General features: G+C 33.5%; 1 long non-coding RNA gene across 1 annotated transcript; it reads left to right on the top strand.

The window, feature by feature from the left end:
• Positions 1–15,623: 15,623 nt before the first annotated feature.
• Positions 15,624–117,056, top strand: LOC141541201 (uncharacterized). Its single transcript, XR_012481681.1, has 4 exons — positions 15,624–15,764; positions 26,706–26,786; positions 54,007–54,156; positions 116,807–117,056. It is a non-coding gene; the product is annotated as an uncharacterized LOC141541201 (long non-coding RNA).
• Positions 117,057–144,179: the final 27,123 nt, after the last annotated feature.

Below are 144,179 nucleotides of genomic sequence, written 5' to 3' on the forward strand. Positions count from 1 at the left end.
AGAATCACAAGAAATATGTTATTATGTTCTTTCAGAGAGTTTTCCACATTGGCTAGATTAAATAGATTTCATAAGCTATTTTACTTTGGATTTAGTAAGAATCATGTTTTGGGGGTTAGAAAAGAGGAAAGAAATTTTCTTCTCTCTCTGAATAGTTGTTCTTTTAAAGTCAGAAGAAATGGTGGACTGTTATAAATGTTATAAATGTGTAACATTGTGATAAAAGACTTCAGAGTTATAAGGAAATTCTTGATTTTTTTTCTCCTAAAGGGCTAGGGAAATAAATGAAAATGGTAGTGATTTGGGGGAAAAAGAGATTCTAGAATAATACCTCATAACTTAAAATTTTACATATTGGGAAGGGCCTATTGATTCTTTGTTCCAGAAAATCATTGTCTGTTTTTGAATTTTTTTCCTAGAAAGATAATTTTTATTTTTTGTAATAACTTGTCCCTGTGATATTTGAAGTTGAACCTCATAACTAGATTTACAGTTGAGTAAAAACCACTGGAAATTGAAGAAAAAAATAAGATCATATATTTTTCTTTGAAGAGATATAGGACTCTAGATGTGAAACCAATGAACACACACATGTATATCTAATGCCATGGGGTCAGTTTTCCAAAACTATTTTTTTCTCTTTATTTTTTTTCCAAATTTTGTTTTTCAAAGAATGAGTTTCTGTGTTGGAAAACAGAGAAAGAATACATTTAGAAATGAAGATAATATAAAAAACAAAAGATATCAATATAATTATTTTTAAGCACTAAGAAAAATGGCACTTAAAAATAAGATTATTGAATATCTCTTGTTTGCTTTAGATTTTCTCAGAATAAGTATACTCTGTGGTTGTGTCTCTGTGTAGTTGTCTCTTTTTCTTTGTCTGCCTTTACAATTTTGTTAATAGTTTAATTTCTTGAAGGATGATAACATTTTAAACTTAAAGTATCATGGGTCCTCATCAATTGGAAAATTATCTAAACCCAGAAGTACAAATGTAGACCTAAGGTATTAGGTGAATGGATCTGTACCTTTCATTCTTGGGTCAGGGGGATGGTAGTTGAGAAGAAAAACAGAGGGCAGGAGAGCTATTTTGCATAATGTTGATTAAAAAAAACTAATCTCCCCTTCTTATTTATTTTAAATACAAGATAGGGAAAAAAAAAACCTTTGTCATATGCATAGCAGAACATAGAAGAGGATTCAAAAATAACTTTCAAGAAAGTTTTTATAATAAATACTATACATTATGTTCAGAGTCGTCCATCTTCCTTATAGGTTTCTTTTTTCTGTATACTTTTAAATTTATTCTTCTTTCCCCCTTTATTGTCCTCTCTTCCCCTCCCCACCCCCCAAGAAAGAAAGTCATCAAAGAAGATCTTGGAAGATGGAGATGCTGAGTGTGAGTTATTTTGAAATCTTATCCAAACCCCAATATACATGTACTAGTAGCTAAATGTTATGGCTTGAGAACAAGCATCTCTGTGTTCTATTTGACTACTAGTGTGGTTTCAGGATTATCTCCAGAAATATAGTCAGCATTTTGGGATGCTGGTCCTGATTCTGCACTGAGGGAGAGAATGAGATCCCATGAGGTCTTTTTACCTCAAGCTTAGCATGACAGCTGGACTCTAAAGTTATTTTCAGTGTCACCACAGATGCTTCAGGATAGTGAGCATCACATGTAAACAAATTTCTGGGAATTTTTTTGTTGCTTTACTATCATATTTTGGGCAGCACAGATCCCTTGGGTATTATGTCCTGTATATACACAAAGAAGACCCAAGTCTACTAATCCTAGATTCTCTTAGAACCTCAGATTCCATTCAAACCTTCTTTTCAGTAGTTTTGTTTTGATTTTGTTTTGATTTTTTTAAGCTCATCAAATGTGAGAATAGGTTTAATACTCACATTGCATATTTTGTTTTAGGATAGCTGCCCTTACTTTCTGAATATTGGACGTGTTATCCCCTTTTCCCATACTTGTGTTCATTCTTTCTTTACTTAAAAAACTCAAACCTCACAATTTATGAGATAAATTATTTCATAGGGTTATAGTTTTTGAGTTGGAAGGCATTCTAAAGACCAGTCAAGAAACAAACATTTTAAATTATCTGTGATGTAACAGACACTATTCTAAGCATTGGCTGTTAAATCCACCTTTCCCATTTTACAGATGAAGAAAGAGAGGATCATAGAAATTATGTGATAAAAACATAACATTGTGAAATGAAGTTCTGAGGCAGTATTTGAATGCTGGTCTTTTCCTCATCCTAAACACACAGATTCACCTGGTATGAATTCTTATTGTACTAAGAATTCTTATAGTACATCTTGTCCTTGCTTCATATTTAGAATTATATATTCATTTCAATTTAGTTGAATAAGTCAATAAATTATAAGGGATACTTTGTACCAGGTACCATGCTTAGTACTGGGGATGCAAAAAAGAAACTTTATTGTATAAAGTGGGAAATATATGCAAATAGATATATGCAAAGCAAACTATACATAAGATACATAGAAAATATTTTACAGAAGAAAGATACTAGAATTAAGAGAATTTGAAAAAGATTTACTGTAAAAATGTGTTTTAGTTGGGATTTAAAGGAAGCCAAGGAATTTAGTAGTTAGAATTGAGGATTTCAAGCATGGGGGATAGGCAGAGAAGATGACTGTAACAAGATGGAGTATCTTGTCTGTAGAGCAGTCAGAAGACCACTATCCCTGGACATTTTAAGAAGAAAGAGTACATAAAAACCCCATAAAAAGAGAGACAATTAAGCAATGAAAATAGGAGTGCAGGTGACAACTGAGTAGGTTAGTTTAAGAAACTTCAGCAGAAGTATATGGAATGAAATTTTCTACCCATTCCAATTTTTAATTTTCTCCTCTTTCCACCATTTCCTCTCATTTAAGCATTGTCCATCTCTAGCTATTCATTTTTCAAATTCAAATAACCTTAAAAAGTGCTTTATATGTATTATCTTAATGTGTTCCTCACAATAACCCTGAGAACTAAAGAAATAGAAAAAATAATAGTCTGAAAAAGAATGTATTACAAATAGAAGAGGACCCACTTGTTTGTTTTATCTATCTATTCATACATATATGAATAAACACACATATATATATATATACATATTTATCTATCTACCTCATCTATACACTTATCTACTTATCCACAATACAGATATACATACACACATGTGAGCCCACACATGTGTGTATATACATATGCATATACACATATGTACATGCATATACATATGTATATGTGTGTATCTCTTTCTGTATATATACGTATGTGTGTATATATATATATATATATATATATATACATATATATATATATATATATATGTATATATATATATATATATATTCCTCAGGCACAGAAATGGGAGGTGGGATGTTCTTTATGAGAAATAGCTGGTAGGAAAATTTGACTGGAAAGGAGAGTGTGTAAAGAGTGCTAGGGAGAATAATTAATATGAAACAAGAATAGAAAAGTATGTGGAACCATGCTGTGAAAGGTATTAAAGCCAGGCTGAGGATTTTTTTTTTTATTCTAGAAACAGCAGATAGGCACTGATGACTTTTTTTCAGTGAAGGTATGACATGGTCGCATCAGTTTTAAGATAGCAATTTGTAATCTAAAATAGGGATAGAGATCAGAATTGATATTTCACTGGTATATGGAGAATCTAGTAAGGGGCTGGCTCTAATGATGAAAGTCTGCATATATCTTCTCTCTAATTGATAGCTCTCAAGAATTGTCTGGGCTGAGCACTAAGAATGACTCATCCAGGGTCAAATAGCAGTATGTGTCAGAGGATGGACTAAAACACATGTGTTCCTTACTTTGAGGTAACTATTCTGTCTGATGTACTGCAATTATTTAAATGTATCTTCTCTTATTGCTAAAGTAACATTTAAATACAATATTGAATAATAATAGTAATAGTGGGCAACCTTGTTTCACCACGATCTTACTTAAATGTATCAAATCAATGTATGTAACTTCTAGTCAAAAGTCATATAGATGGGGGTAACTACATGGAACAATGTATAGAGCAGCCACACTAGACTCAGGAGGATCTGAGTTCAAATTCAACCTCAGACAGTTAATCACTACCCGTGTATTTTGGTCAAGTCATTTAATCCCAATTGCCTCACAAAAAATAAAAAATAAAAACATTATGCAGAATAGTCTTGAAGATATAATTGAATTCTTAGAAAGCAATTTTTCTTGGATTTATTTTATTTAAGTAAAAATATGTCTATGGGCAGATAGGTGGTATGATGGATGGTATACTGGGCCTGGAATTAGAGACATGAGTTCAAATCTGTACACTTATTAGCTGTGTGACCCTGAATAAGTGACTTAAATCTGCCTCAGTTTCATCATCTGTAAAATGAACTGAATAAGAAAATGGTAAACCACTTCAGCATCTTTGTCACAAATATCTCAAATGGAATCACAAAGAGTCTGACATGACTGAAACAATTGAAGAACAACAAAACATCTATTTTGATCAGCTGTTCATTCAGGAGAAAAGTCAACAAAATAATTTTTTAAAATCTTCAGTCTTTTTTTTTTTTACCACATTGCTGGGAGGTCTTAAAATATAGGCCTGTTCATGTGATGTTGGAGAAAGAATTGTATTTTCAGGAAACATTCCCATTCTATGGTATGAAAGCAAAGAACATAAGGTCATAGAGAATTAAAGCATGAAGAGATCTAGCATAAGATTTTCATTTTACAGACGTAGAAACTGAAGCTCAGATATAAATAGTTTGCCTAATATCTAAATACTTTTTAGTAGCAGACCTGGCACTTGAGACTAGTTCTTCTAACTCTTAAGTTGGTGATTTTTTATGCTGATTTTCTTACATATTTCTATGTTAGTCATTTTTTGAATACTATATTCTTCTAAAATTTTATGCTAAGGATTTCTTAACTGTGATTTTATATAATTTCCTTAACCAACTTTGTCAGGCTTTTCTCCTAAGGGATATATAAATATGAACTGGTTTCTTATTTAGTTCCAAGTTCTAGTTCACAATTCAACTCATTGAAAAACTGATTTCAAATCATTGGAAGTTATTTTAGAACTTCTGTTGCCAAGAAGGCAAAGAGAAGAAAGACCCTTTAAAGCTCTCCCAAATTCTCCTACAAACAACTAGAAAGATGACTTAGAATTGATCTAGGAGAAAAGAAATAGCTTCCAAGAATGACAGAAAAGTTTTGTCTTACTATGGTAGGGAAGGGAAGAAGGTACAATAGCAACAGCAATAGCAATAGTCTCATAGTAGGGAGTCTTCAGCAAGGCTCCAAACCTGGGACAATCCATCAGCAAGGTCTCTCCTCCTGCCAACCAGCCAACTCTGAGGCAAGTAAGCAGTCTATGCAGAGTGCAAAGTTCCACCCCAGTGACCCTATCTCAAGCAAAAGCCACCAGCAAAAGCCTTATCCTATTGTTGATATGTAATGAAGTCCCACCCCAGGGCTGGCTAACAACAAAACTCTATCCTTGGAACTACCAACAGAGAGACCCTGTTTCCAATAGCAACCCAGCAACAACACCCTACCTCTGGGGCAGACCAACAACATGATCTCTCCTTCAGAGCCAGGAATCTGAAAGACTCTGTTACCATAGCAACTCAGAAGCAAGGTACCACTCATAGAGTAGGCCAGGAGCTTATCCCCACACCTATGTGAGACCAAAGGGAGGCTCTACCTCTCAGTACAAGCTGTAAGAAACCTTTCAGAGAAAGCAAGCAGCCGAGTCCTGAAGTGCCTTAAAACCAGAAGCCAGAGCCTCAGGAAAAAGAACAAAAAACAAACAAAAAAAGCAAACAAACAACCAACAGAAAACAAAGCTTGGGACAGTGAAGGAACAGATCCCAACTCTCATAAAAACAGCATCACAAAAAAAGACAGAAAAATTGGGTAAAAATAATAACTTTTAAAAAAAAGAGCTTAATTGTAGAAAGTTAAGTAGATAGGGAAGATCAAGGCATAGACTTAGAAGAAAACAATAGTGTCAATATGGCTACATGCAAAGCCTCAAAAAAATTAATTTAGTCTTAGACCCAAAAAGAATTCCTAAAAGATCTTTGAAAGTATTTTAAGATGCAAATTAAAGAAGTAGAAGAAAAATTGGGAGAAGAAATGAGAATAATGCAAGATAATCATGAGAAAAGACTCACTAGCATGGGAAAAGATATACAAAATTTATCAAAGAAAATAACTTCCTAGAATTTAGAATTGACCAAATGGAAAATGAAGTATAAAAGCTCACTGAAGAAAATAATTCCAGAAAATTTAAAATTGAACAACTGGAAACTAATGACTCTATAAAACAAAAATCAAAAAAGTAAAGCAAAAATAGAAGAAAATATGAAATTTCTTGTTGTTTTTCCAATTGACCTAGAAAATAGATCCAAAAGAAATAGTATAAGAATTATTGAATGACCTAAAAGCCATGATCAAAAACAAAACAAAACAATACAAAAATGTGGACATCTTTCAAGAATTTATTAGAGAAACTATTTTGATATATTAGAATCTGAGGACAAAATGAAAATTGAAAGAATCCACCTATCACTAGCTAGACATCCCTAAATGAAAATCCTAAAAACATCAAAGCCAAATTCCAGAGCTCACAGATCAAGGAAGAAATACTACAAGCAGTCAAAAAGAAATAACTCAAATATCTTGGACCATTAGCTTTAATAATAAGAGCAGAAAAAGAATAAAGGAATTAGAATAGACAATAAGGAAACAAAACTGTCATTCTTTCTGGATGGTGTGATGTTATACTTAGAAATCCTAGATAATCAACTAAAATACTAATTGAAATTACTAAAAATTTTAATCAACTTTTAGGATATAAAATAAACTCACATAATTACCAGAATTTCTATATATTACCAGCAAACTCCAATAGCAAGAGATAGAGAAATTCCATTTTAAATGCTATAGACAATATAAAATACTTGGGAGTCTATCTGCCAAGACAAATCCAGAAACTATATGAACACACAATTCTGAGGCACTACTTCTCACTAATCATTTTGGCTAATATTACAAAAAAGGAAAGTTTTGGATGTTGAAGGGGATTTGGGAGGACTAGGACACTAATGTATTTTTGATAGAGTTATGGACTGATCCAACCATTCTGGAGAGCAATTTGGAACTATGCCCAAATGACTATAAAACTGTGCATACTCTCTGATGCAGTAACGCCATCTCTTGTTCTATATTGCAGACATCCAAAAAATGGGAAAATGATCTATTTGTCTAAAATATTTATAACAGCTTTTTTGTAATGGCTAAGAATTGGAAATCAAAAGGATACCCATCAACTAAGGGATGGCTAAATAAGCTGTGATATGATTGTAATGGAATATATTTTTGTGCTATAATAAATGCCAAGCAGTATGATTTCAGAAAAACCTGGAAAGACTTACATGACTGATACATAGTGAAATGAATAGAACTAGAATAATGGTGTACACATTAACAACAATATTTTTGGATGAAGGATTGTAAATGGTTTATCTATTCTCAGCAATACAGTGATCCAAGACATTCCTAAAGAACTAATGAAGAATACTATCTGCCTCCAGAAAAAGAACTGGTATTGAATGAATACAGACTGAAGCATGCTATTTTTCACTTTATTTTATTTTTTCTTTTTACTTGAGTTTTCTTGTATAAAAATGACTATTTGGAAATATTTTACGTAATTGCAAATGTATAATTTATATCTGGTTACTTAGGGAGGGAGATATAGAATTTGGAACTCAAAACTTTAAATAAATATATTAAAAAAAAAAAGAAAAAGTAATTTTGATTCTCTGAGCTTTAGTCTTCTTACCTAGAAAAAATGAGGTGATTGGATTACACAGGTGTTTCTCAAACTCTCTGCTTAAATCTTTGGTGTAAAGTCTATATGGCATTAATAATAATTGCCTGAGAAAATTTAAAGGCTATTAATATTTCATTCCTATAATAAATATTAAATATAAATATTCCCTCTACCCATCTCCTTCAGTCTTTCATTATCTCAAGTATAATCTGACCTCTTAACAGTAGCACTTATAAATTCTATTAAGTGCTTTGGAATTGTTGGTTTCATCCCTATGATTGCTCTATGTCTGCAGTTCAATTCTTCCCTTCTTTCCTCCTCTTCTTCTTCCCTCCCTCCCTTTTTCTTTTCTCCCTCCCTCTTTCCCTTCTTTCCTTTCTTCCTCATCTTCTCTCTGTCTCTCCCTCCCTCCCTTTCTCTCTGCTTCTGTCTCTGTCTTCTTTGTCTCTCTCTCTGCCTCTGTTTCTTTCTCTCTGTCTCTGTCTCTGGTCTCTTCTCTCTTCTCTCTTCTATTTTCCCCCCAATTACACAATGCAGTCAGTAGATGGCACTGTTTATTATGGTTTGATCACAAATACTTATCTATATTGTTACAGGAAAAAAATGTATTCTTACAGATTGAGAATCTGGGAATCTTTAGAGTTGAAGACATTAGGAAGTCATGTGATCCAGTCTCCTTTCTCATAAAAGGTCACATTTAACTCAAGAATGATAATCTTTTAAAAAAGAGCCTCAGAAAACTTATGTTTTGTAACCTCACTCAGTTCCCCATTCAATATTCAAGTTATCATTCCTAACCTCATAGCTTTAGAGCTGAAAGGGATATTAGAGATCTTCAATTCCATCATTATGTCCTTCCTCATTATTTTTTAACAGATGTGAAAATGGAGACTCAGGAATATTAAGTGGCTTAAAGACATGCAGATGATAAGTACTTGAATCAGGATGTAAACCCAGGTACTCTGGATTGGTACCAAATTCAGTGTTTTGTTTTGTTTTTTTGTTTTTTATTATATAACATTGCCTCTTGATATAGAAGTGTTTCTTATTAGATATCCAAAATATTTAAATCTTTCATCTTTTATTTAATCTTGGGAAGAAATGTGAAACAATGGTTCACCTTTCTCTATAAAAGAACTTCAGGGTGATGGAGGTCATTATTAAAATATGCAACTGCCTTTTTATCCTTGTCATCACAACCTGAGAGAGTAAATTAAATAAAATTTACTATTTTGTTGGCATAACAGAAAGAACCAGTGGATTTAGTGACAAACTAAGTTCCAGTCGGGGATCTCTTAAGACCTATGTCACTAATTTAGACAATTTACATAATCTCTCTGCTCCTAAATTTCCTTATTTGTAGAATGGAAACAATCATACTTTTATTGACTGTTTCACAGGGATATTTCCAATATCAAATTGTGTAATGTGTATAATTTGCATATTAAATAGTTCTTAGACTAGGGATCTACTAAATCTGCATAATATCATGGGCATATCACATCAACTAGAAGATACATTTTAATGATGAATCATAATAGGAATAGATGTAAAGACCTGAATTTTGGTTAACAAATTCAACTTTATTAGATGTCATATGTACTTCATTTGGAAGAGAAACAATATGATCATGGGGTAATGTCTTGGTTCATGTGTGAATTGGATTTAAGGGAGAAAGAGTTGTACAAAGTGCTAAGTCTCATAGTCAGGGGAATATCTATCCCAAGCACATGAGAATAGCAGAAGCAGGAGCAGGATGAGAGTTTGGTCAGACATCGAAGACATCAAAGTCATGCATTGCATCACTGATAATTGCCAGTCTTCCTGACTTTTGTTTTGCTACTGGACTATGAAAGAGAGATTTTTGAAGTATTCACTCCAAAACTTTAAGTTCCAGAGCTGACTCCAGGACACTTCTGCTTCTAGAATAGATAGCTATAGTCATTAGATTATTAATTTAAAGTCATGAAATATCTTAAAAACTCATTAATTCTTTCTCTTCATTTTAGATTTGAGGAAAATAAGGAGTAAATGGGTAGGGCCATTTGCCCAAACCACACAAATAGTAAGAAACAAAAATGGGATTTGAATCCAAGTTCTCTGACACTAAATATAAGGGTCTTTCTCTTATATTATGCTGCCTTTTTAAAAAGTATTTGTTTTAAAGTGTTAAGGAAGTCTCTGAAGGGAGAGTTCAAATCAATGATTGAAAATGTGAGATAGGCAGATTCGATAACTGTAAAGAATTCTTAAAAAATAGAACTAACTCACAGCTTTCCTTAAAAGCTAGGAAGTTCTTTCTCACTAAAGATCTGCAGATTTCATGAATTAATGAATGAATAAGTTAATGAGTATTTACTAAGCACCTATTTTGTATCAGAAATTATACTAGGTTTTGAAGATTCAAAGACAGAAAATTGCCTGAAAGAAGTTAGATTCTAATTGATAATGACAATACAAAAAAGGGAAAGGTGTCCAGTGAAGGAGGTTTTTGTCTGCACAATCAGAGGAATAATGGGTAGAATCACAAGGCAGTCAGTTGTCATGACTTTTCATGAAGCAATGGAAGTATTAATTTTATTATTGCTCTGTAGCAAGTGAGAAATAGAGGAAGGGAAAAAAAGAGGAAGTCCATCAGTGGGACAGATAACAAATATACTCTCATATGTCCATCATGGTAAATATGAATTTTGTTCTGTGATCAACTAAATGTAGTCCCTTAAGTAAGCTTGTCCTCACTCACTGGCAAATTAAGTTCAACCCCAGGACACAGTTCCTGACACAGTAGATTAATTCACAAAAAGGAAGGCTCTGTCTTAAGTTCATATCGAGCTGATCCATATAAAGAATAGAGGCAACTGCAGGACAGATGGATGCAGGGTCTGGAATTAGTTAGACCAAGAACTTAACCAAGAACTTGAAGCTAGAGAATTTACATTTCTATTTCAATATAATTGCATTCATTTCAATTTTCTTTTATTTTATGTGCTTTAAATATTATTTTAAGAAGGTATCCCAAGACTTCATTAGATTGCTAGTAGAGTCCTTGAAATGAAAAATATTTATTCTTGAACTAAATCAATCATTAATAAATCAATATGCATTCATCAATATGCAAATAAATTTGTTAATTTTTAACAGACAATTTTAACAGACAAAAATGGCTTATCAATATAATTCACATAGCAGATGGTGCTAAGTATGTGGGTTCCAAGATAAAAGGCAAACCGTTCTGCACTCAATGAGCTTATTTTCTAATGGTGGAGAAAACATTCTATTTATAAGTATGTATGGGTTATATAAAAAGTGAATAAATGGTAGTTTGGAGAGGATGTTTATAACTCAGAGAGTCAGAGCAAGCTTCATATAGAAAAGTGTATTTGAAGGAAATCATGTATTCTATGAAGCAATTAAATTCACTCAAATAAACATTTACAAAGATCTATTACATTCCAGGCCATAGTATATAGGCATATACAAAGATGTAAAAGAAAGTTTCTGCTCTCAAAAAGCTTACAAATTAATCAGAGAGACATCAATGTAAACAAATATATACAAAGCTTGATTTTTCATGATAAATAGAAAACAAAAGAGGGAAAATTAAAATTAAATTGGAAATTAAATTGGAATTTAAAGGGTTAAGAGATGTTTCTTATAGAATGTGAGATTTTGGTTGGTTTTAAAGAAAGACAGGGAATTTAGGAGGCAGAGTAGGGGAGGGGGAATAGTTCAGGTATGAAGAAAATGCCTGAGAAAAAGCAGTCTAGAGATGGAGTTTCTTATGAAACGCTTAAGAGAACAGGTCACTGGATCAATGTGAGGAAGAAAGACATGTGAAAAAATGTGGGAAATAGTTACTGTAAGTACACAGAATCATAACAAAAAGTTGGATGATTATTTGTGGAGGATGTTATATAAGCTGAATTCAAATTTTTAGATGGCAAGATAGTTCTTTGGTTCTTTTAGCATTCAAAGCTTTAGAATAATTAAGCAATTATTACATAGGGCATTTCCTTCAAATGATTATTTTCCTTGCCCTTGCAGCTTTTGATATGAAGTTACATATGTATGTATATATATGTATATATATATATATATATTTAATAATTTAATAATGAATGTTAGTGATCAAAATATGCAAGTAAAAAAAAAGACAATTTTGAAGTCAGTGTTTATGGTGGTTTTATATAACTAATATAAGATTGGGAAGTCAAGGCTTAATTTTTATTTGGCAATGTAATAAATACATGAGGTATTTCCCCCCCAGAACTCCTATTGTAATTTTGGATTATTTTGTATATCTGAATATCATGTTACTTCCTGTGACTTTTCCTCTTTTGCTCCAAGAGATTGTAAACACCATGCCTGGGATTTGGTAAAAATCAGATCTGTGAATATCTAGGTCTATTGAAGATAGAACTGAATTAGTTTCCTCTACCAATAGAAGTTAACACCTTCTCTGCAACATATAGTGTTAGAGAGTTACCTAGAACACCTAGAGTTTGTTTAATTTACCTATGATAAATAGACAATCTGTGTAAGAGGCAGAGTCTCTTACCTAGGTCTATCTGTATTTGAATCTGGGTCTATCTGTATTTGATACAGATGTGTTCACTTTGCTATGCTACTTTGACACAGGTACTTAATAAATCTTTGTTGAATTGAAATTAATTGGCTTCTGGGCTGTTACATATCTCTTTCTTTTTACTGAGAGTTCCAATGAATAGCTGCCAATGAACATTTAGAATGGCATTGAAGTCCACATAAACTTTCTTGTAAGAAATCTTTGACATTCAGTTCCCTCAAGTGATATACCAAAATTTTGTTTTCCTTGTGGTAGATCTGTTCTACAGATAAAAGATGTGTTTCTAACAAACAAATAAAAAACCCAAAATAAAAACAAACAAACAACAAATGGTTAAGATGGAAATGTTCTATAGAAATCTCTAAAGTAATCAATCTAAACTGTTCCAGAATGTGAATAGACTAATAAGCTATTTTTCCCCCTCCATTTTCAGGAAGCCATGGACATTATTCCTTACCTTCTTTTGTATGCTTTAAGAATAGCACACTCAGAGAAAATAATACTGTAAGACCTCCCTTGGTGTTTTGGTTGCAATTATAAGCTTAACCATGATTATTTTTGCTATCCAAAAATACTTGGTTTGTATTATGTCTTTTTTGGAAATGTTCCTTAAATGTCACTAATAACAATTAATTTTGGAGAAATATGTGTACTCTAATCTCATCCTGTGTAATCACTTGAGAATTGTCCCCAAGGATCCATATTTAGAAACTGGCTTATGCCTGTACATTTTATTACTTATATTTATTGGATTCAGAAATCACTTGCTACATTCTGTATATACTTCCAAATAAATAGACATTTCCTGCCAGCTTAGCTTTAAATCTGAATAGCTGATCTCAGCAAATATCTACTGTGTGACCAATTCATGTAGGACATATAGTATTAGAATGTAAGAGTCATTTTCTCCCCTCCACACATATAATGAGAAAGGAAAAACATTGGATGGAAAATCAAAGGAATTAGGATCCAGCTCTGACTTTTTCTCTTGCTATGTCAGTGACCACATACAATTACTTCACTGTTGGGGACCTCAGTTTCCTCAGCAATAAAAATAGATCAGACTAGACATTCTCTGAGGTATCATGGCACCGTAGAAAGAACAGTGATTGCAAAGAGCCACTGCTCAAGTCTCATCATTCTTTCTACTTGTGTGATTTGGGCAACTCACTTTATCAGGCATGATTCAGGGTATTCTTGGAGCTAAGTCAAACTGGCTCATAAATTTTTAATTAATATGAGTATTTTTACCTTGGAAATTGTCAAATGCTATATATCAGGGCTTGATTTATTGTTCTGTTAATTGCATAAGTTTAAGAAAGTGATGGAAAAATATCAGTAATATAGATTAAAGGTAAAATTGTGTCATACATACATTTTTGATGAACTGGTTATTAAATATTACTGGTTCATCCCTGAAATCAAGCATGAATTTTAAAAAATGATCCTTGAGGGATCATTCAGCTTTATATAAATGATCTTATATGATTCTTTTCAGATTTAAATTCTAGCCTCTCTGATCTTGTCTTTTTGTAGTCTGTATTCATCTGGCAGGGCTATTTAAATTTTATGACACTTTCTGGGACATTCTTCTGCACTTGAGCAGCTGAATAAAAACACTTAAGAGTCTGTCAGCTCAATGGGAAAGGTGTTGAATGCATATAGTCTTTAATGTCATCAGGAAACTGGTGTATTCAAAGGGTTGCAGTAAGATTTAAAAGGTTAATGTGTATAAAGAGCTTTGTAAACCTTGAAGTGTTATGTAGAAATGTGTCATACTCATTATGATATGTATTATAATTTAAGGCAAATATTCCTAAATGTTTCCCTTCAAATTGAGTAAATGATGACAATTTAAAAATTTAAATTCAGAATAGTACATTTTGTGCTTAAGTTTGTTTTTTTTTTGTTTTTTTTTTTCCCCTGAAGCAATTGTAGTTAAGTAACTTCCCCAGGGTCACACAGCCAGGAAGTATTAAGTGTCTGAGGCCAGATTTCAACTAATGTCCTCCTGACTTCAGGGCTGGTGCTATATCCATTACACCACCTACCTGTCCTTGTGCTTAAGTTTTTAATGTGAGTTTGGGAAGTTCATAACTCTATCTTGGATTGTGCAAATGGAGTAAGTGCTTGAATTTCAAAAGAAAAGGAACTAAACAGGAATAAATCTTCTATTAAATTTCCCAAATCAAATGATGTACTATCCATTGAGATGCCTTGCATTTTCATTTGGTGTACAGATGTATCTTGAAGAAACCTGACAAAATTCAGGATATCAGGCAATAAATTATGCTCCCCCCTCTCTCTGAGTTCCAAAGAATTTTAACGACTGCTTCTGACATCAGAAAGCCCTTGAGAGATAAGATTTTTATGAAACTTTAGAAATGGGAAAATGTGATATGCTCCTGTCACTCTTAGAAATATGTCTTTGGCTAGAAGCTTATTGACTGACATCAATGATAAGTCTTGATATCTATACTAATTTGGAAATTCTTGTTACAATCATTGTTTAGGCTAATTTTTAAAACTAGATAATAATAAAGAATGAGAATATCTTCTTTTAATTTCCAACTTTCTACTGTGATTTTCTGACCTCATCAAGTATGCTTCTTGAAATGAACTTTTTTTACCTGGACAACATCTTGCTCACAATTTTTGTCATCTACTGGCCAGTCAAAGAACTTTTTACCCTGATACTTTGAGGTATTGAAGGGATCAGAAGTCAGTTACCCTGACCTTAACCTCGACCTAGAAGCCAACCCCACCTCTGTTAAGTACCACTAATTAACCTTTCTATAGAGTTCAGCTGATACTACCCAAGTTTTCTATAGAGCTGAACTAAAGCTTAACTTTTTTTTTTAATTTGGAATTTTTTTTCATAGTATATATGCATGAGTAATTTTTTTTATAATATTATCCCTTGTATTCATTTTTCCAAATTATCCCCCCCCTCCATTCCCTCCCCCCGATGACAGGCAATCCCATACATTTTACATGTGTTACAGTAAAACCCAGATACAATATATGTGTGTAAATACCATTTTCTTGTTGCACATTAAGTATTAGATTCTGAAGGTATAAGTAACCTGGGTAGATAGACAGTAGTGCTAACAATTTACATTCACTTCCCTGTGTTTCTTCTCTGGGTGTAGCTACCTCTGTCCATCATTGATCAACTGGAAGTGAGTTGGTTTTTCTTTATGTTGAAGATTTCCACTTCCATCAGAATACATCCTCATACAGTATTGAAGTGTACAGCGATCTTCTGGTTCTATTCATTTCACTCAGCATCAGTTGATGTAAGTCTCTCCAAGCCTCTCTGTATTCCTCCTGCTGGTCATTTCTTACAGAGCAATAATATTCCATAACCTTCATATACCATAATTTACCCAACCATTCTCCAATTGATGGGCATCCATTCAACTTCCAGTTTCTAGCTACAACAAAAAGAGCTGCCACAAACATTTTGGCACATACAGGTCCCTTTCCGCTCTTTAGTATTTCTTTGGGATATAATCCCAATAACAGCAATGCTGGGTCAAAGGGTATGCACAGTTTGATAACTTTTGGGGCATAGTTCCAAATTGCTCTCCAGAATGGCTGGATTCTTTCACAACTCCACCAACAATGTATCAGTGTCCCAGTTTTCCCACATCCCCTCCAACATTCATCATTATTTGTTCCTGTCATCTTAGCCAATCTGACAGGTGTATAGTGGTATCTCAGAGTTGTCTTAATTTGCATTTCTCTGATCAGTAGTTATTTGGAACACTTTCATATGAGTGGATATAGTTTCAATTTCATCATCTGAAAATTGTCTGTTCGTCTCCTTTGACCATTTATCAATTGGAGAATGGTTTGATTTCTTATAAATTAGAGTCAGTTCTCTATATATTTTAGAAATGAGACCTTTGTCAGAACCTTTGCTTTTAAAAATATTTTCCCAATTTGTTACTTCCCTTCTAATCTTGTTTGCATTAGTCTTGTTTGTACAGAAACTTTTTAGTTTGATGTAATCAAAATCTTCTATTTTGTGATCAATAATGATCTCTAGTTCTCCTCTGGTCATAAATTCCTTCCTCCTCCACAGGTTTGAGAGGTAGTCTATCCTCTGTTCCTCTAATCTATTTATGATAGCATTCTTTATGCCTAAGTCATGGACCCATTTTGATCTTATCTTGGTATATGGTGTTAAGTGTGGATCCATATCTAATTTCTGCCATACTAATTTCCAGTTTTCCCAACAGTTTTTTCCAAATAATGAATTTTTATCCCTAATGTTGGTATCTTTGGGTTTGTCAAAGATTAGATTGCTATAGATGTACCCTTTTTTGTCCTTTGTATCTAATCTGTTCCACTGATCTACCGGTCTATTTCTTAGCCAATACCAAATGGTTTTGGTGACTGTAAAGCTTAACTTTCAATAGAACTGAATTAATGTTAAGCTTTCTATAGATTTGAACTATCACCAATAAAACTTTCTATAACTTTACTGAAGCCTATTCAAACCCAAAAGGTCTCTATTATTTCAAAGCCTTCAATAACTAACTCTGATCATATTACTAAGTACTCTGACTGTATCAAAAATGGGCAGAACACTCTAATCCCATCTTGGAGTTTTGTCCACTAAAATCTCTCGGTGAATTAAATAAACGTTTACTTTTTATTTTAAAATTGAGTAAATTCTTTTACTTCACTCGAGTCTGGTCTCATGCACCATAAGCCTGGAAATCCCCAACCGTATGAGTTGTTATTGCATTAAAAAACAGCTATATTGAGAATATTTCTCTTTGTTGCTTAACCTTTGTGGTTCTTGAATTCTGTGCAATTTTCATGACATGTCTATTTCAGAAGGAAAACATCATTCAATAAAATTCAAGGGGACAAACCTTTCTTAAATGATTATTCTGTTCAAAAACACTGTTTTAAGTACTGAGTGAAATATAAATATAAATGTAAATAAATATCTATATATATAGATAGAGATAGATAGATAGATAGATAGATAGATAGATAGATAGATAGATAGATATAGATATCTCTGTGTGTGTGTGTGTGTGTGTGTGTGTGTGTGTGTGTGTGTTTGTGTGTGTAGACTATATCCTCAAGGAATTAGGCTTCAGGAAGATAAAGGCTTATTTCTCTCATTGAAACTCTTCAGAAAATACTAAAAATAATATTACATACTTAGTGGAATCTCTACTACAGCGTTTTGATCAAGTGATCATCCAACCACAAGTTGAAGAACTACAGGAATGGATAATTCACTACCTATTGAAGTAACATATCTTACTTTTGGACAGCTTTTAAATAGGATGCTTTTTCTCACATTGCATCAAGATTTGTCTCTTTGCAATTTCCATGTAATGCTCTATGTTTGGATCCTAGATCCAAAATAACAAATAGTTCCCCTTTCCCTTGACAATTCTCCAAATATTTAAAAGACCACCATCATGCTTCTTTTTAAAATGTCCAATTCTTTTTTCAAACGATCCCAAGAGAACATGGTTTCTAGCTACTTCATCATAATGATACTACTTTAAATAATTTCTTTCTATAGAGCAGTGAGATAGTATAATGGAAAGAGTTGGGCCTGGAGTAGGAAAGATCTGAATTTAAATGTGACCTTTTTAGCATTGTGATCTTGAACAAGTCATGATACTCCGTAGAGGGTCACAGATAGTGGGGGAACTCTGGGTGAGGTATAAGACCTTTCAACTTAGAGGGAACTTGCTAACAATATCTAGTTTAGTTCCTCATTTCCCCTAAGGGCTCTCAGCCTTCCTGAGAAGTGAGGGGGCAGTGACAACCTGTGTTGTGATTGAAGCAGAGTAATATCAGACAGACCAGGTGGCAAACAACATATAGTAAGTTGTTTATGTGGTCCCATGTGTTCAGTATATACTTGGCACATGCTCAGTGTTGTTTTTGTAAATAAGGCTATGAGAGCATAAAAAGGGGAAAGTTCTTAGAATAAATGGACTACCTTTTCCCACTATCCTTAGAGTCCCACCTCATCACTTCTCCATTAAGATGGTATATTTTAATCACCCCGGTGTGGAGGCTATAGAAAGCATGGTACATTTTGTCACCCAAACTTGGGGGCTCTAAAAAGCAGGACACAACATATTCTGTTTGCCTCCATTTCCTCATCTGTAAAATGATCCGGAGAAGGAAATGCTAAAGCACTCCAATATCTTTGCCAAGAAAACCCAAAATGGGTCACAAAGAGTCATGCATGACCAAAATGACTGAACAACAACAAATTCCTAAAATAGGCACTCAAAGTCAATATCAATCTGTCTGTCTGTCTATCTAATTTATAATTTATTTACCTATTCATTCATTTATTTATGGAGTCATTCATTAAACATTTACTCCTGGGTGATCTTGCACATTTTTCTCAGTTTTTCTGGGTCTCAGTTTACTCATGAGGATAATGAAAAAAAATTAAGGAGCTAGATTTGAGAATTTCTGAGGTCACTTCTATTTCTAAACCCATGATTTTTAACCACTGCCTTTTATTAGGGCTGCTATGGCTCCATAATCATATCATGACTTAGTAAACAGTCAAACTTGATAACATGGGCTCAGTGAGCTTGGAAAAATGCTCTCTTACTATCTTGGAACCTTTATGAACCTTTCATTTCTAAAAATATGATCCTATAATTTTAATTCCCTATAAATCAGTTTTTTTCTTCTGCATTTTCTAACACTTTTTCACTACTTTACCCATCTCAAGTTTTAATTTCTCATTAATTGTTTTTGTCATATTTTTTATCTAATATTTATTCTTCTTGGTAGGAAAAAAGAAACCAAATTAGAAATTCAATGATGTCTTTTTTTTCTTTTCTTTGAGAGCATTGGCTTGGGAAACTAACGGATGAAGCAATGTGGTCACCCTCAAAAGGGGCTTCTGTAGCTGGGGTAATATAGGATCCACAAATAAGAGCTGTGGTAGATACTTTCTTGTCTTAAACCCCCATCTATGAAGAAAGAATCTTGGGTTCATTTTTGTAATTTATATGAATCAAGGGTACAATCATCTCTGCTTAAATAAAAATCATAAAATAGCTAATGTTGATACAGAGCTTTAGAAAGTGACTCACCTACTTATCTGCTATGATAGTAATGATAATCCTTTGAGGTTATATTAATGCATCTATAGACATTAAGGTAAATGATGACGAATTTCACAGGCTTAACTCCTAGTGAGTTGCCTAAGCAACTGAGAATTTAACAATTTTCTCATGATCATACAACTAATATGCATTAAAGGAAGCAAGGCTTGAATCTAGGTCTTCCTGACTCCAAATGTGGCCTTATGTGCCCATTGCTTCTAATACTTAAATCTATGTAGATACTAATTAATTTATATTTTAGTTGAAAGAGTCTTTGATTTGGAATCAGATACCTCAGTTCAAATTCTGATTTCAATAAGTTATTAGCATTGTTGCCAAGTCATTTAACTTCTCTGAAACTTAGTTTGCTCTTCCATAAAATTGGAATAATAATGTTTTTATTATACACTCACATAATTACTGTGATGAAAATGTTTGGAAAACATAAAACAAATAAGTATGGATAACAGATACTATTCTATGGTAAGGAATAATTGGAAAACATAAGAGAAAAATGGAAAGGTACATGGAGAAATCATTCTAACTTCATTGGATTATTGAAATTTTTTCTAAATATAAAGGCATAAATCCATCAGCAAAAGTAATAATACAGCTAATATTTATATGCTTTAAGATTTGGAAAGCCCTAGAAAATGAATCTAAGATGCAAAGAACACATTTATCATTTAACTTTACTTGAGGAAATTACAACCCTATGGTTTCCTTCATGGTTGACTTGTCCATTTATCAAATAACCAGTCATTGACAGAAGTGGGACATGCAATCATATTGTGCCTTGCACATTTGGGTTCAATATTAAAGGTAAACTATAGTACCGCATTCCTAAATTTTAATGCCAAATTGTAACAAAATGGTTAGGGTATGGCATCAAAGATGATCCCATAAGCTTCCATTGCAAAAATAAGGAAAAGTATAAGAGAATGAACTGTTAACAAGACTGATTTTAGGGTAATTTCCCAGAAAAGAAACTATGAGGGGAATGGAAATAGAAATCATGATATATAAGCATAATATTTTTATACATATCTTCCCTGAAGCTTCAATCACTCTACAAGTGCCAAAGCTGCATATCTGTACAGGCTTACTTAATGTTCTTTAACATGAACAACGTGTGTGATGACACTCATCCAGCTATTCGGGGACTATTTGCATATCTCCTCTTGGCTTTCTCTTCTCCATGTGGACTCCTTTTATTTCTTGCTGTTGTTCTGTCTGATATGGAAGATTCTGTCTATTATGCCTCTCTTTTTTGCTTCCAAATCACCCTTGAACTGAGACACAAAGTCATGCTGATGGACTGAAGTTTTGCATGTACTTTTTAGACATACTTATATAAAGTAGAGTTCCAAGGGAACACCCTTTGCCCTTTTATTTAGTCTAATCATTCTCATTTCAGAAGATCATCTGCAAAGTCCTTTTTTCCACTATCCCCTATGGAATACAGACTCAATGCTACCACTACAAAAGAGAACTGTTCTTGTGAAATAATTTGATCACATTTCAGAATCTTCACTCTTAAGGATAGGGCAGCTGGATGATGTAGTGGGTAGAATGCTGGGCCTAGATTCAGAAGTATCTAAGGTCAAATCCAGCCTTAGACACTTACTAGTTATGTGACCCTGGGTAATCTACTTAAACTTGTTTGCTTTAGTTTCTTCATCTGTTAAAATGAGCTGGAGAAGGAAATGACAAACTACTCCAGAGAAAATTCCAAATGGGGTCATGAAGAGTTGGATAAGATTGAAATGTCTCAACAACAATAATACTCTTAAAAATTTATGCTTTCAGGATAAGATAAATCACTTGGATAATATCTATTTTATATTTTTTGGTATATGGAATAATCTCTTCTAGGGTAGTGTAATCCCCTTCTCCCCTCCCCATACCCACACACCACTATAACAAGTCTCTAAAATGTATAAGAAATAAATATCTTTTTTAAAGAACTTGCTTTTCATTATTTCTAGGGTACTGGGAATGGAGTTTGAGGATAGGTAGAACAATTTTTAGAGAGTTAGATTTTTTGACTGAAATCAGGAATGTTGATTGATTCTAATTTTTCTATGATTTCTGAAGGGTAGGGACAGGCTTCTTCCAGATCATTATGACATTTTCCAGATTAATAGAATTCTTTTGGAGACCAGAAAGAGACAATACTCAATGCTCCTTGTAGGTACTATATGCCTTGTAACTGCCTCTCTTGAGTTAAGTAATGAAACTCTATGTAAAGCACTGATTTGTATTTTTAAGACTTCTTCATGGGTACTCTGAAAAGTAGAAGAATTTTAAAGCTTTGCAGCCCAAGGACAATGATATGATGAAGACATCTGATGATCTCATGTGACAAATCTGAAACTTTTTTTTTCAAGAACTTTTTAAACTTGAGTGGAAATTTATTTGAAGATTCTGAATGATTTGGCAGCTTAAATCAAAATGTATTTTTTTATATTGCACAATTCCTTTTTTAGGAGTAATTCTTGCCACATCACTGGAAGATAACTTTTATTGCTGAATTTCTAAGGAGGCCAAAAAAAAATGATGCTCCAAAAATACCATACAAGATCTTAACCTCAAAAGAAATTCTAAACTTAAGAAGGCTGGATAACATTTAAATTCTTATGCATGTCACCACACCCCTATACCTTTTTTTTTTTTTCCAAGTTTTCCTCTCAATGCTAATTTAGAGCATCTGCTTTCTTTATCCATTTTTGGCATAAAATTTTGTTTCAATAATCATTCAAAAATTAACCTAGGATAAGAAATTAATTGAATGAATCATTTTGTGTCCCTGGGATGCTAACAAAGGGGGAAAAAAAGTGTGCATTTAATACATTCTGAGAGGTGCCAGGGATCTTTAGATTGGTCCCAACTGACACTTGAAGCTTTGAAAAGGAACAGGGATCATGAGTCATTCCAAAGAATGACATTCTGACTCATTTCAAAGAATGCTGGAGCTCATGGTGATTAGATGTGAATAACTGATAGAGAAGAAACATTAGTGAGATTTTTTTTTTCTTTTTCCAAAAATCTGGCTTATTCCAAATTCAGAATTCAAAGCTTTTTAATTTAATTTAATTTTAGTGAATTTTCAGAGCAGAGAGATAGAAAAAGGGCAAAGAGGAAGACTCTTTAAAAAATAAGTTGATATGATCCCTGAGTTATTTTTTAAAAACTAAAATGCACTTGCTTGATTGAAAATTAATCACACTATTTTAAAAAAAGCCATCATGCTCTTCTTTAACTGATGTTTTCCATTTTAAGCATGATATTCAATTAGTGGTTGATACTTATTATTTCAGTGGGTCTATGAGAAAAGTGAGGTGGGGTAACTCTTATAGTTAGGAGAGTCAATTATTAAATTTCCAATATGAGCATGTATGTCTTTGTAATTGGCAAATGGTACACATCAAGGATTGATTTATGGTTTTTCTGATTGTCTATACTTAAGAAAGTGATGAGGAAAATGTTAATAACAAAAATGAACCCTGCCCTCTCCCCCCAAATTCCACCCTCACCCCTCCAGAGATCTAGTTGTTAACATTTATCAGCTCTATGATCTCATTAAGGGTAACTCCAACCATTCCCTATCTTATCATTCAGTGAGATTTTTGTATAGGTCTACTCTTAGATTGTTTAAAGGACAAAATTAAGATCTAGATATCTTGACACTCCATTCTTAGACTACATTCCATACATTGCTGGACTTCAAGGTCATAGATGAACATCTGGAAGGGTCCTTGGAGGTCATTTAGTCTAAAATCTTCATTTTGTAATTTAGGAAATAGAAGCACAGAGAAATCAAATGCTAAGTATAAGATCACACAAATAGTAATTAGAATAACCAGCATTTGAATCCATGTTTTAACTCCAAATTTAATATTCTTTCCACTGACTGTATTATGCTGCTTGCCTTCAGTGATAAACTCTTTGTAACTCCTTCAGATTATTTTTATTTTTGTTTTTCTGGGATTGAAATCATGATGTTTTGCCAGCCACTATCTTCTTGCCATGTTTACAGCTCAGCCCCCAACTCTCCTAAGATTTATTAACCCAAATTCTTAATCAAAAGAAGCCTGACTAAGCTGTATGACCTTTTAAATCTATTCCAAAAAGAAACATAAAATTGGCTGAATGTAATTTCCATTGTCTACCAAAAATATGGTATATACTAATATAAGAAGTTCCTCCATGGGAGAGTCCTATATATCTGTGTTAAAAACAAACAAACAAAAAAAATTGGGATCCATTTTCTCAATATTTTCATTTTCAAACACTCTTCATTTGCTTCAATTGTACAGATAAAAGCAGAGCTTGTTGCCTGAATTATAAGCAGTAGTCTCTATTTCTGATGCTCAGAATTTCAATATGTCTCTCATTAGTTTTCCCTAATTAACACCTATACTTTAGTTCTCCCATCCTTTTGGGATTGTCATTATGCTGATGGTTTCTGCCAAGGAAGCAGCAGGAGAGGGAAGAAGACAGGGAGTCTATCAATTTCTTTGTTTAAAAGCTTGAATCTCACATCCTTTCATCAGTCCATACTCATCTGTTTCCTTCTACAAGACAAAAGAGAGTGATTGTCACTACCTCTCTAATTCAAAACCTCTCTTACATTACTTTTTTTAGGTGGTTCTTTTGTGGGTTTTTTTTTCCAGTTACAGATAACTTTTGATAAATGCCAAGAGAAAGAAGACACGAAAAAAGAAAGACATGAAAATACTCCAGATTTAAAAGATTTATGCTATGAAAATCTTTATAATAAAAGTTTTAAATAACTGCTTATAATATTTAGGCACCTAAAATGAGTTTTGTTTTGTTTTCATTGGCAGTAGTTCTAACTTTGCAATAGAAAAGTTTTATTTGAATCCACTTTCTGGAAAGAAAAGTAATTCATTATCAGTACTGGGACATGAGAAGTCATATGATTAAGCTATCCAGGAATGGTCACAACTGGGAATTGAGATAAGCTAGACAATATGGAAATTACTGAGTTCCAGAGATTCTTATGATTTTTAGAATAGAAAATTTAAGGATTATTTTACCCTATCTCCCATTACTCTCCCAATTTTATAAATGAATTGAGGTGCAAAGAAGAAGGTAAAGTGACTTGCTTAAAGTTACATGCAAAGTTAATGGCAGGGCAAAGACTAGAACCTGTCATTTGTTTTGTAGTCTAGTGATCTATCTATTGATGTAGACTGTTTCCTTATGTCATAGAGCCTAATAGCAGTGATTATAACTAGCTACTCTGGAAACTGAGGCAAGTAGCAGAAAAGATAACCTTATATGTTTGGAATTTAGGATATTACTTACCCCACAACTACTGCCAGGAAATTCAAAATAGGATGGAGCAAGATAGAGAGGAAAATAATTAGTATTGCTGCTTATTTTAAGTAATTATACTTGCTAATGAGATTCTAAATTCATGGGTTTTTACTCCTATGTTGCAGTATCTCCTGCATCACCATACTGCCCCCATCCTGGAGAAGAGTTTTGGTTGATACTTCTTAGCTATGACACTGTATAAGAGACTTGGCTAGGATATCAAGTAATCTGGAGAGGAATCTGTGGGTCTTGTATAGTAGGGAAGAAAAGGATATTAAGTGTAGTAGTTCCAAATATATTGTTGGTATCAAAGCCCAGAGGATCAGAAAAATCAGCGGAAATAATCAAAGAGTAAGAACAGATAGAAAGTAATATGACTTTAGACTGGAAGACCAGTATTAATATTTTAAGATTCCATGAATAAAGTTAAATAAAACTAAAGAACTAGGAATAAAAGCTAGCTAGGACTAAATCTTCTTCTTGCTTGTGGGGTAGAATTGATGTTTCTTTGAAGAGATAGAGAGATAAAAGGCCTATTGTAAAGTCAATTGTGGCTATCTTTGCTGATTAAGGGAGAGAGAATTAATTTACTTCCCATTTCCCTATATAACCTCCTTGGGCTCCCCTCTTCCCTCAACCCACACAACCTGTTGTGATTTTTTTTCATTTAATGTACTCCTGGTGTAGATTTTTTTCTACCAAAGCAGATTGGTACCTCTTCTGCAGCTTACAGTCTTAGGTAAAGTGACTTGTTCAGGGCCACACAGCCAATGTATGGGCAGGGCATGTTGGATTAAAATCTTCCTGAATCCAAGGCTATTTGTGTATCCTGCATATCACACGGAATCTCCCCTGGATATATATATCCAGGGGAGATTCCGTGTGATTATACATATTTAATGGAGGCAAGCCAACCAAACAATCCCCTTCAAAAATTTTCTAAAGCAATGGAAATAGTTATAAGATGAATTTCAATTAGTATTCATTATAACTATCAAATTAATATTAAAACAAATTTATGGTACACTGGAGTGTATTTTTATATGCTAGTTGTACATTTTATAATGCACTAGGGTTTCTTGTATAATCAATATGCATAGTATAATTATCCCCATTTCATAGGCCTTGGAGCTAAGGGAGTTTTACTATTTTAAATTATTAACAGTTCAGAATCACTACATCACTGGGATTTTTAAAGGACATATTGCTAGTGATACCATATTACATTTTATTTCCTGATGAATCTTAAATTTAGAAATGTCATCCCAATTGTAGTATTGTACATATGAGAAAATACATATTACAATAATTTATTTCATAACAATTTTCAAGGAGCAGTGAATGTGGCAAAAAGTAGAGATGAACTGATTGTGTTTATAAGTGATCATACTTTAAAGATCTGACTAAATATGTCATTAATTAAAAAATGCATCTTCTTATTGAACTAAAACATGATGTTCTCATCATCTTTCTTGAAAAATGTATTTGTGCTCCAGTTTTTAATATAGCAATCACAAGAACACTGAATTTTAATATTGTGTTAAAATGACAAACCTTTAAAATGCATAAGAAGGGGATGTAACTCAAAAATGCCACAGATTTTTTTAGCATATTAATAAATTTAGTAACTTAATTCAACCAAAAGTATACTGAAAGCACAATTTGAAATACTTAGCAAAGGAAATGAACAGAAATTGGGTTATATGTTAAAAGTGGGGCTAGAGGGAACTTTTCCATTACCTGGAATAATTTTTTTTTCTTTTGTCCTTGCAGGAATATTATGCCTCAAATAGTTCCCAATGTGAACATATTCCTCTATTCAATTATGGAATAATATTTCCTAGAAATAGGGAGGTAAGCACCTTACTGTCTTCCATTCTGATTGCCATTTTTTTTATTATTGAGTTAAATCCCAGACATATTTAGGAAGGAGAATGTGATGAGAATTTAAAGGAAGAACACCAGGATGATGAAAGACTGGAGACTGTGAAATATAAGGATTAATTGAAGAGTTTAGGAATGTGTAGTCTTGAGAAAAAAAAAGATTTAGGAATTAGGGGAATGATGGATATCTTCAAATATTGAAAGGATTATCATAGGAAAGAAGGATCAAATCTCTTCTTTTTGGCTCCGGTTCAAAACTAGCAGCAAAGTATAATGTTTCTGAAAAGTAGATTTAGGTTTGCCTTGGGAAAATACCTCTTGAAACTGAGATTATAACCAAATAGAATAGGCTGTCTGACTCAAAAGATAAAGTTGAATTTAAAGATTTTTCAGTAAAGGCTAGATGATCACTTACTTGGTTTCTTATAAAGTTTCCTATTGTTGGTCTAAAAAGCCCCTGAGACCACATCCAAACCAGAGTTTGGAAGAATCTATAATTTTTGCATTTTCTGAATTCATATATTGCTATGTTGATGCCTTGATATTGAACTTTCACATTTCATATTTATTATAGTATATTATTGTTATATTAAATTATCTTTATTATATGTTTTTGGTGTAGTTTTGTTTTGTTTTTGTTTTTGTAGATATGTTCCTTACCACTTCTACTCAGCTGACTATACAATAAAGTCTTTGGAGGCAAGAGATTCCATTTTGCCACTTAATCATCAAACATCTGTCAAACACCTAGTATGGGCCAGGCATTGTGCTAAATACTGGGGATATAGTGACAGATCAGGCTAAACTATTGGGATTCAAAGTAAGACAGAAACTATTCCCTGCCTTTTAGGACCTAACATTTTACTTAGGGAGACAGCAAGATAGCATGTAAATAATTCAATGGTGGTATTTTTGCTGTTCAGTCATGTCTAACTCTTTCTGACACTATTTTTGTTTTTCTTGGCAGAGATACTGGTGTAATCTGCCATTTCCTTCTAAGCTCATTTAATAGATGAAGAAACTGAGGCAGACAGGATTAAGTGATTTACTCAGGGTCACATAACTACCAAATATCTGAGACTCGATTTGAACTCATGAAGATGAGTCTTTCTGATGGCAAGCCCAGGGCTGTCTACTGTGCCACCTAATTGCCCTAAATAATTAAATACCAACAAGATGCAAACAGATTAGTTAGAAGAGAACTTTAGAGTGGAGGGCTTTTATAGTCTGGAAGTGGTGGTAGTAGTTTAAAAAAAAAGACTTCCTGCAGAAGTAAGAGTCTTTGTCTTCAAAATCTTAATATTTTAGAAATTCATCTCTCAATTGCCATCTGTCACTCAGCATGCTATCTCATACATGGTAATTCCTTGATAAATCATATCTAAATAAATGAATTGATGGAAGAAAGGAATAAATATCTTGACCAGTAATAAAAATGTAGCAGAAGAATTTATTTTAAATATATTTAATGTTTGTGGGGAAAATACTTTTGCCTCATCTGTGAACTTTGTCTTGTCTCCTTTAAGCTTATAGGAAGAATATTCTACATTTTGAATATTACATTCTTATAAAGTGTGACTCCTATCCTTTAATTTCCTCTTATCATCTCCCATCATCTAGAATCTCTTATCTCTTCATTACTAATAAAATTACCTTGACTTATTTCTTTGGGCCATTCTTTTAAAAAATTATATATATATATATGTATATGTATTTGTGTGTGTGTGTGTGTGTGTGTGTGTATTTTGGGCTTGCTCAACCAGGTCACTTCAGGGATTCAGATTTGGAGTTTGAATGAAATGAAACACTAGTGAACCATAAGACATGATAAAAATGATTAGTAAAAGGCAAATAATAAAGAAGATATAATTCCAAAGGTTAAAAAGTTAGTAATTTATGTAAGGCAATTAAAGGGCTCATTGGATATAAAACCAAACTTGTAGTCAGGAAGTTCTGAGTTCAAATTGAGTTTCAGATAATTATTAGGTATGTGATCATGGGCTAGTCAGTTAATCTCTATTGGCCTTAAACCATGAGAAAAAATGGTAGATCCAGTATCTTTGCCAAGAAGGCTCCATAAACAGTATGATCCACAAAATCACAAAGAATTGGACAAAACTGAAAGATTGAACAATTTGGATGCAATGGTTATTTCCTTTGAGCTCCACATTTACCATAGCAACTCAGGACATTAAGCCAGAAAAATGTTCCTTTGGATATCAGTGGAGATTTCAGCAAAACTTGCTATTTTAAATCCCCATAGGTTAAGTACACCTTAGGCAACAAGGAAGTGTAAAGGGCTAGAACTGAGCAAATGCACTTGGATAATGAAGCATGTAAAACTAATTGCCAATTGGATGGTTCCCTATTAACTTGTTTGAAGGTTGACCCTCCCCAGCTATTCTGTGCTGACTTGATTGGTGAGACAAAGAGGGGGAAGTGACATGTGTTGGGGAGTAGGAGAAGGAAGAGGAAATTGAGATGCTCTCTCTCTCTCTCTCTTTGTCTGTCTGTCTGTCTGTCTGTCTGTCTCTCTCTCTCTCTCTCTCTCTCTCTCTCTCTCTCTCTGTCTCCTCTCTCCCTCCTCTCTCCTCTCTTCCCTCTCCCCTCTCTCTTCTCCTTTCCTCTTTCCCTTCTCCCCTCTCTCCTCTCCTCTCTCCTCTTTCCTCTCTCCTCTCTCGATTTAATCCCCTGACCTTGACCTTAAAACGATCAAGAATAAAGACATTTAGTTATCCTGACTCCTGCTGATTTCTGGGAAAACAAGAGTTCCACCAAGGAAGTCAAATGATCTCTTCACCTCCTTAAAAGTCCAGCCCAGTGAACAGCTATTGATCCCACCACAATGTCCTATGTATCTTCTCATATACCTCATTTTCCTATCCATTATCACTACTATCATCTAAGATCAGGTCTTCATTAACTCTACCTTGGATTATTATGATAATTCACTGGATAATATCTTTAGTTTGACATTGGGGATCTCCCATTATCTGGTTCTAAACTACCCGTCCAGCTTTACTAGAAACTCTAATTGCCTTTATATGCATTATGCTCTTGTATTCAATTGAACATAAGGAACTGGAGATTAACAAATATTTTTTGAATATTTACTTATATGTAATATCAGTTCCCATCACTTTTAGAAAATGCGTTCTATTTTTCCTTTCTTTGCATTAGGTACATTTCTAACCATCTTATTAATTTTTGTGAACTTTTCTTTCTTTTTCTCATTTGCCCCTGTGTCTCTTTAGAATCCTGTTATTTCTAGTTTTTTTAATACCTTTTGTCATTAGTTCCATAAAGAGATTATGACTATTAAAGATTTAAAAATCATACAATAACTTGGCTAAATAAAAATAATGTTGTAATAAGGGTAAAATTTGGCTGTTGTTTTTAAGTTCTTTTCAAGATTTTCTCTTCATTTTTAATCCAAAGTATGGACACAGCTATTAATTAAACAAAAAATACCAAGAGATTATTGTGATGAGACATGAGAAAAAATTGTTCATGGGCTTTTAAAAACCATATTAGAATATTCAGTGGGAGGTTAAAGATATTCTGGGGCCCATGGATGGTGTTTTTTCATCTTTAATCTTAAACATGAAAAACTATTTCTAAAACTGAATGTGTACATAATTTTTCAACATTCAATTACTTCAGTCCCAGATGCATTCATCTATCCAGATGTTAATTTGCTTGATTAACAGATGAAGTTAACATAATCCTAGACTGTATTTGTAAAAATACAAGATTGAAACAAGGGATATGATAAATGTAGTCAACTTCTCCCTGGTCACAGTACATCTAATGTAATGCTGGAGAAACTGAGGCAAGATAGAGATTAGAGAGTTTTTTAATATTTTATTAATTGGAGAGTTTAATTGACTGGACAGGACTCTCATCTCAAAGTATCCAATAATGAATGGGGGAATAATAAACACTTTTATAGCTCTTCAGACAAAGGAAAGGAAAAAGAGCGGGAAAATTAGAAGCCTTTTCAGGATGGGGGGGGGGGAGTTGTAAATTTTTACTAAAAGCCAGAGTCAGAATGTTTGAATAACAGAAGTAAAGATGTCAGTGAAGTATCGGAGATAGTCTTATCTTTTGGAATATTTTAGAGGGGCAGTGTCATAAATTCTTGGGGGCAGAAGGAGCTAGGAGTCAGGAAGTCTGATCTGCTCCTCATCTCCCATTGACAATTTATAACCTTAGAGCAAATGGTCCTCAGTCTTAATGAACCAGGGGGGGTTTACGACTTAGGGGACTGAGGCAGAACAGTTAAGGAAACTGAGATAGAACAATTCAGGGAAACTCAGTCAGGACAATGAGGGAAACTAGTGCAGGGAAACTGAAGTAGAACGGCTCAAGGAGACTGTGGCATAACACTGGAAGACTGTTGAAGTTCTTACTTTTAATATGATATTAACATAATGGATTTTTTTTTTTAAACAAGGAATTAAGTGACTTGCCCAGGGTCACACACCTAGTGAGTGTTAAGTGACTGAGGTCAGACATTTGAACTCAAATCCTTTAGACACCAGGGCTGGTGCTCTTTCTACTGTGCAATTTGGATTCCCTGGAATTTATTGAAGTGAGGAAGGTAGTGAATTACTAAGGAAAGAGTGCTGCATGGGAAGTCAGAGGATCTAGATTTGGATGTTGTGCTACCATTAACCATCAATGAGATCTTGAATCAGTCACTTAACTGTACTAGATCTCAGTTTTCTCAACTATAAAGTACAAGTATGATAGCTAAAATCTTTTTGAACTATATAAATTTATAATTTCGTAATATTTGAGAGAGAAAGGGTGTGAGGGTTCTGGAGACTATGAAATATATGGATCAGTTAATTGTAATGTTCTCTCTAAAATGTAATGTTTTCAGTTGAGGTTTTCTTGGGGTCTCTAGAGGCAGCCTTTGTTTCAGTTAGAGTAATCACCACAAGTGCAGCCAGGTATTAAAGTCCAAATCCTTTATTATGTCCTTCAAAGTCCTATCTCCTTCATTTGGGGCTCCGCTACTTTTCTGGAGGCCTTCCCAAATCTTGGTTTCAATGGAGAAGCGAAGGACAGCCTGTCACCAAAGTGGTGTGAGATAGGATGAATCTGTGTAAGTACAAGGGCTTGTGCTCCAGCCTTCAGTCTCTAGGTTTCTGTCTGCTTGTCTCTAAATCTCTGAGTTTGTCTGAGCTTATATGCTTTCTTATCATAGGTTGTGAATCTTGTAGAACTGTAGTAGGTACTAAGTACATGTACTGAACTACCATTGTCTTTATCAATTCTACTGCATTAGTAAGAAACCTTTGTTTCAAGTTCAGAGTTCTGGCCCATAACAGTTAACCTGAAAAAAAGAGGACTTAGGGATGCAATAGCTACCCTTGTGCATTTAAAGATCTATCATGGAGATGAGAGTTTATACTTATTCTAATCAGTGTAATAGGAAAAATTAAGAGCAAGAGACAAAAATAGGACAGTCTGATTTCAAATAAATACAAAGAAAACATTTCCAAAAACTAGAATAACCTAATGATTGAATTGCTTAATAGTAGAGTTGCCTGCTTCAACAAATACCTAGTTCCTCCTCATTATCTTTAAGTGAAGTTAGGAATGTTGTAGAGTGAATAACAATTCAGATATCATTTAGACTAGAAGTTCCCTTCCACGTAAAAGCTTCTATTGATGTCAAATAAACAGCTGTGGAATGACTTTGTGGGAAAGTTATTCATATAGCTTCTGAAGACAGAAAGAAACAGGTATTTCTTGGTTCTTTCCAGTCCCCAGAGGTCATTTCAATTTTCTGCTGCAAAGTAAAACTGTCAGATATTTCTGCAGAATAATTCTTTGCTTGTATTAAGTAGATATAGCTTGAACTAATTATATATTTTTATGTGATAGACATAGAACGAATGTCTACGTATGTGATCAGGAAAGTATGAGAAGGGATGCTTTGAGGGTTTCAAAAGGTATTTGGGAATCTAAAAGAATATTTGGTTTTCATTTTAGATCTGAGAAAATAAAAGACTAGGTAAGTAAGATGTCTGAATTTCAATGTTTTATTCACATTGGATTATGTTAAAAATGTGAATGTTATTATTTCAAATAAAATCAGGTAGGAATATGATTATTATTTTTATTATTCTATAAATATCACATATTTATAGAAAATTTTACCCAAAATTTGTAATAGATATTCCAATATTTCATATTTCCTGATATCATCAGTGAAAACATCCATGATCTTATCCATGTAGATATATATATATATATGTATATACACTCATACTAATTCACACATATATGTATGTTCTCCATTTATATATTATCATTTTTTTGAGATTCTTATATATGCCCTTCTTTTCTTTAAATTGTTTTATTTTCCTCTGCTGTATTCCTTACTTACTTTATTCTTCCCCTTTCCCTTTCAATTCCCTTCTCCACCCTCAAGCAGGCTATAGTTAAAGGGTGTATATATATATATATATATATATATATATATATATATATATATATATATATATATATATATATATATATATATATGTGTGTGTGTGTGTGTGTGTGTGTGTGTGTGTGTGTGTATTTGTGTGTGTGTGTGGGGGGTATATACATGCATGTAATACACCCCACACACACACATTTCTCTCTTAAGCAAGCTACATTTAAGAAAAGATATATTTATGTATACATATATAGATATATACATACATACATGCACACATCTCAGCTACACACATGTATTTCCTATCCCTGCTGACTCTTTTTATTAAATTCTGCTCCATAACTTGACTTATTTTTTTTTTAAATTAAATCTTTTTATTCACAAAGCATATGCATGGATAATTTTTTCCAACATTGACCTCTGTATAACCCCGTGCCACATATTTTCCCCTTCTTCCCCCATTCCCTCCCCCACCCAGCAGGTAGTCCAATACATGCCAAATATGCTGAAATACATGCCAGATCCAATATGTGTATACATATTCACAGAGCCATCTGATTGTACAAGAAAAATCAGATCAATAAGGAAGAAAAAGAAAAACTGAAAAAAAGAAAAGAAACAAAATGCAAGCAAATAATAACACAGAGAGTGAGAACCTCTGTTCCCATGATTCTCTCTCTGGGTGTAGATGGTTCTCTTCATCACTGCATAAATGGAACTGATCCGAATCATCTCAATGTTGAAGAGAGCCACATCTGTCAGAATTGATCATCATATAATGTTGTTGCTGTGTATAATGCTCTCTTTGTTCTGCTCATTTCACTTTGCATCAGTTCATGTAGGTCTCTCCAAGCCTTTCTGAAATCATCTTGCTGGTTGTTTCTTACAGAACAATAGTATTCCATAGCATTCATATACCATAATTTATTCAGCCAATCTTCAATTGATGGTCATCCACTCAATTTCAAATTTCTCTGAAAAGAGCTGCCACAAACATTTTTGCACATGTGGATCCCTTTCCCTCTTTTAAGATCTCTTTGGGATATAATCCCAATAGAAACATTACTAGATCAAAGGGTATGCACAATTTGATAACTTTTTGAGCTTAGTTCCAAATTGTTCTCCAGAATGGTTGGATTCATTTACAGTTCCACTAACAATGTATCAGTGTCCTAGTTTTCCCACATCCCCTCCAACATTTTACATTATCTTTTCCTGTCATCTTAGCCAATCTGACAGGTGTGTAGTGATGTCTCAGAGTTGTCTTGATTTGCATTTCTCTGATCAGTAGCGATTTGGAGCACCTTTTCATGTGACTACAAATAGTTTCAATTTCTTCATCTGAAAATTGTCTGTTCATATCCTGTGACCATTTATCATTTGGAGAATGGCTTGAACTATTATAAATTTGAGTCAATTCTCTATATATTTTAGAAAGGAGGCCTTTATCAGATCCTTTGGGTATAAAAATGTTTTCCCTGTTTATTGCTTCCCTTCTAATCTTGTCTACATTAGTTTTGCATAACTTGACTTATTATTACTTAATCTCCCTCTACTCAGAAATTTCTTTCTTGTCTTCTTTCCTCACCCTTTGCTTTCCAACTACCTATCCCTCCTTCCTTATTTCTTTATAAATTTTGGAGAGTTCTATATCCTTCATGATATATAAGTAGGGTTACTTATTGGATATATGCCCTTCTGTAAAGCTTCCATATATGATCTGTATTACAAGCTATAGTCTGTCTTACTTCTTATAATGAAAAGATTAACAGAATACATACCTTTATTGTTGTGGTTAAGCCATTTTCAGTTGTGTCCAACCCTTCATGACTCCATTTAGGGTTTCTTAGCAGAGATAATGGAGGAGTTTGCTCAAGCTAATTTGACAGATGAGATAATTGGATCAAACGGGTTTACATGGCTTGCCCAGTTTACACAGTCAGTAAGTGTCTGAACCTGGATTTGAACTTGTCTTTTTTATTCCAGAGCAGCTATTCTATCCAGTGCATCACTAGCTGCCTAGATAAATACCTTAGAGGTTAATAGACCTAATATTCTTTTTCAATGAAGATATATATATATATAAATATATATATATATATCAATATCCAAATATATATACATATATATGCCTCTATATGCATACTTACACATATCTATATCTTTATATCTATCTATCTATCTATCTATCTATCTATCTATCTATACACATACACACACAGACCCAGAGCCATTTTTCTATTTAGTTTTTAGCACGAAATCAAGATGAATTATGATAGTAGTGGGTTGTGAGTAATTTTATTTTTCCATTTTTTTTTAATTTAAAGATAAATCCAAAATTTAAAAAAAAACAAATAAAAAAATAAAAAAGAGAGAAAAAGGAAAACCAAAACAAAATGAAATAAAACAAAACATTGACATGTGCCCAGCAGAATATCAGGGAGGATTCAAAATATATAATAATAGATTTCTTCCACAAAACATATATAATAAAAACATATTCATGACCATCCATCCTTGCTTCATTGTGGGTTATTCTTTTGTTCTCTCCTGTGCATTTTGTGCTTTATTCTTCTTTCATCTCTCACCTACTCCAAGCAGGCTATATTTGTAAGTGCAGATATATTTTTGTACACACACACATACACACACACACACACAAAAATATATTTATATATATATAGCTGCCCCACACCCACATACATAGAAATATCCATATATCCACCTATATATACTTACATACATAGCCACACACACATATACACATTTATACATACATAGACATGCATCTAAAATAATATTAATGTGACTGACATATATAAATGATTTCTAGCCCTACTTTTTTCCCCCTAAAAAAATTCTAATTCTAATCCTTGTTAGCCCCCTGGAGGCCCCAGAATCAGTTGGACTCAGGATAAGCAAAAGTTTGGTCTTTAGGGGGAGAAGTGAAGGAGATCGACAAACTGCCACACACTCTCCATCGATTGACATCCCTTCTGGTTGTCCTCCTCCAAAGTGACTCTGGCTTGTTTTACTCCACCACCTAATTTCTCCTATGATTATCTGTATATACCAAAAGATCAAGCCAGCACAGAATAGTGAGAAGGGCCATTTTCCAAGCATATGCTAATAGAATATTGTCTAATGGATAATTAGCCTTAAGTGCTCAGTTGTCTGATTCCAGTGCACCTATTCATCGTTTCAGCCCTTTACACTTAGTTTTACTCCTTAGCTTGCTTAGCTATTATTTAACCTTCTCTCATTCATGGATCCCTCCTTTATCTTCTCTCCTACTCTCTTCCTCCCTTTTTAACCCATTCCCATTAATCTAAATACCTTGTCCCACTCCCATTAATCTAAACATCCTGCTATACTCTCCCTACCCCTTATTTTTTCATAGATTTTGGAAGGTGCTCTACCTTTCAAGGTATATATATATATATATATATATATATGTGTGTGTGTGTGTGTGTGTGTGTGTGTGTGTGTGTGTGTGTGTGTGTGTATGCGCATGTGCATATACATTCCTTATTTAAGCCACTCCTGATATGAGTAGGTTTTCAGAATTACCAGCCTGCACTACCCCCTTTAATGCCTTTGTGTCAGTTCTTCCTTTGCACTTTATTTATAAAGCTTAGGTACTATTTTTAACCTTTGCCTACACAGTTTCCTAAACAGTTTTTTCTAAACATTCATATCATACACAACTCTGTCCCATTTTTCTTTTAAACTACCTGATTACTGATTTCAATCTTAAACTAAGATGACTTTTGATGGCTCTGGATATTGTGGACTACTTTGGTAACTTTGGTATTTGACCAATATTTAAGTGCTCCATAGCATCTTCCCAAGCTTCCTTTATAGCCAATTAAAGATAAGGTCCATATCTTCTTATTCCACCAGGGAAGCCTTCTTATGTTCTGGTAGACACCCCTAATTCATTTATAGATTTGAGTCTTGTCAGTCCCTCTCAACCTGCTTAGCCCGTCTACTGCGAAATTTTTATTAGAGTGTGACTGTTGTCCAGGCTATAGTTTTTTGAGCCATAGCATAAGTTGGGTAGTAGGTGAACAACCAAAGGTGTTCTGAAAAGGATTCAGTAACCTGAATACTTCATATAACCCAGTAGATACTTCACATATTATACATTTGTTAAATTTAATTGAGTTGAACAGAAGATGTAATCCTGAAATAATTAGAAAAACATCACATTAATTTGGCCATTTTTCTTTCTTCCAGAATATGTATTGAATTAAAATTAATGTTGAAAATATTTGATTCAAAGAGTATTTCAATTTGTACAACATATGACCTAAATTTCACAAAAAGAGTGATAGTTAAAAATAAAACAGAACAAATATGAAAAGGAAACCATTTGCAAGCTGTAATGGCTCCTATACAAGCCTTTTTGGGGAGGCAAATACTAATGATTAAAAACGAATTCTAAGTTAATGCTCACTTGATTCACATATTTGGAGCTGACTTTAACTTTATTTAAACAAAAAATATCTTTTCTTTGGCTTTAATTGACAAAATCACTTTCATAAGTTTAGGTTACTTCAAGTTTTCTAAGTTGCAAAATAAAGGCATTGGACAAAGTGCTAACAGCATTCACAGTTCATGAATTTTGATGTTACCTGGTCTCTACTGAAAATAAGGTATTCAAACAATGTCCAAATGATCACTTCTCAGTGATGTTCCAGGAAAAATTATTATTATTATTATTATTATTTGCTTTGGGAAGAATGATTTCTAAGGATCCATTTTAACCCTAACATGGATTCAAAGACTGGACTGAGGTTGTCCTACATATTGGCAGCATGAGAAGAAATGCCAGGTCATTATCAGGGATTAATTTTATCTATTTTTTTTACTCTTTTATGTAGCATATATGGCTTCTCTACAGAATGACAATAACATTATGAAAATGAAAAAAAAAGATAAAAATGCAAAAAGTTATTACCAACCATAAAAGCAATCTCATGTGAGAGGGCAACACAGCAATGATGTCTTACAGACTCTAAGTGAGGAAAGAGTGGAGCATGCATATATTACAAGAGAAATCACAAATGTGTGGTACAAACTAGCATGAAAGAAGATGAAGGAAAAATGATGAGTAACTTTTAAAATGCTGACAAGCTTGGGTAAATGCTAACCAAGCAGAATGGAAAAATTAGAAATCTACTTTAAAAAAATGTCTGAAACATAAAAATAAATTCTATTTAAAACTGAATGGACAACAATCTACATACATTGAAATGTGGAAAAGAAATAAGTTTTTTGGATATAAATAACAAAAGAAAGATGATTCATTAGGTAATTTTAGGAGATCATGAGAAAATCATGAAGGAGCTAATTTTAAATGCCTAATGAATTTCAATTTGTTACTGTTTGCAAAATGCTTTGAAGATACCATGTGATGTATGTGTGTTTGGCAGGAAAGAAAGGGGACAACAACTATGTAAAACCAGATGGAGTGTGAAAAACATGGAAGGAGGAAGGCACAGATTCAAAACAGTGGGGAAAAAAAACTTGCTCTGAAAGAAGTTATTTTAATTGTAATTTGGAGTAACTTGAGCTGAGTATTTTGCATGGAAAAAATAAATGAAAATGTTTGATGTTCATTTCTGAAAGTTCTGCTAAGTTAGCAAAATCAACAAGGAAGATAGTATATTTCTTCAGGAGGCCATTTTTCTTCTTGTTAAGAGATAGATGATCTGGAAAATTTCACACTCATGGAGATGGCAGCAGAGCTTTGGGGTTGGCCTCCTGTGCAAAGGCTTTTTAGTTTGTGGTCAGAGCATTTTTGCATATGAATGATATCTGTTTAAAATTTGGATTCTTTTCTTGTTATCTTCCCCATTTTTTGGTGTTCCTGGTTGTATCAAGTCCATTAATATTATTTTCTTATCATATCAGGAAGCTATTCTTTTCTTTTTAAATTTTTTTCAATCAATAGTATTTTATTTTTCTAAATAGATGTAAAGATAGTTTTCAACATTCATTCTTTTTTTTTTTTTTTTTTTTTTTTTTTTGGAGAGGCAATTGGGGTTAAGTGACTTGCTCAAGGTCTTGTATCCTAGTAAATGTAAAGTGTCTGAGATCAGATTTGATTTCAGGTCTTCCTGACTCCAAGACTAGTGCTTTACCTCCTGCCCCATCTAGCTACCCCTTGACATTGATTCTTTTTTTTTTAAATTAAAGCTTTTTATTTTCAAAATATATACATGGATAATTTTCAACATTCACCCTTACAAGATCCTGTGTTCTATTTTTTCCTTCTCTTCTCCATACCTTCTCCTCTAGATGGCAAGTAATCCAATATATGTTAAACATGTGCAATTATTCTATACATATTTCCACAAATGTCAACATTCATTCTTATAAGATTTTATATTCCAATTTTTTTTCTCTCTCATTCTCTTGGACCTTCCATTTCCCCAAGATAGTGAACAATCTGATATAAGTCAAGCATGCACAATCCTTTTAAAGTATTTCCACTTTTGTCATGTTGTGCAAAAAAAAAAAAAATCACAGTTAAAAGGGGAAAAAGCTGCATTGCTGAGAAGTCAGGTCCATCACAACTGATCATCACATAACCTTTCTGTTATTGTTAATGGTGTTCTCCTGGTTCTGCTCACTCAATTCAGCATCAGTTCATGTAAGTTTTTTTTTTCTTCAGGTTTTTCTGAAATCAGTATGCTCATCATTTCTTGTAGAAAATAATATTTCATTACCTTCATATACTATTACTTATTCAGCCATTCCCCAACTGATGGGCATCCACTTAATTTCCAGTTCCTTATCATTACAAAAATGCACTGCTACAAACATTTTTGCACATGTGGATCCTTTCCTCTCTTATGATCTCTTTGAGATACAGACCCAGGAATTGGGGGCGGAGCCAAGATGGCAGAGAAGATACACATGCATTTCTAAGTTCCTTTCTACCCTCAATACCAACTAGTTAAATCAGCCTCAAAATTAACGCTGGACTGATAAAAATCACAAGGATTAGAAGCACAACTTACCAGCCAAAGAGAATCTGGAATTTCGACAGAAAAGGTCGGTTTCCAGGGGAGGAAAAAAAAGACCGGCACAGACAGGGTTGAACTAGGGGCTAGCACATTGTGCCAAATGGTCTGGGGAAAACTCTGGGATTAGAGAAGCCACAGCCTATCTGGCATAGGCTGAGAGCTCTACTCTGCTTGTAAAACAGCAGATCAGAAGAGAAATCAAAGCCACTTTAAAATAAAAAACCAGAAAATATAACCACCCCAAGCCAAAAGTGACCCAACACTGATCATGGCACAGCTGTGAAGCCGCCTTCTGCTGTCTGGGGCTTTTCCTTGGGGCAGTTAAGAACTGGGGGACACAACCAGGGGCAGCCTCTAATCCACATAGTTTGTGGCTCAGCTTGAGGCAGTGAAATTCTCGCAGTATCGAAACTCCAGCAGCAGCAGAACTCCTGCAACAGCAACTGTTCTTCCTAGGCAGAGTCTTCCAGTTTTAGCCCAGGGGCTTTTCATGTGTCAGCTGCTAATATCCACGGCCCCACACAAGGCTTTGGATGGGGTTTGTGATGGTTTTACTGTTCAGCCTCTAGCCTCAGGGCAGTTGTTAGGCCACAAAGCTGGGATCCTTCACTGGGCACTCCTCGCCCCAGCCATGCTAACCACCTCTGAGTCATTTGGGGGGAGGGAGAGGAAATCTCTCCCAGAGCTCTCTCATAGCCTAGTCACAATTTTGCTCCTTTCCAGCCTATCTGGGAGGAAGCTGGTAAGTTTCCTACCCAAAGGGCTGACTCCAATGAGTTTTAATAATGAGTAAGAAACTGAAGAGAATGATTGACACTTTTTATACAGAGCCCCGAGGAAGCTAACAGCAGACAGTCTCCAGATAACACCCTAAAGGGGATATAGCTGCCCCTCATCACATAACTCTCTCCTAGAAGAGACTATTAAAAAATTAAGAGAGTTTGAAGAAAAATGGGAAAAGGAAAGAGAAGCTATGATAGAGAATAATAACACCTTTAAATTTGAGTTGGAAAAAATAAAGAATTCACAGGACATGCAGGGAAACAAAATTTGTGAATTAAAAAAGGTTAAAAAAATCACAGGAAAGTAGGATTTCTGAATTAGAAAAGATAAAAAATTCCCAAGAAAGTAGGATTTGTGATTTGGAAAAAGAAAATAACTCACTTAAAAAAAAAAAAGTGAAATGGAAAAAAATTCAACAGAGCAAAATAATTCATTTAAAAACTCAATTGGACATATACAAAAAGAACTAAAAAATGTGAATGAAGAAAATAACTCATTAAAAATCAGGACTGAACAAATCGATATGAATGATTCATTGAGAAACCAAGAATCAGTCAAACAAAACAAAACAAAACAAAAATAAAAAGCTGAAGAATAACGTCAAATATTTACTAGGAAAATCTATAGATCTGGAAAATAGGTCTAGGAGAGATAATCTGAGGATCATTGGACTTCCTGAAAATTATGATGAAAAAAAGAGCCTAGATTCTATTTTACAGAAATCATCAAAGAGAACTGCCCAGAGATAATAGAAACAGAAGGAAAATAGGCGTTGAAAGAATTCATTGAATACCTTCTGAAAAAGACCCTAAAAAAAAGAACTCCACAGAACATTGTGGCTAAGCAGCAGAACTACCTAACTAAGGAAAAAATATTACAAGAAGCTAGAAAAAACAATTCAAATATCAAGGTGCCAAAATAAGGGATACTCAAGATCAAAGGATCGAAGGGCCTGGAACCTGATATTCCAAAAGACAAAAGAACTAGGATTGCAACCAAGAATAAAGTACCCAGCTAAGTTTAGCATTTTCTTCCATGGAAGAAGATGGACATTTAATGAAACAGAGGAATTCCATTTGTTTCTAAGAAAAAAAACAGACTTAAACAAAAAATTTGATCTACATCCACAAGACTCAAGAGAAGCAGAAAAAGGTAAAAAGAACTCTTGAGAACTGTATTTCTGTTGTGGATATACAGAATGTCCACATGGATAATTTGATTTTACTGATATAACATAAAAAGGGAAGTAGTAAAGAAAAGGGGGTAGTATCAGAAAAAAGGGAAGGAGTGATAAAAAGAGGGAAACTACATCCCAGGAAGAGGCAAAGAAAATTTACCACATATGAGGGAATTTAGAAAGGGGGAGAAACATTGTGTGAATCTTACTCTCATCAGATTAGGCTCAAAGAGTAAATAATTGACATATTTGTTTTTCAGAGAATTCTCTCTCACCTCATTATAAGGGGGGAGAGGAAAAGGGAAAAGGAAAAGAGGAATAAGAGAAGGGTACAAGAAAGGGGAAGGGACATAAAAGGAGGGGGGAGGGATACTAAAAAGGGAGGTCTGTGCATCACAAGTGGGGTCCATAAATTCATTACTGGGGAAGGGGTTTAGGGGGGACAAGGGGGAAATAAGAATAATCAGGGGATAATATGATGGCAGGAAATACAGAATTAGTAATTTTAACTATAAATGTGAATGGGATGAACTCTCCCATTAAACGGAGGCGGATAGCAGACAGGATCAAAAGTCAGAACCCTACAATATGTTGTTTACAAGAAACACATGTAAAGCAGGGAGATACATACCTAGTAAAGGTAAAAGGCTGGAGCAGAATCTATTATGCTTCAGGTGAAGCCAAAAAAGCAGGGGTAGCCATCCTTATCTCAGATCAAGCAAAAGCAGAAATTGATCTAATTAAAAGAGACAAGGAAGGAAACTATATCCTTCTAAAAGGTAGCATAGACAATGAAGCCATATCAATACTAAACATATATGCACCAAGTGGTATAGCATCTAACTCCCTAAAGAAGAAGTTAAGAGAGTTGTAAGAAGAGATAGATAGCAAAACTATAATAGAAGGAGATCTCAAACTTGCATTCTCAGAATTAGACAAATCAAACCATAAAATAAATAAGAAAGAAATTAAAGAGGTAAATAAAACATTAGAAAAATTAGGCATGATAGATCTTTGGAGAAAACTGAATGGTGATAGAAAGGAGTATACTTTCTTCTCAGCAGTTCATGGAACCTATACAGAGATTGACCATAAATTGGGATGCAAAAATCTCAAAATTAAATGCAGGAAGGAAGAAATAGTAAATGTCTTCTTCTCAGATCACAATGCAATACAAACTATATTCAACAAGAAGTTAGGGGTAAATAGACCAAAAAGTAATTGGAAATTAAATAATCTTATCTTAAAGAGTGACTGGGTGAAACAGCAAATTATTGAAACAATTAATTATTTCACCCAAGATAATGACAACGATGAGACATCATACCAAAATTTGTGGGATGCAGCTAAAGTGGTAATAAGGGGAAATTTTATATCTTTAGAGGCTTACTTGAATAAAATAGAGAAAGAGAAGATCAATGAATTGGGCCTGCAACTTAAAAGGTTAGAAAAACACCAAATTAAAAAACCCAACCAAAAACTAAACTTGAAATTCTAAAATTAAAAGGAGAAATCAATAATATTGAAAGTAAAAAAAAAAAAACAAACAAACAAACAAACAAAAAAACTATTGAACTATTGATTTAATGAATAAAACTAAGAGTTGATTTTATGAAAAAAGCCAATAAAATAGATAAACCTTTGGTAAATCTGATCAGAAAAAGGAAAAAGGAAAATCAAATTGTTAGTCTTAAAAATGAAAAGGGGGATCTTTCCACCAATGAAGAGGGAATTAGAGAAATAATTAAGAGTTACTTTGCCCAACTTTATGCCAAAACATTGACAACTTAAGTGAAAGGGATGACTACCTCCAAAAATATAGGCTTCCTAGATTAAGAGGAGGAGGTAAACTGCTTAAATAGCCCCATTTCAGAAAAAGAATTAGAACAAGCTATTAATCAACTCCCCAGGAAAAATTCCCCAGGACCAGATGGATTTATATGTGAATTGTACCAAACATTTAAAGAAGCATTAGCCCCAATGTTATATAAACTATTTGAAAAATTAGGGGATGAAGGAGTCCTACCAAACTCCTTTTATGACACAGACATGATACTGAAACCTAAACCAGGTAGGTTGAAGACTGAGAAAGAAAACTATAGACCAATCTCCTTAATGAATATTGATGTTAAAATCTTAAATAAGATATTAGCAAAAAGACTTCAGAAAATCATCCCCAGGATAATACACAGTTATGAAGTATGATTTATACCGGAAATGCAGGGCTGATTTAATATTAGGAAAACTATTAGTATAATTGACCATATTAATAATCAAATTAATAAAAATCATATGATCATCTCAATAGATGCAGAAAAAGCATTTGATAAAATACAATATCCATTCCTACTAAAAACACTTGAGAGTATAGGAATAAAAGTACTATTCCTTAAAATAGTCAGCAGCATATATTTAAGACGGTCAGTAAGCATAATATGTAATGGAGATAAACTGGAACCTTTCCCAGTGAGATCAAGAGTGAAATAAGGCTGCCCACTATCACCATTACTATTCAATATTGTATTAGAAATGCTAGCCTCGGCAATAAGAGTTGAGAAAGAGATTAAAGGAATAAGTGTAGGAAATGAGGAAATCAAACTATCACTCTTTGCAGATGATATGATGGTATACAGAACCCCAGAGATTCTAATAAAAAGTTATTAGAAATAACTCACAACTTTAGCAAAGTTTCTGGATACAAAATAAATCCACATAATCCTCAGCATTTTTATACATCACCAACAAAATGCAACAGCAAGAGATAGAAAGAGGAATTCCATTCAAAACAACTGTCCATAGTATAAAATATTTGGGAATCCATCTACCAAAGAAAAGTCAGGAATTATATGAGCAAAATTACAAAATGCTTGCCACAAAAATTGTCAGATTTAAATAATTGGAAAGACATTAAGTGCTCTTTGATAGGCTGAGCTCCCAAAACTAATCTATTTATTTAGTGCTATACCAATCAGACTCCCAAGAAACTATTTTAATGACTTAGATAAAATAACAACAAAATTCATATGGAAGAACAAAAGGTCAAGAATTTCAAGGGAATTAGTGAAAAAAAAGTCAGATGAAGGTGATCTAGCTGTACCTGATCTAAAGCTATATTATAATGCAGCAGTCCCCAAAACCATTTGGTATTAGCTAAGAAATAGACTAGTCGATCAGTGGAACAGATTTGGTACACAGGACAAAATAGGGTACACCTATAGCAATCTAGTGTTTGACAAACCCAAAGATCCCAACTTTTGGGATAAGAATTCATTATTTGAAAAAAAACTGTTGGGAAAACTGGAAATTAGTATGTCAGAAATTAGATATGGATCCACACTTAATACCATATACCAAGATAAGATCAAAATAGGTCCATGATTTAGGCATCAAGAATGCTATCATAAATAGATTAGAGGAACAGAGGATAGACTACCTCTCAAACCTATGGAGGAGGAAGAAATTTATGACCAAAGGAGAACTAGAGATCATTATTGATCACAAAATATAAGATTTTGATTCAGCTTTTGTACAAACAAAACTAAAGCAAACAAGATTAAAAGGGAAGTAACAAATTGGGAAAATATTTTTACACTTAATGGTTCTGATAAAGGCCTCATTTCTAAAATATATAGAGAACTGACTCTAATTTATAAGAAATCAAACCATTCTTCAATTGATAAATGGTCAAAGGATATGAACAGACAATTTTCAGATGATGAAATTGAAACTATATCCACTCATATGAAAGTGTTCCAAATAACTACTGATCAGAGAAATGCAAATTAAGACAACTCTGAGATACCACTATACACCTGTCAGATTGGCCAAGATAACAGAAAAAGATAATGATGAATGTTGAAGGGGATGTGGGAAAACTGGGACTCTGATGCAGTGTTGGAGTTGTGAAAGAATCCAGCCATTCTGGAGAGCAATTTGAACCTATGCCCAAAAAGTTATCAAACTGTGCATACCTGTAATGTTCTGTTGTCTCCAGAAACTGCTGATCACTATCATGGAGGAGATCTGCTGTCTCAACACAATCCCAGACTAGATTCTTCTTCCTCCAGAGAGCCGTCCCAACTCTGTCCTAGAGTAGACTCACTCCTTGCTCAATGTTGTCTTCTTTTATCCTCCTTTTTATATCTTTTATATCCTTTATATTCTTTTATGTCCTTTTTAGTAAAAACCTAACACATAGCCTTTGATCCAGCAGTGCTACTACTGGGCTACTACAGAAATACTAAAGATGGGAAAGGGACCTGTATGTGCCAAAATGTTTGTGGCAGCTATTTTTGTAGTGGCTAGAAACTGGAAAATGAATGGATGCCCATCAATTGGAGAAGGGTTGGGTAAATTATGGTATATGAATGTTATGGAATAATATTGCTCTATAAGAAATGACCAACAGGATGAATACAAAGAGGTTTGGAGAGACTTACATGCACTGATGCTGAGTGAAATGAACAGAACCAGGAGATCACTATACACTTCAACAACTATACTGTATGAAGATATATTCTGATTGAAGTGGATATCTTCAATATAAAGAAGATCCAATTCACTTCCCATTGATCAATGATGGACAGAAACAACTACACCCAGAGAAGGAGCACTGGGAATTGAATGTGAATTGTTTGCACTACTGTCTTTCTACCCAGGTTACTTATACCTTCAGAATCCAATTCTTACCGTAAAACTAGAAAATTAGTTTTACACACATATATTGTATCTAGGTTATACTGTAACACATTTAATATGTATGGGATTGCCTGTCATCTAGGGGAGGGAGTAGAGAGAGGGAGGGGAAAATTTGGAAAAATGAATACAATGGATAATGTTGTAAGAAAAAATTATTCATTCATATGTACTATCAAAAAATTATAATTATAAAATTAATTAAAAAAGGAATTATAAAAAAAAGAGATACAGACCCAGTAGTGAAATTGCTGGATTAAAGGATATGTACAGTTTTATATTCTTTTGGGCATAATTTCAAATTGCACTGCAGAATGGTTGAATAATTTCACAACTCCACCAGCAATACATTAGGATCTCAGTTTTCCCATAGTCCCTACAACATTTATAATTATCTTTTTCTGTCATCTTAGTTAATTTGAGAGATATGAAGTGATATCCTCAGAGTTTTCTTAACTTGCATTTCTCTAATCAATAATAATTTAAAGCATTTTTTCAAATCACTATAGATGCCTTTAATGTCTTCCTTTGAAAACTGTTCATATCCTGACCATTTATCAGTTTCTTATAAATTTGACTTTGTTCTATATATATATTTTACAAATGAGGCCTTTATCAGAAACACATACTGTAAAAGTTGTTTCTCAGCTTTCAGGAAGCTATTCTTTTTTCCACAATTTCATGGTTAAGTTGCATTACTTATAGTTATTCTTCTGTGCATACTATTGGCTCTTTTCCAGTCAGTCCTTTTCTGAGCACTAGCAATGACTTTCTGACTATCTTACTGTTATCCAAGTAATCTCAACATTTGTTATGGGCAATAGAGCTGTATTGCAGTAAAGATAGATGTTATATAGATGGTATAGTAGAGAAACTTGTTCTTTCTAGCAATATTTATGAAACAGCTATTATTGACAATGTGCTAACTACTGGGGGATAAAAAAATGTTAACCAAAATATAAAACCCTTACCTCATGTCTAGGTTATGAGAAATATGTACTAAAAATCAATTTAGAATAGATATATAAGAAGAATAAAAAATTGTGAGATGAGATCATTGGAAAGATCACTTATTAGCTATGGTAATCAAGTGGAGATATTTGAATTGGTATTTGAATCTAATTCAATTCAGTAAACATTTTTTAAATGCCTACTATATACGAGGTACTATGCTAGACATCAGATAATTAGCATGAATATAACAGATAGAAAGAAGGAGTAGGGAAGAACATCATAGACATACTGGATTCTGTGAGTAAAGACACATAAGTGGAACAGCTGGATGACACAGCAGACAGAGCAATGGTCCTGAAGTTAGGGATAACTAAATTCAAAATCTGGTTTCTGACACTTATTTTGTGTGATGTTGGGCAGGTCATTTAACTATGATTATCTTCCCTCCAAAAAAAGCAGAAATGGAAGTATGAGGCAGGTTAAAAGGGTAGGAATAGTCCACTTTGGCCTGGCCATAGACTATGTGAGGTGGAAAAATATGGGACAAAATTAGAGAAGTAGGTTATGATGAGAGTGATGATCAACATGATAACTAGCATTTTTATAGCATTTTAAGGTTTGCAACAAATATTTTCCTATTTGAGCCTTGCAAAAACCTGGGGAGAAGATGGTATTATTTTGTTTTGCCCATAATAGGATTCTGTAATGGACACAGGTTAAGTGACTTGTCCAGAATTTGTGATTTCTTATTGTCTAAATATCTAGAATTTGGTAAGTGTCTGAAACAAGATTTTAACTTTGTTTAGCTTTGAATGCCAAGAAGGTATATTGGATAGAGCTGAAAGTTTTTTTTCCTAAACAGTGCACTTATATGATAAGAATTATGCATTAAGAACATGTCTGATTACATACAGTCAGATCAATCTGTAGTATACAGTCTGTAGTATACAGAATGAATATTAGAGAAAGTGGAAATAGGGAGTTCTTTTAGTTGCTTATTACTGTAATCCAGGCACAAGATGGTGAAGATCAGAATATTGATCAGTTTGTATTTACTCAGTTTATTAAGGTTTCCAAAGAGCTTTAATGTACATTGCCTTATTTGTTTTTACGGTAATGATAATGATGAAATGACAGATGAAGAGACAGAGAGTAGTTGGACTTGGTTAGGTGAACAAAGCAAAGTGGGAATAGGAGTCAAAGATGAGAAGCCCTGGAAAGACAGTCAAGAGAGTACTGATTTTGAATTCAAAGAACCCAGGTTCAAAGATTACTAATTGTGTGACCTTTAGTGAGTCTTGTGTAGCGAATGGAAAAATGGACTTTCAACCACGAAATGTCTGTTTTCAAAATCTTGTTAGTTTTGAGATTCTGACTAAGTTACATTTTTGGCCTTCATTTTATACTTTTTACAAATAATTTTATCAACACAACTTAGGGAGATAGGTGCTATTATTAATCTCATCTTGTAGATGAAGAATGAAGCAAAATTGATTAAATTACTTGTTCAAGGTAACTTAGTTAATAGGTGTCTGAAGTCAGATTTGAGTTCAGAGCTTGTTTCTAAATGTACCATTACTGTATCAACTAGATACTTCATGTGTAAAATGAGGTAATTTTTCTGAAATCTAGGGTTTATTAATTTTTTTAAAAATTATTTTTAACCCCTGAATAGGACCCCAGAATAATGTTACAAAATGCATAAAATATATATAGGATTAAAAAGAAAATCAATTATATTGAAAAAAGTAAAAACAAAACAAAACAAAAAAAAATTTTTTTTGAAGTAATGGACCCTGGTTTAAGGACCCACAGACATAATATTCAAGATGCCATTGAATCTAGCTTCTTTGTAATATTGTTTATGTTAATGGCAGGTGGACTTTCTTTTTGGTGGCATCACAGAATTAGTAAAGATTAACCCCATTATTTTTGTTGTTCAAACTTTATCAGTTTGTGGGACTTACAGTTATCATACAATAAGTTCTTCCACCAAAGGAGAACAGAAACTGAGATTTTTCTGGAATCACTGAGTAGGTAAGTGATTTCACCAAAATCATATAGTTCATAATTAAGATTGGATTCACAGTCAGGTATTCTGAATTCAGATTGAATATTCTTTTCAGCAGACATTTTAATTCCTCTTTATGTATTATGCATACTTTAATATGAGATTTGAAGCCAGATTTTCCTAACTCCAAGACTGTCCACTTACTCTTACACCAGAATTCTTCTCAGCCTCAATATATGCACACAGACTTATATAATTTTGAGGTGAAGTTGAGACATAGAGAAAATTTTTATACTTAAATTATGAAAAGAGACCTAAAGATAGTTTCTACAATTACAACAATCTGATATTATTGTAGAAATGCATATTCCATTTACTGAGGGAGATCTCTACTTTATTTCACAATACAACTTTCAGAACAGTAAAGAATAGCTGGACAAACTTGTCTCATATTGATTTTTCTTTTTTGTTTAAAGAAGTCATAGTCAAAATACTCTAGGTATAAATACTCATGGGTAAAAATCAAAGAAATTGAAAGAATATCAGATTAGAAAATAATCATGGGTGAGTTAATGTATCTTCTGTTCTTAAGTCCTTCTTCATCCTGATTTTGCCTAATGAGGTAATGCTCCACAGCAGGACCTTTGGCTTATTGTATTAAGAAAAGTTTTTCTAGTTTATTTTGAGTTCCTGGGTGATGAATTGTTCAGAGATCTCCTGTTGACAAAAAACATTTGCATTGTAACCCCATCATGCAACAGCATAAACTTCACAGACTATGCTTTTTCTTCACCACAGTTTGTCTTTTCTATGGAGCAAAGGGGTCAGGAACCACATTGGTTCCCTTGTGAATTTAACCTGGAAATTTAACTTAGATCTTTCCTCTTGGCATTACTAAGCATCTCCTCATGTTGTCACTTTCTTTCTGTGTTTATTGAGTTGTGGCTGGTATGTCTACACTGTTGAATGTGTCTTGTAGCATGGAACCTCAAGTTCTCCCTAGAGAAGTCAGGTCTTATCCCATATGGAAGATCTCAAAATACAGCAGATCCAGGACAAATATCTCTTCATTCTTGAAATGGAGAACTTGAGGTCCCATGCTACAAGACACATTCAACAGTGTAGACATACCAGCCACAACTCAATAAACACAGAAAGCAATGATCTTTCTATGGTCACAGTGCTTCAAATATTTTAGCTCCGAGTTCAATTTATTTTTTTACTTGATTTTAATAATTATTGCATCTGAAATGAGAGGGATTTTTGATCTATTATTTTCAGAACTCAGGGGATACCATTTCTCATGGCAATAAAAGGAAGGATAGGTGAAAATCTATTGCTTTATGTTCCCTCTCAAAATAAAACAATAAAACCCTAAAAACAAAAACAAACAAACAGAAAACCTTGCATTGCAAAAGAAACAAAAAAAAAGACACAAAAGAAGAAAAGTGTAGTTCCTAGCAATTCCATCTTCTAGACGAGATCTTTCTTGATTTTGTCCTCCCTCCTTTCCTTTCTTCATTCTTTTTCTTCCTTTCTTCCCTCTTTCCTTCCTCTTTCTTTCTATCTTTCTTCTTTCTTCCGTTATAATTTTTTTTATAAATATACATCCCTTTTCCTTTTCTTTGGTCTCTGTGATATATGCAGATGTAGTAGTGGTATTACTGGGTCAAAGGGTATGTCCAGTTTTATAGCCTTTGGTGTTGTTCCAAGCTGTTCTTTAAAATGATGGTACTAGTTTATAACTCTACCAGCAAAGCATTAATGTCACAATTTTTTCATATTCCCTCCAGCATTGGCCATTTTCCTTTTTTTTTTCTTGTTAGCCAATCTGGTAGATTTGAGGTGGTATCTCAGTGTTGTTTTAATTTGCATTTATTTAATCACTAGCAATTTAGATTCGCCCCCCCCCCCCAAGGGATTATTTATAGCTTTGATTTCTTCTCCTAAAAACTGCATGTTCAAATTCTTTATCTGTTTATCAATTGGAAATGGCTCATATTTTTTTTTTATAAATTTGTCTTAGTTTTCTATCTATTTGAGAAATGGGGACATTATAAGAGAAAACTTGCTGTAAAACTCCTCCCCCAAGATTCCTCTTTTTCTTCTAACTTTGACTACATTAGTTTTATTGGTATACAAACTTTTAAATTTAATATAGTCTATCTCTTGCTGTATCAATTTTATTTCTTAGCCAGCACTAAATTGTTTTGATTATTACTTCTTTGTAATGTAGTTTGAAATCTAGCATTACTAGGCTACTTTCCTACATATTTCTTTTCATTGATTCCTTTGATATTCTTGACTTTTTTCTTCCAAATGAATTCCATTATTTTTTTCTAGTTCTAAAATTATAATAATTCTTTGATGACACTGAATAAGTAATTAACTTAGAATTGTCATTTTTATTATATTGGCTCAAACTATTAGCAATTAATATTTTCTCAATTGTTTAAATGTATATTTGTGTGAAGTGTTTTGATATTGTGTTCTCTGGATTTGTGTTGTAAGGTAGACTTTCAAGTATTTTATATTATCTACAATTATTTTAAATGGAATCTCTTTTTATCTCTTCTACATTCTTGGGTTTTGTTGATAGTATGTAGAAATGTTAATGATTTATATGGTCAAGACACCAATGTTAACATCTATTCAGCTACCATTTCTCATCCTGGAAAAAAAAAATTATGAGTCCCAGCAGGAACAGAAAACAAATTCATTTTAAAATATTCTAGGGCTCATTCCTTCCTTGTTACAAGAAACCATTTTGACCATTTTTCTAAACAGATAAAGTTTGTGGGGGTTGAGAGAGATATGAAGTAAAGAATAGGAGGAGGAAAAGGAAAGATGTCACACTCCAGTTCTCTTACTTCTCTCTCTCAATGAGACTTAACACTTAGCTATTACAAGTCTACTATGTATTTAAATTCTAGGTTAAAGAACTACTGTACCTTGTCTCAGGGTTGTGAAGATCTAAGGAAATGGAGCCAGCCCAGTGTCTGTGAATTTATGTATAGGGTCATTTCAGCTGAGCACAGTCAGTTACCTGACTGTTTAATTCAATTTTGCAAATCCAACATTCTACCTCTGGAGAGATTACACTAGGATTGTACAGATAGGTACAAGAATGAGAGGAGGAGAGTAGTATGGAACCCAGGGTAGAGTAAATCACTAGTAGAGTTAATCCCATCCATTTTAGGGATGGGTAAGAATAGTCTTCATTTCCTCTTATGCTTGGTAAGGAGAAAAGGGGGAAAAAAGAGAGTAACTGGATTAACTGAATGGAACTAGCAACTGGCTACATAGATGGCAAAGATACAAAAGACTTTGTTAGCCCAAATCTATTCCAAGAAGGCAAGTAATCAAGGAATTGAAATGCATTACACTCCCCATCTCCTAATTTTCATAGCAGCACAGGAAGGAAAGCAGGCCAAGATAATAAATGATCTAACATAGGGACCAATTAAAGATATCTTTTTCCTTTAGCATGTTATTAGTAAAGTTTTAATTTCTTTGTTGTTTTATTTGTTTTAGTTGATAAACAAATAGCAATAAAATGGTGGTTCTTATTATTTTAATTCTTTAAATGAAGTATCATTTTATTTTCATGAAATTCTACCTTTTCTTTCTCCTTCCCTAACCCCTTACTCTTACTATCCATTGAGAAAGAAAAGAAAACAAAACACACATTTACACACTTGTATAGTCAAACAAACCAATATTTTGCTGGAAAAAATATAATGGAGATGGTTTTCAGAGAAAACTAGGAAGACAGGTATAAACTAATCCAAAGTGAAGTGTACAGAAATAGAACAATTTGTACAACAAGAAAAAATAAAAGACAAACCACTTAGAAAGACTTGGGAAGTCTGATGAAAAATAATAACCATACAATTCAAATAGATTCATGATGGAACATGCTACTTTTCTTCTGTTAAAGAAAGAATGTATTCAATTTGCAGATTGACACTTTTTTTTGGATGTGATAGAAATTTTGTTTCATGTACTTTTTCACAAACCCCACATTGATCTAGAGAATGCTTTTTTTTTTTTTTTTAAATTATGTAACAGTGTTTCATCTTTTCTTTCAGGGAGAAAGAAATGCAAGAGAAATATGCCAAAATCAGACAATTTGTTCCTTGATTCTTTACTGTGAAACTAAAATTATGAAATCAACATGAATATTGAACCCATTTACCCAGAGCTCTTTATCTCACCCAGACTTATGGCTAAAGTTCCAGGTACAGTTTTCCTTTAAATCTCTTAAGAGTCTAAGTGTATTAGGCCACAGACCATCATCTCTCTGAACCTGCTTTTGTTTCACAGATGACTGAGTATGTTTGAGAAATAAATTACAGGCACCAAAAGGCTTGGTCTGAGATAACCTCTCTCCAGTTTCTCCTAACGATATTAGGTTTCTCCTTTTCTTCATTCCTCTTCTCTTTTCCTTTGGTTTCTCCAGCCCACAGTTAAAATTCCCTTACCATTTGGTCCTTGATGTTAATAACAAGCACTTAAAAGGCTCAAAAGTATTGCCTTTCCTGACTATAATGCCAGCATCACAATTTTAGGGACCAAGTTTAAAAAGAAGCATAAACGACAGTATTTGTGTTCATGTAGCCTCCTCACAAATTTTTTGTCCCCTTTTGGTTAGTTTAAACTAGTATCTTTAGAGCAAAGCTGAAAGTATTTTTTCATATTTCATTTCTTTGGATAAGACTATTAAAACATATTACAAACTGTGATAGAACAAAGAGAACTTGAAAGAAAGAGATGAAAGACAAGTTGATTCTATAACTTGTGTATCCCCAGTGTCTGGTGAAAGAATAATGAAAACTGTGGAGGAACAATGACTATAAATATCTTATATTGATTTCTGCTCCTTTAAAAAAATCTCCAATAGCATGCTGGCTTTTAACATAAAAAAGCAATTCTTTCAGACTCCTTGCTTGAATCAGGTTTAGCTATACTGAAACCTGTCTGCAAGACCCCCACGGGGAGTGGGAAAACATGCCCTTTGCTGGCAGGTGGTCTTTCTGCAAGCACTTTCCAATTGAAAACATATGTCCATGAGTGTGAGGAGGCTTCTGTTAAGGCAAAGAAAAATTTCATGCCAGGGAATGGTTGAATTATATAGGCAAATTCAAGAGAAACACATTACATTTCTCCCTATGTCTTTCTTCCCATTGCAATGTTTAGGGCTTTTTTAGCAACTTAATAGAAGTACTAAAACCTTTCCCTTTACTCTATTCTCAGCTGGAAACTTTTGATATCTGTTAACATAGAAAAATCATAGTGTTAGAGCAATAATGTTTCTGTCTTCTTTCCACTTATATAGGACCTCTTTATTCTTCCTGTCTCCAGGTCATTTACAACAGGGCTACATGATTGATAGCAAGAAATGGATCTTGTAGATAAGACTCCTTAGACAAGTCACTCATGTCTCTAGGGGCTGTTAAAGACATGGGATCTGTCAAAATTATGGATCAACAAATCTACTAAAAGGAAATATCTCCTCATTTTACCCCAATAGAGAGAGCATATTCCTTTTGGTAAAAAATATATTTGCATTTTTTCTGAGCAGTAATTTAGTACAGGAAAGAGGAAGTACAATTTTTTTCTCCAGCAGTTCATATTTTCAACCAATCCCAAATTTAAAAAAAGGCAACATCAGCATTATCAGGCTATTATTACACTAAGTATTGCTGTGCAGTACAAAAGGTCTGTGTTTTCTTCATTTCTCTCCACAAAAAGAAAAGGGGTAGAGGTGAGGGCTCTCTGACCCTGCCTATTAGGACTAGCACAAAGGCACCAACTCTTCTGCTTAAGAAAAATAACAAGCATTTATTTCCTTTTTTCTCACTCTTCCCCTATTAGGAATTTAAAATAAAAAAGAAAAGGCAAATATCTTTAGTCAAGCAAATAAAATTCTTCCATTGGCCATGTCCAAAAGTGAATGGGTCATTGTTCATTTTGAATCAATCACCACTCTGTCAGAAGATGGATAGCATTCTTCATTTTTGATCCTAAGGAGTCATAGTTGGCTATTGAATTTTGAGTTCCTATATCTTTCAAGGTTGTTTGTTTATATAATATTGCTATTGTATAAATTGTTCTAGTTCTTCTCACTCTACTCTACTTCAATTCATTTAAATCTTCCAAGGTTTCTCTGAATCTATTCCCTTCCTTATCTTATGGCACAATAGTGTTTCATTGTAATCACATGATAGCTTATTCAGCCTTTTTACAATAAATAAGCATCTTGCTACAACAAAATGAACAAATATTTTGTGCATATAGATTATTTTGAATTTTCTTTTATCTCTTGGTGATACGAAGCTAATAATGTGTTTTCTTGGTAGAAATTGCTTTTCTAGTTCCTCTTAGCTTTCTATCCTCTGGTAAAAGGGGCAGTACTTAGCCTCCAAAACCTGCACTTACATGCTCAGCAGAATAATGGCCCCAACCTTTAGGAGCACCTTCTTTTAGGAGAAATTTAAATAAGTCCTAAGTTCAAGTTTTAGTACCCAGCTTGGATGAATTAGTAATTAGTTTATAAAGTACTTTTGGATTTTGGTTCACACTTTTAAGTGCTCATTGCCCAGAATTATTCTGGCACTCTGGTCCTACTTTGATTCTACTCTTTAAGCTCCTAGAAATTGGTATATTTTACAAACACCATGTAAATTTAAATTCTTAAGAAGTAATCATCCTTTTTCTCCTTTTTAATCAGTGTAGCTAAAAATTACCCAAGACAGGAGACTTTATCAAAATGAGATCCCAAACTGAAGGTTCCTAACATAGATAATAGATGAAATGTAAAACCCTTTTAGAGCTGTCTTTGCCTATTCTCAAAAGAAGTCCTATACACAAACACACTTCTTGGGTGACCAAATTTTTATGAAGGGAGAAAGCAAAATGGGCATAAAGAAAACAGCTAAGCACATAATGAGAAAACAACTCATAAATGAACACTTGATGACAGGCAGGCAGAGGGAGGAAGGGGAGTAGAAGGGGAGAAATGAGACAACTCATTTCTTTCACATTGCCCCCAAGGCACCTGCAACAAACTGGAGTTTCAGCCACACAGGCATGCTGCCAGGAATGATCAAAAGAAGTCTATATACCTCTCCATTCCCTCTAACCCCCCACATTGTCTTTTCTTCTTCCTCTGTCTGGGCCTGGGAATGGAAATTGCATCCCAGCTGCTGGTGCCACCCAGGAAGGGAGACCACCCCTTCCCCTGTTTAGTTACCACTGTACAAAAGTCAGCTCAATACTTTTCTGCCCTCCTTCTCATCTTTCACTCTCCTTTTAATTCTTCCCATAGGCTCTGTCCAAGTTTTCTGCCCTGATTATTACATCATGTGATAGTTTCTCTATATTATCCTCAGCTAAGGGCAGTCTGGGGGACTATATTTCTCAGAAGGCTTCATCAGAGTTGGCAATATTTACCTTAGACATTTTTAGCACTACTTATTAGGATTTTACATTCCTCCCTGAAGTTTGCTATTTTGCAATCCCTTGCAAAATCAGACTTGGTATTTACAAGTATACAATATCAAGACAAGTAGACATCCACATTTAACTAAAGGGTGATTAAGAGAGCATTCCAAGTTACCAATCACCTTAGAGTACTATCTACAGCAATTATGCAACAATAATACATTAGATCTTTTCAATACAAATACTTTCAACACCTAGTATACATGAGTCTAAACTTGGATCTCATTTTGATAAAGTTTCCTGTTAGGTAGTTTTTGGCTGTACTGATTTTAAAAAGGAGAAAAAAAGGTGCTTACTTTTTAAGAAGTTAAATTTACTTGATGTTTGTAAAATATACCAGTTCATAAAGACTTGATTCTAGGAGCCTAAAGAGTAAAATCAAAGTAGGACCAGAGTGCCAGAGTGATTCTAGGTATTTAGCACATAAAAGTGTGAATCAAAATCCAAAAGTACTTTGTAAAATAGTGATATTTTAAACAAACACTAGTTAAAAACAATGGATCAGTGTGGTTTAGTTTGATGCTCACTTCAATATTTCAAATGATTATTTCTTCCATGTTGGTACTATCTTTACTATGTAGAGAATAAGACCCTCTAGCTCTTAATATATAGTCTATCTATACTGTGGTAACTAAAAAAGAATCTTTACCTGGCAATCAACCTGAAACTAAGCATCTCTAAAAGTAGCCCTTTGGTGCTCAGAAGACAAGTTTATGTCTATTATCTTTTCAGGTTTTTTTTTTCAGCTTGGCAAATTATGCAAATATTTTTGTTTTGATGGAAAAGCTTTTGAAAATCAAGAGCTACCTGAATATCACTATGAAAAGGTTTAGGGAAATGGGTTATTTAATTAAGTTATTCAATAATAGCATGCAACTACTTCCCAAATGATTTATGTTTCCAAAACAAAAATAATATTAGTAATAGTAACCAAGGGATGGCAACTGGATAGCACGGTGGCTAGAATACCAGGTCTGAAGTCAGGAAGATTCATTTTCCTGAGTTCAAATCTAACCTCAGATGATCTCTGTGACTTATTTGACTAAATGTTTCTTATCTGTAAAATGAACTGGAAAAGGAGATAGTAAACTGCTCCAGTATGATCGCCAAGAAAACTTCAAATGGGATCACCAAAAGTGACACAAGACTGAATTGACCAACAAGTTAAATGAACAGCAAAACCAGGACCAGAACAATGGAGCAAATAGGGAGCCAGCTGAAGAGTTAGAAAGTAATTTTCCTACTTCTGAGATACTCAATTTTTTTTTTTTTTTTGGCTCTAGACATGTCACTTAATCTGTCTGTAGTGTAGTCCTGGAAATATTTGCCTTGTTAGGATAATTTCTTTAGCAAGTCTTCCCTATCCCAATGAAGTCATAAATTTAGTCAAAGCAAACCAATTACAAAACTCAAATTTATATAATTATTTAAAGTGTACATTTTAAAAATACATTTAAATTCATTTAAATAAATTATTTCATAATTTTCCCATAGTTTCAGAATTATCCTGTAAGTATTATAGGTATTTTTAAACCTCAATTTATAGATAAGGAAATTAAATTGGAGAATTTGTTTCTAAGGTAGGATTTGAACAGAAGTCTTCTCAGTTTCAAGTCTAAGATGCTAATGATATTGTGGCACACAATATTCAGATCTTCAAAGGAGAATGTCTTAGATTTACAAGAGAAAGCTGGGTGCTATGGTGGATAAAGCAATGGTTCTGGAATCAGACAGACTGAATACATATCACATTTCAGATAATTATGTGGTCTTGGGCAAGTTATTAAACTCTATCTGCCCCAAATCATCTGTGAAATGAAAATAATAATGGCTTCTACTATCCCTCCTGTCATTGTGATGATAAAGAAAAATACTATTTGATAAATGTTTTGTAAATCTTAAAGCATTACATGAATACTGGCTATTATTACTATTACATGACAGGTAGCTAGAGTAGTGAATAGAGTGCGGGGACTGGATTGGAGTCAGGAAGACCTGAGTTTAAAAAAAAAAAAAAGCCTCAGACTTACTTACTGTGAGACTCTGAAGGAGTCATTTAATCATGTTTGCCTCAATTTCCTCATCTGTAAAATGAGCTAGAGAAGGAAATGGTTAATTACTCCAATATCTTTGCCAAGAAAAACCCAAATGGGGTCACAAGGAGTTGGACATGACTGAAATGGCAGAACAACAGCATTACTATCATAGGACTATCTAGTTTGTTGTTGCTGCCACTGGTTTCATAAAAGGCATTACATTCTTTGCCTTTGCATGCATGTGATGTCTTTAAACTTAGTATAAAAAGTCAGGGGTAACGGAAAGAATCTTACAGCTAATGTGTGGAAAATATTGGAAGAAAGAATGATTTTCAGTTCCATTCTCTTTTTAAGAGAACCTCTCATAATGTTGCCTTGTGTGAAGAGTATCTAACAGTGTAAGTAGTGTCATATTACCAGGTTAGCATTCTCAAGGAACAATTTGAATCACAGGTAGTAAGATGTCTGGAAAACATTTGGCTGCCTGAGGTGGTGCCCTCCAGCTTTTGTGAAGTAAAGATGTTGAGTACAAACTCATAATGGCAGCAATGATGAGAGAATGATGCTGTGTATTTACAGAGTGCTTTTCAGACATTACTTCATTAATAATCAGAACATTCTTTAGAGCATAGGCAACAAGTTTAGCTGTGTTTTATAGAGAATATACCTGTGCACATGATAATTAATTGATTTCCCCTGAGGCTTAGAGAAAGGTAAGTGTTGGTGGGAAGAGCATGATCTGGTCTAATAAGACCCAATCTACTTTCTACATAAAATAGGAAAGCTTTATATTTCTAGAGTGAATGAATATGAATTGCACAAATATCACTATTCGTATTATATTCTGGGATCCATAGTAAATGCCCATGTTTAGCTGCCTAGATTCTTTCTTAAGAATTTTAGCTGCTAGCATTTAATTTTTGAATTTTTCAAAGTTCTTTACAAATACTATCTCATTTTATTCTCACAACAATCCTTGGAGGCAGTTGGGCTATTATTATCCTCATATTATAGATAAAGAAACTGAGGCAGAGATAGATAAATGGCTTGCCCAAGGTTACACAGATAGTAAGTTTCTGAAGTCATATTTGACCTAGGTCTTCCTGACTACAGAGCCAAGACTTTATTCACTGAAGGAAAGGAAGACAAATGTATGTCCGAATTTGTTTTGTTCTACTTTAGACATTTTTATTCTCTGCATCAAAATATATAGCACATCAAATATTGTTGAGTATCTGAAATCAGATTTTCATTCAAGTCTTCCTGACTTCAAGTCTACTGCTTTATCCATTAAGCCATCTACTTGTCTTGTAACGATACTCTGAGAGTAAAACTTAGTAATTTACCAGCTTCATTTGCTGTGCCTATACAGAAACACTTTTTTTGGAGGGATTACTATGTCATCTTAATTGAACATACATATATATAATATTTCATTAAACTATGTAGTTCTTATGTTTTAATATAGAAAAGTAAAAACAAAAGAAAGCAGGAGATGTTACAGGTAAGAACTTGAAACAATGTGCTAAGTCAGTAGAATTAATAGAGACAATGGTTATTTAGCATGATGCTTAACAGTTTTCTAATTCAGTACATGTTCTTAGAACTTACTATAGTTCTACAAGATTCACACCTTTGATAAGAGACCATATAAGCTCAGACAAAGTTAGCCAGAATGAGAACTAAGGAAGACAGAAAAGTGGTGGCAGTCTGTCCTTTGCTTTTCCACTGAAACCAAGATATAGAAGGCCTCCAGAAAAACTAGCTGAGCCCCAAGTGAAGGAGACAAGACTTTGAAGGAGATACTAAAGGATTTGGACTTTAACCCTGGCTATTTGTGTGGTGATTACTGAACTGAAAGGAAGGCTTCTCCTGGAAACCCTAAGAATACCCCATCAAGAGAATATTACATTTTAAAGAGAATATTACAATAGAATAGTACCATCAGGGCAAGTCAGATGGAGGACTATGGCAATGGTACAATGAAAAATGTTTTGTCACTGACCAAGCTTGAAAATTACAATTTTTGTCCATTATATTAGAATAATATATCCCTCTCTTTCTACCATACATATATATGCATATATATATACATACATATACACATGTATATATGCATATATATATACATACATATACACACACATATATATATATATATATATACACAAACACATTTACTGGGCATGTATATATACATACTATATATGTGTGCATGTGTGCATGCATGTGTATATATATATATCCACATAATTATCAGGAAAATCCAATTTTCCATCCTCATTGGAATTGTTTCCCTTTATGCTTCCAGAATTTCATTTGTGAATATTCCCTCTTCAGCTTAGATAGATTTCCTCTTAAATTTTTGCTCTACATTGGTGGAAGAAACATTCATAATAGAAGTTCTTCACACTGATATATAATAGTAGTAATATTATTGTATACTGCTTTAAGCTCTATACATGCATACATATATGTAATATATATAGAGAGAGACATATGTGTGCTTGTGTATATAACATGAAAGTATGTATGCCTAAATATATATGTAAATAACTAGGTAGACAGACTTTAAACATTAGACAAACAAACCTGAAAGCCTAGGGTCTCAAAGAAATAGAATCAAAGACAAATTTATTTTCCTTAGATTAAAACATCCCCCATCATTTAGTGTTATCTACCTAGAATAATCTGTTTTGTCACTGGTTATTAAAATTTTACTCATCCTTCAAGACCAAATTCACATGCCACTTCCTCCATGTAATCTACTTTAATCAACTAAGTTGAAAGTGATATATTTATATATGAACAATAATAATGGTAATAAGAGTAAATGATGATGACAGTATTTATATATTATTTCAAGCTTTGCAAAATACTTTATAGGCATTCTCTTATTTGATACTCTAAGGTACTCTATGATGTTTTTGGTTTTAATTTTAGTTTATAGAAATGGAAAATGAGGTTAAAAGAAGTTGGGACTTGCCCATGCACTTAATAAATATCTGAGGTGTTATTTGTTCTAAATTTCTGGATTTTAAGTTCAATATCTCACATAATCAATCCACATTGCTATTGTTCCATTGTTTTTCATTTATGTCTGATTCTGTGACCTCATTTGAGGTTTTCTCGGCAAAGACTTACTCACTGTGAGTCCCTGGGGCAGTCATTTAATCATGTTTGCCTCAGTTTCCTCATCTGTAAAATGAGCTGGAGAAGAAGATGGTAAATTCCTCTAGTATTTTTGCCAAGAAAAACCCAAAGGGGTCACAAGGAGTTGGACATGACTGAAAAGGCTATTACTATTATAGAACTATCTAGTTTGTTGTTGCTGCCACTGGTCTCATAAAAGGAATTATATTCTTTGTCTTTGGCTGCATGTGATGTCTTTAAACTTAGTATAGAAAGTCAGGCTCATGGATAAAGGCATTTCTTCCTCCTCTTGTTCGTTTTTTCATGTGAAAAACCTGAGTCAAACAGTTAAGTGATTTTTTTTCAGTTATAGCTAGTAAATGTCTGCAGTTAAATTTAAACCTGGTGCTTTATTCAAGCACATTTCTTTACACACATATATAAAATGCATACATGTTCCTACTACATATACACAATATACACATGTGTGAATGTATGTATGCATTACAGAATATGATGGCATTTAGTCCAATGCATGCACAAATAAATTTTTACAGTGATGTATCCCTCAAGTAATTATTCAATCTCCAGTCGAAGATTTTATTGGAGGGGAAACTCATTATCTCTTGTAGCAAGCTAAGAAGACCTCTAATTGTTAGAAATCTCAAACCTAAATGATGTCTTTGTAAATTCTAGTCATTTACTCCTAGCTCTTCCCTTTGAAGAGAAATACATCCTCTAATCCCTACTTAGTATGATAGACATTTAAATAACTTAATGTAGCTATTATGCTCCTCTTTTCATTAGTTTACAAATATCCCTAGTCCCTTCAGTTGATTCTCATAAGTCATGAATTGAAAGACTTCCCTATTCTGATTGCTTTTCTCTGGACACTTTCAAGCTTTTAAAATATTTTTCTTAAATGGTGATACTCAGAATAGAAGATAAATCTCTAGATGAGGTTTGAAGTACGAGTACTCTGGGAATATCAACTGACTAGTCTTATACATGGAAGCAATGCTTCTCCTAATGCAGAACAAGACTACATTAGTTTCTTTTGCTGCCCTGTCACATTGTTAATTCATATTGAACTTGCAGTACAGGAAACCCCATACATCCATTTCAGAATTGCTACCTACAACTTCTACCTACACATACAATCTCAATCTTATTTTTATAGAGTTGATTTTTGTACCAAGTGGATAGAGTGCTGCCCTAAGTGGATAGAGGGAATAGAAAGACTCATCCTCATAAGTTCAAATCAGGCTTCAGACACTAGCTGTGAGATGCTGATCAACTCACTAACCCCTGTTTTCTTACTTGTAGAATGAGCTGGAGAAAGAAATGCAAATCACTCCAGTATCTTTGCCAAAAAAGCCTCAAATTAGGTATTAGAGAGTTGAACATGACTAAAAATAATTGAACAACAACAATACAAACATGACTTTACAGATACCACTAAATTTCATATTTCCCATAATTTCATCATAGATTCAGTTCAATGATCTAGCCTGCCAAGAACTTTTGGATGCTTACCCTATTACTCTGTGTTAGCTATTTCTCTCACCTTTGTGTCATCTATAAATCTAATGAGTAAATATACTATGCTTTTATTCACATCACTGACAAAAATGTGAAAAAGCACCTGGCCACATACAAGTCCTTTGGATACTCCATTGGAGAATGCCTTGCAAATTGATATTGAACCATTAACAAATACATTTTTTAAATTCAATCATCCAGCCAGCTCTCTAAATTTAGCTGATTTTGTTATCAAATTCATGTATTTCTTCTCCATAATAATAGGATGAGGTATTTTGTCAAAATTTTGCTAAAAAGCTATATAAGCTACATACCCAGAATTCTCCTCATCTATTGATTTAGCAAACTTGTCAAAAAGGGAAATGAGATTAAGTTATTGTGTCTTGCTCTTGATGACTCTTTATAATTAGCACTTATTTTTCTGAATATTTGCCTAACTTTAAGGATCTTTTCCAGAATTTTCCCAGGAATTTAAATAAAACTCACAAGCCTATAGTTTGTAAACTGTTTTGTATTTTTTAAATGAAGACCACTTTTGCCCTTTGCCAATGTTACGGAATTTCTCCCATGTTCCATAAGCTTTAATATCTCTCTCATTGATAATGTTTTATCAATAATATTTGCCAGGTTTTTTGTTTGTTTGTTTGTTTGTTTTCAGAACTAGAGTATGTAGCTCATCTAAAACAGGTCATTTGAATTCATTTAGGGTAGCTAAGTACTCCGTATTTATTTATCTCCACTCTTTGTTATTTATTTTTTGTTCTATAATTGCTAGTATAAAGATTTTTATTTTCAGAGAAAACAAACAGAATAAGCAGTTCTACCTTTTCTCAGTTGTCAATTATCAAAATCTCATTTATCTCCAAAGCTAAGGTCCTTTCTTTGATCCTCTTTTTTGTCTCCCAATATAGCTGAAAAGTCTCATGTTGTTTTTAGCTTCTTTCATCACAGTAGCTCTTTCTGAGCTATAGGATTCATTATATTTTTATAGACCATACCATATTCTTCTATTTGTCTTCTAGTACAGCATTGTTACCATCTTCTGTACATTACTTTTTTAAATCTAACTTGGTTGGTGAATTTACTGTTTATTCACATTACTATCTTCAGAAAAATCCAATATTCCTTTCTTGTTGAAATTGTTTTCCTTTTTGCCTTCAGAGAATTTTATACTCAAGAATAAAATGAATTTCACCCCAAGTTTCTATTCTACATTGGTAGAGAGAGTATTTATACTAGAAGTTCCTAATAGTGATATCCATTTTATATGTGGAGAAACTTGAAATTCAGCAAAATGATTCGCTCAGGCTCATACTCTAGTAGTTTCTGAGGTAACTAAATTCAGACCTTCCTAACTCCAAGGTCTTTACTCTTATTTACTATACTATGTCACTAACTATACAGATCTGGAACAAAACCAAAAAAAAAAATTATTTTGTATATGTCTATATACACTTTGCATAAATGCTTATACATATGTATACAACCTTTATTTACAACAAATGCACCTTTAGCATAATCCATATTACTCCCTCTCATCTTTTAATGGCATATGTGTGTGTGACATATGAGCATATGTGCTTAACATGATTTTAGCTTCTATTACTGGAAGTATTGCATCCTTGAGGAAGATGAAGATCTCATTGATGAGTATCTCATTACTTTCTGAGGAAGTACATTGTGTTTGTTATAAATTCTTATTCTGAACCAAATTCTATCACTTTGTTCCTATCATTCATCAGTCCTAGAGTTTCACTATATCAATTATAAATTGCAAATGTATCTGTTAAGAAAACCCACTTCTACAAACATTTTCAGTTCTAATGAAAAGAAGGCATCTTGGCCAGACCTTTCCTAAAACAGCTGAGCCAGTATACTGAAAGATCAATGTAACATTCATAGAATAACATTAATTATCAATCCAATTACCTTGTAATGTAGTTAAATGAAAGATTGATGTGAATAAATTATTTTAAATTCCAAGTAGATGGTTTATGTGAATAAAAAAAATAGCATACATATATTTTAAGATGTAGTTTCTCACAGGAAAGGAAAAGTATATAATTGATAGTAATCCTCTGCCTTCAAATTACTGGTGTTTAGAACTAATCTTAGATTATTCTACTGATTTAGATTCTCAGACTATTAGATCTGGAAAGGAATTTATCAGTCTAATTTGAACCCTTTGATAGAATAAAAACCGAGCCTCAGAGAGCTTAAGTGGCATGTCCAAAATTTTATGCTTGTTATGAGTGAGAAAGACAGGAATAAAATTGAAGTCTCATAATTCCATGATCTTTTTAATATACCATGTGCTGCCTCATACTAATTTGGGCCATCTCAAAACCTTTATCAACATATCATTAATTACCAAAGATCTAGAATTACTTCTAAAAAGAATATTTATGATTGTTTTTGAGAATGTTTTCTTAATTTTGCTTCAGCAAAACTATATATTTATTTTCTTAGACTCCACAAGAGTCATAGAATTTGAAATGGATTTTGAAATTATGAATGGACACCTTTGTGTTTTAGTTAAGCATCTAAATAGATGCTTTCTATGCTGTTAAATAGAAATTTCTAATAAGGTCTCAGAGTTTTGTAAATGTTAGCATGTAATTTTCAATCTAAAACTTTGCTAGGAAGAAACTATAAATATAATTTTGGCTACCATGACAACATGTATCATGATCATTTTAGCTGCAAAATTTTTTGGAGAACTTGCTTAGAGAAATGTTTTTCTTAGAAAATTTTTTTTGTCTTACTGAATTTATAGGAGAAGTGAAAATTTTACTTTATGCCATTTCATTTTATATTGTAGTTTACTCTTTTGTACATTAATTTTGTCTACAAATTAATGTACAAAAGAGTAAACTACAATTTAATTTTATTATGGAACAGAAATCTGGGTTATATATTTTCTAAGATTTTTCTTATTCAAATGAATTTTTAATAACAACTAAAAAAATACCCCAATCTTTTTATTGTACAGTGGTATAGCCATTATTTAAAATTCTGAATCAATGTATAATATTGCCCTGTTACATTGCCATTTAGAATATTATAATATAAGATTAATTCCCTTTGAGTTAGGAACCACTAATATTTGGCTACAATTGTGAATGAATGTTCTTTTCCCCACAGAGAAAATGTAAATGAATTTTTTTTTCCCCAGAGAGATGAGTAAATATGTTATTTCTCTTATCACTTTGCCTTCATAATAAGATCTGTTCTATTCACAGCAATGATATTTGATCACAGAATCAGAAAACTGCTGAGCTTGAAGTGACCTCAGAAGTTATCTAATCCAAGTCCCAATTACAAGAATTAATCTTATCTGCAAAATCCCTGAGTAGTGTTTCAGCATAATAAAGCAGTTTTCAGCATAATAAAGCAGGTTCAGCATAATAAAGCCCAATATTGCCTTAAAAGGTTGCTCACTTTATTTTTGTCTGAAATCATGGTTGCAAATCCTAGTTTTTTGTAATCAGCTTATGCTTCATTTATATTTTCCCAAGCTTTCATTATGAAATTTCAGGTATTCTTCTGACTTAGTATGTTTCCTCTAGCCAATAATCTCTAACTAATGTTTTCTTTATATTTATTTGATACCCTATTTTTATAGATGAATTTAACCCTTTAATGTTGAACATGATAATTGTTTAATGTAATCATGAAGATTTTATTTTTATATTAATGTGATCTCATGTTTATAGTTTTTCTGATTTTGGACCAATTCTATATTCATGGTATAAATCATTCCTAATAGTAAACACTTTTTTGGTATATATGTTATTAGTGGCTATTTGCTAAGGTTTTGTTACAATTTATTTTGCCCATATTCACTAAGTATAATGCAATATAGAGTTTTTTTTTCAATTCTTATCTCTCCATGGTAAGGTCTTAATTCTTTTATTGAAGGGATATGATAAGATCCTTTCTTTTCCTATTTTTAAAAAGAAAAAGTGTCAATTGACAGCCAGAGTAAAAAAATTTCACTTGTTTTTCAGTTCCTTTTTATATATATGTTTGTGTGTATATATGTGTGTGCACACACACACACACACACACACACACACACACACACACACACATATATATATATATATATATATATATATAATATATATATTCACAGGTATATTAATGGTTTTTGTTCTTTATTGAAGGTTGCCTTTATCCTCCACCCCAAGTCTATTCTCACAACTAAGAAGAAAAATTTAGTTCCAATTCTTTTCCCAGATGAAAATCCTTAAAATAGTTAGCATATAACTCTCAGCACAATGATACTACATAGAAGCTACTTAACAAATGCTTGCTAATTAATTGATAACTAAAAAGAAGTAACATGTCCCATTATAAAAAAAGTAAAGTATAATATAGGGTAAAGATTAAATTTAACTGTGGGACTTGTCCTGAAAATCTGACAGTCTTTCCTATCTATAAATGAACATGCCTTGAATTGAAAACCAGGAGATCCCTCCATTGTTTTCTCAATTTATAACTCATAATAAATTGCTGAATTTGTATCTGTCCTTTGAAACTAAAGTCAAATCTAAAGTGCCTCAGTGAAGGATTTTATGATACTCACAATAACAACAAACTTTTCTCCACCAGAACCCAGAACTTTATTAATATTTAGGTAAAGTATTTTCACTAATCAATAAGCAGTTATCACTTTTTCCAGATTTAAGTTTTGAAGTGAAAATCTACTGCCTTTTCCCCTATATCTTCACTTCCTGAATGAGATGAGGTGAGATCTTTCAAGACAGTTGTGAAAATCGCATAAGGCTTCATCTACTTCAGAGTTTGAGTAGGCCTGAAGGACTTTGAGCATTGATTCAAGGGCATAATCGGGTCCCCTTCCTGCTACCCTCCCATGACACAATCTCCTCCCTATCTCTGTCAAATATGGGCAACTGTGTACTTATTGGTCAAATTCAATTTTGTGGGTAGATCTTGTGTTTAGAATGTAAGACTCTCAGCCAATGAGGATGAGAGTCAGTGGTGGGAGGGGGTGTTTGCATTGGGATTAAAAGGGGCTGTCCTGCCCATAGGAGGCGCTTCCTCTCTTCAATTGTCTGCTCGAAGGGTGGGACCCCCTTCTCTTGAGAATGTACAATAAACTTTGCTTTACTCTAGAGATCTCTCCAGCTTTTTTATTGTATAGTGACCCCTCACCATTTCCGTACCACACACTTCCTATCTTTAAAAAAAAAAAGCCAAATGAAATAAGACCAGCATTAAAAACATGTATAATCAAACAAAACAAATTTCCACATTGATTATTTTTTTTTAAGTATTAATGTGTTCTGAGACTGTCACTTTCCTATCAGAGGCAACTAGATAGGGCATTGAATAAATTTCTGTATCCTATATAAAGAGAATTTTGGTAAGATCTTTTTGCTTTGTCTATGTACCCTCACATCAGAGAAAAGAGGCAACTGAGGATATTGAGGAACTGTTCTATATCAAAATTGAAGTCATTTCCATGATGAAAAGATGACTGTGGTCTTATTTTTGGAAAGCATGATATTCTTGGAGTTGAAAACAAGTAGACTAGCTAAAGGAAAGAGAAGCATTTGCTGGGGAAAAAAAGGAGTTGCCATTATATTATAGTTTTACTGTATAATTTTCTTTATGACATGTAACATTTTAAAGTTTAAATACTAGGCCATTTGGTACATATACATTTATATTAATATTAATTCATTGTCAATGCTATCTTTTAGCAAAATGTAGTTTTCCTGAGTATCTCTTTTAATTGTCTATTTTCTTTTTGGCTATTGAATTCTGAGAATTGCTCCCCTTTGTCATGTTTTTTTTTTTTTTTTACTTCAGGTGAAGTATAATCAATTTTACTTTAATTCATTATCTTAACTCTGAATAGATCTTTTAATTTCAAGTACAATTTTTATAAACTTTGTTTATAAATATTTTGTGTTGGAATACACGGGAGAGCTGCTGAAATACATGGGAAGCCACCTGACCGTGGCTGCTGGAAATCCAAACCAGAATGAATCTCCTCTTGTGAGAAAATGATACAAGGAGGCTGAGAGGCAGTTGCTGTTCTCTAACCTCCCTGACTGAGAGGCAGTTATGTTGTCTGACCTCTCTCCTTTTCCTTCTGCTTCCAATTTATCTCATTTCTAGATAAGCAGAGGATACCTTGAAATTCCTTCAGAATTTCCACAGCTGTGGAGGCTCTCGGAGAATTGACCTGTCCCTTAACAATTTTGGAATCATATTTTTCTCAGTGTGTGTCTTGAGCATCCTGTCATAATAGCACTTTATGTAGATTAATTAATTTTTTCTCCCCATCCCTATTTTTTATCCTATTTTATGTTTTAGACATGATCTACAAACTTCTGGTAAAAATATCTGGGCTGAGCTTTGTCCTTTTGCTTTTGTCAGATATTTCCTTGTGGATATTGAGTATTTTGTGATTCTATGATGAGATTCACAAACTTTCAGTCCTTCCAGAATGTCATGACCTATATCAAAGTCTTGGATCATAGTCCTGTTGTTCTGCAAGTTCCTGACCTATGTTTGGATCTGAACAAATCCGTGGACCTTCCCTGGTTGGAGTTTTAATAGGTTGCTGAGGACTCAGGAGTTATCAGTAAACTGGAAAGCTCTTTAACTTCAGAGTGACAGAACTGTAGTTTATCTTTTACCTGGAGTTATTACCATGATTATTCTACTGGAGGCTTCATATTGGGATAGATATTGTAATAGAGACCCCACTCTGCTTCTGGGATCATATAACAAGCTACTGTTTGCTTCTGAATTTGTCCATTGAGTAATTCCACAGTCCAGAGTCCATGACCACTTCCCAACTTGGAATGTCACTCCCAGACTCAGAACCTTTTCTCAGTCTTCCTTGGATTTGTGATCCAGAACTGGGTAGTAGATTACAGAACTGTGGTTTTTTGCTTGTTTCTGTGTAGTGCACAAGTTGGCATTTTCCTGTATAGATCTGGGACTTTATGCCATGATTCATAGTCTCAATCCCCATTCAACTTCACTTAATTGAATGATTCACATGGGGTATTCTTGATCTAGATCCTCTTTGTCTATCTTGCTAAATTAAATTGGATTGAAGTGTGTCTCACTGTGATTTTTCCCCCATAGGATTTTTGTTAGGATTCTTACAAGGTGCTAAGTCACTGGAATGGATATAATAATCTAATTTAGCATGGTTGATCTGATCGTACAAGGAGATGTTATGGGCCAGAACTTGAGACAAGGTAATGTACTTGGTTCAAACCTTTAAAGGAGTTTACACCTTTAAAGGAGTTCACACCTTTTTCTACACATTAGACTCACGAACCTTTAGAGAGCATGATAAAAGCCCACTCTCTGGTAGAAGGAGGTAAGATTTCATTCCAACTTTGACTTTCATGCTGGCTGGAGAGACTCGGACAAGAGCTCTTGGGAACCAAAGAGAGAGAGGCCTCTAAGAAAGCTAGCTGAGCCCCTTTGTCTCCTTGAGGAGACAAGGCTTGAAGAAGAAAATAAAGGATCTGGAGATAAGATTTGGAAAGAGACGGTAAAGGACTTTAACTCCTGGCTGCATTTTGGGATTATTGAACTGAACTGAAAGGAAGGCTGCCTCCAGAAGCTCCCCAAAGGATCTGCTCCCAGAGAAGGATTATAATCTAGAGAAAAAGAACATTACAGATTTCCTAATTAGAACTGTCTAGATTTTTGTGAAAATGCTATATAGGGAAGCTTGACTGTAGTATGAACTATCCTGCTACTATTCTACCTTGGCTCTACCTCCTAATATGCCTATTAAATACCTAAATACAAAGAGGAGACTCATATTTAACTCACAAAGACAAGAAAAATATGGGCTGAGAAAAAGGTCATCAGATCTTTTTTCTTTTGTTCTAATTTTTCCTCTCCCAATATGATTCATAAAGAAATATGTATTTTTAAAAATTCAATGTACATATATGATCAGAAAAATAAAGAAAATTTAAAATACCAATTTAAAAAAGAAGGAAGAGTTATACATGTTACACACACCCACAGAGACTGATAGTCTTAAAGAAAGAGAAAAAAAAAACAAAAAACAAAAAACCTAAAGCCTTGGCATTGATTTTGAAAACCTTGGAAAAGGGTGGGTTTTTTCTTTTCTTTTCTTTTCTTTTCTTTTCTTTTCTTTTCTTTTCTTTTCTTTTCTTTTCTTTTCTTTTCTTTTCTTTTCTTTCTTTCTTTCCTTTCTTTCTTCCTTCCTTCCTTCCTTCCTTCCTTCCTTCCTTCCTTCCTTCCTTCCTTCCTTCCTTCCTTCCTTCCTTCCTTTCTTTCTTTCTTCCTTCCTTTCTTTCTTCCTTCCTTCCTTCCTTCCTTCCTTCCTTCCTTCCTTCCTTCCTTCCTTTCTTTCTTTCTTTCTTTCTTTCTTTCTTTCTTTCTTTCTTTCTTTCTTTCTTTCTTTCTTTCTTTCTTTCTTTCTTTCTTTCTTTCTTTCTTTCTTTCTTTCTTTCTTTCTTTCTTTCTTTCTTTCTTTCTTCCTTCCTTCCTTTCTTCCCTCACTCCCTCCCTCCCTTCCCTCCCTCCCTCCCTCCCTCCCTCCCTCCCTCCCTCCCTCCATCCCTCCCTCCCTCCCTTCCTCCCTTCCTCCCTTTCTTTCTTTCTTTCTTTCTTTCTTTCTTTCTTTCTTTCTTTCTTTCTTTCTTTCTTTCTTTCTTTCTTTCTTTCTTTCTTTCTTTCTTTCTTTCTTTCTTTCTTTCTTCTCTCTCTCTCTCTCTTTCTCTCTCTCTCTCTCTTTCTTTCTTTCTTTCTTTCTTTCTTTCTTTCTTTCTTTCTTTCTTTCTCTCTCTCTCTCTCTCTCTCTCTCTCTCTCTCTCTCTCTTTCTTTCTTTCTTTCTTTCTTTCTTTTTTTTTCTATTCTTGAGTGCCATCACACTAAAAAATGTATTTGTGGATCAGTAGGTAGGTTGGAAAATGTCATAAGCCTCTCACAAAGGATTTGGTAAATCAAGAAAGCATTCTTAGGTAGTGTCTCTACTGACTCATCTCCTAAAGATAATTATCATCCAGGAAATGAATAAGGTGTAGGACTGAAGGTTAATTATTGAGAAGGCTGTAAGATATGTTAATATCTAAAAATTTAGGAGAGATTCCAAATCCCTATGTTTGTAATTAAGTTTCTCTAGATTTAATGAATAGCCAATTATTTCCTTTATCAGGGAATAATCTGAAATCTGTATTTTACAAGATTTCATTAGCAATAACATTTTGGGTCCATTTAATTCTATTTTCAAGGTTCAACAAGAAGTGATGGGGATATAAAAAATGTAAGAGTCCTTGCCAAGAAGTAGCTTATATATGACTGAAGGAGGGGACATCTATAGCATGTATAAATAGGCTGGTAAATGCAGGGTGATTTGTAAAAGTAGAGGATACTAATAACTAAGATGGTCCACATGAAAAATTTAATAATATTTAACAATAACAACAATAATACATTTACATAGTGCTTGTGTTTGGAAAACTCTTTGCATATGTTATCTAACATAGGTATTAAACTCCAGATATTTAATTCATTTCTCTGGTCCCTTTGTCTCTTCTGCTGCTGCTATTCCCACTATTCCTGTAAAAGAATAAAGGAGTCAAGCAAGAGCCATGTTTTGGTATGTGGATATCCTTATTTGTGAATCTGCTTACAATTTGCAATCATTCAGTGAACATGATGAATCTCTCCTAATATAGCTGCATTCATTCTCCAAAAAGTAGACTGTTGCTAGGGTCTCACTTCTTATGCTCTATTAACATGTTATTTTTTCTTTGTTTTCCTTTTTTTTATTAATACTGTATGTATTTTTCAAATACATGCAAAGATAGTTGTTAACATTCACCTATGCAAAACATTGTATTCCAAATTTTTCCCTCTTACCTCCCCACTCCCTTTCCCAAGAAAACAAGCAATACAATATAAATTAAATATGTACAATCCTTCTATTTTAAAAATTGATATTTTTATTGTTTTCTTTATTTTTCTGAGCACACATGTATATTAATTTTTAAAATAATACACATTTCTTTATGAATCATGTTAGAAGAGAAAATTCAGAACAAAAAGGAAAAGCCACACACACACAAAAAAGAATGAATGTAGCATGTGCTGATATACACATTCTCCACAGTTCTCTCTTGGGATGCAGATGCCATTTTCTATCCAAAATTTATTGGGATTTCTTTGAATCACTGAATCACTGAGAAAAACCAAGTCTTTCATAAGTGATCATCACACATTCTTGCTATTACTGTGTGTACTGTATTCCTGTCTCTACTTGTTTCACTCAGCATCACTTCATGTAAATCTTTCCTGGCCTTTCTAAAATCAGTTCATCATTTTTTGTAGAACCAATAATATTGCTTTACTTTCATATAATGTAACTTATTCAGTCATTCCCCAGTTGATGGACATCTACTCATTTTCCAATTATTTGCTACCATAAATAGAGCTGCTACAAACATTTTTTGCACATGTGTGTCCTTTCCCTTCTTTTATGATTTCCTTGGGATACAGATCCAGTAGTGGCATTGCTGTATTGAAGGATATGCATAATTTTATAACCCTTTGGGTATATTCCAAATCGATCTCTAGAATGGCTGAATCATTTCACAGCTCCACCAACAATGTATTCTTGTTCCAGTTTTCCTACATTCCTGCTAACATTTATCATTCTCTTTTCCTGTCATTTGAGCCAATCTGAGAAGTGTGAGGCAGTACCTCAGAGTTGTTTTAATTGGTATTTCTCTAATCAATAGTGATTTAGAACATTTTTTTTCATATGACTATAGATGGCTTTAATTTCATCTGAAAATTGTCTGTTCATATGCTTCGACCATTTATCAGTTGGGGAATGATTATATTCTTACAAATTTGACACAATTCTTTGTATTTTTTAGAAATGAGACCTTCCTTTATCAGAAACATTGGCTGTAAACTTCCCCTCCCCCAGCTTTGTCCTTCCCTTTAAATCTTGTTTGTGTTGATTTTGTTTGTACAGAATTTTTTTAATTTGATGTAATCAAAGTTGTCCATTTTGCATTTCATAATGTTCTCTACTTCTTTGCTCACAAATTTCTCCTTTCTTCAAAGATCTGATAGGTAAACTATCTATTGCTCTCCTAATTTGCTTTATGCCCTTTATTTGCTTTTTTCCCTTTATGCCCAAATCATGTAGTCCTTTTGATCTTGTTTTGATAAGAGGTATAAGATATAGGTCTATGCTGAGCTTCTGACATATTATTTTTTAGCTTTCCCAGCAATTTTTGTCAAACAGTGAGCTCTTATCCATGATTCTGGAGTTTTGGAGTTTATAAAATACTAGATTACTATAGTCATTGATTATTGTGATATGAATATCTAACTATTCCACTGATCCACTACTCTGTTTCTTGTCCAGTACCAAGTAGTTTTGATGACTACTACTTTATAAGATAGTTTTATGTCTGATGCTGCTTGGTCATTGTCCTTTATATTTTTCCCATTACTTTCCTTGATATTATTTATTTTTTGTTCTTCCAGATGAATTTTGTTATTATTTTTTCTATATTTATAAAATACTTTTTGGCAGTTTGATTGGTATGGTGCTGAACAAGTAGATCAATTTAGGTAAAATTGTCATTTTCCATTATATTAGTTTGGCTAACCCATGAACAACTGATACTTTTCCAATTGTTTAGATCAGAATTTATTTATGTGAAAAGTGTTTTGTAACTGTGTTCTTACAGTTTCTGTATTTGTCTTGGCAAGTAGATGCCCAAATATTTTATTTTGCCTACAGTTATTTTAAATGGAATTTCTCTATCTCTTGCTCCTGGGCTTTGTCAGTAACATATAAAAATGCTGATGATTTGTGGGTGTTTATTTCACATCCCATAACTTTGCTAAAACTGTTAACTTTTTCAAATAGTTTTTTGGATGATTTTCTAGAATTATCTAAATATATCATCATCTCGTGTAAAGAGTGATAGTTTTATCTCCTCATTGCTTATTCTAATGCCTTTAATTACTTTTTCTTTTCTTATTGCTCACACCAACATTTCTAGTACAACATTGAATAATATTGGTAATAATAGCCCATCCTTCTTTCATCAGAGCAATTCTAAAATATTTCCATATTAATCATATTATCATATCTTTCAAGAAGCTGACTTCTCCTCCTTGGAACAATGAATCTTCAAAGCATGATTTGTTCAAAGTTCTTTACTTACATAACCTTCAAATACCCTATTTTGTTTCAGAAGATTTAATAGTTGCAAAATAATAAGATTCATAGATCAGAAAGATCAGTCTTTTATCTAACAAAAAATATTTTCAAGATACATTTGAAAAGATAATAACTTTGACATCTCCAATTTAAAGTATAGAATTTCTGTTATAGATAGAAGAGGGGATTGGGTTTGGAAAGATACAAAGAGGAGAAGTATTTAAAGTTTTATGACATTCAACCTCAATGTAGGAGAAAGTTCCAATAGGACTTAAAAAACAAAGTACTACTAACAATTGTTTAGCAGATCATTTCAGAAGTGGCAGATAAGGACAGGGGAAATGAGGAAAAATTCTTGGATTCTTAAAGGATGAAGAGAAACATGATGCATACTATAGAGCACAATCAAATGTTGAGACTGTATATCAAGTCTTTCCAATCAACAGAAACTGAAAGCCAGAGTTCCTTAATGTAGACTTAGATGCAGGATAACAAGAATCCTGAACAAGGAAATATGGAATGTGTAAGGTACTAAAGCAAATCAACTTTATTGAAAGAACATTATACTCTGTGAAATATATCTTTTAATTGATATTAGTGTGCTGAATTTACTTGAAATTAATATGTATGTATTATTGAGAAAGTAAATTAAGATTATATATTGATTAGTTCTTCAAGAAGACAAATTATAAAAAGATGAATAAATGACATTCAACTTTGAAGACCTATTTAACTAGTCTATAATTAACACTACTTTTTAAATTCAGTGTCCAATCGCAACATAGAAATGTTTCCTTTCTCTTGCTATCTACTCTTATTTTACATAACTGACATTTTGGAATGGGAAGAATTGGAGAAAATAATTTTGTAGGAATGCTTTGCATAGTAAAATATTTTAATTGTAAAGTAAAATTTAATTGCATTCTCATGTAACAAAAAACTTCTGATTTGAATTTGGAATTTCAATCTCATTTTAAATGAATTATACTAAAAACTCATAAGGATCAAGAAATCAAACCTCTCTTTTTAAGGTCTTCTTGGTGCTTATATATACATATACATGTTCTATGCTGCTACTTCCCTTTAGTCTAATATGTTCCCTATGGTAGTACATCCTAATTGACTGATGATTCTTCAATCTTCCTCAAAATTTTATATATTAATATTCTAAATGCCAATAGATCTATGTCCTCATCATTATAGATAAAACATCCAGTGAAGCAGGTCAGCCTCCTCTCCACCTATCCCATAAAATTCTTATTTATATAAATCTGCCAGGTAGGGTCCACCCATCATCATGATTGTCTTTCTCTCGTTCTATTAACATTACACGGATATCAGTGGAATATACAGACTGTCTTCAGGGTGTCTCTTGTTTTCAGTATGTGATTTAGTCTAACTTTGTTTTGGCTGGGCATTTCTTGATGACATCACTTATACTATTTCTTTGAAATTCCACATTTCTAATATGTGGCAAGCTCCTTTTATCTACCATCTATATTTCCATGAGTTTTCTGGTTGTCCTTAACTTCAAATTTATACAAATTGTACTTATCTCCTGACCAAAGTAGATATTTTCAAGGAAAAGTTGTTGATATTATAATGTTGGGTGTTTGGTTTAGGAAAAAAGATTAGAGTTATTAAAATAATTGAGATTTATTAAAGATCATTTAAACTTTTTCTTCATTCTGTTCAATAACAGGGCTTATTGTAATAACTTCTGGGTAAGTGTATAAGTACTGATGGATGAACCTTGCACATTGTCTATCAGATCATGTTTCAAAGTTTGGCATTTTTTTGTATATTTTATTTTTACTTTATTAAGAAACAATTAAAAATAAGGAAAAAAATGAAGGAAAGAGCTCTAGCCATACCAGATTTCAAACTATATTATAAAACAATAATGATTAAAACAACCTGACATAGTTGAGTGGTGGGTCAGTGGAAGAGATTGGGTACACAATACATGGTAGTAGATAACCATACTAATATAGTGTTTAATAAACTAAAGCATGTTTGGGGGCCAAGAACCAAAATAACATCAAAGTTAAAATATGAAATAAATATAAAAAGGTGATACCATAAGCAAATTAGGGGAGAATGGAATAGTTTGCCTATCAGAAATATGAAGAAGGGAAGAATTTATGAATAAAAGATAAAGATTACAAGATGTAAAATGGTTCATTTTGATTATATAAAATTTAATTTTTTTGCAACAATAAAATCAATGTAACCATAATTTGAAGGAAATAAAAAAGGTGGGAAACAATCATTATAGAAAGTATCTCTGATAAAAGCCTAATTTCTCAAGTATAAAGAGAATTGAGTCAAATTTATGAGAGCAAAAAACATACACCAATTATTCAAAGGATATGGATAGTCAGTTTTCAAATGAAGAAATCAAAAATATCTATAGGCATATGAAGTACCCTAAATCACTTTTGATTAGAAAAATATAAATAAAAACAACATTGAGGTATCACCCTGCACCTATCAAATTGGTTAATACACCAAAAAAAGGAAAAAAGACAAATATTGGGGAATATGTGGGAAAATTGGGATCCTAATACACTGTTGATATATTTCTGAATTGATCCAGTCATTCTAGAGAACAATTTGGAACTTTGCCTAAAGGACTATAAAATAGTGCATAACCTTTGATCCACAATACAGTAGATCTATATGTCAAAGAGATTCTTTTTTTTTTTTCATGGGTTCTTTAAAATTTTTTATATATATATATATATATATATATATATATATATATATAGAGAGAGAGAGAGAGAGAGAGAGAGAGAGAGAGAGAATCACTTTTGTGTGTATATGCATGTGTATGATCATGTGTATACATACATACATAACATGCAATATTGTAACAATGCATAATAATTATCACATAATTAAAACACATGATATTTTTACAAATATTTTTATATTACTTATATTTATATATAACATACATATATAAAATACATATATATAACATATACCTTCTAATGTACATTACAATGCAGAATTTTCATTCACCTGGATGGTTATATGAATTTGTGCAAATGTGATGCTGCCTGGCAACATAATCGTAACTTACTCTCTTGGAATGTTGCCTGGTGCACTGAGAGGTAAATTGCTGATGATTATTCAGCTGGTATTTTTCTTTGGAAGATTTTTATTTATAAGATATATGCATGGGTAATTTTTCAGCATTGACAATTGCAAAACCTTTTGTTCCAACTTTTCCCCTCCTTCCCCCCACCCCGTCCTCAGATGGCAGGTTGATCAATACATGTTAAAAATGTTAAAGTACAAGTTAAATATAATATATGTATACATATCCATACAGTTATTTTGTTGTACAAAAAGAACAGGACTTTGAAATAGTATACAATTAACCTGTGAAGGAAACCAAAAATGCAGGTGGACAAAAATAGAGGGATTGAGAATTCTATGTAGTGGTTCATAGTCATCTCCTAGAGTTCTTTTGCTGGGTGTAGTTGGTTTAATTCATTACTGCTCTATTGGAACTAATTTGGTTCATCTCATTGTTGAAGAGTGCCATGTCCATCAGAATTGATCATCATATAGTATTGTTGAAGTATATAATGATCTCGTGGTCCTGCTCATTTCACTCAGCATCATCCTGATGGTCATTTCTTACAGAACAATAACATTCCATAATATTCATATATCACAGTTTATTCAGCCATTCTCCAATTGATGGGCATCCACTCAGTTTCCAGTTTCTGGCCACTACAAAGAGGGCTGCCACAAACATTATCGCACATACAGGTACCTTTTCCTTCTTTAAGATCTCTTTGGGATATAAGCCCAGGAGTTACACTGATGGATCAAAGGGTATGCACAATTTGATAACTTTTTGAGCATAGTTCCAAATCATTCTCCAAAATGGCTGGATGTATTCAAAATTCCACCAACAATGTATCAGTGTCCCAGTTTTCCCACATCCCCTCCAACATTCCACATTATCTTTCCCTATCATTCTAGCCAATCTGACAGGTGTGTAGTGGTATCTCAGAATTGTCTTAATTTTGCATTTCTGTGATTAATAATGACTTGGAACATCTTTTCATATGGCTAGAAATAATTTCAATTTCTTCATCTGAGAATTGTCTGTTCATATTCTTTGACCATTTATCATTTGGAGAATGGCTTGATTTCTTATAAATTAGAGTCAATTCTCTATATATTTAAGAAATGAGGCCTTTATCAGAACCTTTGACTGTAAAAAAGTTTTCCCAGTTTATCGCTTCCCTTCTAATCTTGTCTGCATTAGTTTTGTTGGTACACTTTTTCAATTTGATGTAATCAAAATTTTCTATTTTGTGATCAATAATGATCTTTAGTTCTTCTTTGGTCATAAATTCCTTCCTCTTCCACAGGTTTGAGAGGTAAACTATCCTCTGTTCTAATTTATTTATAATTTATTCTTTATGCCTAGGTCATAAACCCATTTTGACCTTATCTTGGTGCACAGTGTTAAGTGTGGGTCAATGGCTAGTTTCTGTCATATTAATTTCCAATTTTTCCAGCAATTTTTGTCAAACAGTGAGTTCTTATCCCAAAAGCTGGAATCTTTGGGTTTGTCAAACAATAGATTATTAAAGTTATTGACTATTTTGTCCTTTGAATCTAACCTATTCCACTGATCAACTAGTCTATTTCTTAGCCACTACCAAATGTTTTGGTAACCGTTGCTTTATAATATAATTTTAGATCTGGTACAGCTAGGTCACCTTCATTTGATTTTTTTTTTCATTAGTTCCCTTGAATTCTTGACCTTTTGTTTTTCCATATGAATTTTGTTGTTATTTTTTCTAAGTCATTAAAATACTTTTTGGGGGAGTCTGATTGGTATGATGCTAAATAAATAGATTACTTTAGATAATATTGTCATCTTTATTATATTTGCTCACCCTATCTAAGAGCATTTAATATTTTTCCAATTGGTTAGATCTGACTTTATTTGTGTGGAAAGTGTTTTGTAGTTTTGTTCATATAGTTCCTAATTTTCCCTTGGCAGATAGATTCCTAAATATTTTATACTATCGGCAGTTACTTTAAATGGGATTTCTCTTTGTAACTCTAACTGTTGGATTTTGTTAGTGATATATAAGAATGCTAATGACTTATGTGGGCTTATTTTGTATCCCACAGCATTGCTAAAGGTGGATTATTTCTAATAGCTCTTTAGTAGAATCTAAGTATACCATCATATATCATCAGCAAAGAGTAATAATTTGGTTTCCTCATTACCTACTCTAATTCTTTTAATCTCTTTCTCAACTCTTATTGTCAAAGCTAGCATTTCTAATACAATATTGAATAGTACAAAGAGATTCTTAGTGAAAATTATATGTGTGTGTATGTGTGCATATATATGTTCATACATGCAAAATAGATAGAGCAGCTCTTTTTGTTACAATAAAGAATTAGAAATTGAGCGGAAGTCCATCAATTGGAGAATGACTGAATAAACTGTGATATATAATGGTATTGGAATACTATTGAGCTAAAAAAAAAAACAAAAACAAAAACAAAAAAACTGACAAGCAAGATGAGTTCAGAAAAACCTGGAAAGACTTATGTCACACTGATGAAAAGTGAAGTGAGCAGAATCAGGAAAACATGGTTCATGGTAATATCAATAGTGTAATATGATCAATTGTGAATGATATAGGTATATTCAGCAATACAGTGATCTAAAATTTGGAATTCAAAATTACATATACATATACATCTATCTATCTATCTATCTATCTATCTATCTATCTATCTATCTATCTATCTATGTTATTATGGGCCAGAAGTCTGAACTTGAGCCAAAGGATTCTTACAAGGTACTAAGTAAGTGGAATTGATAGAGACAACAATTATCTAATTTAGCTTGGTTCAGTATGATTGATTTAATCCTACAAGGAGATGTTATGAGCCAGAACTTGAAAAAAGGTACCATGTGGAATTGAGGATACAATGGTTAAATCTAGTTTAGCATTGATTTAATCCTATAACAAATAATGGTTTCCTGGTGATATAATGATTGGTGTATACTCAATATAGAGCATATAAGCTCTCAGGGCCGGAAAAGACAAGTGCAGTAGAAGCTCTGGGAGGCTGAGATAGATACATTCCATATATGTGTATATATATAATGTGATGTTCACTTTACATGTAATTGAAAATATGATTTTTAAAATAGGCCAAATTTTTGGGTAATTATAGATCTCAGTAACTGAGTTTTATAATGCTCAGGGGGTTGATGTAATCAATACATTGTAATTTACAAACAAGGGCATGTGGAATACTTTCCAACAATCTTTCTTTGACTTGGACTCTATACTGGTGAGTCTTCATGACTAGGGCAAACTTATGAAAACTAAACTGTTTTTAGAAGTGATTGAATAAATTAGAATGGCAAGTTTCTAGAAGGTATGCAAGGTTTTGATACAGACCTGTTCATGGGGGGTACTATAATTTAAGTAACTATAATCAAGGTCATACAACTAGTGTATTATCAGAGTTTGGAAGTTAACTTTCTTCCCACTATTCCATACTACCTTTGATAAGACAATTGCTCCTTTTCAAACATTTAAGGAAAGGCAGGGGCAAGTAATAGTATAGCAGAGGAGGATAGCCATAGTAGTTAGATGATTGAAGACCATAACATGGGATGAATGGGGGATATTGATTTGGGGAAAAGAAAACCTGGGGAAATGTTAAAGTTTGTGATATAAAAGAAAACGTAAACAATCTACTTGGCCCTAGAGCAGAGAGCCAGAAATTTATGTGACAGTTGCAAATTGTATAATTTAAACAATGTAAAATGCAGCCTTTTAAAAATTAGAGCTATCTATAAATATATGAACAGCCTTCAAAAGAAAGTTTTTAAGCAAAGGCTAAATGACAACTTGGGGGTTTTATAGGAAGTAAGATTTGTAGGAAGTTCAATTATGGACTACACTAGATTACCCCTTTAAGACCTGAGATTTTGTGATTCATAAAATCATTAGGAGATTGGTTCCAGGGGTACATTGATGAATTCATTTAATGAACTGAAACTTTTGAATCATCCATCAGGCAAACCAAAATTTTACCATATCCATGAGTGTATCTTTACATTAAAAAGTCAATCAACTATACTACCTATAAATCCTCTACTCTCCATGAATTAGATGGAGTAAAGGTTCAATTTATCTATTCCCTAGTTTTTCTTATCTTTTGATAGTACATTAAATTTATTAGTTTGCCTTTTTTCAGTGGAAAATAGCTTTGTAAAGATCTTTAGAAATCATTCAATCAGAACATTAACTTATCAAGTTCTTCTAAGTTCCTTCAATTTAGAAAGGCAGTATATTATAGTGAAAAGATTACTGAACTTGAATTACTATTATTATTACTAACTATTACTATTAAATCTTAGGAAATCACTTATTTATTTATTTTTTTCTTAGCTTCCATTTCTTCATCTACAGAATAGGGACTATAAAACTTGTACTATTTACCCTCCTACTATTATATGAAAAAAAAAAAAAAAAAAAAACTTTGTAAATTATGTAATGTGGAGGAGTTCATCAAGACATCCATGATCAATTTATTTTGTAGTTTTCTCTAGGTTGATATAGTCACAGGAATTAATGAAAAGGTAATAGACAAAGAAGTATAAGGTTTGAAACAAAGTTCTTATGGAAAAACAAAAGGTCAAGAATTTCAAGGGAACCATGGAAAATAAATCAAATGGAGGTGGCCTAGTTGTACTTGATCTAAAACTGTATTATAAAGCAGCATTACCAAAACCATTTGGTATTGGCTAAGAAATAGACTAGTTGATCATTGGAATATATTAAGTTCACAGGACAAAATAGTCAATAACTATAGCAATCTAGTTTTTGACAAACCCAAAGACTCCAGCCTTTGGAATAAGAATTCATTATTTGACAAAAATTGCTGGGAAAATTGGAAATTAGTATGGCAGAAACTAGGCATTGATCCATACTTAACACCATACACCAGGATAAGATCAAAATGGGTTCATGATCTAGGCATAAAGAATGAGATTATAAATAAATGAGAAGAACACAGGATTATTTGTAAAGGGCTGAAAACTGAGTTGCACTGAGGTCCAAGCACTTGAGGCTAATTACCAATTGGACAATATTCTATTAGCATATGCTTGGAGAATGACCAGCCCACCATCCTGTGCTGGCTTGATCTGTGGGTGTATACAGTGAATGAAAAGAGGCGTCAGATGATGGAGTAGAACAAGCATTATCCTTTGGAAGTGGAGAGAGAGAAAGGAGGTGTGGAGATTCCTATATCTATTCTCCTGACATCGACCCCAAAAGAGCAAAAATAAAGACTTTTGCTTATCCTGACTCCTGATGATTCTAAGGTTTCCAGGGTACTAACTTGTCATTATATTTGGCGCTCATCATGATGCTAAGGACCCTACTTTCACTGAAGAAGCCCCCCAGTGACCAGGAAATTAGGTGAGTTTTTTAATAGACAAACAGGGAACTTACTTTGTTAAGAGCTATACTAGTAACCTTTTCTAGGTGAAATGGGGCAGATATTAGGAAAAAATTCTCCCCAGTTCCCAGCCCCACCCCCACCCCCACCTGAAGGGGTACTATAGAAAGCACACTTAAGTTGATTGAGGGACAAGACCTAATTATAACTTGGGAACAGATTGCTAGACTCTTGGGTTCATTAAAACGCACATCCCCTTGGTTCTTAGAGGAAGAAGAAATAAATATAGTTAATTGGAAGCTAGTAGAACAATTATGTGAATGCTACAATGATAAATGTCCTCATTCAATTTCCATGGAAGCATTCTATATATACAACCTACTACAATTGGCCTTAAAGAATCTTGCAAGTTATAGAAAAAGGAAAAGTTTTAGGAACTGCCAGATGAGGAAGTGTGAGGAAAAAAGAGGAAGACAAAACAGTTTAATGACTATATTGCCAGAGGGCATGGGGCCTTAAATGAGGTTCAAGGGTGTGGTGATTTGGCTCTCATGAGGCAGCTTCAACCCCTCCTAGGGAGCAGATTATTGACATCCCCCCATCAACTCCACCTTCCCAGATGGAGGGAGAAGGAGTAGGGGGAGGGGCAGTGACACCACCAGCACCTCCCCCCAGCAATCACCCCCTCCTATGACTGCATTGCAAAAGGCAGGGAAGGATATAGGTGATTTGAAACTGCAAATATATCCTGTGATTCAATAGTTTAACTCTTTAGGTCAAGAAAGTAGAAGATACACTCCTTTTGATATAAACATCCTCAAAAACCTGAAAAAGGCTTGCACTCTTTATGGCACTACATCAGTTTATGTTAAGATGTCATTATAGAATTTGGTTTATGAAGTCTTAACCCTTAGTGACTGGAAATCTATAGCAAGGGTATGCTTAGAATCTGGACAAAACTTGTTGTGGCTTTCTGAATATAGTGAGAGCTGTAGGATACAAGCCCAACAAAATAGTCAAAGTGGAGTTAATATTTGAATCACTTGTGATGAACTAACAAGTGTAGGTTCTTATGTAGACATTTCAGTACAGATTAATTACTCCATAGCAGCATATGAGCAAATTGCTGCTGCTGCTAAAAAAGCATGGGCTTTTTTTTCTCCCTAACAAAAATGACAAGGGTGAGGCCTTCACAAAAATTGTACAAGGACCAAATGAACTCTTTGCTGATTTTGTGGGACATTTTCAGACAGCTGTAATGCAGTAATTGACATTTTGATAAGGCAACTTGCTAAAGAAAAGGCTAATGAGGTTTGAAGAAGAATTATACTAGGACTATGCAAGGATGTTCCTTTAGAGGAGATTATAAGACACTGTGCCACAGTGGGCACAAATGGCTTTTACAGCCAGGCTATGATGCAGACTTCCCAATATCCCAACATGGGATAACAGGGTCCCTTTTGGCAAGGGACTTACTTTTGCTCACGATCTATATAAATGGCATACCATTAGAAGGACTGGCAGATCTGGTGCAGATGGTATAGTCATTAGAGGTGTCAATTGGCCCAGTCACTGGCCAAAGATTAAGACAGACACCTACATGTCTGGTGTAGGAGGATCAATAGCAGCTGAAGTTAGTGCTACCCCTTTGAGATGGACTTTTGAAGGCGAAACAGGAGTTTTTACTCCTTTTATAGTTGAAAAAATCCCCATCAATCTGTGGGGAAGAGACATTTTACAACAATTAGGGTTAAAAATGAGTACTTCAGTTTTTTAGGCAGGGCTGCTGTTGAAGGCCTGCCATCACTTTCACCTGTTCCTATCCAATGGAAAACTGATATACCAGTGTGGATAGAACAGTGGCCCTTAGGTACTGATAAAATTCAGGTCTTATTAGATATAGTACAGGAGCAACTTGACCCAGCACACTTATAAACTTCTCTAAGTCCTTGGAATTCCCTAGTATTTGTTGTAAGAAAGAAATCTGGAAAATGGAGGAAGTTGACTGATTTACAAAAGGTAAATGAACAGATGGAAACTATGGGAACTCTTCAGCCTGGACTTCCATCTCCTACTCAATTGTCTAGAGAATGGCCTCTTTGGGTTATAGACATTAAGGATTTTTTCTATTCTATCCCTCTAGACAAGGAGGATATGAAAAATTTGCTTTTTCCATGTGCAGCATTAACTTAGCTGAGTCTTATAAAAGATATAAATGGACAGTTTTGCTTCAGGGAATGAAAAGCAGCCCTACTATGTGTCAAATGTATGTTGCTGCTGCTCTTACTCCAGCAAGAAAAGCATTTCCACGGGTAAGGTTATTACATTACATGGATGATATATTGGATGTGCACCTGAGGAACAAATGTTAAAAGCATGTCTACAAAAGACCATAGGAACACTCAGGAATTATAAATTGCATATAGCTCTAGAAAAAATTCAAAGATATGCTCCTTTTCAATATTTAGGATATGAAGTATATCCTAAGGTGCTTACAGTACAACAACTCTCCTAAAGAACAGAGAAGCACTGAGGTCCAAGCACTTGAGGCTAATTACCAATTGGACAATACTCTATTAGCATATGTTTGGAGAATGACAGGCCTACTGGGTTGATCTGGGGGTGTATACAGTGAATGAAAAGAGTCATCAGAGGGTGGGGTAGGACAAGTGGGATCATTCTTTGGCAGTGGAGAGAGAGAATGGAGGTATGGAGATTCCTATATCTATTCCCTTTAAGGTGACCCCAAAAGACCAAGAATAAAGACTTTTGCTTATCCTGACTCCTGCTGATTTTAAGGTATCCAGGGTACTAATGCAGTCATTACAATTGTTTACCTCTTAGACCTGTGGAAGAGGAAGGAATTTGTGACTAAAAAAGAACTAGAAGTCATTATTGATCACAAAATAGATTTTGATTATATTGTTTAAAAGCTTTTGTACAAATAAAACTAAGGCTGACAGGATTAGAAGGGAAGCAATAAACTGGGAAAACATTTTTTTAACAGCTTAAAGTTCTGATAAAGGCCTCATTTCCAAAATATATAGAAAATTGATTCTAATTTATAAGAAACCAAGCCATTCTCTAGTTGATAAATGATCAAAGGATATGAACAGACAATTTTCAGATGAAGAAATTGAAAATATTTCTAGTCATATGAAAAGGTGTTCTAAATCATTGTTGATGAGAGAAATGCAAATTAAGACAACTTTTTGTAGTGGCTAGAAAGTGGAAAATGAATGGATGCCCATTAATTAGAGAATGGTTGGGTAAATTATGGTATATGAATGTTATGGCATATTATTGTTCTAGAAGAAATGACCAGCAGGATGAATACAGAGAGGCTTGGAAAGATAGATATGAACTGATGCTAAGTGAAATGAGCAGAATCAGGAGATCATTATTCACTTCAACAACAATATTACATGATGATCAATTCTGATGGATGTAGCTCTCTTCAACAATGAGAGGATCCAAATAAGTTCCAATTGATCAGTAATGAACAGAACCAGCTACTCCCAGAGAAAGAACACTGGGAAATGAGTATGGACCATAACATAACAGTTCTACTCTGTTATTTTTTGCTTGCATTTTTGTTTTTTTCTTCTCAGGTTATTTTTATCTTTTTCTAAATCCAATCTTTGTTGTGCAGCAAGATAACTGTATAAATATGTATACATATATTATATTTAACATATACTTTAACATATTTAACACGTATGTGACTACCTGCCATCTGGGGTAGGGGGTGAAGAGAAGGAGAGGGAAAGTTGAAACAGAAGTTTTTTCAAGGGTCAATGTTGAAAAATCACCCATGCATATGTTTTGTATATAAAAAGGTATATTAAAAATAAATAAATAAAGTTGGTCATCATGAACAATATAATTTTGGAAATGCAGATATACATAATAGCTTGTTCTAGGAGATAACCTTTCTTAGGACTTATTTTGTGAACTCAAGATAAGAAGTTAGATCCTGGACCAGATACTACTATATATAAAGTACCAAATGAGTTTGATCTATTATCCTCCTATATAACTTCTAAAAAGTTTTTTATTTTTAATTTAAGGAATAAAAATAAACATTTCAATAACAATATAGTTCTAAATGATCACATATGAAACTGCAAATCTATTATGTAAAATTTGCTATTCCTTTTAAATATATAATACAGTTATCAAATAAATTTCTTTTTCCAGTTTTTTTTTTACCTCTCCTTCCTAATCTAGAGAGGATTACCATCTATCTATCTATCTATCTATCTATCTATCTATCTATCTATCTCTCCCTCTTTATCTGTCTATCTATCTATACCTATCATCTATTGATCAATGGATCTATCTATTTATCTCTCTAACATCATTCTATACATACTAATATCTATCAATTCTTTCTCTGAATGTAGATAACCTCTCCCTTTACATGTCCTTTATAGTTAATTAGCTATTTAAAAATTAAAATAACTTATTCACTAAAACTTGTTCTTAAAACAATATGACTTATTGTTTACAATGTAGTCTTGGCCTATGTAACATTTCATTTTATATTGCCTTAGCCTAAATTAATCAAGCTTTGCAACCTTTAATCAAGATTCTAATATCTCTTAGAGAATAAGCATTTATATAGCACCTACTATATTTAAGATCTGTGCCAAATTTTTTTTTTTTTTTAACAGTGATTCTCATTTGATAATTATCTCTAAGTTTATTAGTGCCGGATAATAAGCCTGGAAGAACTGAATTAAAAATCAAGCATCATCTTGTCAATTTTCTTGGACTACCCAGTTTATATAAAGTATGTAGAACTCAAGAACATTTTGAAAAGATAGATTTGTTTTTCAGTGCAAAACATCAAAGTAAGGAGAAGACTTTTTTTTTTAATTTTATTTCTGACTCTCTCATTAGATGAGCACTCATTAATTGTTGTTCACATTTGAGTGATATTTATTCCAGCACTTCTCATCAAACATAGATTCCATTCTTATTAAAACAAGCATTGTTTTAGTTAATTAGTAGATAAAAAAGGATTGTAAAAATATTCATCTTGAACTACAAGTCATTAACTCTGAGAGGGAATCCCCTTCCCTTTTTTCTAATTTTTAACTTCCCTGTAACATTCCCAAGTAGAATACCACTTTTTAAAATTCCTTCATATAGTAGAGAATGTGGAGATTTTCCCCAATGAAACCACTGTAACCCTGGAAAAATAACACAATTAAAAAGTTTTATTAGGGCAAAAATGGCATAGGAGCTGCCAGAATTTCTAGTGTTACCTACCCCACTCCTCTACTGTGAGAGAAAGGATTAGTGCCATAATCTGGGAAAAAAAGTAAAAATAAAATCGTTCTTCTGTCTCAATACTCACTCCCACCCCTATCCTCCCCCCCCTTCCTGTAAATGCTTGTTATTTCTTCAGTTGTTTATCTTTAAAAGAGAGAGCAGTGGGAAGCTATTAGTACTCTCAGAATACTGGTCTGAGAGAATCAGGCTTCCTGTAGGCATCATGATAACCCTGAGAAGTTTGGTGAAGAGGTAGAGGACCTGATAATACAATATCTAATTAGGTTGGAATGTTTTCTTTTTTCTTTTTTTAATTTTTTAAATTTTATTTTATAATTATAACTTTTTTTTTTGACAGTACATATGCATGGGTAATTTTTTACAACATTATCCCTTGCACTTACTTCTGTTCAGATTTTTTCCCTTCCTCCCCCAACCCCCTCCCCCAGATGGCAGGCAGTCTTATACATGTTAAATATATTACAATATATTCTAGATACAATATATGTGTGTAGAATCAAATTTCTTGTTGCACAGGAAGAATTGGATTCAGAAGGTAAAAATAACAGTTTACACTCATTTCCCAGTGTTCCTTTTCTGGATGTAGCTGATTCTGTCCATCATTGATCAATTGGAATTGGATTAGCTCTTCTCTATGTTGAAGATATCCACTTCCATCAGAATACATCTTCGTACAGTATCATTGTTGAAGTGTATAATGATCTTCTGGTTCTGCTCGTTTCACTTAGCATTAGTTGATGTAAGTCTCTCCAAGCCTCTCTGTATTTCTCCTGTTGGTCATTTCTTACAGAATAATAATATTCCATAACATTCATGTACCATAATTTACCCAACCATTCTCCAATTGATGGACATCCATTCATCTTCCAGCTTCTAGCCACTATGAAAAGGGCTGCCACAAACATTTTGGCACATACAGGTCAGTTGGAATGTTTTCAAAGAACCTCATTGCTCTTTTCTTTTCAAACTACTTGGAGCACATACTATAATCCAAATTGTCACTAGAATAGTCTTTAAGAAACAAATTCAAATGAATAAACAAGTCAAGAGAAAATATGTTCTTTTCATTTAGACTTCAATTTCCGTACTAATTTACATCATCACAACCTGAAGGGTACCAGAAAAGCCATCATTGATCATTTTGTCAAATAATTTACAAGAAGCATTGTAGATAGGAGAATGGACTTGGACTTAGAAAGACCCGAGTTCATATCCTGTCTCAGACATTTACTAATATGATAAATGGACAAGTTTTAATTTTCTTAGACTTTGTTTTCTCATCTATAGAATGGTAGTGATAATAGCATCTATCTTATAAGATTGTTAGGAAAATGAACTAAGATTAATATGTAAAGTACTTTCCAAACTTTAAAGTACCATATACTTAGCTACTATTATTTTTAGGGTGGATAGGTGGCACAATGGATAGAGTACTGGGCGGGAAGTTGGAAGATTTATCTTTCTGACCTCATCTAGCCTCAGACACAAAAAACCTTGGGCAAGTCACTTACCTCTGTTTGCCTCAGTTTTCTCATTTGTCAAAAGAGCTGGAGAAGAAAATGTTAAACCACTCTATTATCTTTGCCAAGAAAACCTCAAGTGGAGAAAAGAAAAGTCATACACAACTGAAAGACAACAGAAATAAATTATTTTAATCATATTCATAATAAAATTATTGATAGACTTTAATTCATTTTAGACCTATGTTACAAGAAAAACAAAATTATTTCTTTTTTAAAAAAGAGGGGTAAAAGGCAAAGTTTAAACAATGCCAGTCCTATTCACAATTCACCAAATGACTTCAATTCACATCTTGAAAATGATAGTGTGAAATCTTTTTTTGGTAATTTTAATATAAAGTGGTTTGATATTTCTTTGATTTATTAAAATATTAATGAATGGTAAAATAACATGCAACTTTACTCAAATATTTATTTTTTTTCTTTGCAATGTAACCCATTAAAATAATTTGAATGGTAGACTTTTTCTAAGAAATTTGGTTTAGGATAGAAAAAAAAGTATTTTTTTTTCCTTAAAAGATGAACTATTGTGTTTTTTTGGCTGAAGCTACATAAAGAAAGAACAACCAAAATTTAAATATCAGGTAAAAATTGATATAGTACTTCCTATTACTACTTATTGTATCTACTAATGAATGTTTTCTTGGTCTACATGCTCTTTGGTGTCCTTTGATAAATACGTATGTATACATCAAATTCTATTTTGACATGAGTCAGCTGAATGATGTGATTGAATGGAACTTGAAAAAACCTGAGACTACAATTTCAACCATGTGGGAGTCATCAGAGGAAGAGGCTAAGAATTCTAAAGAACATGATGTAATGTGTTATTTATACATTTGTTTTTTTCAAAGCCAATTAATTTATACAGGAAAAGTCCACTTACATGTCATATATATGCATTTCAAATTTCATGAGTCAAATTACCTGGCAAACAATATTTTTTAATTTTTTTTTTGGTAGATGAGTAAAGATAAATAATCATCAGAATGTGCCATTTCACTAGTATCACTTTAAATAATTTCTATTATTGTTATTTTCTAGGGGAGGATACAAAATTTGATTCTATTTTGTTTAATTTTTAATTTATTTTTATAATTATTAGGGAAGATAACTATTTTTAAATAACAATTAATGGCTAGGGTGATTAATATTGCTTGTGTAACAAAGATATTATCTCCTTTTTAAGCTTAATAATTATATCACATCTATAAAAATTTTTCTCACTTCTTCAATGTTTCCACAAGTACTTTGAGATGCTAACTCTCTCTTTCTGGGCAGATTTCAACACATCCAAGTAAGTTCTTCATGTGCTCCCATAAATCTTTCATATGGGCACCTATTCAACTTATCCCTTCAGGTCTTCTAATGTCAGAAGGGTTCTAAAGCAGTAGTCTGCTTATTCGTAGATTATCCCCTTAGCCACATCACTGGTCCAATTCATTTTCATTGATATATTTTCTCTTTTCAGATTAAAGTGAGTCAATTCTTTTAATTTATTTTTAAATGTACTTTCATTGCTTTGTTCATATTTCCCAATTACTTTAAAAACTTTTTAAAACATTGATTTACCTTTTAAGATTTTGAGTTCCAAATTATTTTTCTTCCACTGCTGTAATAGAAGGCAGCAATTTTATTTGCCTATATATGTGGTCATTGTAGTCATTTTGCAAAAGGAAATATACACAAAAAATTTAAAAAAAATTAAATGTTTCAATTATTATTGAGACAAGAAACTGTGGGTAGAGTGCTGATCCTGGAGTGAGAAATATTAATCTTTCTGAGTTCAGATTTGGATTCAGACACTTATTAGTATTGTGACCTTGGGCAAATCACTTAACTATATTTGCCTTAGTTTCTCTTGTATAAAATGAACTGGAGAAGGAAATGGCAAATAACTCTAGTGCTTTGCCAAGAAAACCCAAATGTGGTCACAAAGAGTCTGACAAGACTAAAATGACTGAAAAATAGAATCTTCGTTCAAAATTCATCAGTTTTTCTTTAGAGTTGTATCATAATTTTCATCATGGGTCCTATGAAGTTATCTTGGTTAATTGTATTGATGAATTAAGGTAATTTTTTCACAATTAATCTTCCTTATAATGTTAGGGTTGTTATGTACAATATTCTCCTGACTGAGCTTATATCCCTCATAAGTTTATATGTCTTCCAAGATGTTTCTAAGACAACCCTGCTCATTATTTCTCATAGTACAAGAATATTCCATTATAATCATACCACAACTTAAGTCACCTTCCTAAACTGAGAGGTTTGCCATAGAATTCTTTTCCACCCCTAAAATATAAATATTTTGCATAACGGCATCTTTTCTCCATTTTCTTTCATCTCCTTGGGATACAGACTTAATAGTAGTATTGCTACTCTTTGGGCATCATTCCAAATTGTTCTCCCAAATGGTGGGATCAGTTCAGAATTTCCCTAACAGTGAATTTCATATCTTCTTTATCATCTATCATTTTCTTTCCCTGTTATGTTAGCCAATATGATAGGTATTAAGGTAGTGCCTCAAAGTTGTATTTTGTCAAAGGCTTTTTCTGAATCTATTGATATGATAATATCATTTCTGTTTCTTTGTGTCTGATGTGGATCAATTACACTGATTCTTCCCCGCCCCCTAATATTGAACCAGGCGCAAATCATGATTGATGGATTATTTCCATTTTTTGATTCTTTGCTTCTAGATATTGAGGCAGTTTTCTTTCTTCATTTCTTGAAATATGATATCTAGACTCTTTCTTTAATCATTAATTTCAGGTTGCCCAATAATTCACAAATATTTCTCTTCAATCTATTTTCCAGGTCTGTTGTGACAGTTTTCAAATGTTTCACTTTTTTCTAATTTGGCTGTGTTTTAGTATTTCTTGATATTTTGTGAAGGTATGTTTTCTTCTGTCCAATTTAATTTTTATTTATTTGTTTTCTTGCAAAACAATTGGAGTTAGGTGACTTGCCCAAGGTTACACAGTTAGTAAATGTTAAGTGTTAAGTGTCTGAAGTCAGTTTTGAACTTAGGTCTTCCTGACTCCTGAGCTGGTGGTCTATCCACTGCATTATCTAGCTGGCCTAAAATTTAATTAAAGATTAATTTCTTCAGTTTGTTTTTTCTCCTATTTGAATAATTCTGCTTCTTAAAGAACTATTTTCATAAAAAAATTTGTTCTTTTGTCACTTGATCAATTGTGGTTTTTAAAGTGTTATTTTCTTTAATAATTTTGTGCCATTTTAAACAAAGATTTTAATTGTATTTTCATAGTTCCTTTCTTTGCTTTCATTTCATTATTTAATTTTTCTCTACCATTTTTATTTGATTTTAAAAATAATTTTTAACACTTTAAAGAATACTTGTCTGGCTCCTGTCCAATTTACACTTTTCTTGAGACTTTGCTTGTAACATTTTTTATTTCATTTTTTTCTTCTGAATTTGTCTTTTGATTTTCCCTCTCAACATAGTAGATTTTTATGGGTCAGCTTCTACTCCCCACATCAGAGAATTCTCTTTCTTCCTTCTAGGATGTGGAACTAAATTGGACTATAAGTATTCCTCCCTCTGATCTTGATCTTCTTCTTCCCCTCCTCCTCCTCCTCCTCCTCCTCCTCCTCCTCCTCCTCCTCCTCCTCCTCCTCTTCCTTCTTCTTCTTCTTCTTCTTCTTCTTCTTCTTCTTCTTCTTCTTCTTCTTCTTCTTCTTCTTCTTCTTCTTCTTCTTCTTCTTCTTCTTCTTCTTCTTCTTCTTCTTCTTCTTCTTCTTCTTCTTCTTCTTCATTCTGCAACTGCAGAAATTGGTTTCAGTTATTATTTAAAAATTGTTTGGAGAAGAATTTTAGAACTCAGCTGAGTACTAACTCTATTCCACCATATTGGCTTTTTCCCCAGAAGTCATTAATTATTCTTTTATACATGTTCTTCAACATAACTCATGGTAATATGTATTCATCTATGTATATTCATTAAATGTATATATATATATATATATATATATATATATATATATATATATATATATATATATATATATATATTATTCTCCATTAGTTTTTGAGCAACATGTACTTTAAATTCTTTTGACAACTTGCTATTCCATTATATTTAGTCAAATTTGCAGGAAAATAATGATATTAAAAATGGATCTTGACAGCAGAATACATTACCCATGCATATGTTTTGTAAATAAAAAGCTTTAATAATTTTTTTAAATTTAAGAAAGAATAAATCCTGCTTCTATGAAAAATAAAAAAAAGATCTTGAAATTTTGAGAGTGCCATCCTGCTTTTCAAATATCAACAATTGCATTCTTTTCTTCATATCTAATTTTGGGTCCATTTGATTATACTTCTGCAGTTTATCCATGATATATGTAAAGATTTTTCAGCTTAATGGGCTTCCTGTACAATGGTATATTTTAGTCTGGACAATATACATTTTTTGAGCTTAAAATGAGTACACATGAAGTGACATAGGTGACATCAAGCATTTTCCTCTTCTAGATTGCCTCAGAATCTCACTCATAGGGGGCGGAGCCAAGATGGCGGAGAAGAAACACACTACTCAGTGAACGTCCTCACTCCCTCACAACCAATTAGATAAATTAAGTCTCAAAATTAGCTCAGGACTGATAGATACCACAAGGACTGGAAGCACGACTTACCAGCTGAAGAGAATCTGGAGTTTCAACAGGAAAGGTCAGTTCTCAGGGGAGGAATAGGAAAGACCAGCACAGACGGTGGGGTAGGGGCACACTGCGCCCATTGCGCTGGGAGGGGCTCTGGGATCAGAGAAGCCACTGAGGTAAAGGAATCTGGCACAGGCTGTTAGCTCTTCTCTGCTAATTATTTAGCAGTTCAGAAGAGAAAGCCAAAATATTTTAAAACTCAGATTAGATTCCCCCCCCCCCCCCCCTGACTCGGCAGACTCGGCACCAGGGGGTGTGGCCTCAGCTACCTCCTGAGAATAGTTAAGAGACTGACAAGTGGGTGGATACGGCCCAAGGCAACACACACGGCCTAGCTTAGCTGGAGGGAGTGGAACTCAGCTCCAGGAAGTCCCAGAGAAGCGGAACCTTTGAACTAGGGACCGCGGTTTCTGGCAGACACTTCCAGTTTGAGCGCAGGGGCTTCTCACGTCACCTGCTGCAGACATCCACTCCCCACCCGGACACATAGGCTGAGCTTCTTGCTGTCTTCACTATTCTACGCCCTCAAAGCACAGCAGTGCTAATCACCTCTGAGGCACTTCCAGGGAGGGGGGTGGGGAACTCTCTCCCAGAGCTCTCTCTTAGCGCGGGCGCAGGGGCCGCTGCATCCATCCGGTCTGGGAGGAAGCTGGTAAAGAAGTAAATAATCTCCTACCCCAGGGACAGACCCCAAAACATTTTTTAAGTATGAGCAAAAAAGCTAGAAAAACTATAGATTCCTTCTATACAGAGAAAGAGCGGGTACCCAACCCCGAGGAAGTTAACAGCAAAGATTCAGAAGATAACAACCTAAAGGGGAACGATTCCTGCCCCCCATCACATAACTCTCTCCTAGAAGAAGCTCTTAAGAAATTGAGGGAGATTGAAGAAAAATGGGGCAAGGAAAGGGAAGTTATGATAGAGAATAACAACGTCCTGAAATTGGAGTTGGAAAAAATAAAGAATTCACAGGAGATGCAGGGAAACAAAATTAGTGAATTAGAAAAGGTTAAAAAAACACAGGAAAGTAGGATTTCTGAATTGGAAAAGATAAAAAAGTCTCAAGAAAATAGAATTTCTGAATTGGAAAAAGAAAATAATTCTCAAAAAAAAAAAATTAGGGAAATGGAAAAAAATTCAATAGAGCAAAATAATTCATTTAAAAACGAAATTGGGCATTTACAAAAAGAACTAAAAACTGTGAAAGAAGAAAATAACTCCTTAAAAGTCAGGATGGAACAAATAGAAATGAATGATTCACAGAGAACCCAAGAATCAGTCAAACAAAACAAAAAAAATGAGAAGCTGGAGAACAACGTCAAATACTTACTGGGAAAATCTATAGACCTGGAAAATAGATCTAGGAGAGATAATCTGCGGATTATTGGACTTCCAGAAAACTATGACCAAAAAAAGAGCCTAGATTCTATTTTACAGGAAATTATCAAAGAGAACTGTCCAGAGATAATAGAAACAGAAGGGAAAGTAGATGTGGAAAGAATTCATCGAACTCCTTCTGAAATAGACCCTAAAAAAAGAACACCACGGAATATTGTGGCTAAGCTGCAGAATTACCACACAAAGGAGAAAATCCTGCAAGCAGCTAGAAAAAAACAATTTAAATACCAAGGTGCCACAATAAGGGTCACCCAAGATCTGGCTGCCTCCACATTAAAAGATAGAAGGGCCTGGAACCTGATATTCCGTAAGGCAAAAGATCAAGGACTGCAACCAAGAATGAACTACCCAGCTAAGTTTAGCATCTTTTTCCACGGAAGAAGATGGTCATTCAATGAAACAGAGGAATTCTATATGTTTCTAAGAAAAAAACCAGACTTAAACAAAAAATTTGATCTACATCCACAAGACTGAAGAGAAACAGAAAAAGGTACACAGAACCCTTGAGAACTGTAACTCTGTTGTGGGTATATAAAAAATACTCAAGGATAATTTGATTTTACTGATATAAAAGAAAAAAAGGGGGGTGTAGTAAAGGGAAGGAGGTCGGTTCAGAAAAAGGGGAAGGAGTGATAAAAAGAGGGAAACTACATCCCAGGAAGAGACATAGAAAATACACCATATCTGAGGGAACTTAGTGAGGGGGAGAATCATTGTGTGAATCTTACTCTCATCAGAAGAGGCTCAAAGAGTAAATAATTAACATATTTGTTTTTCAGAGAATTTTCTCTCACCTCATTAAAAGGGGGGAGAGGAAAAGGGAAAAGGAAAAGGGGAATAAGTGAAGGGACTTGGAGGGAGGGGGGAGGGATCCTAAAAAAAAAAAAAAAAAAAAAAAAAGAGGGAGGGTTGCGCGTCACAAGGGGGGTCTGTAAATTAAATATCGGGGAGGGGGATCAGGGGGGTCAAGGGAAAAAAGCATAATCTGGGGATAATACGATGGCAGGAAATACAGAATTAGTAATTTTAACTGTAAATGTAAATGGGATGAACGATCCCATCAAACGGAGACGGATAGTAGATTGGATCAAAAAGCAGAACCCTACAATATGTTGCCTACAGGAAACACACTTAAAGCAGGGAGATACATACAGAGTAAAGGTAAAAGGTTGGAACAGAGCCTATTATGCTTCAGGTAAAGCCAAAAAAGCAGGGGTAGCTATCCTTATCTCAGATCAAGCAAAAGCAGAAGTAGATCTCATTAAAAAAGATAAGGAAGGAAACTATATCCTGCTGAAAGGTAGCATAAATAATGAAGCCATATCAATACTAAACATATATGCACCAAGTGGTATAGCATCTAACTTTCTAAAGGAAAAGTTAAGAGAACTGCAAGAAGAAATAGACAGTAAAACTATAATAGTGGGAGATCTCAACCTTGCACTCTCAGATTTAGACAAATCAAACCACAAAACAAACAAGAAAGAAATTAAAAAAGTAAATAGAACATTAGAAAAACTAGGTATGATAGACCTTTGGAGAAAACTGAATGGCAATAGGAAGGAATATACTTTCTTCTCAGCAGTTCATGGATCCTATACAAAAATTGACCATATACTAGGACATAAAGATCTCAAAATTAAATGTAGGAAGGCAGAAATAATAAATGCCTTCTTCTCAGATCACAATGCAATAAAAGCTACATTCAGTAAAAAGTTAGGGGTAAATAGACCAAAAAGTAATTGGAAACTGAATAATCTCATCTTAAAGAATGACTGGGTGAAAGAGCAAATTATAGAAACAATTAACAATTTCACCCAAGATAATGATAATGATGAGACATCATATCAAAATCTTTGGATGCAGCTAAGCGGTAATAAGGGGAAATTTTATATCTTTAGAGGCTTATTTGAAGAAAATTGAGAAAGAGAAGATTAACGAATTGGGCTTACAACTTAAAAGGCTAGAAAAAGACCAAATTATAAACCCCCAACCAAAAATTAAACTCAAAATACAAAAATTAAAAGGAGAAATCAATAAAATTGAAAGTAAAAAAACTATTGAATTAATAAATAAAACCAAGAGTTGGTTTTATGAAAAAGCCAATAAAATAGATAAACCTTTGGTAAATTTGATCAAAAAAAAGAAAGAGGAAAATCAAATTGATAGTCTTAAAAATGAAAAGGGGGATCTTTCCACCAATGAAGAGGAAATTAGAGAAATAATAAGGAGTTACTTTGCCCAACTTTATGCCAATAAATTTGATAACTTAAGTGAAATGGATGACTTCCTCCAAAAATATAGGCTCCCTAGATTAACAGAGGAGGAGATAAATTGCTTAAATAGTCCCATTTCAGAAAAAGAAATAGAACAAGCTATTAATCAACTCCCCAGGAAAAAATCCCCAGGGCCAGATGGATTCACATGTGAATTCTACCAAACATTTAAAGAACAATTAGCCCCAATGTTATATAAATTATTTGAAAAAATAGGGGATGAAGGAGTCCTACCAAATTCCTTTTATGACACAGACATGGTACTGATACCTAAACCTGGTAGATCGAAAACTGAGAAAGAAAATTATAGACCAATCTCCTTAATGAATATTGATGCTAAAATCTTAAATAAGATATTAGCAAAAAGACTTCAGAAAATCATCTCCAAGATAATACACTATGATCAAGTAGGATTTATTCCAGGAATGCAGGGCTGGTTTAATATTAGGAAAACTATTAATATAATTGACCATATTAATAATCAAATTAATAAGAACCATATGATCATCTCAATAGATGCAGAAAAAGCATTTGACAAAATCCAACATCCATTCCTACTAAAAACTCTTGAGAGTATAGGAATAAATGGATTATTCCTTAGAATAATCAGGAGTATATATTTAAGACCGTCAGTAAGCATAATATGCAATAGAAATAAACTGCAACCTTTCCCAGTAAGATCAGGAGTGAAACAAGGTTGCCCACTATCACCATTACTATTCAATATAGTACTAGAAACGCTAGCCTCGGCAATAAGAGCCGAGAAAGAGATTCAAGGAATTAGAGTAGGAAATGAGGAAATTAAACTATCACTTTTTGCAGATGACATGATGGTATACTTAGAGAACCCCAAAGACTCTGCTAAAAAGCTACTAGAAATAATTCAAAATTTCAGCAAAGTGGCAGGATACAAAATAAATCCACATAAATCCTCGGCATTTTTATATATCACTAACAAAATGCAACAGCAAGAGATACAAAGAGAAATTCCATTCCAAACAAATGTTGATAGTATAAAATATTTGGGAATCCATCTACCAAAGAAAAGTCAGGAATTATATGAGAAAAATTACAAAACACTTGCCACAAAAATAAAATCAGATTTAAATAATTGGAAAGACATTCAGTGCTCTTGGATAGGCCGAGCGAATATAATAAAGATGACAATACTCCCCAAACTAATCTATTTATTTAGTGCTATACCAATCAGACTCCCAAGAAACTATTTTAATGACCTAGAAAAAATAACAACAAAATTCATATGGAAGAATAAAAGGTCAAGAATTGCAAGGGAACTAATGAAAAAAAACTCAGAGGAAGGTGGTCTAAGTGTACCTGATCTAAAGCTATATTATATAGCAGCAGTCACCAAAACCATTTGGTATTGGCTAAGAAATAGACCGGTAGATCAGTGGAACAGATTAGATACAAAGGACAAAAAAGGGTACATCTATAGCAATCTAATCTTTGACAAACCCAAAGATTCCAACATTAGGGATAAAAATTCATTATTCGGAAAAAACTGTTGGGAAAACTGGAAATTAGTATGGCAGAAATTAGATATGGATCCACACTTAACACCATATACCAAGATAAGATCAAAATGGGTCCATGATTTAGGCATAAAGAGGGAGATAATAAATAGATTAGAGGAACAGAGGATAATCTACCTCTCAGACTTGTGGAGGAGGAAGGAATTTATGACCAGAGGAGAACTAGAGATCATTATTGATCACAAAATAGAAGATTTTGATTACATCAAACTAAAAAGTTTCTGTACAAATAATACTAATGCAAACAAGATTAGAAGGGAAGTAACAAATTGGGAAAATATTTTTAAAAACAAAGGTTCTGATAAAGGTCTCATTTCCAAAATATATAGAGAACTGACCATAATTTATAAGAAACCAAACCATTCTCCAATTGATAAATGGTCAAAGGATATGAACAGACAATTCTCAGAGGAAGAAATTGAAACTATATCCACTCACATGAAAGAGTGTTCCAGGTCACTACTGATCAGAGAAATGCAAATTAAGACCACTCTGAGATACCACTACACACCTGTCAGATTGGCTAAGATGACAGGAACAAATAATGACAAATGTTGGAGGGGATGTGGGGAAATTGGGACACTAATACATTGCTGGTGGAGTTGTGAAAGAATCCAGCCATTCTGGAGAGCAATCTGGAATTATGCCCAAAAAGTTATCAAACTGTGCATACCCTTTGACCCAGCAGCGCTACTACTGGGATTATATCCCAAAGAAATACTAAAGAGCGGAAAGAGACATATATGTGCCAAAATGTTTGTGGCAGCTCTTTTTGTTGTAGCTAGAAACTGGAAGATGAATGGATGTCCATCAGTTGGAGAATGGTTGGGTAAATTGTGGTATATGAAAGTTATGGAATATTATTGCTCAGTAAGAAATGACCAGCAGGAGGAATACAGAGAGGGTTGGAGAGACTTAAATCAACTGATGCTGAGTGAAATGAGCAGAACCAGAAGATCACTGTATACTTCAACAACGATACTGTATGAGGATGTATTCTGATGGAAGTGGAAATCTTCAACATAAAGAAGATCCAACTCACTTCCAGTTGATCAATAATGGACAGAGGTAGATACACGCAGAGAAGAAACACTGGGAGGGGAATGTAAATTGTTAGCACTAATATCTGTCTGCCCAGGTTGCATGTACCTTCGGATTCTAATGTTTATTGTGCAACAAGAAAATGATATTCACACACATGTATTGTACTTAGACTATATTGTAACACATGTAAAATGTATGGTATTGCCTGTCGTCGGGGGGAGGGAATAAGGGAGGGGGGGTAATTTGGAAAAATGAATACAAGGGATAATATTATAAAATATATATATATATATATATATATATATAATAAAAAAAAATTAAAAAAAAAAAAAAAAAAAAAAAAAAAGAATCTCACTCATAGCACTTAAGCAAATCTAGCCCAAATAAGTGCCAAGCAGACTTTCCTTCTTCTGCACTAGCCCTCCCAAATTCTACTTCAATTTCTTGCCTATTTCCCTTTCCCTCTCCTAACTGGATATTGATCCCTCATCCTCACCCCATGCTGCAGAGAACATGGAATCATCAATTTACTCCAGTACCTAAGCCCACTCCTTCCTTAGCAATGCTAGTAAATCAGACTTCTTCAGGCTCCCTTACTTTTGAATGTAAACTAGGCCTTGTCATTTATATTGCCATTGAATATTTAAGATCCATAGGCCTTTCTATTCTCCTTGAAGCTGTTGCCTTCACCATTTTTGAATATGAACTCCTTGAGAGTAGTAACTATCTTTCTTGTCCTACTACTTAGAATGGTTCTCTTCTATTGTTGCTTTTCTAGCATTTCAGTTATGTCTGACATTTCATGACCCAATTTGATACTTTCTTGGCAAAAACTTTGGAGTGGTTTGCCATTTTCTTCTCAATTTTATTTTATAAATGAAGAACTGAGCTAAACAGAGCTAAGTGATATATCCATAGCTACATAGGGAGTAAATGTCTGAGCACATGTTTGAACTCAGAAAGATGAATATTCTTGACATCAGGACTGGCATTCTATCCACTATATCACCTTGCTTCCCTTTCCTTAGATAATCAGTGTTTAATCATTTTCATTAATTATTTCATTAATTCTTTACTCATTTGCTTTTTCCAGTGAGAAATGTTATGCCATTCTCATCTGAGTGATTGTTGGTCTCACTAAGAAGGCTTTATTGTATTCTGAATTGACACTGGTTGATTTAATCTGTCATATGCAAACAGGATAATTTCTTAATATAAAATAAATAAATGACAGAAACACCCATGGAAAATTATTTCTGTTTATGTATGCAATTCACAAGTTAAAATGAGGTAATTAAAAAAAAAACAAAACAAAAAAACTTCGAACTTGCAAAGTAATATACAAGTTCCAGAAACCTACTTTCGTGGAGGAAGAAAGGAATTTTATATATAAGTGATACAGGAGAATCATTACAGACATTTCCTTTTTAATAGATATTGCACTATGAAAATAATAGAGTAGAGGTATCTATCATGTATGATAAAGAATAAACATCCCTAATATAAATAATATTTTTTGAAGAGCCAATGTAAATACTTTTAATTCTTTTTCTATACACATTCTTAGAGCGAAGAATATATCATTTTTTTAAATTAAAGCTGTTTGTTTACAAAGAATATGCATGGGTAATTTTTTCAACATTGACACTTGAAAAATCTTTTGTTGCAAAATTTCCCCTCCTTCCCTCTACCGCCTTCCCTAGATGGCTGGTAGTCTAATACATATTATATTGAAATACATGTTAAATCTAATATATGTGTACATATTTATATAGTTATCTTGCTGCACAAGAAAAATCAGATTAAGAAGAAAGAAAGAGAAAAACTGAGAAAGAAAACAAAATGCAAGCCAGTAATAGCAGAGACAATGAGAATGCTATGTTGTGGTCCACACTCTGTTATCAAGGTTCTCTCTCTCTGGGTGTAGATGAAATTACTGAGCAAATAGGACTTGTTCGAATCATCTCAATGTTGAATTGATTGTCATATAGCTTCTTGTTGTTGTGTATAATGACCTCCTAGTTCTGGTCATTTCACTTAGCATCAGTTCATATAGGTCTCTCCAAGCTGTTTTGAAATCATCCTGCTAGTAGTTTCTTATGGAACAATAGTATTCCATAGCATTCTCTAATTGATAGGTATCCACTCAGTTTCCAGTTTCTTGACACTACAAAGAGTGCTGCCACAAACATTTTTGCACATGTGGGTCTCTTTTCCTCCTTCAAGATCTCTTTGGGATATAATCCCAGTAAAAACACTGCTGGATCAAATGGTATGCACAATTTGGTAACTTTTTGAGCATAGTTCCAAATTACTCTCCAGCATGGCTGGATCCATTCACAGTTCCACCAATGATACATTAGTGTCCCAGTTTTCCCACTACTCCTCCAACATTGGTCATTATCTTTTTTCTGTCAACTTAGCCAATCTGATATGTTTGTAGTGGCATCTCAGAGTTATCTTAATTTGCATTTCTCTGATCAATAGTGATTTTGAGACCTTTTCATATGCCTACAAATAGTTTCAATTTCTTCATCTCAAAATTGTCTGTCCATATCCTTTGACCATTTATTAATTAAAGAATGGCTTGAACTCTTATGAATTTGAGTCAAATCTCTATATATTTTAGAAATGAGGCCTTTATCAGATCATTTGAACATACAAAATATTTTCCCATTCATCCCTTCTAATCTTGTCTGCATTAGTTTTGTTTTTACAAATTTTTTTAATTTAATATAATCAAAATTATTTATTTTATGATCAATAAGGTCTTCTTTGGTCACGAATTTTTTCTTCCTCCACAAATCTGAGAGGTAAGTTATCCTATGTTCTTTTAATTTATTTATAATATCATTCTTTATGTATAGGACATGAACCTATTTTATCCTTATCTTGGTATACAGAGTTAGATGTGGGTCTATGCCTACTTACTGTCATACTCATTTCCAATTTTCCCAGCAGTTTTTGTCAAATAATGAATTCTTATTTCAAAAGTTGGGGCCTTTGGGTTTGTCAAATACTAGATTGTTATAGTCATTGACTGTTTTGTTCTGTAAGCCTAACCTATTCCAATGATCAACTCATCTATTTCTTAGCCAATACCAAATGGTTTTGGTGATGCTGCTTTATAATATAGTATATATTATATCTATAGATCTACAGATCAATAAAATAGATCTAAAAGATCAGGTACAGCTAGGTCACCTTCATTTGATTTTCTCTTCATTAATTCCGTTTAAATTCTTTATCTTTTGTTCTTCCAGATGAATTTTGTTGTTATTTTTTCTAGGTCAGTAAAATAGTTTCTTGGGAGTTTGATTGGTATAGCACTAAATAAATAGATTATTTTTGGGAGTATTGTCATCTTTATTATATTCACTGGACCTATCCATGAGCACTTGACATTTTTTCCAATTGCTTAGAACTGACTTTATTTATGTAGAAAGTGTTTTTTTTAGTTTTGCATATATAGTTCCTGACTTTCCTTTGGCAGATTGATCCCCAAATATTTCATATTATCAACAGTTATTTTAAATGGAATTTCTCTTTGTATCTCTAGCTGTTAGATTTTGTTAGTGATGTATAAGAATGATGATGATTTATGTGGATTTATTCTATATCCTGAAACTTTGCTGAAGTTGTGAATTGCTTCTAATACTTTTTTAGTTGATTCTTTAGGTTTCTCTAAGTATCCCATCACATCATCTGCAAATAGTGATAATTTGGTTTCCTCATTACCTACTCTAATGCCTTTAATCTCTTTTTTCTTCTTTTATTGCCAAAGCTAGCATTTCTAATATAATATTGAATAGTAATGGTAATAGTGGACAACCTTGTTTCACCCCTGATCTTATGGGGAATGGTTCTAGTTTATCCCTATTACATAAGATTCTTTCTGATGATTTTAAATAGCTTCTACTTACTGTTTTAAGGAAAAGTCCATTTATTCCTATACTCTCGAGTGTTTTTAGTAAGAATGGATGTTGGATTTTATCAAATGCTTTTTCTGCATCCATTGAGATGATCATATGTTTTTTGTTAATTTGGTTATTGATATAGTCAATTATGCTAACAGTTTTCCTAATATTGAACCAGCCCCACATTCCTGGTATAAATCCTACTTGGCTGTGGTGTATTATACTGGGGATGATTTTTTTGTAATATCTTTGCTAATATTTTATTTAAGATTTTTGCATCAATATTCATTAAGGAGATTGGCCTATAATTTTCTTTCTCTGTTTTTATCATACCTGGTTTAGGTATCAGTACCATGTCTGTGTCATAATAGGAATTTGGTAGGATTCCTTCATTCCCATTTTTTTCAAATAGTTTATATAGTATTGGAGTTAATTGTTCTTTAAATGTTTAGAAGAATTCACATGTAAATCCATATGGTCCTGGGGATTTTTTTCTTAGGGAGTTGATTAATAGTTTGTTCTATTTTTTCTAAAATGAGACTATTTAAGTAATTTCTTTCCTCTGTTAATCTGGGAAACCCATAATTTTGTAGGTATCAAGCCATTTCACTTAGGATGTCAAATTTATTGGCATAACATTGGGCAAATAACTCCTGATAACTGCTCTAATTTCCTTTCATTGATGGATAGTGCTCCCTTTTCATTTTTGAGACTGTTTGATTTTCCTCTTTCCTTTATATAATCAAATTAACTAAAAGTTTATTTATTTGTTGGTTTTTTTAAAAAAATTATAATACTATTTATAACATAATAATAATTCTATTATTTTTGTCAAAAATTATTATTTGTGATCATGGGGATATATCACTTATATATTAAAGAACTAAAGAAGACATTTATAAAACAAGGATCAAGGTTCAATTTTTTCTTTTTCTCTTTTTTAAAAATTAATTTTATAATTATAAAATTTTTTTTGACAGTACATAAGTGTGAGTAACTTTTTTTAACAACATTATCTCTTGTATTCATTTTTTCAAATTTTCCCCTCCCTCCTTCTACTCCCTCCTCTAGATGACAGGAATCCCATACATATTAAATGTGTTACAGTTTAACCTAAGATTTGGATTCCGAAGGTATAAGTAACATGGGTAGAAAGACAGTAGTGCAAATGGTTTACATTCAATTCCAAGTGTTCCTTCTCTGGGTGTAGCGGTTTCTGTCCATCATTGATCAACTGGAAGTGAATTGGATCTTTATGTTGAAGGTATCCACTTCAATCAGAATATATCTTCATACAGTATCATTATTGAAGTGTATAGTGGTTCTGCTCATTTCACTCAGCATTAACTCATGTAAGTCTCTCCAAACCTCTCTGTATTCATCCTGTTGGTCATTTCTTACAGAGCAATAATATTCCATAACATTCATATGCCATAATTTACCCAACCATTCTCCAATTGATGGACATCCATTCATTTTCCAGTTTCTAGCCACTACAAAAAGAGCTGCCACAAACATTTTGGCACATACAGGTCCCTTTCCCATCTTTAGTATTTCTTTGAGGTATAAGCTCAGTAGTAGCACTGTTGGATCAAAGGGTATGCACAGTTTGATAACTTTTTGGGCATAGTTCCAAATTGCTCTCCAGAAGGGCTGAATTCTTTCACAACTCCACCAACAATACAATGTCCCAGTTTTCCCACATCCCCTCCAACATGAATCATTATCTGTTCCTGCCATTTTAGCCAATCTGACAGGTATGTAGTGGTACCTCAGAGTTGTCTTAATTTGCATTTCTCTGATCATTTGTGATTTGGAACACTGTTTCATATGAGTGGAAATAGTTTCAATTTTATCCTCTGAAAATTGTCTGTTCATATCCTTTGACGATTTATCAATTGGAGAATGGTTTGATTTCTTATAGAGTCAGTTCTCTATATATTTTGGAAATGAGGCCTTTATCAGAATCTTTAACTGGAAAAAAAATATTTTCCCAATTTGTTACTTCCCTTCTAATCTTGTTTGTATTAGTTTTGTTTGTACAAAAGTTGTTTTTTTAAATTTTATATAATCAAAATCTTCTATTTTGTGATCAATAATGATCTCTAGTTCTCCTTTGGTCATAAATTCCTTCCTCCTCCACAGGTCTGAGAGGTAGACTATCCTCTGTTCCTCTAATCTATTTACGGTCTCATTCTTTATGCCTGAATCATGGACCCATTTTGATCTTATCTTGGTATATGGTGTTAAGTGTGAGTTCATATCTAATTTCTGCCATACTAATTTCCAGTTTTCCCAACAGTTTTTTTTTCAAATAATGAATTTTTATCCCAAATGTTGGTATCTTTGGGTTTATCAAACACTAGATTGCTATAGGTGTACCCTATTTTATCCTGCGTACCTAATCTGTTCCACTGATTGACTAGTCTATTTCTTAGCCAATACCAAATGGTTTTGGTGACTCCTGCTTTATAATATAGCTTTAGATCAGGTACAGCTAGACCACCTTCATCTGACTTTTTTTTTTTCATTAATTCCCTTGAAATTCTCGACGTTTTATTCTTCCATATGAATTTTGTTGTTATTTTTTCTAGGTCATTAAAACAGTTTCTTGGGAGTCTGAGTGGTATATTACTAAATAAATAGATTAGTTTTGAGAGTATTGTCATCTTTATTATATTTGCTCGGCTTATCCAAGAGCACTTAATGTCTTTCCAATTATTTAAATCTGACTTTGTGGCAAGTGTTTTGTAATTTTGCTCATATAATTCCTGACTTTTCTTTGGTTGATGGATTCCCAAATATTTTATACTCTGGACAGTTGTTTTGAATGGAATTTCTCTTTGTATCTCTTGCTGTTGCATTTTGTTGGTGATGTATAAAAATGCTGAGGATTTATGTGGATTTATTTTGTATCCAGCAATTTTGCTAAAGTTGTGAATTATTTCTAATAACTTTTTATTAGAATCTCTGGGGTTCTCTGAGTATACCATCATATCATCTGCAAAGAGTGATAGTTTGATTTTCTCATTACCTACTCTTATTCCTTTAATCTCTTTCTCAACTCTTATTGCCAAGGCTAGCATTTCTAATACAATATTTAATAGTAATGGTGATAGTGGGCAACCTTGTTTCACTCCTCATTTTGCTGGAAAAGGTTCCAGATTATCTCCATTACATATTATGCTTACTGATGGTCTTAAATATATGCTCCAATATATGTCCATTTATTCCTATGCCCTCAAGTGTTTTTTAGTAGGAATGGGTGTTGTATTTTATCAAATACTTTTTCTGCATCTATTGAGATGATCATATGGTTTTTATTAATTTGATTATTAATATGGCCAATTATACTAATAGTTTTCCTAATATTAAACCAGCCCTGCATTCCTGGTATAAATCCTACTTGATCATAGTGTATTATCCTGGGGATGATTTTCTGAAGTCTTTTTGCTAATATCTTATTTAAGATTTTAGCATCAATATTCATTAAGGAGATTGGTCTATAGTTTTATTTCTCAGTTTTCAACCCACCTGGTTTAAGTATCAGTACCATGTCTGTGTCATAAAAGGAGTTTGGTAGGACTCCTTCATCCCCTATTTTTTCAAATAGTTTATACAACATTGGGGCTAATTCTTCTTTAAATGTTTGGTACAATTCACATATAAATCCACCTGGTCCTGGGGAATTTTTCCTGGGGAGTTGATTAATAGCTTGTTCTATTTCTTTTTCTGAAATGGGAGTATTTAAGCAGTTTACCTCCTCCTCTATTAATCTAGGAAGCCTATATTTTGGGAGGTAGTCATCCATTTCACTTAAGTTATCAAATTTATTGGCATAATTTTGGGCAAAGTAACTTCTTTTTATTTCTCTAATTTCCTCATCATTGGTGGAAAGATCTCCCTTTTCATTTTTAAGACTAACAATTTGATTTTCCTCTTTCCTTTTTCTGATCTGATTTACTAAAGGTTTATCTATTTTATTGGCTTTTTCATAAAACCAACTCTTAGTTTTATTTATTAATTCAATAGGTTTCTTTTTACTTTTAATATTATTGATTTCTCCTTTTAATTTTAGAATTTCAATTTTAATTTTTGGTTGGGGGTTTTTAATTTGGTCTTTTTCTAGCTTTTTAAGTTGTAGGCCCAATTCTTTGATCTTCTCTTTCTCTATTTTATTCAAGTAAGCCTCTAAAGATATAAAATTTCCCCTTATTACTCCTTTAGCAGCATCCCACTAATTTTTGTATGATGTCTCATCGTTGTCATTATCTTGGGTGAAATTATTAATTGTTTCTATAATTTGCTGTTTCACCCAGTCATTCTTTAAGATGAGATGAGTTATTTTCCAATTACTTTTTGGTCTATTTACCCCTAACTTCTTGTTGAATTTAGTTTTTATTGCATTGTGATCTGAGAAGAAGACATTTACTATTTCTGCCTTCCTGCATTTAATTTTGAGATATTTATATCCTAATATATAGTCAATTTTTGTATAGGTTCCATGAACTGCTGAGCAGAAAGTATACTCCTTTCTATCACCATTCAGTTTTCTCCAAAGATCTATCATACCTAGTTTTTCTAATATTCTATTTACCTCTTTAATTTCTTTCTTATTTGTTTTGTGGTTTGATTTATGTAATTCTGAGAGTACAAGGTTGAGGTCTCCCACTATTATAGTTTTGCTGTCTATTTCTTCTTGCAACTCTCTTAACTTCTCCTTTAGGAAGTTAGATGCTATACCACTTGGTACATATATATTTAGTATTGATATGGCTTCATTGTCTATGCTACCTTTTATCAGGATATAGTTTCCTTCCTTGTCTCTTTTAATTAGATCAATTTCTGCTTTTGCTTGATCTGGATAAGGATGGCTACCCCTGCTTTTTTGGCTTCACCTGAAGCATAATAGATTCTGCTCCAACCTTTTACCTTTACTCTGTATGTATCTCCCTGCTTTAAATGTGTTTTCTGTAAATATATTGTAGGGTTCTGACTTTTGATCCAGTCTGCTATCCGCCTCCATTTAATGGGAGAGTTCATCCCATTCACATTTACAGTAAAAATTACTAATTCTGTATTTCCTGCCATCATATTATCCCCTGATTATACTTTCTCCCCCTTGTCCCCTCTGAACCCCTTCCCCAGTATTGAATTTATGGACCCCACTTGTGATGTGCAGCCCTCCCTTTTTAGTATCCCTCCCCCCTCCTTTTAAATCCCTTCCCCTTTCTTGTACCCTTCTCTTATTCCTCTTTTCCTTTTCCCTTTTCCTCTCCCCCCTTATAATGAGGTGAGAGAGAATTCTCTGAAAAACAAATATGTCAATTATTTACTCTTTGAACCTAATCTGATGAGAGTAAGATTCATACAATGTTTCTCCCCCTCTCTAAATTCCCTCATATGTGATAAATTTTCTTTGCCTCTGGGATGTAGTTTCCCTCTTTTTATCTTTCCTTTCCCATATTCTGATACTATCCCCTTTTCTTTACTACTTCCCTTTTTTAAGTTATATCAGTAAAATCAAATTATCTTTGTGGAATTCTATATATCCACAACAGAAATACAGTTCTCAAGAGTTCTTTTTACCTTTTTCTGCTTCTCTTGAGTCTTATGGATGTAGATCAGTTTTTTTGTTTAAGTCTGTTTTTTTTTTTTTCCTTAGAAACAAATGGAATTCCTCTGTTTCATTAAATGTCCATCTTTTTCTATGGAAGAAAATGCTAAACTTAGCTGGGTACTTTATTCTTGGTTGCAATCTTAGTTCTTTTGCCTTTTGGAATATCAGGTTCCAGGCCCTTTGATCCTTTAATGTGGAGGCAGCCAGATCTTGGGTGACCCTTATTATGGTACCTTGATATTTGAATTGTTTTTTTTCCTAGCTACTTGCAATATTTTTTCCTTAGTTTGTTAGTTCTGCAGCTTAGTCACAATATTCTGTGGAGTTCTTTTTTTTAAGGTCTTTTTCAGAAGGTGTTCAATGAATTCTTTCAACACCTATTTTCCCTTCTGTTTCTATTATCTCTGAGCAGTTCTCTTAGATGATTTCCTCTAAAATAGTATCTAGGCTCTTTTTTTCATCATAATTTTCAGGAAGTCCAATGATCCTCAGATTATCTCTCCTAGATCTATTTTCCAGGTTTATAGATTTTCCCAGTAAATATTTAATGTTATTCTCCAGCTATTCATTTTGTTGTTGTTGTTGTTGTTTTGTTTTGTTTGACTGATTCTTGGTTTCTCACTGAATCATTCATTTCTATTTGTTCAGTCCTGATTTTTAATGAGTTATTTTCTTCATTCACATTTTTTAGTTCTTTTTGTATATGTCCAATTGAGTTTTTAAATGAATTATTTTGCTCTGTTGAATTTTTTTCCATTTCACTATTTTTATTTTTACTGGGTTATTTTCTTTTTCTAAATCACAAATCCTATGTTCTTGGGAATTTTTTATCTTTTCCAATTCAAAAATCCTACTTTTCTGTGATTTTTAAACCTTTTCTAATTCACAAATTTTGTTTCCCTGTACCTCCTGTGAATTTTTTAATTTTTCCAACTCAAATTTCAGTCCATTGTTATTCTCTATCATAGCTTCTCTTTCCTTTCCCCATTTTTCTTCAAACTCTCTTAAGTTTTTAATAGTCTCTTCTAAGAGAGATTTATGTGATGGTGGGCAGGTATCATTCCCCTTCAGGGTGTTGTCTGGAGACTGTCTGATGTTAGCCTCCTCAGGGTTTGATACCCATTCTTTCTCTGTATATAAGGTGTCAATCGTTCTCTTCAGTTTCTTACTCATTGTTAAAACTCTGTGGGTTGTCTGCCCTTGGGTAGGAAATTTACCAGCTTCCTCTCAGACCGAGGATAGCATGCAGCAATCCTGTGACTGGGCTAAGAGAGAGCTCTGGGAGAGAGTTCCCCTCCCTCCCCCCGGAAATAACTCAGAGGTGGTTAGCATGGCAGCGGTAAGGATTGCCCAGTGAAGGACCACCCCTGTGTGGCTTAGCGACTACCTTGAGGCTGGGGGCATAACAGTAAAAGCATCACAAACCCCAGCCAAAGCCTCCCCTGTGGGGAAGTGGATATTAGCAACTGAAGCATGAAAAGCCCCTGTGCTCAAACTGGAAATTTCCGCCTGGAAAGCACAGTTGCTGGTGCAGGGGTTCAGCTTCTGCAGGGGTTCCGCTGCTACTGGAGTTTTGCTATTGGGAGAATTCCACTGTCTCAGGCTGAGCCCTGCACTATGTGGATTAGAGGCTGCCCCGGGCTGTGTCCCCCGCTGTTCTGGTTCTTAACTGCCCCAAGGAAAAGCCCTGGACAGCAGAAGGTGGCTGCACAGCCGTGCCAAGATCGGGTCACTTTCAGTTTCAGGTGGTTATATTTTCTGTTTTTTTATTTTAAAGTGACTTTGATTTCTCTTCTGATCTGCTGTTTTACAAGCAGAGTAGAGCTCTCAGCCTATGCCAGATTCCTCTATCTCAATGGCTTCTCTGATCCCAGAGTTCTCCCCACACCGTTTGGTACAATGTGCTAGCCCCTAATCCAACCCTGTCTGTGCCCGTCTTTTTCCTCCCCTGGGAACTGACCTTTTCTGTTGAAATACCAGATTCTCTTTGGCTGGTAAGTTGTGCTTCTAATCCTTGTGGTTTTTATCAGTCCAGCATTATTTTTGAGGCTGATTTAACTAGTTGTTATTGAGGGTAGAAGGGAGCTTAGAAATGCGTGTGTATCTTCTCTGCCATCTTGGCTCCGTCTCTCCTCATCTCTTTCTCTTACTGGTTTTGTGATCTTGGGGAAATCATTTAACCTTCCTAGGTCTCAGTTTTATGAATTGTAAAAATGTGGGGTAGATGACTACTCATATCTGTCACATCATTTATGACACAAAAATAACTAAATTCAACTAGTTTGCTCCCTTCAAATGAGAAAAAATGTATAGAAATAAATATATTCAAATTATATACAAAATAAATACTGGCTGAAGACCTGAGTTCAAATTGTGTCTCAGGCAGTATATGGCTGTGGACTAGTCACTTAATCTTTTTCAGACTGAGGTTATTTCATCTGTAAAACCAGATTCCACCACTAAGATCTCTTCAAGTTTCAAATCTATGATTCCATGGACCATAGGGCCTAGAACATAAAGGCTGTTTAATAAATGTTTATTAAATGATTGGTTTATCTACATTCCATTGATATTATATTAAAATTTATGAAATATGACTTTTTCCAAACTAGTTATTTGACATATAAGGTATTTGTAGTAGGTAAGAAAGTAGTTATTTCTAAGGCAAAAACAATAACAACAAAAAGCAAACTTTCAAGATTAAAGCAAAATTGACCCAAATGTCAGCAGTAAAGAAGAAAATAGAAGAGTAGGGGAGGGGAAGGAAAAGTCAGTTTCATTCAAAATGCTCTAAGATGTCAGACTCCATAGAGTTTTTGGAATTTAAAGACTGTAAATGCTGAAATGAAAACAGGGTGCTGCAATCTTCTTCCAACAAAAGATAACATCAGCATTCTTGATGTAACCTGAATAGTCATCAGAAACTAACTTGCCAAAAGAAGGAGGCTTGTAAAAAGTTCATGTGAGTCAACAACTCCAGATATGGGCTTGAAAGAGAATCTTGTTTGAATGAACTGGGGGATCATTAGCTCCGGTTGCTCTGAGTTAAGCTGTATATGCTTGCAGAACCCTAGAGAACAGTGTAATTATCCAGCAATTACGAGTTTGGGCAAGATTGACCTTACATAACTTACATAGCATATATCTGCAAGCACATTCAGTTAATAAATGTTTCCCTTGTAAGTCTCTACCACAACATAAAACATTCTGGGGGTGGAAAGATATCCCTGGAGGTGTTTTGCAATTCATCATGGAAAAAAAAAGTGGATACATATCCTACTATTAGAAATCATCTTTCTAAATAATAAACAGTTTCATAAAAAAAGAAAAAGGGAATGACTCCATTTGAGATTTTGCTTTTAAATGATTTCTGTTACTATTATAAGTTAACATTTATATAGCTTATTGTATGTCAAGTACTGTGCCAAGAATTTATCAAATATTCTTTTACTTAATCTGCACTACAATTCTTGGAGTTGGTGTTATTACAATTACAGTGGATTAAGACAAATATTTCCTATGTGACTGATCCAAAATTACAAAGCTAATAAGTTCCTGAGATTACATTTGAACTCAGGTCTTTTTGACTTCAAACCTAGTGCTCTATCTACTCTGTCATCTATCTGTTAAGGAGACATCTCTTTGGATTACATCTTTCCCACTCCCCCAATTATTCACAATCTTTGGAAGAAAAGGAAATGTTGAAAGTAATCACCAGTTTACTAGCTGCAAAAGCACTTCTAACTCCATATCTTCTAACTTAGGATGTTCAAAGATTTAGTAATATTAATTGGATTTCACATATTACTGCACAGATAACCAAACTAAAACAAAAATAGAAAGGTTTTTTTCTCTGAAATTCTTTCATATCATAGATAGGAATATATGAATTAAAAATTCACAAATAAAGTTTTGTCCACATAAGGCAAGAACTCTTTAATTCTACTGTATTACTTGATCCAAATTAACTTGTCTACTTGGGAAACATAAAAACATAGCTAGAAATGTTAGGAGTCAAATGGTACAGTGAAAATGACAAGATATGAACAAACAAACAAACAAAAAAGAAATAAAACAAAACACCCCAAAACAAGAAGTATCAAATATAAGAGATAGTGGTATGGCACAGGTTGGTATTGGATATCTTGGATCCTTTATTTTACATTCTCTCTATAAGTTCCACATATTTAATCTCTTTTCCACATTCTACAAAAATAACATTGTCTTTCTTTACTGAAAACACTGTAGCTTATAACTCCTTTACTTCTAATCATCTGCTCCTGTAAAGCTTTCAATGTCTTCACCAACTTTTTCTCCTTCCCTCTATTCTCAAAGGAGGAGTTGGCCACTTTGGGGTTAAACTTTTTTCTCTGTTTCATCTTATTATTCCATTCTCTAATGTCTCCTTCCATGAGTTTGCCTATCCTATTGTTACTTTCTCTTCCATAGAACTTCAATTATCTCTTTTCTACTGGATACTTTTTTCTTAGTTTAAAAATATTTACAGATCTACTTTACCTTAAACAAATAAAAATCAAAGCAAATCCATGACTACTGTTATGGGCCAGAACTTGAAACAAGATGCTAATGCTTATGTACTTAGTTCACACCTTTAAAGGAGTTCACACATTTGTTCACACCTTTAGAGTGCACATATAAGGAAGAGTTAACAAGCCCACTAGAGGACAACCCACTCTCAGACTTCCAGGAGATTCACAAGTCAGAAGCCCACAATTCCACTCTTGGAGGCAGAGAAGATTCATTCCAACTTCGCCCTTTGTGCTGGCTGGAGACATTGGGAGGACAAGAGGCTAAAGCTGGCAGAAACAAAGGACTAACCATAAGAGCTCTAAGAACCAAGGAGAGAGATAGGCCTCTATTAAAGCTAACCTGGCCCCAGGAAAAGAGACAAGACTTTGAAGGAGAAAATAAAGGATTTGGGCCTTAACTCTTTGCTGCATTTGAGGTGATTATTGAAACTGAACTGAAACAAAGGCTGCTCCCAGAAGCTCCCCGAAGAAACCTGCTCCCAGAGAACATTATAATTTAGAGAGAAGAACTACAATGCCTTTTAAGTCATAAACTTTGTTGTCTTCTAACCTTCATTAATTCAACAGGAACTGTTCTCTTCAGTTATAAATGATCTTTTTAATTAACACATGTAATAACCATTTTTTTTCAATTCTTATGTTTCATCTGTTGTCTTTGACATTGTCAGTCACCCTTTTCTCCTTGCCACCATATTATCTCTACACTCCCTGTCTCCACTCTAGTCTGATTTTCTTTGAACTTTCTAACAACATTTTTCAGTCTTCTTTGTTGAATCTTTTTCCAGGTCTTATCTGAGCCTGTTTTCTTTTGGTCCCATTCTATTTCATTTGATGATTTCATCACCTACATAGATTTATTTATTATTTTTATGGTGATAATTCCCAGATTTACCTATGCTACCTTAGTCTCCTAACCTCCCAAATGACATCTTCAGTCTTCTTTTAGGCAATTCAAATTTTATGTCCCCATAGACAACTTGAAACTTAACATGTCTAAAACTGAACTCATTTTACTTTTCCCATAAAAGACTGCCCATTTCCAAACCTTTCTATTAACTAATAAGAGTACCAATATCCTTTCTTTCAGCAAGTCACTCAGCTTGGAAATTGAGGAGTCATTCTTGATTTCACTCTTCTGATCCATCTATTCTGGTATTACTAAGAATGGTCAATTTTAATTTTGTAACATATCTTACAAATAGATAGAATAATGGATGAGGCATTGGAATTGCAATTAGGAAGACTTATTTTCATTAGTTCAAATATGGCTTCAGATACTTACTAGCTGTGTGATCCTGTTTTCCTTAGTTTCCTCATCTGTAAAATGAGAAGGAAATGACAAATCATTCCAGTATCTTTACCAAAAAAACATCCAAAGAGTTGGACATGACTGAAACAATTGAAGAATAACAAAACGTGTCTTTCATGTATCCTATTCTCTCCTCTGAATTAACAACCTGAATTTTTGAAATAGCTTGTGGTTCATCTCCTTGCCTCAAGTCTTTTCCCACTCCAATCCATCCCTCACTTAGCTGTCAAATTAATCTTTTAAAATACAGATTTAAATATTTTCCTTCCACCCCACATAAAAAAAGTCAGTAGGTAACTATCACTTTCAGGAGGAAGTATGAAATTCTCCATTTGGAATTCAAATTGCCTCATAATTTGTCCTCCTAATATTTTGCCTCTCTTATCATACCTTATGTCTCTTCCCTCCCTCACCTGAAACATTCAGTCTTCCTGATCAAGAAACTATATCTCCAGACTGAACATTTTCACTTGATGTCTCAGTTATGAAATTATCCTCTTCCTCAGATATGCCTTTTGGCTTCCTTCACATTTTAGCTAAAATTCCAGTTTTTATATTAAAACTTTCCTTATATCCTTTATATGAGAGTGCTTTTTTCTATTGATTATCTCAAAGTAATACTGTGCATATATAATTTGTATAAATAAGTAGTGAATTTTTTGGCTTTTCTTTGTATATTAGGATTTAGCTTAGTGTCCAGCCCATGGTAAATGTTAAAATGTTTCTTGACTGATTGTCTAGAGTCAGTTTTACTTAGCACCTCTTATTTCCTCAAAAACAATTCACTTCTTTCACCATTTGTTCCTATTCCTACCAGTTTTATAGAAGAGCTACCTTTAAGATTATTAATAATTTCCTGGTGCGTAAATTCAATTATTTTTATATTTGGTACTTTCATTCTAATTCTTTTGCAGCATTTCACATTGGGGACCCTTTTTAATGTATTGACCCTTATTGTCTTTTATAACATTGAATTTTCATGGATCTCCCCTTTTCGGTTTGACTATTCTTTCTTTTTTTATACATTTTTTATTAATTTTATAATTATAACTTTTTTTTTTGACAGTACATATGCATGGGTAAATTTTTACAACATTATCCCTTGCACTTACTTCTATTCTGAATTTTCCCTCCTTCCCTTCACCCCCTCCCCTAGATGGCAGGCAGTTCCATACATGTTAAATGTGTAATGGCATATCCTAGACACAATATATGTATGCAGAACCAAATTTCTTGTTGCACAAGAAGAATTGGATTCAGAAGGTAAAAATAACTTGGGAAGAAAAACAAAAATGCTAACAGCTTACACTCATTTCCCAGTGTTCCTTCTCTGGGTATAGCTGATTCTGTTTGACTATTCTTTCAATGTTTATTATTTTCCTGGTCCTCATTATTCACTCATTATTTAATCTTAAGTAATGTTCTAAGTTCTGCTTGAGATCCTCTTTCTACAATCTCATTCTTGCTCATGACTTGAAGTATTAATTCCATGCAGATGGTACCCCAAATCCATAGCTCAAAAACTGGCCCTAAGTATTGGTTCTCTATTTTCCTTCACCTATGAGATATCACACCCAACATAATCTCAAAATTAAGATTTATAAAACTGAACTTAATCAACTTCCCTTTATACAGTGCAAGCCCAAAGGGCTATGAAAACATCAATACAAGAAGTATTTCTTCTGGGCCTGTATCCCAAAGAGATCATAAAAGAAGGGAAGGGACCCACATGTGCAAAAATATTTGTGGCAGCCTTTTTTGTATTGACAAGAAACTGGTAACTGAATGGATACCCATCAGTTGGGGAATAGCTGAATAAGTTATGGCATATGAATATTATGGAATATGGAATGTTCTATAAGAAATGATCAGCAGGATGATTTCAGAGAGGCCTGGAGAGATTTATATGAATTAATGCTAAGTTAAATGAGCAGAACTAGGAGATCATTGTACATGGCAACAGCAAGATTATACAATGATCAATTCTGATGGACCTGGCTCTTTTCAACAATGAGATGATTCAGGCCAGTTCCAATGGTCTTTTGATGAAGAGAGTTATCTGCACTCAGAGAGAGGGCTGTGGTGACTGAGCATGTATTAAACATAATATTTTCGTTCTTTTTGTTATTGTATTCTTGCATTTTGTTTCCTTTGTCATTTTCCCTACTTCTTGATTTGGTTTTTCTTGTGCAGCATGATAATTATGGAAATGTGTATAGAAGAATTAACATATATTGAATTACTTGTTGTTTAGGGGAGTAAGCAGAAGAAAGAAAGTGAAAACATTTTGAACACAAGGTTTTGCCAGGGTGAATGTTGAAAATTATACATATGTAAAAATGTTTGTGGCAACCCTTTTTGTAGTGGCAAGAAACTGGAAACTGAGTGGATGCCCATTAATTGGAGAATGATTGAATAAGTTATGGTATATGAATGTTTTGGAATATTATTGTTCTGTAAGAAATGACCAGCAGGATGATTTCAGAGAGGACTGGAGAAACTTACATGAACTAATAATGCTAAGTGAAATGAGCAGAATCAAGAGATTGTTCTATATGGCAACCAGATAATCAATTCTGATGGATATGGCTCTCTTCAACAATAAGATGATTCAGACCAGTTCCAATTGTTTAGTGATGACAAGAGCCATCTTCACAATATAGCATTTTCACTCTTTCTGTTGGTGTTTGCTTGCATTTTATTTTGCTTCTCTTTTTCTGGTTTGATTTGATTATTCTTGTGCAGCAAGAAAATTTGTTTAAATATGTATTCATATATTGGATTTAACATGTATTTCTACCATGTTTAATATATATTGGACTACTTGCCATCTAATGGAGGAAGTGAGGAAAGGGGGAAAAACTGGAACACAAGGTTTTGCAGGTGCTAATGTTGAACAATTGTCCACGCATATGATTTGAAAAATAAAAAGCTTTAATAAAGGAAAAAAAGAAAATTATTCATATGTTTTGAAAATAAAAAGTTTCAATAATAAAAAAAATAATATTAACAGAAAAAAAGGTTTTCAGTCCTTTCTATTGTCTCAAGAATAAAATGCAAACTCTCTACCCTGATATTTAAAATATTTCACTATTTGAATTTTGTATTCCTTTTCAAGCTTGTTGAATATTATATTCTTCTATTTTTCAACCAGAGTAGCCTGCTTTCTATTCATGAAGTTGACATTCTGTTTTCTTCATCTTTGCCTTTACACAAATTGCTTCTATGCATCCTTTTTCCCAATTCAACTTAGAATTTCCAATTCAACTCAAAGTTCAGTATGTATGTTGCTGAGGCAGGAGTTATTAATTATTTGTAGGTCATGAGTAATTTTGGCAATATGCTAAAGTCTGTGGATCCCTTTTCAGAATAATGCTTTTATAGGTATGGATAGCAAATTATGTTAACATCAATATACATTTTTCCCTATTCTTCTGCCTCCTCTCCATCCCCAGAATGAAATCTATCAAAGGATCAATCTTCCATCCCTCCCCAATTAAAAAACCTTATTGCAGCATTCTGATTCTCTTAGTTGTTAGTATTATGTCTCCTCACATTATTATGTATATACACTTATCTATTCACATTTGATGGTTCTTCATTACCACTCAAATGAACTACCCACTCCTAATGAAAATGATCCTTCCCTTTCCAAATGTTTTTAATATTTTGTATATATCTTTTCTTTGCACTTTTCTCACCCCTATTCTTCCCACTTTTATTCTATGCCCAGAGTCATGGGATTCAGAATTTGAATGCAATGTAGAAATAGTTTGAATTCAAAACTCATTTTAAATATTAGAAAATGGGAGCAGATTGTTTAATATATCTGCCTAAAGTCATACAAATTATTGAGCTAGAAATTCAAAATCAAGTCTTTTGACTATAAATTTCATTCTTCCACAGTAGCATGTGTCTACTTGCTAAAAGCATCTCCACAATATCAATCTCAAGTATTCTCAGTACTTATGGCAATGATTGATAGTATTTTCAACTGGATGTTCCAGAAGCATCAAAACCTCAAAACATTAATCAATTGATCCAATGTGAGGATATCTTAAGTTTCCATTAAAATGCCTTGCACATAGCAAGTTTTGGGAAATTTTTTTTCATTAATTGGTAATTATAAGTGCGTATTGAGTTGAGTTGAATCAAAAAATGCAAAAACATTCCTCCACCATAATGTTCATAATGTTCATAGATGTTCTAGGGAATTTTTTCTTCTTCAAAGTAAGCACCATCAAAGTCCTGTTTATTACTTATGAAGGATGAAAAATCAGATTAAGAAGGGAATCCACAGAGTATTCTAAGCATGATCATAGTGAAATATTTAATATGTGAAACAAGTCTACAAAAATGAACCTCATTTCCTCATATGCCAAAGACACAGATATGCAGATTTTAAAATCCATAGACTAATAATGAGAAATCAAAACACACTGCCAATGTCTCTTATTATTAATATATTACAAAATCTTCAAAAGAAAAGAAAGGCTCTTTAATGTAACATAAATAACAACCTTGTAGGAGGTTTAACAGTTTTAAATATATTTAGAATGATGAAACCTTCTTTTCCAAAAGCTGAAATCAAGGACCAGATTTCACTATAAAGGCACTAAAAAACCAAGGCTATATAGATGGCCTGGACTACTTAGCACAACTATGACTAAATAACTTTTGCCTGAGACATAGAAGAATGTTAAATACTGACCATCCAACCTACTCGGCAAGCAATATGTGACATTTGATTATGAAAAACCACTGTTCCTTAACATGCTAAATATGAAAAAAGGCAGAAATCATTTACAGTGGGAAATCACATTTCAAGAACTTGTCAGACTCTGAACCATTTAGTTTGTCAAATGAGTACCTATTTACATTTCTCATTTTTAGTGGAGCTCAGAAATGTCACTACAGACAAAAACAGAAGACATCATGCTCAATAACATTATTTTTTTCTACCAATCTTCTCCAGCTTTTACTAAAAAAGCTATGCCTATTTCTAATTCTACTTGTAAAAAACAAATATATTTGTGTACATTTCAGAAAGGAAGATTGTAAACTACAGGATATTTCAATAAAGTATATCGTGAGCTCTAATCTTCTTACTCATAATATTATCAGGCGAGGATAGCAAAATCTGTCATTTCTGTTTATTTTTACCAATGCAATCCAGACGAATTTTCTTTTTCAAAGTGATGAATTTCTTTACATGAATTTCTAGTTTTTATTATTATAGCATTTAATATAATCACATCTACAATCAGAAAACATTTTTCTCTTACAAAGTATTGATAAGTAAACCTGTGACAGTTTATAAATTGGGGACTTTTAGAGTAGAAATTTCTTTCATTAATACACAGTGGCACATCCTCTGTAGTTTAGTCTTAGATTATTGCTTGGGGAAATACATGGTCAGGTTATGTTAAATGATAATATAGCTAATTTGTGTTCTGGGTCTTCCTGACTCTAAGACCAGACCTCTATCTACTATATCACCTTACCTTCCATATGCAGATTCATTTACATAAGGAAAGTTTTTTGAGTTTTAAAAATTGCCCATTACCTCCTTTTTTAAAAATCTGGAAATAAAATCATGATGAAGTAAACAGAAATATAATATATGTTTATATACTAGGTGAAATCTTTAAGAGTTCCTGATTCTCTCAGTCTTGAAACAGTGAAGGAGAATCTTTTATTTGGAACCTTCTTCCTAAACCCTACTGTTAATGTTTACTTTCCATTCCCCAATTAATACAAGTGTCTACTGCAGCAGTGATTAGGAAAAATGACTGATTCAGTACAGGGCTGACCAATCCTCAGATGTTTCTTGTAACAACTCCAGGACTAAATTTTATTTCCTCTATTCCAAAGATAGATGTAAACTGTTGAACTTAAACAGTGAAAGAAAAATAGGCATAGCATGATGATGCCTCTTGACCACTGAAATTTGATATCAAGATCATAGATTCAGAAATGGAAGGAACATGAAAGTTTATATCATTTACCCCAAACCCCTTATGCTATGGGTGAGAAAAATAAACTTCAGACCAATTGAGTGTTATGTTCATGGTTACATAGAGGGTAGCAAATGGAAGAGTCAGCATTTGAAGACAAGTCTTAACTATGATTCCAGTACTAATGGTCTATCTGTTGCAGTGAGTTGAAGGCATCTTTTGAATAGAAGACATGGAGGAACTTATTGAAACAATGTGAATAATAATGGAATGGTATTTACAAATGATGTTTTTGGCTAACTTTTCTATTTCTTTCTTCCAAATTATCCTGAAACTTATTCATCTCTCTTAATTAATCTCTCTTAATTATATGAATCATGGATATTAACTTCTCTCTTAATGGAAGATCATTAATTATATTCATTCATTCAATAGCATCTATTAAGCATTCACTATTTGACAGAAACTATGCTAGGAATACTGATAGTTTAAAGAGAAAACATGAAATATCCCTCTATTTCTTTCAGTTTAATTGAATGTTGATCTCAAACAATAATCGAACACAAGTTCATTTAACCGATCTATCTATCTGTCTATCTATCTATATATGTTTAGATAATATAAAAGTCACTACATGAATTTGTCTACTTGGAAAATAAACATGTAGAAAATAATTATAATAATTGTCCATGTATCATTCTAATACTAAATATAAATGATAATCTGATTAATCTTATAAAACGCTTTTATTTTTTCAAAGAACTTTCATTAAATTGATGAGTATGCTAAAAACAATAACTTAAGAAGCTTTTCTAAAGAGCACATAATTGACTAAATATACCTACATAAGTCCTAGTCTTAAAGAATTATATATATATATATATATATACATATATGCAAATATATACATATACATCACAGAGAGAAACAATTGATGCTTTCACAATATAATGAAAAAATAGTTAACAGGTGGCAGTATCCAGCAGAAAAAATATTATTGGGTAGATTTTCTTCCTTGAAAGAAAAATAAATCAGGATAACAAATCTGATACAAATAAGCTCTGAGTAAACAATTGTCAGTTGCCATTTTTTTAGATCAAAAGTAGAAGTGGGGCCAAAAACATTCACATGAAATGTATTTTAATTGATAAATATTTGTTTTCTTTCTCATCTGTATACCAAATCCCCAAGGTTGGAGGAATGGGGAAGTCTTTTGTAATATTTTATATATATATATATATATATATATATATATACATATATATACAGAGAGAGAGAGAGATGTATATAGATATATAGTCAAACAAATTCCTACATTTTTATTTTATTCTTTTGATGAATAAAATATAACAAATGAAAGATAAATAGATGTTAAGCTTTAACATATGCACCCACAACCCCTCCACTCCCTCCCCCACAAACAGACATCTGAAATAAGTTAATATTGAGAAGGTTTAAATACATAAATGAAAGATCCATGATTGTTTAATAAAAAGGATTTGGCCTTTTGAAGGGTCATTGTAATGGTTAGCAATTAATGTAGCCTTTCATAAACTATTCCCCCAGAAAGTGAGCTTTGGACTGTGAGACAGGAACAACATTTTGTATGTCCTAACCAAACCATGGTTTTAAAAGGCCAATGTCTTTTCTGCCTTCAGTCAAAGTTCTATCTTCACACAAAAGGAGGAAAATTCTTTGTTCAGAATGGAAATATGGGGGCAGCTAGGTGGCGCAGTGGATAGAGCACCAGCCCTAAATTCAGGAGGACCTGAGTTCAAATCTGGTCTCAGACACTTAACACTTCCTAGCTGTGTGACCCTGGACAAGTCACTTAACCCCAGCCTCAGGGGAAAAAAAAAAGAATGGAAATAATACAAACCTATCTGGCAATTCTGAACTTGAAGCCCTCTTATTTTTCCTTAGAAGAGTATATTCAGAGATAGTATTAGATCAGACAGAGGTTATGGACAAATGGAAAGCTGTTTCCAGTTAAGCAATAACTTTCAAGATAAGTAATAACTAAAAATGAGCATTTCAATTAGCATACTTAATGATGATGTGATAGCATTATCCTTATAGGTGGAGTAGTTTCCACAGAAAGTTTCTGCCCCAGTGAATTATATGCATAGATCAACCCCAAAACCATAGTTTTTTTGTTTTTTTAACAATGGTTAAATTAGTCATGGCTTAAATTGTAGCATGGCTGAATGTGAATAGTTCCATGGCACAAATTTCTATACAGCATAAAAGAAACTGTTTCTTCAGTCTATTCAATTATATTATATATATATATGTATATATATATATATATATATATATATATATATATATATACACATATATATCATATGTTCAAATGAATGGAAACTGACTACAATCTAGATATAGAAGTAGTTCAGTTATCTAGAAAAATATTTGAATATTTTTCTCCCATATGTGAACATATAACATCTTTTTTTAGTATAAACTAAGAAGGATCTCTTTAGCTTAACTCCATGGACAAATATTCTTTGAAAGAAAAAATCAAAGAAAAATTAGTTAACACAGATCAAAATAAAGAATTTAGAAATCATTGAAACTTCTTTTTTATGACTGATTGAGCTGTATTGATCATGGAGACAAATTATAGTGTACTAGAAACCTCCATCTTGATATTTTACTTCATTTACCTACATTTTGGCATTTTGATTCCCCCCAAAAAAACAAAACAAAAATTTAATAGAAGTTTTCCTATTTATTTGACCTGTGTACATAGATTGGATAGTTCAGGCTCTAAAGTGGTACTAAGAATACAGAGGCAAAACCATGATATGGTAAAAAGACTGATGGATTGGGGGACAAGAAATCTGGTTTCAAATTCCACTTCTGCTACAACTACTTATGACAACAGATCAAGTCATTTAAACTGTGAGTTTTTGTTTCCTTGTGTGGGAAATTATGTGGGTAGACTATATAGCTCTAAGTTCCCTTCCAGGTCTAAATCTATGATTCAATAAATATGTGCTGAATGGAACTGCTTTTTTTAAATGAAGACGTACAAACCATGTGTATATCACATCAAAACACCTTGTCATCTTAATAGAAGGGAAAAACAAATTACCTACTATTTTGTAGACAAAATAATCAGTCTTTTCATTTTCATTTTACTTTTTAACTATGATGGTAACATATGAGGACTACAGAGCTAGGATTAAAGTATCTAAATGTCATGTAAACATGGCAAAATACTGCAGTCCATGGTCGTCACTTCTTCTTAGATACTGAAAGAATCTAGAACATTCTAGGTCTGGCCCAGTGCTTATAGATGCAAGACTGCATTTTCTCAGCTATTACAAAAATGCACCACTGGTAGGACTTCCCCGGATGAGACCTGGTAATTTCATTCACTAGGGAGCATAGAGATCTACATCAGAGGTTAGAGGCTAATATTAAACTGCTTTGACATCTTGTCCTCTGTTTTCAATGAAAACATTTTTGTCATCTTAATTATCAACAAGTCACTGGCTTATTTCACTTCCCAAGTATCTTTGGTTGTTATGAAGACAAACTATAAACATCAGAATTAGGAATTAGAAAATGTTCTAATTAGAAAATAGACCTGAGTCAAAGTGGAAAGAGAAACATAATTCACTTAAGTGTTTAGAGGCATATGAGTTTCTTTTTGCATAATTAAAATGAATCACTGGAAAATAATCACTATTCAGTATGGTGTTACAAATATATTCTATAAGCATTGATGGATTTCTATTCTTCCTACACAGGATTTATAGACATTTGGGTTTATGCCTTGTATACAATGAGGTCTATGCCTCCTTCAGATGATACCAAAAACCAGAAGTAGTATTTTGAGTTATTGGGGAAGAAAAAATTCAAAGGAAAAGCAAAATAGAAATCTGTGTATGAATTGCTTCTGTGAAACAATGCCTAGTGGCCTCACCTATTCTGTCACATAGTCAAGAATTATTCATTCACTTTAAAGAACAAGTTAGTAATAATTCTTCATTTATGTCTATTATGAATGTAACCACTATAATCATCAATCAAGTGAATCATAGATTACACAGTACCTCCATAGGTCATCGTACCAACTTCATGTTTTCAAGTAGGTAGGGCTTATTAATCTCATTTGTCAAAGGAAAATGCATAGATATTAAGTGGCAATATGGGAACTAGCACCTAAATAAATACCTTGTCTCTGTTATGTGCTTTCCATTCTACCATAAGTTTGAAATATCAATAAAATTTTGATAAGTATCCACTAAATGATAGGCACTGTCCAACTCACTGGGAATACAAATATGGTACATAAAAGCAATGCTTCACAAAGATCATATTTTAATTTTTATCACCCTTGTTTGTAAGAAGTAGAGAAGTGGATTATTTGAGAGAAAACTAGGAAAACTTATATGAACTGATAAAGAATGAAGAAAAATATGGCAGAAACTAGGCATGGACCAACATTTAACACCACATTCTAAGATAAGATCAAAATGGGTCCAAGATTTAGGCATAAAAAATGACATCATAAATAAATTAGAGGAACATAGGATATTTTTACCTCTCAGACTTGTGGAAGAGGAAGGAATTTGTGTCCAAAAGAGAACTAGAGACCATTATTGATCACAAAATAGATCATTTTGATTACACCAAATTAAAAAGTTTCTGCACAAACGAAACTAATGCAAACAAGATTAGAAGGGAAGTAACAAATTGGGAAAACATTTTTTACAGTTAAGGGTTGTGATAAAGGCCTCATCTCCAAAATATACAGAGAACTGACTTTAATTTATAAGAAATCAAGCCATTCTCCAATTGATAAAGGGTCAAAGGATATGAACAGACAATTTTCAGATGATGAAATTAAAACTATTTCCACTCATATGAAAGAGTGTTCCAAATCACTATTGATCAGAGAAATGCAAATTAAGACAACTCTGAGATATCATTACACACCTGTCAGATTGGCTAAGATGACAGGAACAAATAAAGATGAATGTTGGAGGGGCTGTGGGAAAACTAGGACACTGATGCATTGTTGGTGGAGTTGTGAAAGAATCCAACCATTCTGGAGAGCAATCTGAAATGATGCCCAAAAAGTTATCAAAATGTGCATACCCTTTGACCCAACAGTGCTACTCCTGGGCTTATATCCCAAGGAAATACTGAAGAAGGGAAAGGGACCTGTATGTGCCAAAATGTTTGTGGCAGCCCTTTTTGTAGTGGCTAGAAACTGGAAAATGAATGGATGTCCATCAATTGGAGAATGGTTGGGTAAATTATGGGATATGAATGTTATGGAATATTATTGTTCTGTAAGAAATGACCAACAGGAGGAATACAGAGAGGCTTGGAGAGACTTACATCAACTGATGCTGAGTGAAATGAGAAGAACTAGAAGATCATTATAGACTTCAACAATGATACTGTATGAGGATGTGTTCTGATGGAAGTGGATATCTTCAACATAGAGAAGAGCTAATTCAATTCCAATTGATCAATCATGGACAGAATCAGCTACATCCAGAAAAGGAATACTGGGAAATGAGTGTAAACTGTGAGCATTTTTTTTTGTTTTTCTTCCCAGATTATTTTTACCTTCCAAATACAATTCTTTCTTTGCAACAACAACAACAAAATTCGGTTCTGCACATATATATTGTACCTACGATATACTATAAGGTATTTGCTATGTATGGGAATGCCTGCCATCTAGGGGAGGGGGTGGAGGGAAGGAGGGGAAAAATTTGGAACAGAAGGGAGTACAAGGGATAATATTGTAAAAAAAAAATTACCTATGCATATGTACTGTCAAAAATGTTATAATTATAAAAATTAATTAAAAAAAGAATGAAGAAAAAACAATCTATACAATAACAACAACATTGTAAAGAAAATTAACTTTAAAAAACAGATGGACTCTAACCAACATGATGACCATCTATGGTTCATAGAAATAATGATGAAGAATGCTTCCCATTTTCAATCAGAGAAGTGATGGACTAAATATTCAGAATGAACCACATTTATTTGGACATGGACAACATGAGTATTTTGTTTCTCTTGAGCAGTGGTCCTCAAACTTTTTAAATAGGGGGCCAATTCACTGTCCCTTAGACTGTTGGAGGGCCGGACTATAGTAAAACAAAAACTCACACTCTGTCTCCGCCCCTCAGCCCATTTGCCAATGTCCTCAGCGGGCCACATCTGGCTATTTAAAATTTTTAAAAAAATAAAGAAGTTTGCTTTAGACACACTATTTTCTGGCATCAAAGTATAGCAAAATATAACTGAAATCCTGCCTATCATTATGGTCACTTCACATAAAGGGAGATACAACAAAATTAGAAAGGTGTCAGGGAAAGAAATCTCAAATGGATAGATAAAGGGAGGTATCTTATGAATATTTATTTTGGACCTAAGCTATGCTTTAATTGAACCCAGAGTTCCCAGTGAAGAATTTTCCTCCACTAGTGCAAGTCATCAACTTCTCTATGGCTTTTAGGTTTACAAAATTGCCTAGAGCAGAGGTGTTAAACATACTCTTGAGAAAATTAAATAAAACAAAAGCCAGTGAATGTAGATAATGTTAATATATGGTTTCTATGATCCATGGTAATGCTTATATATAGCTGAATATTCCCTGTTTCTATTTAAGTTTGTCACCACTGGGCTAGAGACTGGGGAGTTAAGTGATTTCCCCAATGTTCATAAATCCAATATGTTTCAGGGGTGGTAGTGAAATTGAACTCTCCTTGACTCAATCTGGGACCTGTTCTTCCATACTATGCTCCCTTTTTTCTTAATATTGAGTTAAACTATGAAGATTGTTGTATTTGAGAAGAGATAAAGCCAACAAAGAGAATATTATTCTACACATTGACTAGAATCCTGAAAGGGATAGAAAAGGTGAGCAAACAGTTCAATTCTATGGCCTTTCCAGAGGCTTTCTGGACAGTAGAACAATCAATCTTTTGTTCCTCAGTCTTTGTTCTTAGTGCCTCCACTGTCTCTTTAAATTTAGGGAAAAAACTTTAGAGCTAGTAGGGATAGAGCTTGCCTCTACTGAAGAATTTCCAAATTTCCTTAAAGTAAGGCACTTAGTTTATTGCTAGCTTTGGCTATATTTTGTCTAATACTTTGGTGAGAGGGTATACTTGGGGATCAGTATTTAGATGGTTTCCAAGTGCTACAAAAGATTTATCATTTAAGTGTAAAATTTAGTACAAACATTCCCAGGCATTTGTTCATAGGGACTCATGGACAATATATTGTCATTAATAGAAGGATTAAATGGAAATACAATACTACTTACATATCTGACTCAATTAATTTTGATTAGCATCAAAATGATTCATCATCCTGAACAGTGTAAAAAGGTAGGTGATACAGTTAGAGGTGAGACTCTGAGCATAGGACATTAGGTAATTATCTAGGCTTTTCATGAAAAGGCTTCCAGTTTGCTTTTAGTTTTGCTCTGTGCCACTAGGAAGATTGTAGGAATGACCCAGGGTTATTGATGTAATGTGTAAGCCAGGTCCTGAGTTCATCAGATGAAAAGTGCTGTGTAAATAAGAGGTATTTTTGCACTCCTTAAACATAAGCCAAAAATTTTTCAAAACAATGAAAGGAAAACAGAATCCCATGAAATGATTATGTCACAACAGTCATACCTTGAAACAAGAGAAGTATATTAAACAGTGCCTACATTCCTTATGCTGTCACTTGGAATAGAGAAGAACTATGAAAACCAAGATTAAGGGAAGACATGGTAGGTAGACATCTACAGACTCCATAGGAATGGACCACAAGGGATCATTTGTTGCTGCTTCTTCTTTTTTTTTTTTTTTAATAAATGGACATTTTTGAATGCCAGAAAAATCTACTCTTCCATGCATTTAAAAATTAAGTTTTTGATAAGTCTACTCACAAAAGTCACAGTTTCAGTTTAAACTTGACAATAGACAATCAGAAAATGTGATTTTTTTTTTCAAACACTGAAAATCCCACAGTCCTCTGAGAGGGACGGAACTAGTTATCCATATAGGCTAAGTAGTTTCCTCTGACTTTTGACACAAGATACTTTTTTTTTTTTTTTTTTCAAACAAGGGGCAGCTAGGAAGTGCAGTGAATAGAGTACCAGCCCTGAAGTCAGGAGCATTTGAGTTCAAATGTAGCCTTAGACACTTAACACTTCCTAGCTGTGTGACTCTGGGCAAGTCACTTAACTCCAATTGCCTCAGCAAATAAATAAATAAATAAATAAATAAAATCAAGTTCTTTCCTTTACTATTATTACATCATTTATTTCATATTTTCAATATTCCTTGTTAAACCTAATCTAGAAAAGAATACAGATTCTAATTACTTAACATCCTTATGTTTATGAATGTGATTTAGGGTTAGAAGGCTAGATGGTTTTTGCCATAGGCCTATGTATAAAATGAAGGAGTTGGATAATATGAACTCTGAAACATCTTCTGGTTCTAAATATTATGATCTTATAGGTGTACTTAGAATGTTCATATGCAATTGTCTCTACCAGCGTCCATTTCCTTATTAGATGTTTATCTTTATTTGGCTCTGGCTGCAGAGATGTCATATTTTCTGATAAATTTAGGAACATAAATTTTCTTGCGAAACTCTCCAATAAAGTCAAGAAGGCATTAAGTGCATGAGTGAAGGTGCAGATATTATATCATTGGACTTCCCAGAACTATATCACTGAGAGTGCTCCAAATTACTCTTAACAGGGTAATTTTCATGTTTACAACTAATTATCAGTTCAGCTCCAGTCCAGAAGAGCATAATTGATGCAGTAAGAGGGAGGGAGGAAAGAAGAAATAAGCATTAACATAGTATACTTACTATGTACCAGGTACTGTGCTAAGTTCTTTACAAATCTAATCTCAGATAGTCCTCATGATAACCTTATGAGGTAGGTGCTATTATTATCCTCATTTTATATTTGAGATAACTGAAGCAAATAGCGAATAAATAACTTGACTAGGGTCAATCAACTAGTATGTGTCTGGAGCTGGACTTGAATTCCTAACTCTGGGGCCACTGCTTTATATTGTGCCATTCAACTAATCACCACAATGTCCATCTTATGACAATTATCTGCCTTACTGTTGTGCTTAGATCATTACTGGGTAGGAGTTAATTCTCTCAGTTTTCTGAATCCTTACCTTGGAGTCAAGCTAGATAAGTGCCATATAACCCAGGATTTCCAATCTGTCTTTAATATGACTACATTTTATATCCAAATCCAACCCTATACACTAATGCATTGTTTGTGGAGTTGTGAAATGATCCAACTATCATGGAGAGCAATTTGGAATTATGCCCCAAAAGGTTATAAAACTGTGTATACCCTTTGAGCCAGCAGTGCCACTGCTGGGTCTGTATCCCAAGGAAATCATAAAGGAAAAAAAAGGACCTACATATGCAAAAATATTTGTAGTAGCTCTTTTTGTTGCAACAAAGAATTGAAAAAGGAGTAAAAGCCCATTATCAGGAAATGGCTGAACAAATGTGGTATATGAAGATAATGAAATATTATTATTGTATAAAAATTATCTTCAGAATGGTTTAAGAAGGATCTGGGAAGATTTACATAAATTGATGCTGAGCAAAATAAGTCAGGAATACAATATATACAATAGCAGCAAGTATGCACAATGATTAACACCAGGTATACACAATGAAAGACTAGGTTCTTCTCAATGTTTCAGTGATCCAAATCAATCCTAATACACTTTGGACAAAAAATGCCATCTGCATCCAGAAAAAGAACTAAGGAGGCTGAATGTAAATCAACACATGCTGTGTTCACTTCTTTTTTTCTGTTTTTTTGTTTTGTTTTGTTTTTAATCTCTCTCATGGTTTTTACCTTTTGCTCTGATTTTTCTTTCCAGACATGATTCACAAAGCAATGAGTACTAAAAAACATATAAATTTACTAGGAAAAACCCCTAACAAATTCAACCCTATGTTTCACATCCTATCTAGCCAGCTTCCCTGCTACTGAACACAAGCTCATCCCTGACTCCCCCAGTGATTTTTATCTCTTGCTCTAGGAATAATAATCAATCAATAATATCATTGCTTCTAATTGTCCTATATCTTTATTCATCTATAATTTCCCAGAATAAAACCTCTTCCTTGACTATCATTTCCTTCTATGTTGTATTTCCAATGAAATATTTGTAAAACACTTACTATAGTGCTTATCACATAGTAGGTGCTATATAAATGCTTATTCCTTCTATCTCCTATTCCTTGAACACAAGGACTGTCTCATTTTTATGTTGTCGGTATCTCTGCTTCTTGGCATAGTCTTTGGATCATAGTTAAAATAAATATAATTATAATATATTCCACGTACAGTGGAAAGGACACTGCCTCTAGTGCTAGCAGACATAAGTTCAAATCTGGCCACTGATACTTAGTACATGAGTGAAGTTAGGCAACTCAGTCTTTCTTAGTTTCCTCATCTGTATGAGAAGAAAGTTGGTCTATTTGGCCTCGTACATCTGTTCACACTCTGGATCTCTGTATTTATGATCCTATGAATGAAAATGAGATAAAAGAGTCTGGTTAAATACATTTTATGCTGATAAACAACAATGGTGTTGTGTATTTGTTTTATAGTCATATCTGATCCTCTATGACTCCAGCGAAGTTTTCTTAAAAAAAAAAATTCTGTAGTGCTTCACCATTTCCTTTTCCAGCTCATTTTGCCAATGAGAGCACTGAGGCAAACAGGATTAGGAAATTTGCCCAAAATTATGCTGCTAGCAAGTGTCTGGAAGCACATTTGAATTCAGGAAGAGGAACCTTTCTGTCTGTAAAAAGTATTCTCTCTATCTACTATATTACCTACCTGCCATAAATAACAATGATGCCAAACAAAATTCATCTTTTAGTTGTTTGGCAGAAAATTTACTATCTTTTGAATCTGCCCAATGTGTTCAGTCACCTAATAGTGAATGTAGAACAACTGAGATTCATTTTGTAAACTTTATATTTGAATTGTTAAAAGTTTGATGATTTCAATCTGACCAACACAATAGCAGAAAGTATCCATGTCTGAAGATTTTTTCTTTTTTATGGTAGAAATCAAAAGGAGTTTAACTTTAAATCTTAATGCTTTCATTATTAGATAATTTTAATGTCTCTCATTGATTTTTAAAGAGTCCTGTATAAAGAATTCTTGATCATTAATTGGTCATAATTTTTATCACATTTTATTCCAGAGAGGACTGTTACTATTTAATGGATCTGATTATTTTTAAAAGCAGAATATGATCTCCTTTTTTAAAGAGTTAACAAATTACTCAGCAACAAGTATCTTAAAAATCGGGTGTGAATTTTAGAAACTGAATCTCAAATTCCAGTAACTAGTCATAAAAGAGCAGGTGTCTGGGTGAGAATAAATTAAATAAGGCACAGAATGAAATGAAGCTTCATTTTCTCACATCTAAATCTTTCTGGCAGGGGTGTGTGCATAATTCTTGTCTTCTCTACATCTGAGACTTTAGTTAATTAGGAAACCTATGATAGATATATCACTCTAGAAATAAAGAAGTCTAGAACTTTGGCTAACTCTCATTTAATTAAAGAGCAATAAGTTAGACAACTTGGTTTCTTGGTTGTCACTCCCCTCCTCTACCATATCCATATAGAATTGATTCTCACTAGTCGTATAGTTCCAGTTATTTTGGTGAAATAAATGTCAGTGAAGATCATTTTCAAAAGGAAAATTAAGTATACAAACCTGAGGTGGTTTTCTGATTTTTTTCCCCTTTCCCTTTCCTTTCATCATATTTCAACTCACCTCTGTAATGCAACATTCTAATGGTATTCTTTAAAGGAATTTCTATTAAAATATTGAAAATGTCAGTTTATTTAGGTCAGTGATTTTGGAATTTAAACTGACTTTTAATGAACATGGATTGTTAGAATTGGAAGACAAATATATTCCCTATCTTACTTATATACTTGGTGAAACAAAGAGGTTCCACCCCCTAAAAAAAACCCTTTTTCCCCAATCCTCATTGGTTTTCTAGATTCTCTGCAGTATTTGAAATTATTGAGTCAATTCTTATTTTTGATATATTTTCCTGAATAGGTTTTTGTCATTCTCTTTTTTCTTAGTTCTCTTGTAACTGTTCCTCCTCAGTCTCCTTTGCTGGATCTTCATCCATATAAAGCAAGATTCTACCTGAGGCTCTCTACTCTTTTTCTTTCTGTATCCGCTCACTGGGTGGTTTCCTGAGCTCTCATGGATTCAATTATCACCTCTATGTAAATGATTTTAAGATCTAATAATCCAACCATATTCTCTCTCATGAGCTCATCTTACATCACCAACTGAATATTAGATATTTTGAGCTTGCTGTTTTATAGACAGTTAAACAGTTTCAGTTAGAACTCATGATCTTTCTATCTAATATTCACCCCATGTAATAAATTCCTCTATTGAGGGCAACACTATATTTTTCCATTCACTTAGGATAATACCTTGGAGTTATCCTTGACTTTCCACTCTCCCCCCCCCACATAGCTAATCAATGCCAAATTTTGTAATTTTGTCTTCTATGATATTTCCCACATATATCTCCTTTCTATGTGCATGGAATCACTATCCAAGTTTAGCTTTTTTCTCACTTTTAATCTGACCTATTGTAATGACCTTTGAATTAATGGAAATCTTTGCACATGCTTTTCTTTCAGGAAAAAGTTTATAAGTGAGCCTACAAATTTCTCATAATTTCTTCATGTTTTTATAGTTCACACAAACCTGTCTATGTCCTCAGTTGATGCCCTGTTTTGCTTCATGACATATCAAAATTTCCACAGGTTTATCTCTGAAAGGAAGGGCTCCTTGTCAAGCACAAAAACAGGGACCAGAGGAAAAGAGGTGGAGTTTCCTCATTAAAATTAACTGGTAACATGTGTCCATTATAAGACCTCACTTTCAATAAAATCAAGAATTCTGGGCTATAGAGGCAAATTTAAGCTTGCTGAACATCAAAGGAGAGAAAAAAGCTGCTTTTAACATAATTTTGTTTCTGTCTTCTCATTTCCTGGAGATTGGTAAATTTTCTAAATTGCAGTAATTACAAATCTTTTGATTGGCAGCAATTAGTTCCCTTCCTGACCCAGAAAAGGTCAAGAGGAGAGCCAAAAGGTCTTTCTCTTCTGCCTCTTTGCATCTCTCTGCAGCCCTGAGTTCTGTGTTCTCTTGTGATTTATTCCAAGACAATTACAAAAGTCAGGGACCAGATTTTCTTTTACTATTCTGAGAGCTCTTTTGAAGTTCTTCATAAGAGATCATTTTGGGAAGACTCTGAGTTGTTTTATTTTTTATGGTAAAATTCTTATTCTAACTTACACACTATTCTCTCATTGTCTTTGCATGTCAAAATACTTTTGTAAATGTTTCCAGTTGTTGTCAAGCTTTCCTGATGTTCTTTCACTTATTAGTGTTGCCAAACATTTAATTTTTTAAAAAAATGTAATAAAGTTAAAATCCTATGATTCTTCTATAATTCTGTGATTCTATTGTAAATTGTCAGGTTAAAATTAGATACCTTAATGATGACAACAATACAAATAGAAATATCAAATAAACAAACAAACAAAAAAAAGAAAACTGTGAAAGTGTAAATGTACACATCTTTTGGCTCCATTCACAAAGGGTATTTATTAGAAAGTACGTGTGGCATGTATTGTATCTAGGTTATATTGTAACACAAGTAAAATGTATGGGATTGCCTGTCATTGGGGGGAGTAGAGGGAGGGGGGATAATTTGGAAAAATGAATACAAGGGATAATATTATAAAAAAATATATAATAAAAAATTATTAAAAAAAAAAAAAGTAAGTGTGGGGGGGAAGACCTTGCTGGACAAATGGTTTCTCAAACATCCACAATAAGTTGTTCCCTACCCCAAAGATTTCAAGTAAATGCCCCCTAAGAGTAATGCCATAGACAGCAGACTGCAACAGGAGAACATGTATTTACATTCTTTTGCAATGGTGGAAAATTATACTGACAGTCAAAGTTGAGATGTTTGTTGATTTTACTGAAATGGTTTTTTTCTCCCTTTTTAATTTTCTGATACAAAGAAAATTTCTTTAGAAAAAAAGAGACAATATTTAATGAATGAATGAATGAAAAAATAAAAACAGTAAGTGCTTAATTTGTATCATGCTCTGAGGATATAATCAAAAAAGTAAAGATGTTCTTTGATTAAAATGTAAGAAAGCTTACATTTTAATGGTGGTGACAATATGCAAAGCAGGGTCACTTTGATCCAGAAAGTTATAAAAATTATGAATATATCAGATAGCAGATTGATTATGAAGTGAAGTGAAATGAAATGGAGATTTCCAAAAATAATAGTAAGGGAGAAAAAGTGATTAATTAATCAAGAGCAGGATCTTAGTGCAGAACTTTTTGCTGGATGGAAAAATACTTGTTTCTTCTCACTGTCAGTGAGTATCTATGGAAATAAAGATAATGTAAAAATGAAAAGTATTATTTGATTGCAAAAATATAACGAATATGTTAAGTTTGTAAATATTTGAATGATTTAATAGGAAGGAGATAATAATGCCCTTTGCGAAATTTTGATTTCAGATAGCATGATCATTTAAAATTATTGTTATTTAGAAAATGTTTGTCCTTAGGATAAAATATATAAAAAGAGTGATAATGTGAAGATTTTTTTTTTTTGTTTTGTTTTGGTTTGGTTTTTTTTAAACAGTGAACATCCCTTATGGACATTTTTATAATTATTAGACATATACCACACGAAACACTGAAACACAATAGGGGTTAATAAATCTTTGTTGTCTTTGTACCAGTTAATTAACATATATAACATGAACAACAATGATAATATTCAACTGTCACTCAAATCATGATGTAGAGATTTTTTTCTCTTCCTGGCGGAAAAGGTGGGCTGGGGTACAAAGCTAGGAATTCATTAGGCAGGGAAATCTTGACATAGAAAGTTCCTCCATGAATGCGGATCAATAACTTTTCCATAATAAAGAGTCAAAGAGACTTTCTTAGAAGCACTGAGAGGTTTAGTTAAATACTCATAAATACCCATAGTTGCACAATCAGTTGTGTAAGAGGTAACACTTAAACCCATCTAATTTTAAGGTAATTCTCTCAGAGGAATAAAGCTACCTTCAAAATCATCTAGTTTGAGAAATATTGAATTAATGTCAATATTAGAATGAAAGTTCAAAATTAGAATGGAGACAATCAAGTCTAATCCATATACTTTGTAAATGATTCAGATTCAAAATTCAAATTCAAAACAACTCAAGAAATCTATTAAAAGTATGCTATATGCAAACACTGTGCTAGTTATTAAGTTTGTGAATCTAAAATATGAGCTAGATCTTGAAGGATGAAGAGATTTCAATAGATAGATGTACAGACAAAATGGTTATAAAGTATGGAGTATGACTTTACCTAGAAGAATGGGGAAGCAAGACAGTACAGAATCCTTCTAAGTAACAGCTAGTCAAGTTTGAATGGAATGTAGGGTGTAACAGTGAGAAGTTTGTAACAAAGGTAAAAAGTCCCTTGGAAAAAGATTGTGGAGGGTTTTAAAAAGCATGGTAAAAAAGCTTGTATTTTGTCTTGTAGGAAAGATAAAGTCAGTAGGATTTTTTGAGGAGAGAAATTACATTCTTAGAGTTGTGTATCCAGAAGAGTATTTTTATAGTGAATGATGTATTAAAGAGGAAAGAAAACAGATACAGTATAATTGAATAAAATGGTGTTATTTTACCTCACATGTGAAATGTTACTGATTTGGACCAGAATGGTGGCAGTATGAGGGAAAGTGAAGGGACTGGTGAGAGGGTAGAATTAACATAACTTGGGAGGAAGAGGAAAGAACAAACAATGATTCCAATATATTCAACCTAAGGCCTAAAGTAATTTTCCAAAGGTGACCCAAATGTTCATAGCTAGTGTCAAAGTTAGTACTTCTGGTTCAAGGCCACTGATTCCCAAGGTTCACATTGGTACATACCACCATCATTCTAAATTAAATAGCAGAAAATCTAAGTCATTATGTTATTGTTTTCTCCACTTTGACATGCATGTTAAATATCTATCATCACTTACAACATGAAAAAGCAGGGGAGAGAATTCATTGATAAGGCATATCTTCATTTATTTTCTTTTATTTTTCTTGAAATAATCAAAGTTAAATGACTTGCCCAGGGTTACATACATAATAAGTGTCTGAAGCTGGATTAGAACTCAGGTCCTCTGAACTATAGGGGAAAATTAGATAAAAAGTAAGCAAACACCAACAAAAAAGAAGAAAATACTATCTTGTGATCCATATTCAGTCCCCCTAGTTCTCTCTCTAGATGCAGATGGCTCTCTCCATCACAAGGCTATTGAACTGGCTTGAATCACCTCATTGTTGAAAAGAGCCAAGAACATCACAGTTGATCCTCACATAATCTTCTTGTTGCTGTGTACAATGTTCTCTTGGTTCTACTCACTTCACTTAGCATCAGTTCATGTTTCTTCAGGTCTTTCTGAAATCATCGGCTGATCATTTCTTATAGAACAATAATATTCCATAAAATTCATATACCTTACTTATTTAACCATTCTCCAACTGATGAGTATCCACTCAGTTTCCAGTTCCTTGTCATTCCAAAAAGGACAACTATAAACATTTTTGCACATGTGGGTTCTTTCCCCTTTTTATGATTTATTTGGGATACAGATTCAGTAGAAACTCTACTGAATCAGAGGATATGCACAGTTTGATTACCCTTTGGGCATAACTTCAAATTGCTTTCCAGAATGGTTGGATCAATTCAAAACTTTAGCAACAATGTATTAGTGTACCAGTTTTCCCATATCCCCTCCAATATTTTTTATTTTCTTTTCCTGTTACCTTAGCCAATCTGAGAGATGTGAAGTAGTACTTCAGAGTTGTTGTTTTTTTTTTTATTTCTCTCATCAATAGTGATTTTGAGCATTTTTTTTCATATTAGAACTTCATTTCTAAGTGGATGTCCCAGAGACATCTCAAAATAATGATAAAACTAGAACTCATCTTTTATCTAAAATAAAAACTTTTTTTTATAAAAGCCCATTTTTGTTGAAAACATATTACCAGTCACTCAAGTTTATAACCAAGAATTAGCCTCATTTCTTTAGTTCATCTTAACCCTCTTCACTTCTTTTTGCCCCTACATTCTAGCATTTGTATGTCATATTAATTCCATCTCCAAAATACTCTTGTAGCGAGCTGTCGTCTCCAGAAGCTGCCAGATCGCTCTCTGGGAAGAGATCTGCTGTGTCTACTCAAATCTCTCAGACAGATTCTTCTTCCTGTAGTGAACTGTTGTCTCCAGGTAGTTGCTGTTAACTCTTGTCCAGAGAAGTGACTTCCCTTCCTGCAGAGAGCCGACTTCCCTTCCTGCAGAGAGCTGCGTCAAGCTAGATGTAGTGCAGAGTCTTCTCCTTGAATCCTGGCTCTGAATCTCCTCCAGCCCTTATCCTTCTCCAGGCAGACTAACTTTCCAGGCCCACTGTTGTGTCTTTTATCCTCCCAGAGAATGGGCGTGGGATAATGCAAGGGCTTCTGGGAAGAACCACTTCAGCCAATGAGCTTGCTCCTTCTATCAAGTCTACCTGAGTTCTCACCTTGTAATTGTCCAGACAACCTGAATTCTCACCTTGTCACTGTCCAGACAACCTGAGTTCTCACCTAGTAATCCTAACATCTCCCCCTTTCTTTTGATTTAGAACATAGGACAGTCATGACCTTGAAACATAAATCCATCAATATGGGAAGTATTACACATAATTACATAAATTACATAAGCACATAGTAACATAGTAACATAATACATAACAAATAACATAATCAAATAATCATAAATTGAAAATTTATAAATGTCCATAAGTCCATTGCCCATTAGTCCCATCTTGTGTGAGGAAGTCCAATGATTCCTGCTGGTTTTAAAGTTCTTTAACAGTCTTTTTATTAGCCATGCTCTTTCGGTGTAAGATGTTTCTTAGATCTTCTCCTTTATTTTGAGGTCTTTCTCTTTTTCTGTCTCTCTCTGATGGACAAGGCGAATATGACTCGTTGGCACCCATCTGATTCCTTCTCCTGCTGAAGAAATACAAGCAAACCCTCTCCCCCAGGCAGTTAACCTATCTGGTCCCTTCCATTCACCACTTTCTGGATCTCTCCACATCACCTGGCGATTATCTAAGGACAGTGGAGATGCTCACACTGGACACTGCCCTTCTGGTGGGTTATAAAACCTGTCTGCCGGAGCCAGTGCATCTTGGTCAAAAATTAGAAAATTAATGATATAGAGAACTAAATTTAGAAGTTCTCTAGGGTTACCTGTGGCTCCCCCTTTCTTTTGTTTTTGGAGGAGTGTCTTAATATCTCTGTTTCTTCTCTCTACTATTGCCTGCCCTTGAGGATTAAAGGGTATGCCCGTGGTATGTAAAATCTTATACTGTGCACAAAAGTGTGTAAAATGTTTGGACGTATATGCAGGTCCATTGTCTGTTTTTATTGCTTGTGGCACACCCATAATTGCAATTGCTTGTATAAGGAATTCAGTGACCACTCGGGCTTTCTCTTTTGCTGCTGACACTGCAAATGTGAATCCTGAAAAGGTGTCTACCACAACATGAATAAAAGATAGACGACCAAAAGATTTATAATGGGTCACATCCATTTGCCAGATTTCATTGGGTCTCAAACCACGAGGATTCTTCCCTGGAGGGGAAGTGTAGGAGCATGGAAAGGAAGACAAGCTGTACAGCTTTTTACTATGCTCCTAGCTTCCTCTCTTGTGATTCCAAATTGTAAACGTAAAGCTCGAGCAGCCTGATGATATTTAGAATGAGATTCTTGTGCTTCCTGAAATAAAGGACTACTGGCTAACATGGTTAGAAGGTTATCTGCCTTTGAATTTCCATCAAAAATGGGACCTGGAAGTCCACTATGTGAGTGGACATGCAAGATATAAATCTTGCCTGGATGTTTTCTCACTTGCTCTTGAAGTTCCTTAAAGAGCTGATAAATATTGGAAGCTGCAAATTTTATTTGGGCTGTAGCGATTCTTTGTACTACACCTACTGAATAGGCTGAATCAGTAATTATATTTACGTCTCCTGGGTAATAAGTAAGAGCTAGCATGATAGCAAATAATTCATTCTGTTGAGTGGACTGAAAAGGAGTCCTGACTACTCTCTTTATGGTTAAATCATGAGAGTATACAGCACAAATATTTTCTTTGGAGGCATCTGTAAAGATTGTTGGTCCTTTAAGAGGAACCTTAGAAACCTTTTCTTCAAAGATCCATCGCCAATTATGTAGTAGCCGGGTTATCTTTAATGGAGATCCATGTGCAAAATTTGGAGCGGTGGCCAATAAAATTTGCCATTCTGGGATGGTCTCACAGCATACATTAATTTGTGCGTTAGTATAGAATGTGTATATTTTTTCAGGACTTATTCCAGATAATTGTGTTACTCTCTTAATAGCCTTTAATAAAATCCTAGCCACAAGCACTGGGTAAGGTGTAAGGCTTTGTTCTGGTTGTGCTGGGAGGTTCACCCACTCAATCACTCTGTCTCCTTGATGAAGGACTGCTGTGGGTGCCTCTTTTGTAGCAAAAACTGATATTTCCAAGGGTTTTTGAGTGACTCTTTCAACCACATTGGATAAAGCCAGTTCAACTTCTCTCAAAGCCTTTTGTGCTTCTTTTGTAAGCTGGCGTGATGAATTTAAAGCACTGTCTCTCCTTAAAATGTCATAGAGAGGTTGTAGTTGATTGGTAGTTAAGCCTAACACTGGACGCAACCATTGGATATCTCCTATTAATTTTTGAAAGTCATTTAAGGTGTTCAACTTTTCTGTTCTTAAAGAAAGCTTTTGTACTGTGAGTGTCTTAGGATATACTTCATATCCTAAATATTGAAAAGGAGCATGTCTTTGAATTTTTTCTGTAGCTATATGCAGTTTGTAGTACTTTAATGTTTCCATGGTCTTTTGTAGACATGCTTTTAACATTTGTTCCTCAGGTGCACATCCCAAAATATCATCCATATAATGTAACAATATTACTTTTGGAAAGGCTTTTCTTACTGGAGCAAGAGCAGCAGCAA

The sequence above is a fragment of the Sminthopsis crassicaudata genome, chromosome 4 (assembly GCF_048593235.1).
Source record: "Sminthopsis crassicaudata isolate SCR6 chromosome 4, ASM4859323v1, whole genome shotgun sequence".
Lineage (NCBI taxonomy): Eukaryota > Metazoa > Chordata > Mammalia > Dasyuromorphia > Dasyuridae > Sminthopsis > Sminthopsis crassicaudata.